Below are 114825 nucleotides of genomic sequence, written 5' to 3' on the forward strand. Positions count from 1 at the left end.
TGAGCCTAAAGGTGGCTGGGAGCCAGTGGGGTCACCCCGTCCGGTCCTGGGTGGCCCCAAAACCAGCCTTTTTGGGGTGAATGTGCCCAAAATAGGCCCACCGGTGGGATTATGTGTGTGTGTGTCCCCCGACACCAACTTGGGGCTCAAACCTCATTTTGGGGGAATTGTGCACCCCTCCCCCACCCGCCGCTGCACCCACCCCGATAATAAAAATATAAAATTATATAGCAACAAGCAAAAAAAACCCCAAAACTGTCCTTTTTCTGGCCATGCAGCCGCAGCCGGGGGGACAAAGCTCCTTTCTGCTCCCCGCTCCCGTGCTGGCCAGGGGAAATATTTGGGGGAAGGTCTGAGGTTAATGGGAGGTGCCAGCTTCAAAAAAATGATGGTTTTTTTCTTAATTTTTTTTCCCTTTTACTGAAAAATGCTCTTTTTAAAGAAAAAAATAAGGGGGGGGGTCATCCCTGCCTGCCCCGTAAAGCAAACAGCCAAGCGGGTGTCGGGGCTGGCGGGCAAGGAAGTCCCTCTGTTTTGAGGCTATTTTTAAGGGATTGAGGGTATTTTGGGAGATATCCAACAAAATGCGGAGAAATGAGGCTGAAATAGGGCCAAAATGGGGCAAAATGCAACCAAAATGGGGCAAAATGGAACCAAAATGGGGCAAAATGCAACCAAAACGGGGCAAAACGGAGCCCAGTGGCTGAATTTCCCCGTCCCCTCCCTGGGTGGTTTTGAGTCCTGAGTTCTTGTTTGAAAATTAGGAGTTTTTTTAGGGGAGAAACAGCTGTTTGGGGGTTTCCAAGTGGGGTGGGGTGGTTTTGGGGTGGGTTTGCGGGGTTTTGGGTAAAAGGCTCCGCGTGGGGTGGGGGAGGATGAGGCTTCCTTCACCTGGGAAGAGTTTGGTCCCAAATCCAAGAGATGCTGGTGGAATGGGGACGGATGATGCTGCTGGGTGGTGGCGTCAGGGTGGGGATGGCTGGTTCCCCCCGCTTGGTGGCATCAGGGAGGTGACAGTCCCCAAGGCTGGTGGCATCAGGGAGGGGACACTCACCTGTCTGGTGGCATCAGGGTGGGGACACTCACCTGGCTGGTGGCATCAAGTTGGGGATGGATGGTCCCCCTGGCTGGTGGCATCAGGGAGGGGACACTCACCTGTCTGGTGGCATCAGGGTGGGGACACTCACCTGGCTGGTGGCATCAGGGTGGGGACACTCACCTGGCTGGTGGCATCAAGTTGGGGATGGATGGTCCCCCCTGGCTGGTGGCATCAAGGTGGGGACATTCACCTGTCTGGTGGCATCAGGGAGGGGACAATCCCTTGACTGGTGGCATCAGGGTGGGGACAGTCCCCCTGGATAGGGAGAGTGGATGGGGACAGTCCCCATGGCTGGTGGCATCAGGGAGAGGACATCCCTTGGCTGGTGGCATCAAGGTGGGGATGGAAGGTCCCCCTGGCTGATGGCATCAGGGAAGGGACGGTCCATCTGGCTGGTGGCATCGGGGAGGGGACAATCTCTTGACTGGTAGCACCAAGGTGGGGACAGTCCCCCTGGGTAGGGAGAGTGGATGGGGACAGTCCCCTGGATGGTGGCATCAAGGCAGGGAGGGTGGCATCAGGCTGGCCAGAACATCCCGGCGGGTGGTGACAGCATCCCCAGCAGCCACCGCCAAGGTGGGGACATCGACCCAGGTGGGTGGCGTCAGGGTGGGGACATCAACCCTGGCCGGGGACATCCCTTTTGGGGAGCAGCATCAGGGCAGGGGACTGTCCCCACCTGACGGCATCCCGGGCCTTGCGGTGGCGCTGCCGGTGACGGTGGTGACGGTGGCGGCAGAGCCCCCGGGGCGGGCAGAGTTAAGGCCGGGCGCTCTCATTCCTTCCACTCCCGCCACGGCGAATTCCTGAGCTGACTTGGATGTTTCCCTGCGATTCCCTGATCGCCTTTCCAGAGCCCGAAACCAGGGAAAACCGGGGAAGCGCCCGGGGACGCGACTCAGAAAAGGGGGGACAAAAAGCAAAACGATGAGGGTTGGTTTTTTTTTTTTGGGGGGGGCAGGGCTGCCTGATGAGGTTTGGGTTAAAAAAATCCCAATTTTGGACCACCTGCCCCAGCCAGGCGATGCCTCGACGCCTGCCCGTGCCGGGAGAGCCGGTGATGGTGGGAACCGCGCGGACCCTCGGCCCCTTTGGGCACATATTGGGGTGGGGGGGGAAGAGACCTTGAGGAATGTGCGCCCCACCCCACCCCCCCCCCCGTGCCCCTCACCTGAGTTGGGGCGCGGGGGATGCTCCGTCCATCACCCTCCTCTGCCGGGAGCTGCCGGTGACAGCGGTGGCCCCCCAAAAAGCATGGAGGGGGTCGGGTGGGGGGTCGGGGGTGGGGGTCAGGGGGGTGGGGGGGCCAGACATCGCGTTGTTATTTACTCCCAGCCCCGTTTTCCAGTGGAAAGCGGCGGCCGCAGCCAGGTGCTGGCCCCGCTCCCGGGTGTGATCCCCAGCCAGGGCCGGCCGCCGCCAAGGGCCGAGCACGGGCTCCTCCACCTGCTTTGGTGGTAGGACCCCCCCCCCAACGCCCCCCCCAGCCCCCCCAAAGTGCAGCAGCGGACAGGCTTTGCGCCCCTTTGCCAACTGGGGAAACTGAGGCACCGGGGGCTCGTGGAGCAGAGCAGGACCGTGCCCCACAAATACCGGGGTGGGGGGGGGGTCACCCATCACCTGCGGAGCATTTTGGGGGTGCAGCGGTGGAAGAGGAGTCCAAAGCAGATTTGGGGGGGGGGGGGAAGCGGTTAGCTCGCTTTGGGGCGGGGGGGGGGCTTCAGCCGGAGCCGCCGCCGTCCCAGTGGCAGCCCCGGGAGTTATTTTTGGCCAAGTTTGCCGGTGCCCCACGGCAGCGCCGGTAACACACGGGCTTTGTCCGCGGCGGCCTCCCGGGAGGCTCCGGGGCAGCGGGGAGGCCGGGGGGGTTCGGGGAGGGGGGGGGGCTGGCGAGGCTCTGGGGGGGGGGGGAATGGGGGAGATTCTGGAGGGGGGGGGTCGACTACAGCAGAGATGCCCCATGGCTGCAGAGCTCACCGATGGCCGCGTGCCGACCCTCCGGCACCGGCCGTCCCCAGCTCCAGCCTTCGCCAGGGCCATCCCGCCCTGCTTTCATCCCTCCATCCATCTGCCCGTCCATCCGTCTGTCCATCCATCCCGCCTCCATCCCTCCCCAGCTCCATCCTTCCCTGGTCCCATCCCTCCCCCAGCCCCAGCCTTGCCCACCCCCTTTCCTTCCCCACCAGGAGAAGAGGGGGCAGCACCCACCACCCTGGCCCAGGGCAGGATGGAGCCCCCCCCCCCCCGGCATTGACCCCCCAGATCTATGAACCCCAACATCAAAACCACCCCAAACAGCCCCCCCCCCCCCCCTTTTATTTTCACAGGGTATTTGTGAGTGGTGGGTGGAAGGGAGGTGGGTGGGGAGCCCCTTTTTGGGGACCCCTTTCAGCTGCCAAGCTGGGAGGCATGGGGGGGGGTGCAGCAGGGCCTGGGGCTGCTGGGGGGAGCCCCAAAGCCCTTTTAAATGGCCCCCACCATCACCTGACTGCACCCAGCACCCTCCCCCCTCGGGGGTAGGGGGGGTGGCCCAGGGGGTGGGATGTCCCCCTGCCATTTGCTCCGGACCCCAGATGTCACCACTTTGCCCACCCCCGGGGTCCCCCCCTCCCTCAGTGCGGGGGCCAGACAGAGCTGGGGTGCGCACGTGGCGGGGGGGGCCCCCGCTTTGGAGGTTGTCCCTGGGCTGGGAAAAGTGTGTCGCCCCCCCCCCCCCCAGCCCCACTGCAAAGCCCCCACAGTGCCCTCCCCCCCACCGCCTTGGGGGTGCAGGGACACCCCCCCCCATCCTCCTGAACCCCTTCCTGAGGGCGGGGGGAAGGGGGCTTGGAAGGGGTCCCTTGGATCAGGCTGGGTCCTGGCTCTCCCCACACCCCCCTGTTTTGGCGGGGGGGGGGGGGCTGTGGTGGTCCTGGGCCCAGTTTCAGGCAGAGGAATGATGAGGGGGACTACACTGAGCTGGGGGGGGGTGGGGTGGGGTGGGGGGAGTGTTTGTGTCCTGTGTCCCCCTTGAACCCCCTCTTTCTCCTATGAATCAAGCAGAAATAGGGGGGGCAAAAGGATTTTGGGGGGACCGGGGCAGAGATGGGGGGCTGCGATGGGGGAGCTGGGTCTGGGGGGCACAGGATGGGGAGGGGGATTTGGGTCAGGAACTGGGGAGGGGGGCAGGTCCCCCTGTGTTTGTGTTGGAGGGGGTTCGACCTCTCCAGGACCCCCGGGATAGGATGGGGGCCTCAGGCCCCCTAGAGCACACCACCACCACCCCCGGATGGGGTCTCAGTCTCCCCAGGGACCCCGGGCATGGGATGGGGGGCTATCAGCCCCCCCCGGGGTTCCCGGGATGGAGGCGGCGGGGGGGGCTCAGCCCCCCAGGATCCCCGGCATGGGATGGAATGGGAGGGGTCTCCGTCTTCCCAGGACCCCCAGAATGGGGGAGGAGGGGTGTCTCAGCCCCCAGGGACCCCCAGGAGGGGCGATCAGCACCCCGGGCTCTCGGGGATGTGAAGGAATTGGGAGGGGGGGTGTCTCACCCCCCCGGGATGGGATGAGATGGCAGGGGTGGGGGGGTTCCCTCTTCCCGGGACCCCCGGGATGGAAGGGAGGGTGTCCCCCCCCGGGGATGGGGTGATGGTGGCGGGGCGGGGGGGGGGGGGGGTGTCTCCCCCCTCGGTCGCCCCCCGACCTTCGCAGCTCCCCGCAGCCGGGCCGGGGGGTGCTGGATTGGGGGGGGGGGGGGGCTCCCACAGCCCCGTCCCCCCCCGTCCCTCCCTCCCCGCTCCCTCCCTCCCTGGCCGCCGGTGCCGTCCCGGAGGAGGGCCGGGGGGGCCGGCCCGGCTCGGGTTACACGGCCCGGGGGGCCGCGCCGGGACATATACGCGGCGGCGGGGCGGTGCGGGCACTGCTCGGCCCGACGCACGGTGAGGGGCGCCGCCGCCTCGCCATGCCCGGCCGCCGCCCGCTCCGCCTCGCCGCCGCCCTCGCCAGCCTCCTCCTCGCCGCCGTCGCCGCGCAGGACCGAGACCTCCGTGAGTACCGGACCCCCCCCCCCCCCAAACCCCCCCCACGACCCACGACCCCCCACCCACACCCCGCCCCCGAGTGGAGCTCCGGGATTGCGGGGGGGTGTGTGCGTGTGTGTGTGTGTGTTCGCAGGGGGGCGGCGTGGGACAGTGTGGGGACACGGGGGGACAGTGTGGGATACGGGGGGACAGCGTGGGGACACGGGGGGACAGCGTGGGATACGGGGGGACAGCGTGGGATGGCTGGGAAAAGTTTGAGGGTAGCGGAGAGGGACAGTGTGGGATGGGGGAGGCAGCACAAGGAGAGTGGGGGACAGTGGGACACACGGGGGGACAGCGTGGGGACACAGGGGGACAGTGTGGGGACACGGGGGGACAGTGTGGGGACACGGGGGGACAGCGTGGGATGGCTGGGAAAAGTTTGAGGGTAGCGGAGGGGGACAGTGTGGGATGGAGGAGGCAGCACAAGGAGAGTGGGGGACAGTGGGACACACGGGGGGACAGTGTGGGGACATGGGGGGACAGCGTGGGATACGGGGGGGACAGCGTGGGATACGGGGGGACAGCGTGGGATGGCTGGGAAAAGTTTGAGGGTAGCGGAGGGGGACAGTGTGGGATGGAGGAGGCAGCACAAGGAGAGTGGGGGACAGTGGGGACACACGGGGGGACAGTGTGGGGACACAGGGGGACAGTGTGGGATACGGGGGGACAGCGTGGGGACACAGGGGGACAGCGTGGGATACGGGGGGACAGCGTGGGATGGCTGGGAAAAGTTTGAGTGTAGCGGAGGGGGACAGTGTGGGATGGGGAGGACGGTGGGGGGACAGGGGAGACAGCACGAGGAGAGTGGGGGACAGTGTGGGGGAACAGGGGGACAGCGTGGGACACCGGGGAACAGCGTGGGATGGATGGGGAAAGTTTAAGGGTACTGGCAGGGGACAATCTAGGATGGGGGGACAGTGTGGGACACTGGGGGACAGCACAAGGAGAGTGGGGGACACTGTGGGGATACTGGGGGACAGCGTGGGATGGAGGGGGACAGTGTGGGATGGCTGGGGAAGGTTTCAGGGTAGTGGAGGGGGACAGTCTGGGGGGTGGGGGGGACAGTATGGGATGGGGGAGACAGCACAAGGAGAGGGGGACAAGGGGGGATGGCATGGGACAGGGAGGGACAGCGTGGGGACACTGGGGGACAGCACAAGGAGAGTGGGGGACAGCATGGAGGGTGTGGGATGGATGGGGAACATTTAAGGCTAGCGGGCGGGACAGCCTGGTATGGAGAGGGACAGCGTGGGACACTGAGGGGACAGAGGGGGACAGCCTGGGATGGGGGGGACACACAGCATTAGGACCATGGGGTACAGATGGGACAGGGGGTGCAGCCTGGGGACAGCAGGTTACAGTGTGGGGACAGCCTGGGCTGTAGGAGATGGGATGGGGCAGGGGGCACGGCAGGGACGCTGGGGTGGTGGTGGGGGACAGTTGGGGACACGGGGTGCAGCTGGGGACAGGGGGTACAGCCGGGGGACATGGAGTCTGGTCAGGGACACAGGGTGCAGCTGGGGACACTGAGGTCCAGACCTGGGGGTACGTCCTGGGGGTGCTGGGGCACATCCTGGGGATGCTGGGGTCTGGCCTGGGGACCCTGGGGATGCCAGGGCACATCCTGGGGACCCTGGGGACACCAGGGCATCTCCTGGGGGCTCTGGGTCACATTCCGGGGGCCCTGAGGATATCTCCTGGGGCCACAGCAGCACATTCCAAGGTCCCTGGGGACACCAGGGCACATCCCAGCGATCTTGGGGCACCTCCTGGGGACCCTGGTGTGCAGCCTGGGGACCCCTGGGCATTGCTGGGGACCCTTGGGGTACCTCTTGGGGACACTGTGACACATCCCTGGGACTCTAAGCACCTCTGGAGACCCTGGGATGCAGCCTGGGGACACCAGGGCACCTCCTAGGCACACTGGGGTGCAGCTTGGGGCAACCTGGGCACTCCTGGGGACCCTGGGGTACCTCTGGGGGACCCACGGGTACAGCCTGCGGAGACCCGGGCACTCCTGGGGACCCTGGGGTACCTCTGGGGGACTCACAGGTACAGCCTGGGGAGACCCGGGCACTCCTGGGGACCCTGGGGTACCTCTGGGGGACCCACGGGTACAGCCTGGGGAGACCCGGGCACTCCTGGGGACCCTGGGGTACCTCTGGGGGACCCACGGGTACAGCCTGGGGAGACCCGGGCACTCTTGGGGACCCTGGGGTACCTCTGGGGGACCCACGGGTACAGCCTGCGGAGACCCGGCTACTCCTGGGGACCCTGGGGTACCTCTGGGGGACCCACGGGTACAGCTTGGGGAGACCCGGGCACTCCTGGGGACCCTGGGGTACCTCTGGGGGACCCACGGGTACAGCCTGGGGAGACCCGGGCACTCCTGGGGACCCTGGGGTACCTCTGGGGGACCCACGGGTACAGCCTGGGGAGACCCGGGCACTCCTGGGGACCCTGGGGTACCTCTGGGGGACCCACGGGTACAGCCTGGGGAGACCCGGGCACTCCTGGGGACCCTGGGGTACCTCTGGGGGACCCACGGGTACAGCCTGGGGAGACCCGGGCACTCCTGGGGACCCTGGGGTACCTCGGGGGGACCCACAGGTACAGCCTGGGGAGACCCGGGCACTCCTGGGGACCCTGGGGTACCTCTGGGGGACCCACGGGTACAGCCTGGGGAGACCCGGCTACTCCTGGGGACCCTGGGGTACCTCTGGGGGACCCACGGGTACAGCCTGGGGAGACCCGGGCACTCCTGGGGACCCTGGGGTACCTCTGGGGGACCCACGGGTACAGCCTGGGGAGACCCGGGCACTCCTGGGGACCCTGGGGTACCTCTGGGGGACCCACGGGTACAGCCTGGGGAGACCCGGCTACTCCTGGGGACCCTGGGGTACCTCTGGGGGACCCACGGGTACAGCCTGGGGAGACCCGGCTACTCCTGGGGACCCTGGGGTACCTCTGGGGGACCCACGGGTACAGCCTGGGGAGACCGGGGCACTCCTGGGGACCCTGGGGTACCTCTGGGGGACCCACGGGTACAGCCTGGGGAGACCTGGGCCCTCCTGGGGACCCTGGGGTACCTCTGGGGGACCCACGGGTACAGCCTGGGGAGACCCGGCTACTCCTGGGGACCCTGGGGTACCTCTGGGGGACCCACGGGTACAGCCTGGGGAGACCGGGGCACTCCTGGGGACCCTGGGGTACCTCTGGGGGACCCACGGGTACAGCCTGGGGAGACCTGGGCCCTCCTGGGGACCCTGGGGTACCTCTGGGGGACCCACGGGTACAGCCTGGGGACCCCCCAGAGACCCTGGGGACGCTGCCATGCCCCCCAGAGGTGCAGGGGCTGTGGGGACACACTAAGTGCCTCCAAGACAGGGGGACACTGAGTGCCATTGGGGTCCCGGGGTGGGGGGGGGTACCCCGTGCTTCAGGCTGGAAACCCCTCGCTAAGCCACCACCCCGCTGCGCCGGGACCCCCTGGGGGGGGGGGGGGGCCTCGCTCCTCCTCATCCCCCCCCCAAACTAGGGGAGTTTGGGGGTGTGTGTGGGGTCATCTCATCATCAATGGGGTGGCAGTGCCACCACTTCCATCACAGCGGCCCCCCCCTTCCCCCCGCTGTGTGCCCCCCCCGCCCCGACCCTGCCACCCTCTCCCCGCCGTGTTTCCCCCCTCCCCGCCCTCCTCCGACTTCTCCCCGCAGCCGAAGCAGGCAGCTGCCTGCAGGACGGGCAGAGCTATAGCGATAAGGACGTGTGGAAGCCGGAGCCGTGCCGTATCTGCGTGTGCGACACGGGGACCGTCCTCTGCGACGAGATCATCTGCGAGGAGCTGCGGGATTGTCCCAGCCCCGAAATCCCCTTCGGAGAGTGCTGCCCCATATGTCCCACTGACCAACCCAGCGGTTGTAATTTATTTATTCCCTCCTTCCATTAATAAATAAATTACCCGGCCATGGATGGGCTTGAGGGGGGGGAACATCCATGGGGAGCCCCAGGGAAAAGGCAACTTGGGCCCCCAGCGGGGTAAAAAAAATCATCCCAGGGTGGAAAAATCCCTTTTTTTTTCACCCCAAATGGCAGCTGGCTTCAAAGCCTGGAGGATTTTGTTTTTTGTTTTTTTTTTTAAAATAAAATTCCTCGAAAGCGGATGGGTTTGGGGTGCAGGGGGTGGTGCTGGTCGCAGCCATGGACACCGCCCCCCCCCCTTGGGCATCCCAGCAAAGGGGACATTCAAACAGGGTTTCCATCCCCAAAAATGTGTTAATTCACCCAGAATGATGGAAAAATGCCCCCTGCCACCCCAGGAAGGGATGTGACACCCCCCCCCCCCCCGATTCCCCAAACCCCCAAAGTTGCCTTTTTTAACCCTTCCGTGCCCCCTCTTGAGGGGGGGTGTGAAGGATTGAGCACCCACCCAGCTGCCCCCCCCCAAAAAACTGCGTGGCCTCACTCCCGCATGCTGAACCCTGCTTCGCCCGCTCCCCTCCCCGCTTCGGGGGAGCCCCCGCGCTCCTGTGCCCCCCCGGTTTGGCCCCACAGGCCCCCCCAGGAGCATCATCACCCCCCCCCGGGCTGGGGATGGAGGCGCCTCGTGTGTGTCCCCCCCCCCGACCCGTCCCCCCCTCTAATTTCTCTTTATTTCTTTGTTTTTCCAACAGGGCAACCTGGCCCCAAGGTGAGGCTGGTGTGTCCCCCCCCCGGGGCCCCAAATTCCTGGGGTTTTCCCCCAAAATGAGGGGGGGCTCAAGGCAGGACCCCTGGGTATCTGCATGGAGCAAGCGGCTTGGGGGTTGTCACCTCCTGGGGGGGGTTTGTTACCTTCTGGGGGGGGGGATTGTCACCTTGGGGAGGGGGAAGAAATTTGGGGGGGGGTGTGATTGGGGACGCCCCCCCCCTTGGCTAACCCCATGCTTTGCCTTGCAGGGACAGAAGGGCGAACCTGGTGACATTAAAGATGTAAGTCCCCCAGGATGGGGGGTGAGGGAAGTCAGGGGGACCCCCAAAACAGGGGGCCCCGCTGTTGCGGGGATGATCTGGGGGGGGGGTGTTCTTCCCTGCACCCATCTCACCCCAACCCTCATGTTCCCACCCCCCCACAGGTCGTAGGACCCCGAGGGCCTCCGGGACCACAGGTGGGAGCGCGTTTCTCCGGGCGCATTGCTGGAATATTTGTGGGAGGGGGTTGGTGGGATTGATGGGGGGGGGGGGCACAGGGGGAAGAGCTGACCCCCCCCACTCCTCCTCTCGCAGGGCCCGGCAGGCGAGCAGGGACAACGAGGGGACCGTGGTGAGAAGGGGGAGAAGGTGAGAGTGTACCCCCCACCCCCCCCGCAGCAAACACCCCTCCCCCGGCACCAGTGGAGCGCTGCGGCAGAGAACTGACACACTCGTTGCATGATGACTCCCTTTTTCTACCCACCCCCCCACCCCCACAGGGTGCTCCTGGCCCCCGGGGCAGGGATGGAGAACCCGGCACCCCTGGAAATCCCGGCCCCCCTGGCCCCCCTGGACCTCCCGGCCCCCCTGGCCTCGGTGGGGTGAGTATTGAGGGGGGTTTGGGGTGAAACGCGGGGGTTTTGGGGCGGCCGGCGTGCTCAGCCCGCTTCCCCTTGCAGAACTTCGCGGCTCAGATGGCGGGGGGCTTCGACGAGAAGGCTGGAGGTGCGCAGATGGGCGTCATGCAGGGCCCCATGGTAAGAGGGACCCCCCCGTCCCCGGGACCAGGGAGCCCCCCACGCACCCCAGGGGCACGTGGCAGTGGGTCCTGTCTTGGGACATGGGGGACCCCGTGTCACCAACGATGGGGATCATCCCCATTTTGGGGGGACCCCCGCTGGTTTGGCAGACGATGGGGGAGGGGTTGGACACCTTGTTCCCCCACCATGACGCTGTTGTCTCCCCACCCCAGGGCCCCATGGGACCCCGTGGCCCCCCCGGACCTTCCGGTGCTCCCGTAAGTATCCCCCCACCCGCCAGGCTCGGGGGTCTCTGGGTGGGCACCCCGCCACCCTGCTGATGCCACCATCTCCCTTCCAGGGTCCCCAAGGATTTCAAGGCAACCCCGGCGAGCCCGGCGAGCCCGGCGCTGCTGTGAGTGTCCCCTCCGTCCCCCCACCCCTCCCCCCGTGGCCTGGGGACGTGCCACCCACCAGCTCCCACTCACCCGCTGCCTCTCTGTCCCCTTTAGGGTCCGATGGGTCCCCGGGGACCACCGGGACCACCCGGGAAACCCGGCGACGATGTGAGTCCTTTGCTGCTTTGGTGTCAGGCAGCAAACCCTGGCTGAGAACGGGCAGCTCGTTGCAGCGATGGCCCCAGCCAGAAGCCAAAGGGTGATTTTATTTCCCACCCCCCCACCTCATTTCCCTGCAGGGCGAGACTGGCAAACCTGGTAAATCTGGCGAGCGCGGCCCCCCCGGCCCCCAGGTAAGGCAGTGCCCCCCCGGGATGGATCCAGCCCCCCTGGGATGGAGCCCCCCACCTTTGCCCCCAACCAGCTTTCTCCCCGCTTGCTCACAGGGTGCTCGTGGCTTCCCCGGGACCCCCGGTCTCCCTGGAGTGAAAGGCCACCGGGTAAGTGTGTGTGTCCCCCCTTTGCACCCGTGGTGTCCCCATCACCCGGTGACACAGAGGGTGACACCCCCCATCCCCACCATCTCTGTCCCCAGGGCTATCCCGGCTTGGACGGCGCCAAGGGAGAGGCAGGGGCTCCTGGAGCCAAGGTAGGTGTTGGGCGACCATCCCCGTGGCATCGGGGCTGGCAGGGTGACCATCCCTGTGGCACTGGGGGTGGCAGGGTGACCGTCCCCATGGCGCTGGGGGTGGCAGGGTGACCGTCCCTGTGGCACTGGGGCTGGCAGGATGACCATCCCTGTGACACTGGGGGTGGCAGGGTGACCATCCCCATGGCACTGGGGGTGGCAGGGTGACCGTCCCCATGGCGCTGGGGTTGGCAGGGTGACCATCCCCGTGACACTGGGGGTGGCAGGGTGACCATCCCTGTGGCACTGGGGCTGGCAGGGTGACCGTCCCTGTGGCACTGGGGCTGGCAGGATGACCATCCCTGTGACACTGGGGGTGGCAGGGTGACCATCCCCATGGCACTGGGGGTGGCAGGGTGACCATCTCCATGGCGTCAGGGGTGGCAGGGTGACCGTCCCCATGGCGCTGGGGGTGGCAGGGTGACCATCCCCGTGACACTGGGGGTGGCAGGGTGACCATCCCTGTGGCTCTGGGGCTGGCAGGGTGACCATCCCCATGGCTCTGGGGGTGGCAGGGTGACCATCTCCATGGCGTCAGGGGTGGCAGGGTGACTGTCCCCATGGCGCTGGGGGTGGCAGGGTGACCATCCCATGGCGTCAGGGGTGGCAGGGTGACCGTCCCCATGGCGTCAGGGGTGGCAGGGTGACCGTCCCCATGGCGCTGGGGGTGGCAGGGTGACCATCCCATGGCATCAGGGGTGGCAGGGTGACCATCCCTGTGGCACTGGGGGTGGCAGGGTGACCGTCCCCATGGCTCTGGGGGTGGCAGGGTGACCATCCCATGGCGTCAGGGGTGGCAGGGTGACCATCTCCGTGGCGTCAGGGGTGGCAGGGTGACCATCCCCATGGCTCTGGGGGTGGCAGGGTGACCATCCCATGGCGTCAGGGGTGGCAGGGTGACCATCCCCGTGGCGTCAGGGGTGGCAGGGTGACCGTCCCCATGGCTCTGGGGGTGGCAGGGTGACCGTCCCTGTGGCGTCGGGGGGCTGCACGCGGGCGCTCACCCTCTCTGCCGTTCCCCACAGGGTGAATCCGGCTCACCTGGCGAGAACGGCTCCCCCGGCCCCATGGTGAGTCTTTAGGCTGGGAAAAGGGGGAAACTGAGGCACGGGTGGGGGGGGTGTTGCCCACCCCCCAGCCCCGGCTGGGCACCTCAGAGCCCGACCTGCTGCCATGTCCCCCCCAGGGTCCCCGTGGGCTGCCTGGAGAGAGAGGACGTCCCGGCCCCTCCGGTGCTGCGGTGAGTGTGACGCCGCCCGGGTCACCCGTGGCGCCCCGGTAGCACCCCGGTGGCGAGGGGTCGCCGGTGGGAGTGGTTCCCCCGCCCCCCCCGTGATGCCCCCTGTGACTCCCCCCGGCCGTCTGCCCCCAGGGTGCACGTGGCAACGATGGTCTCCCCGGCCCAGCTGGACCCCCTGTAAGTGAAAGGCTGCTTGGCTCCTTCCTGGGCTGCTGGACCCCGTGTCACCCCATGGGGGGACAGCAGGGTCCCCCAGGACCCCCCAAAGCCTGGACAGACCCTCACGCTCTTCTCACCCTCAGGGACCTGTCGGCCCAGCCGGAGCCCCCGGCTTCCCTGGTGCCCCCGGCTCGAAGGTAAGGGAGAAGGGGCTGCTCCCAGCGGGGGAAACTGAGGCACGGCACCGGCTGCCCCCCCCCCGACCCTCACCCCGTCTTTCCTCCCCCCAGGGTGAAGCTGGTCCCACTGGCGCACGAGGTCCCGAGGGTGCCCAGGGTCCCCGCGGCGAATCCGGCACCCCCGGCTCTCCTGGCCCTGCCGGCGCCCCTGTAAGTGCTGTCACTTGCTGTGTGTCCCCCTCCCCACGGTGGCTTGTCCCCACATGTCCCCTGGCCTGGGAGCCATGGGGACGGGGCTGATCCTGCGAGTGGCGGGGGGGAAGGGGTCATCCTCTGCTTGGCGGTGGGGAAACTGAGGCACGGGGGGGCAGAGCCAGGCTCAGCGGTGTCTTCTTTTAGGGTAACCCAGGGACTGACGGCATCCCCGGTGCGAAGGGCTCAGCGGTGAGTATGGATGGGGACGGGGTGTCCTGAGCCCCGGGGGGGGCCTGGCCCTGTGTGGGGAGGGGCTACTCAGGGCTGAGCTGGGATGTGGTGGCACAAAGGGACCCTGGGTGTCGGAGGGGACACAGGGGTGGGGGATCGGAGGATGCGGGATGCTGGGAGATACTGGGGGACGCTGGGGGACATGGGATGCTGAGGGACATGAGGACGCTGGGGGCTGTGGGAATTCTGGGGGACATGGGGTTGCTGTGGGGATGCTGGCGGACGCTGGGGGATGTGGGGATGCGGGGGGGGACGGACATGGGGGATGCCTGTGGGACATGGGGGATGCTGTGGGGTTGTGGGGATTCTGGGGGACATGGGGTCGCTGTGGGGTGTGGGGATGCTGGGGGATACTGGGGGACATGGGGACATGGGGATGCTGTGGGGTGTGGGCATTGTGGGGGACACTGGGGGATGTGGAGATGCGGGGCGGGGGGACATGGGGGATGCATGTGGGACATGGGGATGCTGCAGGGTGTGGGGATGCTGGGGGACAAGGGTTGCTGGGGGGGCGGGTGGCACCAGGGGATGGAGGATGCTGGGGGACACTGGGTGACATGGGGTCGCTGTGGGGTGTGGGGACACTGGGGGACATGGGGTCGCTGGGGACTGCGGGGACACGAGATGCTGGGGGACGTGAGGATGCTGGCAGATGCGGGACGCTGGGGGTGCTGGGGACACCGGGGGGGGGCTGTGGGAGGCGGGAGGACACAGGGGACATGGGGGGACACGGGGCCGTGCCCCCCTGACGGTGTCGGGCTGCCCACAGGGCGCCCCAGGCATCGCCGGCGCTCCAGGCTTCCCCGGCCCCCGCGGACCACCCGGACCCCAGGGTGCCACCGGCCCACTGGGACCCAAGGGACAGACGGTAAGAGCCCCCCAAAAGCCCCTGGAGATGGGGACCCCTGCCCTGGCCCCGCCCACCACCACATGGCCCCACCCACTGCCACCACGCCCTTCCCAATGCCAACAGGCCCCACCTGCTCTGTGCATGCCCCGCCCATTCTGCCACAGGCCACGCCCCCATTCCTGAACCCCTGCGGGTCTCCTCCCCAGTCACCCTTGGGTCAATCCCAGGTCACCCACCCCCGGTCCCCAAAGGGGCCTCTGGGGATGGGATGGGGATGGAGGTGGGATGGGGATGGGGATGGGATGGTTGGGGACGGGATGGGATGGGATGGGGGTGGGATGGGATGGGATGGGGGTGGGATGGGGACAGGATGGGATGGGATGGAGACTGGGATGGGGGTGGGATAGGGATGGGATGGGATGGAGGTGGGATGGGGATGGGGATGGGATGGTTGGGGACGGGATGGGATGGGATGGGGGTGGGATGGGGACAGGATGGGATGGGATGGAGACTGGGATGGGGGTGGGATAGGGATGGGATGGGATGGAGGTGGGATGGGGATGGGACAGGATGGGGACTGGGATGAGATGGGAATGGGATGGGGACAGGATGGGATGGGATGGAGACGGATGGGGGTGGGGTGGGGACAGGATGGGGAGAGGGAGGGGATGGGTTGGGTTGGATACAGGGACAGGTGAAAGGGCTGGGATGGAGATGAGGATGAGGAGGAAAGGGATGGGGACAAGGACAGGGACAAGGACAGGGCTGAGGCTGGGGTCAGGAATGAGGACAGGAGTGGGGGAGAGGAAAGGGGGTTGGGACTGGGATGGGGATGAAGATGGAGACAGGGACAGAATGGGGACCGGGATGGGGAGAGGGATGGGGTGGGACAAAGGTACTTGTGGGCTTGGGGACAAGGACGGGAGCAGGAATGGGGGACAGGAACGAAGGTGGGGACAGGGATGGGGACAGGGATGGGGACAGGGATGGGGACAGGGATGCAGACGGGAGTGAAAGCGAGGGCAAGGCTGGGTTGGGGACTGGGAGGGGGACCGGGATGGGGATGGGGACAAGCAAGACGGACACAGGGATGGGGCTATGGCCTAGAGAGGGGCCTGGGGCCTGGGACAGGGACAGCCGTGGGGCGCTGCGGCCTCGTCCCCCACCGCCCTCTCGCTCCGCAGGGAGAACCCGGCATCGCAGGCTTCAAAGGCGAACAGGGACCGAAGGGCGAGACGGTGAGTCCTGGGGCAGGGGGGCCACTTCCAGCACCCCCCACCTCAGCTGGGGGGGGGTCCGTTCCACGGCCCCTTGCTCCCCATCTGGGACCGGAGCATCTCGTCGGCATCTAACGAACCTCTTCCCCTAACGAGGCCCCTCGAGGGGCAGCGTTCCCCCTCCCGCAGGGGAACAATAGCCGCTGTGTTCGTGCCCCCCCCCCCCGCCGGGGACATTCCCCCCTCGCTTCATTAACCAGCCTCAATGCGAGGGGCTGGATCCCCGCCGCGGCGGCCGCCGAGCCCCGGCGCCGGCGGGACACGTGGCACGGCAAGGGGCTCCTGCCCGGCACCCCTGGGGTCTGTGATTTATTGGGGGTGGGGTGGGTGTGCAGGCAGCTCCCCCACAGCACTCCGTGGGGGAGGAAGGCTCCTCATGACCCCTTTTCCTCTTCTTCCTCAGGGACCCGCAGGACCCCAAGGTGCCCCCGGGCCGGCTGGCGAGGAAGGCAAGAGAGGAGCCCGTGGTGAACCCGGAGCTGCCGGCCCTGTGGGACCACCTGGAGAGAGGGTGCGTGGCCCCCCACAGCCCCCCAGTGAGGTGCTGCCCCCCAAAACCTCCCCCCCAATTTCACTCATCCTCCTCTTCCTCCCTAGGGTGCTCCCGGCAATCGTGGCTTCCCTGGACAGGATGGGCTGGCTGGACCAAAGGTGGGACATTGAGGATATGGGGAGGGGGTTTCAAGTGGGGTGACCACCCCCTGAACCCCCAATCTCACCCCTTCTCCCCCCTCCAACCCCACACAGGGTGCTCCAGGCGAGCGTGGCCCCGCTGGCCTCGCGGGTCCCAAGGGAGCCACCGGCGACCCTGGGCGCCCTGGAGAGCCCGGGCTGCCCGGAGCCAGGGTAAGAGCCGGGGGGGTCGGATCCCGCACCCCCGCAGGGGGCAGAGAGCAGGGGTTTGCCTGGATGGGGGCTCCCCGCTGTGCTGGGCGGGGGGCTTGGCTGGGGCAGGAGCAAGTGGGGGCAGCGGCGACGCTGGTGGGACCTGCTGGAGTCAGCAAGGGGGCTCTTTGGGGTCGGTTAAGGTGCTTTTAGGGTTGATAAGGTGCTTTTGGGGGTCAGTTAAGGTGCATTTGGGGTTGATAAGCTGCTTTTGGGGTTGATAAGGTGCTTTTGGGGTCAATAAGCTGTGTTTGGGGTTGGCCAAGATGCTCTTTGACATTAAGATGCTCTTTGGGGTTGGTTCAGTTGCATTTTGGTGCTAATTAAGATGTTTTCTGGGGCTATAAAAGATACATTTGGGGCTAGTGAAGATGCAATCTGGGGTTAGCAAAGATGCTCCTTGTTGATAATGAAGATGCTCTTTGGGGTTAGATAAAATGTATTTGGGGTTAGCAGAGATGCATTTGGGGTTAGCAAAGGTGCTCTTTCGGGTTACGATTCTTTCCGTGGTTAGTGAAGATGCTCTTTGGGTTTAACAAAGATACTCCTTGATGCTAATTAAGATGCTCTTTGGGGTTAGTTAAGATGCATTTGGGGTTAGCAAAGATGCTGTTTGGGGTTAAGATGCTCTTTGGGGGTGAGTGAAGATGCTCTTCGGGGTCAGCCACCATGCTCCTGGGGTTAGGCAGACCCCTGCGGCCCCTGCGTGAGCTCCAGGCCCGGAGCAGCGGCTGAGAGCTGGGCAGGACAGCGTGCCTGGTGTCCCCCCGCCTCGGGGCCGGCTGCCGCAGCCCCCCAATTCCTTTCCTCCGCCGCAGGGTCTCACCGGCCGCCCAGGTGATGCTGGTCCTCAAGGCAAAGTCGGCCCAACCGTAAGTGATGCTCTGGGGTGGGGGGGTCGGGGCGGACACCGGCACCCAGCACGGTCCCTGCTGACGTCCCTGTCCCCGCAGGGTGCTCCCGGCGAGGACGGACGCCCCGGCCCCCCCGGCCCGCAGGGAGCTCGTGGCCAGCCCGGCGTGATGGGTTTCCCCGGTCCCAAAGGTGCTAATGTGAGTATCGACCGATTTCTACCCAAAACGGGGCTGCGCTGGGACGTGGAGCCCATCACCATGGCTTCTCTCCTCCCTCTAGGGCGAGCCTGGAAAGGCTGGTGAGAAAGGACTCCCTGGTGCTCCAGGGCTGCGGGTGAGTTGTTTTCCCTCCCTCGCTGCACCCCCCAAAAACAATCCTGGGGTTGCTCCAGCATCGCAGTCCCCGAGGCATCTGCGGTCTCTGGGTGGGGAAACTGAGGCATGGGGAGGGTGAAGCGGGGTCTGCAGTGTCGCGCCCGGAGCTCAGCATTGGGTGATTTTCCTCCTCCGTAGGGTCTCCCTGGCAAGGACGGTGAGACAGGAGCTGCCGGCCCCCCGGGACCTGCCGTGAGTGTTACAGCCTTGTTCACTCAGGGCCAAAACCCAGTTGAAATGAGGGGGTTGGGGGGTTGTAGCCCACCCCGGCTCTGGGCAAAGGACCACCCTTGGTCTGCTGGGGATGGAGCCTCTACGCTCCCCAGCCCTTGTGGTGTTGGGGCGTGGGGATTTTGGGATCCCCCCCCTTATTCTGGCTCTGCCCAAAATCCTGGGGTGGGTGAAACCTGCACCCCAGGAGGTTTTGGGGTCCTTCATCACTGTCCTTCCCGCAGGGTCCTGCGGGCGAGAGGGGAGAACAAGGAGCTCCCGGTCCCTCCGGCTTCCAGGTGAGCACATGGAAGGGGGGGTTTGGGGTGCCGGGGTCGGGGTGATACTCGTGCTGACCCCAAGCCCCCGTCCCTGCGGTTCTCACTGCCACCGTGCTAATGCCGCTGCTTTCACCTCCCAGGGCCTGCCCGGGCCACCAGGTCCCCCCGGCGAGAGCGGCAAACCCGGAGATCAGGTGAGGCCCCGTTTTTCCCTCCTCCCACACATCCCCTGGCTGCAAAGTGGGGGTCAGGACCCCTGGCAGCCCCCAGGACTGACCCCTGACTCTCTTTCCCCTCTGCTGCAGGGTGTTCCTGGAGAAGCCGGTGCCCCCGGTCTTGTTGGTCCCAGAGTAAGTATCACCCGTCCTCCTGGCTGTGGGGACAGGATGCCTCTCCCTGTCCCATGGGGGATTTTGGGGGGAGCTTGAGGGGTCAGTGGAGCTTGGTCACCCCCATCCAGGGCCATCGGCTCCCCCACAGCCTCCACCGCAGCCCATCCCCTCTCTTCCCAGTACATCCCAGTCCCTTCGGGGCAGTGCAGGGTGGATGCTCTGCCCTCTGTCCCTGGGGACATCCGTGCAGAGGGCACCGTGACCATCACCGTGGCACCATGGCCTCTTCCTAACGCTGTCCCCCCCACCACGCCAGGGTGAACGCGGCTTCCCCGGTGAACGTGGCTCTCCCGGCGCACAAGGGCTGCAAGGTCCCCGCGGTCTCCCCGGCACACCGGGCACCGACGGACCCAAGGTGGGTGACAAGGAGGGGACAGGGCTCGGTGCCACCAGCGGAACCGTGAGGCTGGGGTTCTGCACGTCGGGGGCAGGGGTTGGCACCCCAATAACTGCACTTTTGCTCTGCTTTAGGGTGCAACCGGACCGGCTGGCCCCAACGGCGCCCAGGGTCCCCCAGGGCTGCAAGGAATGCCCGGTGAGAGAGGAGCAGCTGGCATTGCCGGTCCCAAGGGAGACCGGGTAAGTGGGGGGTCCCAGAGGTGTCCCAAGCAGTGTCAGGTCTCAGCTCGGCTCACACCGCCTCCATCTCGCCCCGCAGGGAGACGTCGGAGAGAAGGGCCCCGAGGGAGCACCTGGAAAGGACGGTGCACGCGTAAGTGGGATGGGGACGTGGCGGGTGGCCGGCGAGGGACGCTCGTGGTGGTCTCGTCCTCATCTGTCTCTCCCCTGTAGGGTCTGACGGGTCCCATCGGTCCCCCCGGCCCTGCTGGCCCCAACGGCGAGAAGGTGAGAGCCCAGGCAGCCCCTCGGCCGCTCCCACCCGAGGGAGATGCCATCCACACCCCTCCCCAACGCTCCATCTTTTCTTTTCCAGGGTGAATCCGGCCCCCCTGGTCCATCCGGCGCTGCCGGTGCCCGCGGTGCCCCCGTAAGTGCCATCCCCCCACAGCCCCCGGGTGCTGGTGGTGCCCCCACTGGCCTCACTCCCCCTGTCCCCACACCATTTAATTCCCGTCTCTCCCCCTCAGGGCGAGCGCGGTGAGCCCGGTGCCCCCGGTCCTGCTGGATTTGCTGGCCCCCCGGTGAGTATTTGGCCCTGTTCCCCCCGGCACGGGTCCAGCGTCGGCTCAACCCGCTCACGGCGGCTGCTTCCCTGCAGGGCGCCGACGGGCAACCTGGTGCCAAAGGCGAACAAGGAGAGCCCGGACAGAAGGGTGACGCCGGCGCTCCCGGTCCCCAAGGTCCCTCTGGCGCACCTGGCCCGCAGGTGGGTACACTGGGGTACCCCGAAATTGGGGGCAAACCCCACAGTGGTCCCTACCCCAGGAAATTTGGGGCACCGCCTGGCAGGCGTGTTGCAGTTCCCCCTCCGGCATGTTTCTAACCCATTTTCCTCATCTTGCCAGGGTCCAACTGGTGTAACTGGTCCCAAAGGAGCTCGGGGTGCTCAGGGTCCCCCTGTGAGTATGGAGGGGTGGGCTGCGGGAGGGGGTGGCTGGGGGGAGTGCAGTGCAGTGTGTGAGCCGCCTTTCTCCTCTCCATCCCCAGGGAGCCACCGGATTCCCCGGCGCCGCTGGCCGCGTGGGACCACCCGGCCCTAACGTGAGTCAGGGGGCAGCCGGGATCGCTCAGGGGCAGGCAGGACCACTTGGGAGCAGCCAGGATCATTTGGGGACAGCCGGGATGGCTTCGGAGCAGCTGGGATTGCCTCGGGGAGCAGCCAGGATTGCTCACCCCTGGGGTTGGGGGCTTGGGAGATGCTGCTTGCTCCGTACCAGGGAGTCAGCACCAGGCAGCTCATCAGCCCATAAAAAGGGGTTTTCCTGAGGTTCTTCGAGCCCAGGAGCTGACCTGGAGCCCCGAGCGGTGCCAGGATGCGGGTGATGAGGGTGGAAAAGCCGTCTCCATTTGCACTAACCCTGTCTTCTCCCCGCCACAGGGTAACCCAGGCCCCCCCGGTCCCCCCGGCTCTGCTGGCAAAGATGGTCCCAAGGGTGCTCGTGGTGATGCCGGTCCCCCGGGCCGTGCCGGTGACCCCGGTCTCCAAGGCCCTGCTGGCCCCCCTGGCGAGAAAGGTGAACCCGGCGAGGACGGCCCCGCGGTAGGTTTTGTTTTTTGGGGGGGCACATCCCTCCATGCTTGTTCAGCGCCCTGCCACCACCCCGCTGGGTCTGATCCCCCCACTCTGCCTCCCAACAGGGTCCTGACGGTCCCCCAGGTCCCCAAGGTTTGGCAGGACAGCGCGGCATCGTCGGTCTTCCCGGACAGCGTGGTGAGAGAGGCTTCCCTGGGCTGCCGGGGCCATCGGTGAGTCGTCGCCCCTCCCCGGGCTCAGCCCCTTCCACCCACCCCCTACCCCACGGAGCATCCTCCCTGCTGAGAGCAGCCAGAGCGGCTGAGCTTGGCTTTCCCAACCTCAGCACTGTGAATTTGGGTGCTTTGAAGCCTGTGCGGCAGCTCAGAGGCTGCTGAAGCCTCAGGGGGCTGCAACGAGCTGGTCAGGGGGCCACCAGCGCTCTGGGGTGCAGCTCCAGCACCCCAGGGACCCCAATCCTGGGTGACGTTTGGGGTTTTGTAAAGCTACCAGGAGCTGCTGGCGCCAGCGGCATGGGGGCTGGGCAATAATGGATGCTTGTTTGGGCAGAGGAGTCCGGCAGCCTTAAAACGAGGCGAGCGCTGGGTGAAGGGCTGCGCTGGGATCTCCCACTCACACACGTCGTCTCTTATTTTCCCTTCCTTTAGGGCGAACCTGGGAAACAAGGAGCACCCGGCTCTGCTGGCGACCGCGGCCCCCCCGGCCCCGTGGGTCCCCCTGGTCTGACGGGTCCCGCTGGTGAACCTGGGCGTGAGGTAGGCAGCAGGGGCAGGGAGCGGGCGAAGCAGGACGGTACCGCCGGCGTATCCCGGTGTATCCCCAGCGGCAGCACCGGACATCGCTGATCCCGCAGCCGGAGAGCCCTGCTCCGTAACTCAGCTTCTGGCAATCGCTGGCACCTTTTCCCTGACGTTTTTTTGCTTTGAAAGGGGAGTTTGCGCATGTCCTGCTCCATCCCAGGGTCAAGACTTAATTTCTTCTCTTCCCCCAGGGTAACCCCGGCTCTGATGGACCCCCCGGCCGAGACGGCGCAGCCGGCGTGAAGGTGAGCGTGCCCGCGCGCTTCCTCCAGTGCTCGCTACCCACGTGCCTTCTTGCCCAGCTGGAAACCCCGCGGGTCTGACCATCCCATTGTCTCGGTGCAGGGCGATCGTGGCGAGACCGGTCCCGTAGGTGCCCCTGGTGCTCCCGGTGCCCCCGGCGCTCCCGGCCCCGTCGGTCCCACCGGCAAACAAGGAGACAGAGGCGAGACGGTGAGTGCCGGCGCGTCGGCGAGGGAAACGGCTCATTGGGTTTGAGGTCTTGTTAGGGGAGACAGGAACCACCCTGAGCGCAGATAAATGAAGAAATAGCAGTGGCCCCCCGGGACCAATTAGCTACTTGGAGTAATTGGGAGAGCCAGGCGGGTGCCGTCAGCGGCTGTCGCTAACTCAGCAGTGCCCCGACTGCCGTTAGCGGCTCCGAGCATCTTCCTGAGGATTCATGAGCGTCAAGAGCCCAGTTCGGGGCTCTGCCTACGCACAAGCGCTGCCCGGGGAGCCGTAAGCGCCGGGAGGCTTAACCGGGGGAAAATCTGCCAGGGTATTTGTTTGCAAGGTTCGTTACTCGGCGTGGATGCTCCAGCTGAGAGTGTTTAAAGATGCCATTCAGTGCTGGCAGCTGCCGGTTCCTGGTGCTGCGAGCAGCCGGGTCAGACACCCCCGAAGACGCAGGGCACCCCCCAGCAGCCTGTGCTCCTGGCCCCTTTTGACTGCCCTCCTTTCTCTCCCCAGGGTGCACAAGGTCCCATGGGTCCTGCTGGTCCTGCTGGTGCTCGAGGCATGCCGGTGAGTGATGCTGAGCCCATCGGGGCATCCCGTGTGTGATGCGCGGGGTCCTGGGGCACACTGGGTTCTGCCACCCTGAGCCTGACATGTCCCCTTCTCCCCTTCCAGGGTCCCCAAGGCCCTCGTGGTGACAAGGGTGAGACAGGAGAGGCTGGAGAGAGGGGCCTGAAGGGCCACCGTGGCTTCACTGGTCTGCAGGGTCTTCCCGGACCACCCGTAAGTGGTTTTTTTGGGATCTCAGCACTCAGCCCCCCACCCATATCTTGCTGTGGCGCTGGATGTGGCTCCTTTGGGGTCTCTGCAGCTGTGGAGGGAGCCCTGAGCCCATGCAAAGCCCCTGCAAAGGCTGAGCATCCTTCGATGGTGGACACAGAGCTATAACCATCCACCCTCGCTTCCTCCTCAGGGTCCTTCTGGAGACCAAGGTGCTGCTGGTCCCGCGGGTCCCTCCGGTCCCAGGGTAAGTCCTGCCCGTGGCATTTGGGGAGATGAGAGGAAAAGGAGGCACCCCCATCCTCGAGCCCCCCCAGGTGGCCTGCCTCGCTCACTAACGGAACGGCAGGAGCTATCGGCTCCCCAGCACCTTCCCTGCCTCCTTGCAACGACCTGACCCCCTCCCCCATTTGGGGCTCTCTCCTAGGGTCCCCCCGGCCCTGTCGGCCCCTCTGGCAAAGATGGCTCCAACGGCATGCCTGGCCCCATCGGTCCTCCCGGCCCCCGCGGAAGAAGTGGTGAACCAGGTCCTGCGGTGAGTGAAAACTCTGGCGGTGGCAGAGAAGAGGGGGTCCAGCTCGCAAAAGAGCCCATCAGCATTGTATCTTCTTCCCCCTGTAGGGTCCTCCCGGAAACCCAGGTCCCCCCGGTCCTCCTGGCCCCCCAGGCACTGGCATCGACATGTCAGCTTTCGCTGGCCTGGGTCAGACGGAGAAGGGTCCCGACCCCATCCGCTACATGCGGGCGGACGAGGCCGCCGGCAGCCTGCGGCAGCACGACGTCGAGGTGGACGCCACGCTCAAGTCCCTCAACAACCAGATTGAGAGCATCCGCAGCCCCGAGGGCTCCAAGAAGAACCCAGCCAGGACCTGCCGCGACATCAAGCTTTGCCATCCTGAGTGGAAGAGCGGTAAGAGCCTCCATCCCTCCCTCCTCCCCTCCTGTCCCTCTCCCCCAGCACCAAGAGGACGGCGAGGTCCACAACGCTCTTCATTCTGACCTTCAAAACCTCATGTTCACACCCCGTTTGTCCTCCCCCGCTGCAGGAGATTACTGGATCGACCCGAACCAGGGCTGCACTTTGGACGCCATCAAAGTTTTCTGCAACATGGAGACGGGCGAGACCTGCGTCTACCCCAACCCCAGCAGCATCCCCAAGAAGAACTGGTGGACCAGCAAGACCAAAGACAAGAAGCACGTCTGGTTCGCAGAGACCATCAACGGCGGTTTCCACGTAAGTGTGTCCCCCCCTCCCCGGCCTGGTGCTGCGCACTGGGAGCGGGAAGGGAGGTTGAGCAGGGGAAGGTGTCGGGTGTCTGGTTGGAGGGGTGGGATGTCCTTCCTTGGGGTTACGTTGATGGATGTTATACGAGGGACTGGCTGTTCTAGAGGACGATGTTGAAAGCTTGGAGTTGGGTCAGCTGGGCTTTGATTTTTTGCAGCCATCTAGGAACATAAAGTATGGAAGTCCCCGCAAAAGGCGGCTGAAAATAGGGTTGTTGCGACACCCGCGGGTTTTAATGTCTCGCCTCTTCCCTCCAGTTTAGCTATGGTGATGAAGATCTGGCTCCCAACACCGCCAACATCCAGATGACCTTCCTCCGCCTCCTGTCCACCGAAGGCTCCCAGAACGTCACTTACCACTGCAAGAACAGCATCGCCTACATGGACGAGGAGACGGGCAACCTGAAGAAAGCCATCCTCATCCAGGGATCCAACGACGTGGAGATCAGAGCCGAGGGCAACAGCAGGTTCACGTACAGCGTCTTGGAGGACGGTTGCACGGTAAGTCCGTGGGCCGCTGCGAGAGAAAGGATGATGAGTTGGGGTTTGACTCGTGGGGTTGCTGTTGGTTCGGAAGGCTCAAGAGCATCTAATAACATCCCTCCTGGTTTTCTCCCCAGAAACACACTGGTAAATGGGGCAAGACAGTCATTGAGTACCGATCGCAGAAGACCTCGCGCCTGCCCATTGTAGATATTGCACCTATGGACATTGGTGGAGCCGATCAGGAGTTTGGCGTGGATATTGGCCCAGTCTGCTTCTTGTAAAAAGAATTGTTTTATTTGTGTGTTTGTTTGTTTGTTGTTGTTTGTTGGTTTGTTTTGTTTTTTAAATCCAGCCCAATACCGTAAAAGAAAACTAAAAACCCAAACCCGCCCCCAAGGACCTGAGTACTTTCCAATCGCTCGTACGACTTCTGCACTGAATGGCTGCAACGACCCCTCGATTCACGGCCTTCCGTCGGGGACCACCGCCTCTTTCCAACGCCGTCTGGGCAGGCTGGGAAATAAAAAAAAACCCCACAGTCTTATTTATTTATTCTCTTCCTGTAAGACCTATTTTTTAGGTCAGGTGGAGGTGGGAATCTAACTGGCAGGTACGATGGCCCTTCCCTGCAAAAGGGATCTCGCAAATCCAGGTATCACGAATCCCCTCCCGCCCCCTTCCCTCCCCACCCCGTGTATCACCAGCAGGAGTGCTAATGTATAATACGAGAAAAACAAAAAAAATGGTGCTATTCTTGTAAAACAAGTCTGTATTTTTTAACATCAGTTGATATAAAAAAAAAAAAAACTTTTGGTGGAAAGTACAAGTCGAGCTGGGGTTTGTTCTTGTTGCCGCGCGGAGGCGTTTGCTGCCGTCTAACTCCTTTCTCCCCATTTCTCAGCCGTGATAAAGAAAGGTTTTGGGTCAAATCTCCAACTTTTCTGGGTTGAGGCTACCTCAGACTAAGGGAAAAAAATACCCCAAACCAAATAAACCCCCCAAAAAGCCAAAAAAAGGGAGGGGAAAACCATTTTAAGTGAAAAAAATCTTGAAACCCCGGGAGCCAACACAGCAGCCGCAAGGTTTCCGTTGAGGGATGTCTCGTCCCATCGCACCCCTGAACAGAACCGGGGTGAGTCAAGGCGAGCGCTCGGGACACCGGTTAAAGGAAACCAGTAAAACCAACGGGGAGGGGGACGCTGGGACCGATCCTGAGGCGAATCGGCACGAGCACGGCGAGGGGGTGCCCTTTAACCCTCCTCCCCACGGGATTTGTCCCACTTGGCGCAGGCGAAAACGCGATTTCAGGACGCGCGTTGCAACACCGAAGGCGGCGGAGCTCGCAGCCATCGCGTGCGCAGGCTGGCTCGTACCGCAGCTGCGCCTTTACGCTTTCGTAAAAAGTTACATATGTCAAGTCTTAAACAGGCTTTGCTAATTAGAGGAAAAGCCTCAATAGTATAATCTTTTTTTTTTTTTACTATTTTAAAGAATTAAGTAGCCCGCTGACCCCGCAAGAGTTAACAGACACGCTCGAGCTCTGCGTGCAGGACGGAACAAGCTGCTGTTGGGGGTTTTCAGTTTCATGACAGCGCTTTTGTTAACGCCTCAGCTTTTTGCGTCCGGTGATAGCATGGGCACCGCAGTTTTTCATTAAGAGAAATTACGACTTTAAAGGATTTAAGGAAAAACAACCTTTAAAAACACTACTTTGGGGCCCTCATCTCAATTTTAAACACTCACAGCTGGCAACACAGCAGCCACCACTCCTGCTAAAGCACCTGAGGCAGCCTCCGCAGGGCTGGGATCTTTAAAAAACATTGGCAGAAGAAATTCATTAAAAAGGATTGGAGGATTAAGAAGGATTTTCAGAATAAAACACCCTTTAAAAGGCCAAGTGCTTCACCACATGACCTGGAGGGCACCCCTAATTATTAGCGCTCTGGCTCACCACCGCCGGCTGTCACACAACTAGTTCGGGGCAAAGCCTGAATAAGTTGGGCCAGGCAGCAGGTTTAGGGTTCCTGCTGCAGACACCCACTGAGCACCCCCCCAAAAATGACACAGTTAAAAGCAACCCCCGCCCCGCAGCAGGGCTGGTTTTAAGACCTGGGCATGCGGCTGCAGCCTAAGACAACAGCACGGGGCGGGGAAAGAGACAATGCTAGGGAACAGGAGGCTGTGAAGCCCCACAAGGAGAAGCTCCCAGACAAGGAGGAAGCTCAGGAAATGAGATGGCTAAAAAGCAAAGTTTGTGATTTCCTCATTTTTCCTTAAAAAAGAAAGCTCGACTCATCATAAATCAGTGGGTTTAGAGAAGTCGTGTGAGAAGCTCATGACCGAGAGCGGCAGGGACTGTGCAGCGCAACAGCCACGGAGGTTGGGTCGGTGACTCCGGTCACTGGTCCCAACCGCCCGGGGTGGGAAGGGAGGTGCTTCGCTGCTCTCTTGCTTGAGTTACTCAGCCCCAAACCCCAAAAATCACCAGTAGAGAATAGGCGACACGACACCAGTCACACCACAGAGCGCTAACTCTAGGACAAAGTTTGATTTCTGCAGGAGGAAGCCAGAGCTTTTCTTTGAATAAAGGACTCTGCACAGAAATGTACAACTCGGCTTTAATAAGTAGAATTCAGTCCTAGAAACACCATTAGGCAGAAACGCCACTTTTTAAAAAAAGCAATTTGTGTTTTTATTTCACACTCACACAAGATAAAGTATCCTTCATTGAAAACCACCACGATCCCTTTCCCTTGCAGCCTTTATCTGTGCTTTTTTACCACACACACACAGAGACCCCCTGTCACACAACCTCGCATCCAACAGGCAGCCAGAGAACGGCGTAGGTGCCGGCAGAGAGGAAACGCGGGCAGCTGCAGCAATCAAGTTCCAGAAAAACTACAAAGGGCAGAAGCAGAATGAAACGCTCCGGGCTGCAAACGGCACAAGTCCGCAGCGAGAACCGCGGCGGGCTGAGCTTTCGCATTTATTCGCTTTAAGAACGGGGTTGATGCCGTCCGTCGGGAACGGCCGGCTCCTGGGAGGTAAGCCTTTGAAAACAGCAACCCCCGCAAAATCAGTTTAAATCCGGGCTCGTTTGCTGCAGGCACAAGTAACAAAGCAACACTGAGCTGCGAGTTCCCCGGTTTCAAGCCCCAGAGACCCCCGCAGCTGCCAAATGTGGGGAGAGGAGGGTTCAGGGCCGTGCGCGGAGGAGGAGGAAGGTCTAATTCACACGGGCCCGTCGCACATCCCCAGCAGCGCCGCGCTTACTGAGGCCCTCTCATTAAGACAGGGGTGTTTTGGTATTGGTTTGCTGTAGGTGGCCTCAGCTGCCAGCAAACGAAATCTGCACAACAGGGAAAGTGTGTTTCGAAGGTTTTGATTCCTTTGCCTCCTACTAGTGCAAATTACAGAGGTTATCTGTGCGTTCCTCGCAAAGAACTATCCCTTTTTATCCAGCCAGGCTTTGAAACAAGCCAGCGACACCCTGACACCGAACACAAGTGGAATAAATTAATTGCACAGAACTAATTCGTTTACCCTGAAAGGACCCAACAACAGGGCTAAGCTTCAAAACAGCTGCAAAAGTCAACTCTAAATCTTTGGGATCTTCAGACCCCAAAGCATGAAGCTTGGCTGTCCAGTTTCCCTACCAAAAGCTAGTTCTTCGGAAGCCAAGAGGAAGGCAAGCCCAGCAGGACCCCAACTTTGGGAAGGGATCTGTGTGCTTGCATGTGAGCAACGCCCCAAGCGGGTTTTGCGGACAGGCCAGCAGCGCAGCCCAGCTGCCCACAGGAAAGCGCAGAAAGGACCCAGAGCTTCCAAACAACTCCCACCAAAGTCACTGGTTCCATTCCGGTCCCTTCTCTAAACCCATCTGCACAACCGCCCGCCCACGGAAGACGTCAGCTGCGCCCTCAGGCCTTGCTCTCGGCTTTGGCTGCGCCTCGTGTCAAAGGGGGTGGCAGAGGTGGCAGGTCCTGGGCAGCCGTGGAGTTGGTGCTGCAATCCACGTAGTGGTACGTTTCCAAAGCGCTCTGCGTCTTGTGGCCGATGTACAAGAGCTTCACCGATGTCCTGGGAGAGGAGAGAGCAGTTTAGTGTGGACAGGACCTGCGACAGCAAGCCCTCTATCAAAATAAAGCCACCCCATCGGGTTTTTACATGCCTCACGTAACCCCTCTTCCCCCTCAAAAGCAGCAGATCCTCAAATTTTTGCTCAAGATGATTCACTGCAGCGGGCAGGGATGTGCAGAGCTGGCGAGCGCAGCCTCTGGAGCACACCACCCCTCGCATGAAAGCTCGGCACGGAGCAACCTGGTGTCCTCTCCTCTCTATCTTACACTTCACCCAACTGTGTCAACTGGCCTGGATTAAAAGCTGACACAGTGAACCAGGCTGGGGTGCTTGCCAAGTGGGATTTTCTTCATGTACCCTAGATTTGCTGCGGCAGCAATTCCCTTTGAATCAGGAGCCGAGCAGAAAACCACCTACCTCATGAAGATCACTATGTTGTGTACCTTCACCTTGGGAAACGTGCAAAAGAAACTAGAAGAAAGCAAAGCAAAGAAATAGGTCAGGATGGGCTAAACAGGGCTGCAGAAACACTTGCGTTTCTCGGTATCTTCTGATGATATTTTCTCTTTGGTGCTAACAAACACGGTCCAAAAACCACGTCACAACACCCCGACAAAGTGGCCTTTCAAGTCATTTCTAGCAAAGAGTTACTTTCCTGGAAGTTAGCAGAAAACAAGTCATTTCCAGAGCAGATTCTAATTAAAGCAGCTTAAACCCACCCCCAACCCCGGCTATATGCAGAGAGTAGCGAATCCTTACTACACATAGGAGAAAGGTCCACCCAGCTCCACCTTCACAGTGAAGTTCACCTGTAAAAGATAAAGACACATCCACATGCAGCTCAAGCACTCGCTTAAATCCACCCCCTTCAGAGTCTTTCCTACTTGCTGTTGCCTTTCAGCTGGCGTGCGTAAAGCACAGGCTGCTCTAGCCATGAGGCTACTTTGCCAAGCAAAGCTTTAAGGTATTGACAGACTATCATCAAGTTAACTCGCAGCAGCGTGCGGGTTTCACGCTCGATTTGGCGACGCCTACATCATAACTGCAACAAAAGACAAATACCAGTTTGTCACTCAGCGGCTGGATGCTGGAGACGTTGGTGATCTGCTGGGTTCCTACGACAGTGTTCATGTACTGCACCTGACTAGTCAGGCTGGTCACCGTCACCGAGTAGAAGTTGGAGTTCCTGATCCGTAAAGTGGCCTGGATGGAAAAACACAGGGGGAGGTGTGAGTAGGAGTGACCTTCCTGGCAGCTCAGCACAGAATTTATTCCCTCAGGAACAAAGACGCACAAAAACCGTACCGTGATGGCAAGAATGACAACGGAGTTCTTCTTGTCGAACCAAACTTGAACCACTTTAATACCATCGTCATCCACCAGGACCGAGTGTGGGAAGAGGAAGAAAACCACCAGCCCCGATATCAGCAGGCAGAGCAGCACCGACAGCAGGACATACAGCTTCCTGGAAGAGGCAGGGAAGGGGTCACCTCCTTCGCCCTAACGCAGCATCTGCAGCTGCAAGAGACCTCGTATCTGAAACCCAACCTACGCAGCAAACAACACGTATTTGTTCTTCCCTAGAAGGGACACAGAAGTGCTGCTCTAATGTTTTCAATATCTGAAATTGCTCAAAATTGTCACCCTTTAAACAGCTTATTCTTTGGTAATGAGTAACCAAAGAATCATTTTAGCCCCCACAGTGTTCTCATAATCTAATTTTTTTTGCTGTTGGCGAGGTTCTCTCTAAAAGCTTCAGTAAAGGTTGCGGGGATGAAGTGTGTGAGTAGAATCATTGTTTCCACATTCACCCCACAGTGGGATTTCACAGGAAGTATTTAAAGTTAAACTTTAAATTGTATTTGTTGACATACTTGGATGAAAACAAACCACTAGAAGAAGCAGCAGGCTGGGTGAAGCGTTTAGTTGTGGCAGTAAACAACAAAAGAGCCCTCTTTGCTCTTTGCAAAGATGTAATTGCTCTCTTACTACACACTTACGTTCTCTGCGGACGAAGCCGTTGGTCACTGTAGGGTATCAGAGCCACCAACTCATTTACCTGCTCTGGAAAGCAAAAGGAGCACGTTAACCAATTCCAAACACATGTGAGGTTGCTAACTTAAGTAAGCAACATTTTCTTTTCTTATTTAAGTGGGAGGAGCAGTCACCTGTGGGAATGCAGCCAGTGCCTTGGCAAGTGGGACAGGTGATGCTGTCCTGACCTGTGAATTCAACATACGGGAACTTGGCAATGTCTTCCACACGGTCTCGGCTATCGAGTAAGTCATCGTCATCATCCTCAGCCTTCTTCCTCTGCCTTGAAGAAGCGTTATTAACGGAGAGGGAAAGCACAGAACCCATTGCAGCTGCTGTAGAAAAGCCGCATAACCTATGATGGAGGCAGCAAGAGAAGTCCTGGTCATTAAACAGGTTTTCAGCCTGCTTCTGGCCAACGAGGAAGCCCTACCCTGAACTACAGGCATGAGGGGAACAACCTTCCCCCCAACACCCCTTAGAGAAACACCCCCACACAGAGACACCCTCCCAGGGCAGGGGGGTCCAACACCCGCCACAGAGACCTCCCCCCAAAGGGGTGACTTCCACAGCACCCCACAAAAAGAGACATGCTACTTCAGGACACCTCAGTGGAGGCTCACTTCCAGAAGGCCCCCCTAAGCAGAGACCCCCCCCCAGAAGCCAACAGCCTCCAGAGAGAGACAGAGACAGAGACCTAGAGCCCTCAGGACCCCCCAGAGGGGACCTACCTCTCCTCCACAGTCAAGCATACCTTCTTAGACACCCCCCGCCTCAAAAAAAGACATTCCCTCCAACTCCCCTCTCAAACCTCTCCCCTCAAGGGTCCCACAGCCCCTCAGAACCCCCCCCCCCAGAAACTACTGCTCCCCTCAAACGACCTCACAGAGACGTGTCCCCCAACACCCCCGTGAGAGAGACACCCCGAGACACCCCCCGCCGCCCCCCGTCCGCCGCCCCTCAGACCCGCCGCCGCAGCCTCACCCCCTCCTGCGCAGCCGCCGTCTCTATGACAACGCCGCGAGGCGGCGGCGGGCGGAGCCCAGCCCTGGCCCCGCCCCCCCGTGGCCAGCGCAAGCGTACAGAGCTCAGGGCGGGATGAATGGGGCGGGTTCCCGAAGAGCCCGCCCCCTCGCTTAACGCCCAATGCACGCCCGGGCGGGGCGTTTCGTCACCGCCGGGCCGCCCCACCCGCCAGCGCAATGGGAGGGGCTTTGTGGGCAACGCCTCACCGTGACGAAAGGCCCCGCCCGGGCGTGCCTCTCCATCAGTGCGCATGCGCTGCGCCGCAGAGGGGGCGTGCCCATGGCCCCACCCTTTTGACGAGACTGAAGGGCGTGTTCCGGAACTGCGCATGCGCCGCAGCTACGCGGGGGTCCCCCCGAGGGCGGATGGGCGTGTCTTTGTGCGCATGCGCGCTGTGAGAGTTGCCCCTCCCTGCGCATGCGTACGCAGGGAGCCGGACGGCGGGGCAGGACGCGCATGCGCGGGGGGATCCAGGAGGGGGTTAGTACGGAACTCACCCCCGAGCAGTGGAAGGGCATCCGAGCCAGTGTGGAACCTTCACACACCAGTATAAGGGCCCCTGTCCCAGTCTGGACCCGCCTATCCCCAGTATGAGAGCACCTGACCCGGTATGGGACCTTCATACACCAGTGTAAGGGCCCTCATACCAGTATGGACCAGCCTCCTCCCAGTGTGAGGGCACCTGGCCCAGTATGGAGCCTTCACACACCAGTATAAGGGTCCCCGTCCCAGTATGGACCCGCCTCCCCACGATGTGAGGGCCCCTGACCCAGTGTGGAGCCACCCCCCACCCCAGCATGATGGCACCTGACCCAATATGGGACCTTCACACACCAGTATAAGGGCTCTTGGTCCAGTAGGGACGCGCCTCCCCGCAATGTGAGGGCACCTGACCCAGTATGGAGCCCCCACACCCCAGTGTGAGAGCACCCAACCCCGTATGGGACCTTCACACACCAGTATAAGGGCCCCCATCCCAGCATGGACCCACCTCCCCGCAATGTGAGGGCACCTGTCCCAGTATGGAGCCCCCCCCTCCACAACTATGAGGGCATCCATCCCAGTATGAACCACTCACACACCAGCAGGCCCAGTCTGGAACCCATACACATCAGTATGAGGGCAACCATCCCAGTATGGAGCTTTCCCACACCAGTATGAAGGCTTGTGCATGGCTGTGCAAGCTCGTGCGATGTTGTGTTTGCTCGAGCAAGGCTGTGTGTGCTTGTGCATGCTCGTGCGAGGTCGTGTGTGCTTGTGCAAGGCCATGTATGCCCGTGCATGCTTGTGTAAGATCACACGAGGCCGTGCATGCCCGTGTGAGGCCATGCAAGGCTGTGTGTGCTTGTGCATGCTCATGCAAGCTCACGCGTGCTTGTGAGTGCTTGTACAAGGCCACGTATGCTCGTGCAAGCTCATGCAAGTCCATGTGTGCTCGTGCGAGGCTGTGCAGGGCCATGCAGATTTGTGCATGCTCTTGCAAGCTCATGTGAGGCTGTGCAAGGCCACGTGTGCTTGTGCAAGCTCACCTGTGCTTGTGCAAGGTGGCACAGCAATGTGAGCTGGTACAAGGCTGTGCAAGACTGTGTGTGCTCATGCAAAATGTGCGAGGCCGTGAGAGCCTGGCACGCTCCATCCTTTGCTGCAGCCTCACCAGATATCAACTCATTCTCCCCTGGCGCTTCCTGGGGGTGTCAGTCCGGGGGTCCTCAGCACCCCCACCCTGGGCTCTGCACCCTGGGGACGTCCCCACCGCAGGGAGAAAACTATGGAAAAAGCCCAATTCCCCCCTGAAACGGACCCGCAGGGTCTCTGCCCTCGTGACGGCAGTGCCAGGCGCTTGATCTTTGCTCCATCTCCTTTACGATCCCCTCCCCAACTCTCCTGACGTTTTATTTCGGGTTTTTTTCCAGTTTTACAGCCCGAAGGCCCCGGTGCAGCAGCCGGATCAGCCCAGCATCGCCCCCAGCACCCTACGACCCGGCCTTGATGTAATGCAGCATCTCAAGTGTTTCTAAACCTCTAAATTTTGGGGCAAAAAGAGTCCAACCATCTCTTTCCTCCCACCACCCCCGGCCCCGACAGCTCTGGATCAGGAATGAGCAAAACCACCCCATTTGGGTCAACGTTTATTTAATGAACTCCCTCCCGTGCAAACACTGGTGAATTTTTTTTCCTCCGCAACAAACGTGAGAACTTACTGGAAAAACGAATTCCTTCCCCTCATAATCACCCAAACCATCAAAATAAAGTTTACAGCAAAATTAAATATTTCCATCAGCCTCGCACGCTCCGGAGGCAGATGCTTCCTGCTGCTCTCCCGTGCGTCGCCGATGGAAACTTTATGGATCATTTATTCTCTCCTTCCCAGGAGCAAAATGCCAGGGAGAGGGAGGCTTCCCAGCTCGCCTTTCCCCCCCGCGCTAATTGCCACCTCCTAGTTGCCTAATTGCGGTCTGTGCATCTCCCATCGCCCCTGAGATGGTTGTTGCACGCCCGAGGAAGGTGCTGGGTGCAGGACTGACCCATGCGGACAGACGGCTGCATGGGTGGACGCTGCGAATGGCATGTTGAGAGGGGACAGGGAAGGGGAAACCAGCACTGAGCCCCTTGGGGACGGGCTGTGGGGCAAGCTCAACCCTATATTAGACAACAGAGAATCGCCAGGTGGGTGGGGAAGACGCTGCCTCCAAAAACAGCAGTGCAAAACCCCGCAGCAGCCTCTCCTCAGCTCTTCTTGCCATGGTGTATCCTGAGCTTAATCCCTCTTCTTCCCATTTTAAATCCACTCTCCCCACAAAGCCCCTGGGGATGGGTGAAAAGGGGAGGGAGGGGTGCCAAGCCACACCCTGCCCGGCACATCGCCACACCGGCGGGATTTTGCAGCCGCTTCCTGAGAAACTTTTGCTCACCGGGGGGATGGAGCAGGCACGTAAGTCACCCCGGGGAGAGCTGGCTCCATCGCCCTGCCCGGGGCGGAGCGGGACGGGGCAGCGCCGCTCCCGGGGGAGCTGCTGCCGCTGCGGTGGAACCCCTTTGGTGAAGCCGGTGGCTGCGGAGCAATTTCCAGCCCAGTTGTGGAACGTTTCCCTTCTCCGTGTGCCCGTCAGGGTTAGCTGGGGAAGTGACATGATTTGGCCGTGCCCGTGGCCGAGGAGGGCTTTGATTCCTCCCACTCAACATCCCACCCTGGCTGTTGAACCATCCTCATCCTCCCCCAGCCCCACCAATCCCCCACCAAGGCGAGGGACCCCTTTTCCCAGCCTGGAGGAGTGTGAAGACACCGGCTCACGGTCGCAGCTCTCGGTCGCCGTTCCCACCCCATGCGTGGTGCAAGAATTAAATCCTCCTGCATCTGCGCGCGCCCCCGGGCTCCCGCACAGGAGGGGTTTTGCATCCTCCTTGTGCAGCTTCTTGCCAGCACGATGCAAGTCACAGGGGTGCAACGACGAGCCGAGCAGGAAAGCAAGAGCTGTGCCAGGGTCTGGCCCCGGATTCCCTCGTGCGAGGGGGATTGAGGGGGGAAAGCAGCAGGAGAGCTGCTGGAAAACAGCTATGACCACCACAGGTCATGACAGAGGGAGCAAATTAAACCTCTCATCAGCTGCAAGCCTTCCCCATAGCTTGGGGCACAAACGCGGCCGTGGCTGTGGAAAAAAAGGTGGGTTTGGCAGGAGAACAGTTTTTTATGGGGTTGAGGAGCGTGTTGCACCGGTCCCGGCAAGGCGAGGTCAGTGGGACATCTGTTGTGCGAAGGCTTGGGACATATTTTAACATTTAAATGGCTGCAACGGTGGAAATCAGCGGCAATGGAACGTGTGTGTGCGACTGTGCCCATGCAAAATCACCCACTCCCCACCCTCCTGAAAAGGTTCTGCGCCACTAAATTGTCTCTAATCGTCTCCCATTTCTTCCCAGACGTTGTTTTCTCTCATTGGCCTCATTAAATCCATTTGAGAACAGTTAGTGAAATGTTTACCCCACGTAAATTAGAGCTGTTGAACCCGGTGATTGCAGCTGAGAGGCGGTGATTGCCGTCTGCCTCGCTCGTGTGCGTTGGGAGCTCATTTTCACCGGGGATTTTGGGTTTAGGGGACACTTAATAAACCCTGGGAGCATCTCGTAGGGGCTTTCTCAGGGCATTTCTTGCTGTTTTATTCAATGTTGCTGGTGGCTGAACCCTGGATGGGGTTTTGAGGTTGGAAAGGGAAAAACTGCCAAACATCCTGAGTTTTTCAGACTGGGGGTGTAACGAGCCCGAGCGATGGAGCAGCTTTGGATTGGGGCTGTGACACCGGCTGAACTGGCTCAGCCCAAACCCCCACGCTCCAAGTTTGACTCACGTCACCGGTAATGGGATTTTGGGTGGTCAAGGTCAGTATTTTTGACCCAGCTTATTGTGCTGTCCCAAATACCACCAGGTCCCACAGAAGCAGCCAAACCGAGGTGTCCCGTGAGCCCTTGGCCCCCAGACGTGCGAAGGTTTTGCACAGGGTCGGTTCATGCTTGGGACATGAAGCCCTGGACTCTGTGGCATGCCGAGAGCAGCCGCGGGGCTGACCGGAGCAGTCTGGATGCTCCAAACAGCCACGACTCTGCCGGGAACCTGCCCACCCTTGGTCGTACACGTCTCCAGCACTTGGAGTTGCGCCGAGGCCCTTGCAGATGCTGCTGTCTCTAGTGTGGAGGCAGAGGATGAATCAGCTCTCCCTCTGCCCTTAATCTGATCTAAGAGTAGAAAAATACAAGAACTCTCTCAAGGCTGTAATCAGATAGAGGTTTTGCAGTGTGCGGTGGCAGGTCTCTCGGGTGTCCTCCTGAAAGTAGGAGAGGAGGGAGATAAGCCCAGCAAATACTGCAGCTGCATAAGCCAGATGGAGTTTGTTTGCTAGGTGATGAATGCAGCGAGCGCTCCGAGTACGTGGGGGCTTGTTACTTAGAAATCCGGAAGGGAAGCAGCCTCTGAACCGCCACCGGCTCCAGGGACAGAGGTCTGCAACCCCTGGGCTTCCAGGAGACACCAGAGCAAAGGTGAGGTGCGGGGACACACACACACACACTCAAATGCGCTCAGGACCTGGTGCTGCAGGGAGACAGTTTGCCTGGGAGTGCTGGGGGGGGCACTATTGTACTGGTGGTGTTTGCCCTCTCCCAGTAAGGGACTGACCACAGGCCGGGAGGAAATGGGTAAGCTGCCTGAGCCCATTGGGCTTTCTGTAGGGCTTGTGCCCCCCAAAAGTGCCAGGCAGCGGCACCCCAAAAGCCCCCCGCAGCATCCCTGCAGTCCCTGGCAGAGCACAGGGCTCCCCGCAAGGCACGGGAGCGGGGCAGCACGGGCAGGGGCTGGGCCGAAGGCGGTGACCGGGCTGGGCAGGGGGGCTGCGGCCGTTGGGGTCCCCAAGCCGGGCAGCCCAGTGGGAGCCCCCCGCGCCGCAGGCAGCCACGTGCAACCTCCCGCCAGCCCTCGCCACGCCCCTAGTGGGCGGAGTTTCGCGCAGCAGCGATCCTTATTAGGTGCTGGTAGGCGGTGTCGGCGCAGACACGCCTCCTAGGGGGCGGTGCTGAGGCGGCGCCGCGCTGGTATTGGCGAGGGCGGGGAGGGGCGTGTCTCGGAGGGGGCGTGGTCGCGGGGAGGGGCGGGGCGCGGAGCCGGCCGGTTCCCGTCAAAAGGCGGCTCCGGGGCCATGGAGGGGGTGGCGGTGCCGGAGCGCAGGTACCGGGCGGGGGGGCGCTGGGGATGTTGTTTCTGAGGGGAAGCCCCCACTCGGTGCCCACCGTGGGCTGAGTCTTGGGGGCGGTTGGTGGTTCTGGTGGTCGCTGGGACACGGGTGGTGCCGACTGGGCGTGGGTGGGGGTCGTCGGGGTAGGCGGCTGTTGCCGTGGTCCCACGGACACGGGTGTCGGGCGACACTGGTGCCCCCCGTGGCCGGAAGGGTGTGGGTGTGGGTCAGCCCCGGGTTCCCCCTGCTGGTTAGAGGGTCCTGTGGGTTTGGGGCGGGGGGGGTGTCCACTGAGTCCCCCTGGGGTTTGGGGGTCCTGTGGGGGTATTGAGCCTCCCCTGGTGCTCTGTGTGCTCCCTGTCTTGGGTCCCACGGGGCTCCACGTGTTTCTCATCCTGGTTTGGGGATCCTATGTATGTTTGTGGCCCCCCCCCCCCCACGAGGTTGAGGGTCCCACATGAGGTCCCCTGACACCCAGTGTCTCCCCTCAGCTGGGGGCTATCAGGGTTGTAAAGGGCTTCACCTACCAAAACTGGGGACTTCTTAGGGTTGGGGGTGTCCCTGTCCCTTGTAGGCTCTCTGAGCTGTGGGGGTGGCTCCTGGTTTTCGGGTGTCAGGGCCCACCCAGTGCTGCCCAGTCTCTGCTCTGACCACCCCTTACTGGGCCCAGAAATGAGGGTTCAGCTTGGAGCTGTGGGGTGTCCTGGGGGCTGAATGTGACTTTGTTGGGGGTGCTTTCCTTCCCCCTAAATTCTGGCTCACATAACCCTTTCTGGGCTGGCTGGCAATTCCCACGGAGCTTGGCATGAGGATGTGGAGGAACTGGGCCCAGTCATGTACCCCTTGTTGGTGTGAACTCCCCCTTTCCTCTCTGTAGCCCTGAGCCCCTTCCTGAGCTTCATTCTCTGGCCCCCACAAGGGGAAGTCACCCCTGTCCCCTTTCCCTGTGTCCTGCCCTCGTGGGCCCTTCTCTGTGGCTCTCCAAACCCTTTCTGGGGGGCTCTGAAACTGGTGAGTTACCTGGGTGCTGTTGGGGTGCTTAACTGGTGTTTCAGGGTTTCCAACCTGTTTCTTATCAACAGGCTGGCTTCTGATTCAGATAAGTGCCTGATTAATGGTTGGCTTTAAAATGTATCTTAATCTCCCAATTAGTATTTTTTTGAAGCAGGGGAAGCGATTTCAAATGCCAGGCTGAGACCCCAGCAGGGCAGTAATTGCACTTGTTGGTAATTCCCCAGTGACTTTTCGTCTGCCTCTGAGTGATCCCGTTGACATTGTCGGATGTGACTGCCAGGATCTTTCAGCTGCGAGTTCCCAGCACAAAGAAAACGAAGGTACTGGGGATCTTCCTGCAGTTCCTACATGAGGAATGGGGGATTTCTTTCTCCCTAGGCTAAGCAAGGCACCCCTGGGCCAGGACCAAGCATCTCAAAGGCACTTGGGGGGCTGTGGGTGGTGCAGGGCAGGTAGATGTGCCCCTTCTTTAGGGTAAGCTGCTCCTTCCTCTTTATTCCCCCTTATTTAAGCCTGGGGCAGGAGCCTTCAGCATTAAAAGTTTCTTCAGAAGCTGGTTTTCATGAGAAGCCAGCTCTGGCTTTGCAGCGTTTTGTGGCATGCTCTCCTCCCACATGAGCTGGGCAATGACTCATCTTCCTCCGAGGACTTGGTCAAAGGAGTACCAGCGATCTCGGGGCAATGTGCGCCGCCTCCTGAAGGGAGATGGACACATGCTTGGCATCTCACTCCGGTCTGCAGACCCTGTCGGTGCTTTTTCCCCGTCTGCTGGGGAGCAAGAGCGAGCCAGGCTGCCTTGGGTTAGTGCTCCGAGTGCCTCTGCACAGGTAGGGAGGAAGATTTAACCTATCTGCTTTGGGGGAGGAAGTTAAGGCTGTAATTACTCATTTGAATAAAACCTCTTCTTCCTTCTCCAAAGCAGCCGGTTAGAACTGAGTCAAATCAGATTGGGTCAGTAGCTGTTGGCTGTGCTGTGGCTTTCAGATGGGCCTTGTGAAAGTGTGCTGAGCTAGGGGGGAAAAAAAAAGTGCCAGGCTGAGGTTTGGTAGCTCTGAGAGCCACGTGTTGGCACTGCGTGGCTTGGACAGCTGTCCCTCTGGCATTGCGTACCAGCACCCGGAGGAGTGAGGAAGAGGAGTGAGGAAGGCCCATCAGGTGCAGGAGGCGTTGGCAGATGTCTGCCCCAGATCGTGCTTGTCTGTAAACAGATCAGGTGTAAGATCTCGCGGTGGAATTCTGAATGACAAAGGCATGAAGCGCAAAAATAGGTTTTTCATCAGGCAAGAATTTGCCTCGGGTCAGTTAGTTTTTCACTAGGTGTTTGTTTCCTGAATCCCAATGTACTTAAGACAAAATAAATGGAAAAAGAGGCTGGATTATCCAGTTAATAGCTAACTGGATCTGCGGCTGTCCCCCTCTCTGCGGCTAGAGGTGCACTCAGGAATAATTTTTAACCTGCTGTCGTGGAGCCAAGCGAAGTCAGTGTGGCCCAAACTCCCTGTGGCTCGCAAAGGGGCAAATGCTGAAATCTCAAGTCACTGGGAGAGGAATAATCAGAGTTAAAGGCTATAAGCGTGTCTGGTTTTCTCCCGTGTGATGTCTGAGCATGAAGGTGAGGGGGGTAAGCTGTGCCACAGCTTGGCTGACATCTTCCCCTACTTGTGCAAGGGAATGTGAGTCCACAACAGCGATGAGAGGAAGGGGACGTGCATCTGGGTAAGGTCTGATTGCTCTGGCGTGAACTTCCTCGGTCCAATTATGGCCACAACCGAGGGCAATCAGCTGATGCTGCAGCTGGAGAAAAGATGTGCGGGGATGCAGGAGGCGTGGGGGCTGTTATGTGGGTGGGCAGTGGACGCTGCTACGAGGGACTTTCCTCAACCCACGTCACGTGGGAGGAATTAAATCCCACTTCTGTGGAAGGCGATGTCATTTATGGGGTGTCCTGTTTTGGAAGTGTCTTGCAGGCAGTGGGTTTTACATGGTGCCCTTCTGTATTTGAATATGATGCAGGTGGCAAATGAATAAATGCGGGTGGCATCTAAATAATGGTACTGCGTTGGTGGGGACGCATCTAGGTGCTGAGTAGGGTCTTGTCTCATCCTGCAGATGCTGGGTGCAGCAGCCCCGGGGGGAGAGCTGCCTGCATCATGGTTCTTCCTCCCAGCAGGAGACGCTGGGAACCAGTGCTCTGGATGGCTTTCGCCCCAGCTCCTGCAGAAGTGGCTCTGCTCTCTGACTCTTTCCTAACCATAGCTACAAGGGGGTGGTTCCCCCTTTGGGTAACCTCCTGGTTATGTCTCTTGGGCAAGAGGTGGCAGTGGAGCGATTCAGCGCTCTGCTCTGGGGCTTGCATAACTGGTGTGAGATGGCTCACGCTCACCACGCATCACTGAGGCCGAAAGATCGGGGGGCAAAACAACCGTCGCGTCTTCAGGCGGCGGGTGAAAGTTGTTGCGACAGCTGGCTGCTTGTCTCGCAGCCCGTGGAGGGCAGGCGCGGAGCATCTGGTTTCTGTTGATGGTTTTCTTCCCCCTCACATGAAAGTGTATTTCAGGAGACCTGGAGCTGACTGCTTCTGCACCGCAGCTTCCCAGTTACCTTCTTTATTTCCCGCTCCGGTGTGATGGGAAATGTGGGGTGCTTGTCCCTGCACGTGGGCACCCCCCTGCTATCTGGCAACACCCTGTGGTGGGGATGAGAGGCGGTGGCATTAATTTAGAACAGTTTGGCAAAGGTGGAGATTAAAATATAACCCCAAAATGAGAGAAATGCAAACAAAACTGCTTCTTAAAAGAAATATATTGACCTACGATGTAGTGCTGAGTGTTAATGCGGCGATTGCGGAAAGCATCCCTGTGATGTGGGCTGTCTGGGTTAAACTGGCTCTGAAGCTGTACCCACTGTGGAGGAGGACAACTGAAGAACCAGGTGAAAATGGAGATGGAGTAGCTGATTGCTGTAGGTCCCTTCCAGCTGAACTACTCTACTGTAAAAATGAAAAGGACCTTTTTTTTTTTTGAACAAGACCTGTGTGCTGGCGTTTGGCTGAGAGCCCACGAGGACGGCTTGTGCCCCTGGGGTCGGGAGAGGGAAGGACGGTTAAACCAGGGTGTGAGGAACACTAACGACAAGGGGAGCAAAAGTCCATGCAGATAAGGAAGGTCAGAGATTCTCAAAGGCTTTAAAATGGAGCTTCTCAGCAGTGACCTGAAGCAGCAGCGCTGATGTCTGGGGAGCGGGTCTCCTCTTAGAGTCGAGACCTCGGTGAGACTTTAGCTGAAGGACCAATGTGGCAGGGTAGTCACTGGTGCTGCTCTTGCCTGCTTCCACCTTCATTTTATTTGCTGAATCAGCTGCAAGTCCAGTGCTGTTTTCTTATCTGTGGTGTTTAACGGCAGTATCAGTGTAAACCTCACGTGTAAGTGACTTTTGGCTACTAATAAATGGAAACGGGGTGTAAAATGGTGAAAAACAATACCTGGAACCTTTATCTGTCTATCTAAAAGTAGTTTCCTCATTGCCAGGAATACATGCTGCCTGCCCAAGGTGTCAGGACCTGCTGACGTGACTTCTGAGCTCTGATTTTCCTGGTCAGTGGGACACCGGTGAGTGACTCTTCTGTCTTAAACAAGTCTTGTGTGTGTTCTCAGTTCCTAGAGGCTTTTGGTGGAAGCACTGGGGTGCTGGATGAGGGGAGTTAGGTTGAAAAGGGCGTTCTTAACACACAACACCTTTCTACTCTCAAAGCCAGTGCCTTAATCCTAAGGGTCTGCACACCAGAAACCTACGCTCCCCTTTGCTACAGACCTTTCTGTCCCAACTGCTGCAAGCTGGACGCCCGGCTCGCGTAGGTGCTCTTTCAATTTCTCAATGCCAGGCTGCAACGCACAACACCCCTTGCTTTATCAGCGCTCCCACTCCACCAGCTCGCTTGGGCAAGAAGCCTCCCACGACCGGCTGGTGCGATGGGCGAGGTGATCGGCGGTGGGGGAGAGCCTGTTCCCTTGCCTGCCGGGCAGGCTGGCGTCCTGTGCCGTCTGTCCCCTGCTGCCAGGCGAGGGACGGGGCTCTGGGAGCTGCCTGTCACATCAGGCCTGTACAGGTTTCACTTCTCTCCCCTGCCGCAGGGACATGGATAGTGCTGACATGGGGGGTTCCTTGTAAATAAACACTCATGGCTCCATAAATATGCCCGTTTAATGGAATGCAGATAAGATACCACATGGCCTATATTTAGATTTGCTTAGTTTTGTGGAATATGTGCAGTGTCCTTGATCAGGGCTGTGAGCGTTGGCTCACCCTTGTGTCCCCAGAGGGGTGGTGAGTACTGGCTGCCACATGTAGATCTTGAACGCGATACCCTGGGAAATGTGGTCTGAGACACTTGTCTTTCATTGATCCACAGTTTCCCAAGGCCCTTATGCCCTCTTAAATAGGACACTTTTTTTAGCTCGTTGCTGTTTTCACCAGGTAAAGAGATTTTTCTTTCCATAGCCTGGCTTACGCTTAGTGTGGAGACGGTGCCGACTAGTTCCTAATCCTGAACTGAAATCTCTATTTCTGGGGGCTGCTCCCTAAGGAGCAGAGCCCTTCTCAACCCAGTAGTCCCGGCACATCCGCCTCCTGTCCTGGGATCTGGGTGCAGGCAGTTCTTGTACCTGTCTGTGCCTGATGACTGGCGTTTCAAGCTGGTCTCACTGGCACCCTCAAAGGAGAGGCGACTGTTTTCCAAGCGTCTCTGCTTCATGCTCAGACATTCGAGTAATCCTGTGGTCTGGTCAGCGTTGGGCAGAGGAAGAGAAACCTGTTTTTCTGTGCTCTGGCTGCTGCCCTGGGTGGCCTCCCACACTGTCCTCTTTGTTGACACTGCGCATTACTGGGAGAGGGCACGAAAACTAGTGTGGTTGGGCTGCCTGATGCTCTTGAAATATAAACTGTCGCTCACCGTGGCAGGGTAGGAGGCCCTACGTCTGTGCCAGAGCCCTTGCACACGCACAGGGCTACTGCACTGCAAGAAATACTTCCTTCTGTTTGTTTTACTTGTCATGGATGACAGAATTTCAAACCAGTGAAGTATGTTGTGACAAACTGTCTGTGACCGTGGTGGTGTGATCTTTGCTACACAAACTTAGCAGGGAGGAGGGTGAGCTGGGATCTGAGGCAATGCACCAACGCTGGGTGCCTAAATCCGTGGGTAATGTGTAGACCTGAGCATAGGAGAGGTGATGCTTAACTTCTGCCAGGTCAGGGAGAGTGTTCAGTGGCCTCCTCTGCTCGCAGACACTGGGTCACAAGCACAGAAAACGTAACTTCTCTTTCTTTCTGCAGCCCAAACATACCTGGCCGGGGTGCCTTCTGCTCCAGGGCAAGCTGAACTGAAAGTGGCTGATGGGGGGAATGGGATTGCTGCAGGTCATCTCTGGGAAGGAGGAAAGCAGAATTAACCACAGATTTCTTAGAAGAGGGGCGCAATTTCAACCCTGCCCACCCACTCACTTCCTTAAGTACCAGTAAAATTGCTGGAGAAGGAACTGCCTGTTGAGGGCAGGGCATGACTCTGCTCTGGCATCACGTGCTGTGCCGTGGCTGTACTTAGCTCTGAATTTACCCATTGGCTCGTCCAGACAGGCAAGAGAAGCAGAGAGCTAGGAGCCAGTCACGCTCCCTGGGCACCCACTGCAGGTAAATGGCTGTCCTGGTCTGGGAGAGCAGCCTGGCTGGCTGGGGAGGACCAGGGGCTCAGCAGAGCTCGGCTTGCGGGCCCGATTCCTTCCTTAGGGTCCCTGGTCTGCAGCAATAGGCTGGAATTCCGACCAAAACTTCACTTCCAGGAAAAATAGCGATTAATGCCAAAGTTTAATGGTCACTGGGCTTGTTTTATCTTTCATCCGCCTGGTGAGAGATGACATGGGGGTGTCCTCTTTGTTTTGTCTCACTTCTGTTTTGCTGCTTGCTCCTTCCCTCCCCGGCTCCTTTGACTGGTCTTTTAACCTGTGGCTGCTGCGTTTCTAGTTGTCCTTTAATCAGCTGATAGAGGTCTGCTGAGAAATCACCGCTCCGCTCGCGGCTCGTAAGGAGACCAAAGTTTCTCAGGATTGCTTGGGCTGGAAGGAGGTACGGGTGTATGGGCTGGATTTCAGCATGGATGAAAGGTCGGGGGCAAGAAAGCGAAGAATTAATATAAGTAATGAACAAGAAAACATTGCTATGACAAGCTGAGCTTCGGGAGCTTGTGTGCAAGGCAGAGATCTCTCCTGAGGAGATGGAGAGAGTTAGTCTGGTCCCGGGGACGTTCACTTGTGGCTCCTAATCTACAAACATGCAAATAATCCTGGCTGTGGAATAGCTTCAGAGATGACATGACCCAGGGGTTTTTTGTTTTTTTTTTCTCCCATAAATCAAAAAATATCCCACGGATGCTCCAGCTTCGCCTCTTCAGTGCAAGCAGCCCAGGGATGTGCTGATTTTTTCTTTTGGGTCCCATCTCACCCACAAGCTGGCAGCTCCTGTGGTCATATTGTAACGTCCTGCTCGAATGCAGTGACGAGACTTCGGGTCTTGTTATGCTGTATATTGGGTGCTAATCTTTTTTCTTTAACAATAAGACTCTTGTAATGCCACTTAATGTCTGCTGTAATGCCAGATTGCTGGGGAATGTGCTCGGTGGTGAAGCTGGATCTCTCTTAAACCAGTGGGGAAGCCAGCTGTGTTTTTCTACTCCTTGTAACAAGGGCTGGTCAAGGCTTGTGTTTCTAAGGTGTTGATTTAGGGTGACTAATCCATCACAAATCAACTCTCCTGTCACTCGCTGCTTCTCTGAATGCAGCTTTCTCTGCACTGATGTCTTTCCCCACCCTGATAAATGCCTTACAACTATTTAGGAAATAGGGCAGCAGGATAGAAAAATCTGTATAGGTGGGTGTATTAGGCCTCTTACAGCAAACATCTGCTAACATAATCTGCTTCCAGCACAGGTTGACCAAAACTGCCAGGTCTTTACTTCTGGGAATGACCTCAGATGTTGTCCTCTATCTCCTGGAATCTTAGTAAATTAGTTTATTATTTCAAAGGCCGCCGGAGCAGATAGGGCCCTTCTGAGGCTGCCGATCTCTTCCACGTACGTTATGACTCTGTGAATCCCAAGACCTTGAATTCTGGACTCTTCCTGCAGAGCTCTGGGTTGGTGCCTTGCAAAGGGGAGCTGTTCTTCTGTAGCCTAGTCTTGATCTCCAAGTGCCACTGGGGTGGCTTGCCTGACTTAAGGCACTTATTTCGGGCAAGTCCGGGGAATGTCTGTGGTGTAATGTCTGACCTGGCTGTTTGGGTTCAGCTGTGGCATTGAAAGAGAGCTTGTGTGGCTCTCCCAGCCCTCCCATCCTCTCCTGGGCAGCCTGAACCCAGCCAAGATCTGCCTCTGCTCAAGAGTGGATGTTCAGCTCCTGGCACTTGCTCCAAGGCGGGGCATAAAGGTTCAGATTCTCTTCAGCCAAGCTTCAGTTCCTCTCCCAAATCCAGGGCATGTCTTCAGCAGATCAGTATTTCTGTGCAGGCTTCAGTAGCATTCTGCAGCTTAATCAGCTGAGGTTTTTCTTCCATTTCTAGCAAAAAAAAAAGATACAAAACCCAAACCCCACTATAGGCTTGATATGATAAATGAAACATTTTCAGTATTAAAGCTGGAGTCCCTGGGGGGTTGTGTATTCTTGGTGCAATTTCTCTCTGAAGTGATAGAGCAATTTGCATTCTTAGCAAGAACCTGTTTGCATATATTTCGAAATAAGGGAGAAGCTCTTAAGGAGTGTGGTATTTGCCACATGCAGGGACAGCTCCTTTCTGTTGGCCTTTCCTGAATCTTTGGAATATGAGAGAAAGGATTCCTCGGCTGCTCTTACTATGGAATTCATGATTGGGAAATGAAGAGATGCACACAAGCATCTCCTCATGAGTGAGAGGAGGGGATGATTGAAATCTGGGAAGGGTTCAGGTGACCCTAAGTGTCACAGGGAAGCATCTGTGGAAATAATTGCTGTTCTGAATTTGTTGGGAGCAGAATATTCCCTTTGACCCGTCCTTGCTGTGCCCTGCAATTAGCTGGGTGCAAACGTGGTGGTGTTACTTGGAGGCACAACGGTACAGGCAGAGCAACGGTGATATCAGCGTGGAAATCGTGTTGACTAAGCTAAAGGCAGAGTTTCCATTGGAAACATTAGCTTGGGGAAATAACTCTTCTAGATAAGAAGTGAAAATGTGGAAGAAGGAAATGGCTATTACGTGCTACTCCTGTCTGTAGTTAAAATTACAAGCTGAAGGGGGTAGGAAAGGCAGAGACATCTGCGACTGATAATTTGTGAATGGGTTAGGGTTACAGCACCTTAATGCCAAATACTGCACAGTGCAGCTGGTGTAGATTTGATTTAGGAGCCTGTTCTGCGGCTGGAAACGCTTCGTGCTCAGCCAGCTCCGCCGTCCTGCGGGATTTCCATCCAGGAGCCAGGGTGAGCAAGTGCCTGATGGGACGATGCTGCTTCCGTATCCTCCGGCTGCAGGCGCAGACCCTGCACGTGGAGGTCGACGACTTTAAATGTCAGTGAAACCATAGCGGGCAAAATAAGCGCCGGCTGTACAGGCTGTGGTGCCGCAGGGAGAGGGGCCGTGCTGGTAAACGTGTGTGTGTTCACTGCATCCATCTGAAAAGCAAGCAGAGCTCTGCTCATGGCTTGGCAGCCCCAGCCCTGCAGTGGCCTCAGCTCGTCATAAGGTGCCTCTGGTAGCTCCAGACTTGGTTTTTTTTTTTTCCTCCATGTCTCTGATTTCTTTTTTTAATAGCTTCCCATAGCTAGCGTTATTCTGCAGCTCTTGAACACCTTAGGACAGTCAAACAGGATGTCCTGCAGTTGAAGATCAGGCTGAGCGTGGGTTTTCTCCACTTCCCTGGCCTGCAGTAAGTCATAAAAGGCAGCAAAAGAACCCCTTTTAGTAGGACTAACTCTTTTTTTTTTTTGTACTTTGTCCCTCTTTCTCCTGAGCTAATGAATACTGAGGACGGGGCGATGCTGGCTGATAGCTGGCCTGCCTGAAGCAGCGTCGCCCAGAGAAGCAAGCAGGGAGCTCGTGGCAGCCTCCTGCTGCCCTGTGAGCAGACCTGCCGTAGCTTTGCAGGGACAGGAGCTCGGGGTGTCTCCTGAGGCCGGTTGGATGCGCCTGAGGCGCAGCCAGGAGCAGGCTCTTCCCCTGAATCTGGGCAGAGAGCCTTGCGGGCTGCTTCGGTGAGTCAGAGGGGAAGTTGGATGGGGCTGAATCCTTCCTGTGAACTGGCACTTGTGCACCTACTTTCCTGTTAACTTCAAATCTGAATGATCCTCTTCCAGCATCTGCTTCAGCCCCTCGATCACAAGAGTGAGGTAAAACTGGGTTTCAACACCGGTGCCAAACCGGCGTGACGGGCATCGCAGGGTTCCTTCCGCGGTGGGAAGGAGCCCGTAGTAACCGCTTGGCTGAGGTGCGAGCGTGAACACGCCACACGCGTTCACTGTGCCTGCAGACCAGTGTTGACGGACGGGAGCATTTAGGGGCAAACATGCACAGACCAAACCCCTCGGCTGCAGCGGTGTTGACCACCTCCACCTCCGTGGATGTCACGGCGCCCTTGGGCGTAGCGACGCAGTCCTTGGGAAGAAGCTGTAATGACCCAAACTCATCACACGAACCAGTCTGTCACTCAAAGAGCATCTTTCCTGGGCTCTCCATCTCAGCGGAGCTGCTTGCTGGGATTGCAGCCCGGCATAGGCTGCAACTGGGAAGGTTTTATGCTAACCCAGCTGTGCTGGAGAGCTGAAAGGTGCTTATGTTAAGCCTCGCATCAGCTAAGCTGGCGAGGCACTGGGTCTTTGGCTGCTGGGCTGGGTCTGGAAGAAGGTCCACATGTACTCTCAGAGCAGGTGGTGAAGTGGTGGGGATGTTAAGTTGGGGAAAACCTGGTGTCTTGCAGGTTTTCCTGGTAGAATAGGAGTGAAAAGGCTCTGTCCTGTTCTGGGGGCAGTGTCACTGGATTTGGCCGTAATCAAGGGACCATGTTTTAGGTAGTGCAGACAAGCGGTTGTACCAGCATTTAAAATTCTGATAGCAAATACATCACTGTACTAGCACCTAAGCTACTACTGAGATAATCCAGTTTAACATCTTCCAGCTGCCTTTTTTTTTTGTTAAACAAACCATAAATGCAGCAGCTTCTGAGCAAAGGAAAACCAACACAACTTCCATTGTGCGGCTCCAGTGTGTGTTTGGTTTGGGGTTTTTTGTTGTCTGGTTGTTTGTTTTCTGGCCTGTGAGATGTGGGTTCGGTGACTGCTGTCACTTCTTGTTCATGACTAACATCCTCCCTTGGCACTGCTCAGGAAATGAGGCACCCTGCAGCTCGCTCGCTGCAGGCACGGTGGTCTCCCCCCTCCAGGAGATGCCTATTATTTTTTTTTTAAGTTGCTGTTGAAGCCTAAAGCATCGGGAAAGGGTGCTTTTTGCTCTTTGTGGCTTGCAGACTTGCAGGCATGGTCCCAGGTGGTGCTGCCTGCTTCGATGAAAGCCTGCAGAGCAAATGCATTGTCTGTGGGCAGGGGATCCTTGCCAGGAGGAGAGGTATCTCTTGCAAGCCACGTGCCTGTGTGGTTAGCTTTTTTCCACCTGTGATATGTGCAGATTGGGCAGGGAGGCAGTGGTCTATGGTGGTGCCCTTTCTTCTTCGAGGCACAGAGGATGTCAATCCAATGATTAAATAGAACTTCTTTGAGGCGCCAGCTCCTAGGAAGATCAAATGAACAAGGAATATCGCCATGCTTGTGGCAGGCTCTGCAGATTCTGTTATCCCAAATACCATGGCTGGCCTCATCCAACACATGGGATCCTTGTCTCTTCCATGTCTGAACTTGGCTTTGAGGGCTGGGAGCTCAGAAGCTGCTGGGCTTCCCCCCCTTCCCCCCCAACTTCTGCTCCCTGCTCTCCTGTGACTAGGGTGCGCTGCCCTAGCAGAGATGTTTGATCTCACCTGCTGTTTGCTCTATCAGTTGGCAAACTTTCACACTTCCCTCTCCTTGTTTTCCTGGTGTTTTTTTTAATCTCTGGACCAGCCAGAGCTGCTGCAGATCACCTCTCTGCCATATCAGCGGGATCTTCTAATTAAGAAGCATCACTTGGGGATGGGGCAAGCAGTCCCTGTGGTTTGGGTGCTCAATGGAGGAGAGGCTGGGGGTGGCTCTGGTGAGGCTGGGGGGGACCCTAATGAGGCTGGGAGAGGCACCTCCTGCTTTCCTGTCCCAACTGCAAGCGGTCGTGACTTCCTACAACAGGGGAAATAGAATTGTTTAGCCCATTCCTGGAAACCAGCCCTGGTCTGGTCAGACAGAGCCCTGCTACACTCTGATGGGAAACAGTGCCAGCTTCCCTGAACCCTCCCTGGGGGCCCTGGTGCTGCTGGACCCTGACTCTGGGGTCACCAGTGCTCCCCAGTTTGGGTCTGCTCAGACCTGCAAAGTGCTATTGCTGTTCTTGTGTCAGCTCAAACTGGAGGAGGCAGCAGGGTTGGGAATGGTTAATCTGTAGGAATGGGGTGTTTTGGCTCATTGTCCCAGAAAATGGAAATTCCTACCGCTGTAGCTGATAGATGTGTCCTTAAATAAGTGTGTGATGTTTTCGGGGCTGCTTTACACAATGCCGGGTTGTGAATCATAGCTTAATGCTTTCTTTGAAATCCCAGTCCAAGAGAGCGATGCTCTGCTGAAACTGTCCTCCTATCTAAAACCTTGTTTTGATTAGTTTTACCCTAGAAGTGTTTTTGGGCTCTGAATCTCTAAATGAATCTGTGTTGCAGATGTGAAATGTTAAAATGCAGCAGCTCCTTCATTGTTACAAGCAATTTAGAGCCTTGCTTTTCCATGATTAGTGAACACAGGCGTTAGGAGCTGGTTTAATCTAGAAAGGGGGTTTTCAAACAAGGAGGAAGAGCTCCAGATCAAGAGGTGGCTACTGACAAGGCTTCTCAGGAAGCCCAAAAGTCTGATGGAGCCCATGGCAGCCTGTGATGCAATGCCGGAGGATGCTCCACCCTTCCCACTATGTGTTTCCTCCCAGTTCCCATGCTGTGGTGCTCACAGTTCCTTCCCCAGCATTGAAATTCACTGAGTTTTGGGCCGGCTCTCTCTTTCTTGCCTCTTCTGCTGTGTTTGCTCCTCGGGGCAGGGACGGGGGTCTGTGGGTGCTCCTATAACTGAGCACTACTCTGTTATTACTGTTATCGGCAGCCGATGGCCTCCGCTCCTGGCGGGGTGTGCCAGGCTTGCTCATCCCGGTTGGCAGACGGTCTTGAGACCTGGATCTGTGTCTGCAAACTCTTGCATCAAGTTAGTCCGGAGAGGATGTGTGCTTGGATGAGGCTCATCGGTCGGGAACGAGGGCAGAGCCTGAGCCGGGCCGGTGCCAAACAGCCCCCTTGAGTTTTCCCACAGTCAGACCGGTCGGCATCAATAGGTACCGGCTTGTGCCGAAAAGCCACAATACAGGGAAAAGGCAAAAAAGGGAAGTTCTGCCAGCCCGTGTCGAAGTTGTAGCTGCGTGAGAAGTTGCTTTCATTTATTTGTTGAAGGAGAGTTTGGGAAAGGGCGTGTTTCTTGCATATTAAAGCCATCCGGCCGCCAGTAATGTGGTGCCGGTGGGGTCTCCCTTGGCTCGTGGATCCGGACGGGTTGCTGCAGTGAGTGCTCCGTCTACTTTTTGTGGCTTAAATGACAAAGCGTTGTGCCAGTGAAGAGTCAGGTCGGAGGTATTTTTGATGTGGTGCCCAAGCCATAATCTGGAAATCTGTTTACTTCATTCCTTCTAGTCAGGGGAATGGCACAGAAGTGTTCTCTGCTTTTACCTGCACATGCAAGGATTTGTTGTCTAATTACAACGTGAGATCCCTTAAAGATCTTTGAGTAATGTGGCAGAAGAGCTTGTAAATGGCATGGGGTTTTGTCTTCTGCCTCTCCATGCTAGTGAAGCCGCTGAGGGTTTGCGCCGTGATGCTCATCTCCAGCCAGCCCTTGTCCCTGCCGTACGCTGGCTCCCTTGGCCCCTTTCCCAGGGCGCTGAACAGGCTTCTCCTGTGCTTCCCATCCAGGGTGGGTGCAATTTGTGCCTGGACTCCAGCCCCTGTCTCCTGTCTTGCAGCATGTGAGAAGAAGCACGTCTGCCAACCCTAGACCTGCCTCGCACGTGTGTGTGTTTGCTTGAGGACTTGTTGCTGTGCCTTTGGATGTGGGAGGCTGGGTGTGTTTTGCAGCCTACCCAGAGGGCTGCACGCTCTGCAGCTCCTGTGTGCCTGCAGGCTCTCCTGGCGCTGCTCCAACACCTTGGGAGAGCGACCATCCCTCTCAAAAGAGTTGGGAAGGGCGATATTGTTGTGCGGATGACCCTGGAAACCCAAACTGGGGCTCTGGACCTGTGCATCCCATCTCTTCCCTTCTGCTTTCCCAGATGCGATGGCTGGAGGTGTGGGGTCACGGAGAGTCCTGCTGGGCTGAGAGCAGACCTGGGGTTGCTCAGTCGACGCTTTATTTTCTTTAGCTTTGCTGCCAGGGTTGTGGCTGCTCAGATGTCTGCTCCTAACTGCGTTACTGGGGAGCACTGGTGGCTGTAATCGAGTTCAGTGTGTCCCCAGGCTTGCTCAGTCCCGTACCACAAAACCCATAAGTGCCCAATTCCTCACAAGAAATGAGATTAGCATCCTGTTCCTTAGAGGGATGTTTTAAGTCTCTCTGACCTTCTTGAAACTAATATTCATAGTGGATTGTCACACAGCTGGATCCTCCTCCGAATGCCTCGCTGCGGTGACATGTTTGCAGACTGGGAGTGTCTGGGCTCTCTGGGGTAGGAATTGTCATGCTTACGTGTTGCCTGACATGGAGGAGCCTCCTGCCTTGGTCTGGGGGTGTTAGCGGAGGCTCCAGGAGGGTTTCACATCTAATCAGATTAATGGAGGAAGGGGTGGCATGAGCTGTCTTGCGTCAGGTAATAAATAGCTGCCAGTCTCCTGACGCTGCCAGGCTTGCCAGATCTCCTCGCCCAGCTCCCAGAAGGTTGCAGCCACCAACCTAGAAATGGAGGTGAGCGGCGGCAGGAGGGATCCAGCCACGCGGCAGCGCAGGGAGCCTCACCTGCTACATCCGTCCACGTGCACCGTGCAGAGCCACACGTGGGCTGGTGCTGGGCTCGTGTGGGAGCAGTGCTTTGCCTTCCCGGGAGGCTGTCAGTCCGCTGTCTAATAAATTATGGAAAGCAGCTGAATAACAGGGCTCCCTGGAGCTCCAGGAGGAAATCATTTAATTGTCCTTTTCTAATGGAGAAAGGGGTTGCTCACATGCTGCAACTAGATGTTATGAATAGGCTGATTTGTACTGGGGAAAAAAGGCTTCTTAAAATGCAAGCGTGCTGCCAGAGGCTCTGCAGAGACTCCGTGGAGCATCATTTTGTTTTGACATGTCAACAGTGGTGCTAACTGAGTGTGAGCCAGGAAAATAGTAAAACCTCCATGTAAATGAGTGGGTCTCTCCAAGGCTTAACAGAGTCTTTAGTAGCAAGTCAGAGCGGTGCCAGGGGTGAGGATTTACTTAGACTTCAGAAACCAGCCTGTTCCTTTCAGGCCATGCAGGTAAAGATTTTTTGTTTTGCTTGGCAAATAAATTAACAAAAAAAAAAAAATCTATTTTGATGGAGCCAAAAGATATTGAGAACGTGACAAATGCTTTCACGGTATTGTAACACTTTATTTTCTGCATCCTGAAAATGTTTAATGATGTTAGTCTCAAATTCCAAATACTTCAAAGCCTTTTTAGTGAAATGTCACTCTTGTTTTTCTGGGAATGTTCAGCTGTTCCTTAACTGGCTTTGTTTCTTCCCCAGATTTCAGCAAAGTCTGAACCTCCTGGGGAGCAGTTGACTGAATACAAACCTGCATGTTTGGTCAGACAAAGCCCTGGTCTTGCTTCTACATATTTCTTACTCTGGGTGTTCATGTTTAAATGTGTTTCTGGCTTTGCTCGTCAGGAAAGCGTGGGGCAGCTGAAGCCCAGCTGCCACCCGAGCAGCAGCCCCAGGACGAGCCTCCCATGCTGGGGTTTACGCATTGGCCTCTAGCGCTGGTTTCTGGCTCTGGTTTTGTCTTAGCTGGCGTGTTACCCCCAGCTCTGCCTATTGCTGTGGCTAGTGGAGGAATGTCCTGTTGGAAGGAGGCGTTTCAGTGCTGGGGGGGAAACCTGCTGCCGTGCAGACACGGAATGGGAGTGACTAAGGCTTTCAGCTGGAGCAAATCGTCCTCTGAAGCCTTTTCCCTCCTGCCAAGTCCTGATGAGCTGTGAGTCTGAGTTTTGCAAGTTGTCCAGAGAAAAATGAAAGTGATAAAGCATGAGAAAAGCCTACAGCAAAAGACTTCCTACCAGTCCCCGAGTGGCTACTGAGGGTACTTAAAAATAAAAGGAGACTTAAAAGTAAAGGATTCTTCCTTGGGCTCAGCATAAAGGAGGAAGAAGAGCAGACGCTTGCCCATCTCCCTGTATGAGCAGGAAACTTTCCATGCTCTCATTTCTCCCCCAGGAGCCGTGATCCCCCTGCTGCACCCCACACCAGAGGTCCCAGCACTCGTGCAGCCACCCCACAGTCATTGGGCTGTGGCTCCAATGCCTGTTACGCTACTTTTCAGGGTGACTTGCCCCGTTTCCTTTACGCTGGGTTACGTTTGGGGAATGGCAAACCCCTCCAGAGGATGCTCTCCTCTTTGTACAGTTGGCTTGTTTCTAACAGATGTGGTTTAGCTTCCTGGCTGTGTGTTACTTTCCCTGAGCACAGCTGGTGAACCGCTGCTCACGCAGGGCTTTCAACCAGCAGTGTGCGGCTCCGTCCACGCTTGACCATCAGCCACCTGCTCTGGGAAGCTGCCGCCTGCCCCCGGTCCACATCTGCGAGGCTCCGGTTAGTCAGACAGGGCTGGAGGCCAAAGCTGGAGACGTTTCCTGCTTGCGATTAATGACTCCTCCAGTTGCGGCGATGGAGGCTGCGCGAGGGCTGTGTCGCTGGCCCATCGCACGCCGGTGGGAGACGGGCCAGCTGTGCCACAGCGATGTACCAAAGGGGAGGTACGGCACCACCTCGGGCTGCGTCTTCCTGGCACCAGCGGCCAGCAGAAGTGAGTCACCCCTCCGGGTAAGGCAGGGAGGGGTGCGCAGGGGGAGCAAGCTCTTGCCTCTGCCTTGCCACATCCTCCCAGCATCCCAGGTACCAGGGTTCTATCGCAACCCTGGCCGAAATAACAGCTGCTGGCAGGGAGGCTGGAGCCGAGCTACCAGCGGCAGCCCTTCGCACAGCAGTCAGCGGGCTGATTGGCGCTGTTCTTTCCCTCTGCATCTCCTGCAGGGGAGCTTTTTTTCCCCTGTGTCTTTTAAACCTTGACTGTGGTGGCTTCTGTGCTGCTTCATCACCTGGCAGTATCCCAGCGGAGGGCTCTGGTTGCTAATAACAATCGTGCAGCCTTCCCTGGCACCATCTTGGGGCTGTTTGAGCTTTGCTGTTGTGACAGCTCTGTACAAACCCAAAAAAAAGGATCATCTAAAAGTTGAAGTTTCCTGACCTGTGCGTGGATTTGGCGCCTTGAGAATGAGGTGGTGAGAAACCTCAGCTTTAGTGAAGCACAGCTGCTCAGAGCCAACCCTGGCGCTTTGGGGTGACAACAGGGTTGCTGCAGCTTTGCTATAACCGGCTACAAAACTGGTTTGACCTTTCTGGTGCCTGCCTGAGAGAGGTTAGCGCTTCTAACAAAAATTATTTTGCTTCTTCCAAGACGTGAACGCTAAATGTCAGGTTTGATGAATGAGCAACCTTTCATGGGGGCGGAGGGAAACTCCTGTGCACGCTCCACCCTGCTCACTGACGTCACTTCCATTATGGGGCTGAGTAACGTTTTCCAAGAAGTCAGAGGTGGTAGGTTGAAGCAGCGCTGTCATCCATGTGGGAATTACATCTGGCTCAGACTTACTTTCTAATGAACATCAGTGACCTCTTGCTTTTTTTTTAACTGGGAGCTGGAGAAAGCAAGAAGCATGAGGATAAGGGGAGACCCCTCCGAGGCTGACTGGTTGCCATCAGTACTTGCTTTCCCCATCCTGCCTCGTGATACTGGCAGTGTCAGCATCCCTATGCATGGTCCTGGGAAGACGTGCTAGAGCAGGGAGCAACACAAAGCACTGGAGAAGTATTAAATGGTGCATCATATGGCAGGGAGAAGGTTTGCTGAGGCCTCCACAAGGGTCTTTGTCCAAAAGCAGCCCTGCTGCTTGCTGGAGAGAGGTGCCCTGCATGATCAATGGAGCAGCTTCCAGTCTGGGTGCTCAGCAGGTGTTTTTTGCCATGGCCCAGTACCTGGCGGCTGTTGGCACTCCTGGAATCCAGCCCTTCAGGAAGGCGAGCCTGCTCCGGGCTGTCTGTGCCCTACTTCCCCCTGCAGACCTTGAAACCTGGTGGGATGGAGGTGGATGCTCAGCACGGTGCTTGGGAGCTGGCCTGAGCAGGTTTCTTCCAAGCACGAGTGAGTCTTGGGTGGCTTCTGGATCCAGAAGCTCCACCGTGCGCTGCTTTCCCAGGGGGAGATCCCAAAGTGTGGCTCTTGGCCCTCTCGAATGGCCAGCCGTGCCCTGGGGGGCACCGAGCCCTACATCGCAGCCGGGCGAGGGGGGGATTGCCCCGCTCTGCCCCACGCTGGGGCGGCCTCACCTCGAGCGCTGTGGGCAGCGCTGGGCGCCACAGGGTGTAGGATATCAATGATATAAAGGATATAGGGAATATAAAGGGTATAAAGCTACTGGAGAGCATCCAGAGGAGGCCACAGAGTTGGGGAAGGGTTTAGAGGGGAAACTGTACGAGGGGCGGCCAAAGCCCCTGGGTTTGCTCAGCTGGAGCAGAGGGGGCCGAGGGCAGCCCTCATGGCGCTCTGCAGCTCCCTCCCGAGGGCAGGAGGAGGGGCAGGGCTGGTCTCTGCTCTCTGGTGCCCAACGCCAGGCCCCGAGGGAACGGCAGGGAGATGTGCCAGGGGAGGGTGAGGCTGGGCATTAGGAGAAGGTCCTTCCCCCAGAGGGTGGTGGAGCCCTGGCACAGGCTCCCCAGGGAGGCATCGCGGCACCAGCCTGGCGATGTTCCAGAAGCGCTTGGCCAAGGCCCTCAGAGACACGGTGTGAATTTGGGGTGTCCTGTGCAGGGACGGGAGCTGGGCTCGGTGGTCCCTGCGAGTCCCTCCCAGCTCAGGGCACCCTGTGGTTCACCTCTGGCACGACCCTCAGCGGCAGCTGCAGCACCACCCCGCAGCACAGCACGTGGGGAAAATAAGCCCTCCTGGAGGCACGTTTTGTGAGTTGGCTGGCTGTGGGATGTGGTTTGAACCCACAGCTCTCCTTGCTTTGGCCCTACATTGTGGCACCTTCATCATTTCGGGCTGTGAGCCTGTGTTGAACATGTGGGGTGACCCACGGGGAGAAGCCAACCCGTCAGCCTGTTGCTAATACAGGTTAGCCAGGCCTCGAGGAGAAGCTCGGGGAAGGTAAAGCAGCTCAGTAAAACCTTTTCCAGGCTCTGTCCCAGCACCGTGTTAGCCCAGTGTCAGTGTGGTGCTTCCCATCCAGGAGCAGAGCTGCTGAAAGAACAAAATGACACAAGAAGGGAGGGGAAACTCCCGCCACTCGGTGCTGCAGTGATCCCATTGACTTTGAGCATACATGCTCTGTTGAATGAGAGCCTGCGTTTATAGCAGCCATTTAGCTCTGCTTTATGCCATCCCACGCAAGCCGGCGGGTCTCACGCTGCTGCACGCTTGACAGGCTGAATTGTGAAATTTAAATTTATAGGAAAATATTACTGAGGGTGAAGGAACGAGCTGAGCACCTCTCGCTGTCTTCTTTCCTTCCTGTGCCCTTGCTCTCACCGAGGGTGTCTGCTCTGAGTGCCGGCGCGTTCCTCCCGCTCCCTTAGCAACCCGCCAGCACGTGGAGGGTGGCCGGGCTGTTGCTCTATCCTCTCCCGGATCCACAGCGAGGAGGTGGTGTGGGAATCAGACAAGCGGCCCCCGAGCTGGCAGGCTATTTTGAGGTCACCCCACCCTGGGCACGGTGCTCACACCTTGCCAAGGGGCTGGAGCGAGCTGTGACCGGGGTGTCCGACTGCACGCCCTCCTTTGACTCATTGACCTCAATAGGTTTTGAGCTGTCTCAGACCATGTCCTGTCTGTCTTTTTAATTGCAGGTGGCTCCATGTCCCGGCTCCAGAGCTCCTGGGAAATGCACCAGCAGAGCGTAGCGTATCTTCCAGATACAGGTAAACACTAGCCCTCCTCTGCACAGAGCATCTTCTGCTTGGGGTTGTTCCCTCTGTCTTTTCCTGGGAGCTTTCTCCAAGCAGCGTAGGTGACTACAACTCCTGTCTAAAGGTGCCAGGACCATTAGCTGTGCTGTTTCAGGTAGGGACAGATGAAACCAAGAGTAGAGAAAACTCCATGCTCCTGGAGTTGCTTTGGGAGCTATGCATGCCCAGGTACTCCGGGGATATCCCTTGCTGGCCGTAGGGCCTTTGGGCTTCATGTGGCAGCTCTGCAGAGCTGCTGGCAGGGGATCCAGGGGAGTCCAGGCTTTATTGGGATCAGGCAATAGCACTCCAGTAGGCTTACAGTGAGACTTAAATTGCAGGGTTGTTCTCCTGCCTTTTTTCTGAACTCTCTTTTGCTCCAGACTCACTGTTTGGAGTTACTGAGTGATAAGAGTATTTTACACAGGGCAACTCTAGCACCAGCTAAAAGCCTTTTGAAGGCAGCCTAGATGCCGCAGCTATCTGTAGCGCCTCTTGAGAAAACACCTAGCCATACTTAAAACAGCTTGCTTGAAGCTCTTGAATCCACTTAAAATTGCTCACCCTGGGATGCGCAGGTGGGATAACTCTGCCCTGTGTATGGGGAGACCGAGGCACGGGAGCTGCTGAGAAGCCGCAGGGTGAGCTGAGCTACAAACACAGCCCGTCCTACCGAGCTACCGGATGGTGCTATGCGAAACTTCACCCTCAGCGTGGCCTTTACCAAGATTTGGCACCATGAGAGCTTCTAACTTTTAGTTTCCCAGTGCTTTTAGATATTTGGCCTTTCTGATAGGAGACAGACTTCTACCAGTGGATATTGTAAGGCAGGGAAAGTCTATTAAAAGCTCCGTATTTATATTAAAACTCCGCAAGTTTCAGCGATCTGCATTAGTGCTATTTTTTCCCTCGCTTGTTTATGTCCCTGTTGAGGACTTATTTTTTTTTAAACAATGTTCGCTTGACTTGCGTTTGGGATTTTTTTTTCTTACTTACGGGAGCTGGCGTGAGTGTGCCGGTGCCGCTTCCTGTCTGAGCGCAAGGGAAATTCTGCGCCAGCGTACAGGCAGCGTGACCTCTTTCCCTGTGGTTTTGCAGCATCGATGGGGGTGAATTCTGCTCCCTTCAAGGCTTTCTGAAAATAAACGCAAAGGAGCGTGTGTGGGGAAACGATCTGGGTTTGGGGTAGGCTTATAGGAGTTTTCTCCCTGATGCAGGGCAAACTACCATAAGCTCTGCAGCGTGTTTAAGGCTGGGGGTGCGGGAAGTGGGGATCGGTCCTGGTTTTACTGGGTAGGTGAGTAAACCTGTACACGCACTAAACCTGCTTTTTGCTGGTGTTAGTGCACAGAGCCAGGCGGAACACAGAAGCTTTTCTTGCCGGCTTGTGCTGACAAGGAAAAATCCTTTACTTGTATCTAATTTGCTTTTAGTATAGCTGTGATAGCTTTACAAAATAAAATACCTGGCTTTCTCTGCTGTCCCAGACATGGAGACTATGGCTGCTAGCACATCGCTTCCCGACCCAGCCGGCGAGTTCGACAGGAACATGCCCCGTATCTGCGGCGTCTGTGGGGACAGAGCCACTGGCTTTCACTTCAATGCCATGACCTGCGAAGGCTGTAAGGGCTTCTTCAGGTGAGTGAGAGTCTTCAGGGAGGAGGAATTTTACTCCATAACCAGCAAGCCTTGAGGAGCAGGCGATCTGACCCTCAGGGTGCTGCCTGGCTGCTCTTCCAGTTACCTGCATCCCTACAAAGCTGGGCTATTGATGGTCTTGCCAGACCTGTGCCTACATCTGCAGGCATGTCAGCTGTCTGCAATCTTGATGATGGAGAGATCACAAATTATTTCCATTCTTGTGGCACCCTGGTACCAGGAAATAGGTTGTTTACCCCTTAGCCAGAGATTTCCATCTGTCTGGGAGCCTTGCAGACCTCCACGTGCTGCATAGGCAGGGATGTAGCACGTTGTGGACGGCACCTGGGAAAAATACACCTGAAACTAGCAGTCTTTGAAAACTAAACTGGTATGATGGCCACAAGCTTTTCTTTAAAGCAAGCTGCCTCTGCTCTGAAGGTCTACATGCTTGTGAATGGAGATGCGTGGTGCTCTCTGCCCACCTGCTGGAGTGGGCACCAAGCTCTTTCCAAAATCAGGCAGTCTTTCGCTCCCAGCTCTGGCCCTTGCGGGGTTTAAAGTAGCTGTAGGCTGGATATGCAGCTGTTTCGAGGCTTTTTCCCCCTGTCAGGTGGGGGTCTTGTGTGCTCTCAAGCTGGTCCTCAGCATGGCAGAAATATCTTTGGAAGCTGCTGTGGTCCCTGAGTCTGGAGAGTTGCAGGTGTGTGGATATTAGCGACTTGGTTTTGCCCCCGCATCTGTCGAGGCGATGCTCCCGTACAGCCGGCGCCGAACCATTCACGTGGGAGTTCAGATCGCTTGCACCAAGTGAGAGAATGACTAAGCGCTGGCGAAATGAAGCAAGATGATGATTGGTGTGGGACTGGCTGGGAAAAGCCTTGCTCAAGTATTTTGCACTGTAATGAGACGGTGGCACAGGTGGCTGCGGGATTGCAAACACCCGAGCGCCCAGCTTTACACCTTGAGCTGGGCTGTTACAGCAACCAGAGCTTGAACTTTCACAGCAAAGTCATAACTCCTCCTCTTGCAGGAATTTCGGGGCTAGATGGGGGTTTTCACATACCGCAGTCTGTTTTCGAACGGGGCGGCTTCAAAACCTGGCCAACCTGAGCAACAACATTTTCCTCAATTACTGCTGCTAAATGAGTAACTCTTCTTTCAGGTGCTCTGGCCTAGCGTCCCTGACCTTCCCTGTTCCCGTTGTGGCCACAGAGACAACGGTCTGGCTTTTGACCTCTGAAATGGCCGGTGCTGCTCAACAAACCATTCCTGGGTGCGATGTGGCTCTTGCACTGATGTTGAGAGCCCTGCTGCTGTGCTTCCCCACCTCTACTGTCATGCCATTGTAATCATGCAAGACTTAAAACTGTGACAGTATTTCTGAACAGACATCTTAATGGTGTGAAAAGCTCTCATCTTCAGCTAGCCCTTCATGCCCCATATAAAGCATTTATTTTCAATTTAAGGCTCTTACTACTACTTTTAATCTTGCTTTCCAAGCACACTCTCCCCATGCTAGGTCTTGGTGTGCTCCCTCTTGCTTACACAGGCTTGTTTAAGTGCCATTTTCAATCAGTGAATTAATTAATGCTTGCTGCTGCCACAGTATCTAAGTGCTTTCTGCATTAAAATATAGCAGCACTGCCGTGGAAGAGCCTGGACCCCTAAAACTCTCCTTAAAAGCTATGCAGCCCTTTGCCAGCACCCTGGGTTTTAAAACGGGCTGTGTCTGCGTGCACTTGCTGGTTGTTAACTTCCAGCTTGCGCTCCCTGTGCAGGTCTTTGAGGGGGCAAAAAAACACCCCCCCGTGCTGGTATCAGTTTGTGGTGGCTGATTACGTGTACCCGGGGGGTCAGACTTGCAGCCTTGGCTGGATGGGGCTAAAAGAGGGCGAGCAGCTGTGAATATCGAACTGCAACAGCAAAACCCTGGGAAGGTTTCACAGCTTTTTTTTTTTTCACCAGTGCACTCAGGCTGCAGACACGAGCCTTGGCTCGCTGGGGTGGCTGCAGAACTGCTGGAGGACCTCCACGGGGACGACGTACCTGCGTGACGTGATTCCCTGGTATGAAGTCCCCCAGGAGATTTTGAGTTTAATGGCTCTGTAAAAGGCATTAGCAATTTACTGCCACCTCTGGGTGCTCAGACGCACGCGTAACCAGCGGCACAAACAGGCGTGAGGCAACCTTTGGCTGGTTGCTTCAAAGTCCGCTGTTTACTAATGATGCCAACGGCAACAGTAGCCTTTTATTGAGCTCTGCTGTTTGTTCAGGAGGTCTTAAAAAGCAACTAAGCCCGAGTGATTTATTCTGCTGTGACTTGGCTGAAGCGTCCACGATTTCTCTGGTTTCTTCTGCAGTCCTAGTTTTCCCCCGGTGCGATGATACTGGGCATTAACAGCAGAGCTGCTTGGAAAGGCTCCGGGTATTTCAAAACCTATGAAGTCCCCACCCATCCTGTCTGCATCACTGCATCTCCCACTCCTGTAATCTTCCCCAGTTCTTTGCCATGTTCTACATGACACTTTTTAAAATAAATCCATCCCCTCCTCCTTTTTCCCCAGAAGTCTCTATAGATACTTCAGGGAAAGATGTGGTTGTCTGGAGGGTTCCTGGGATCAGATGTGGGGGATGGAGCTGGCAGGGTTTGGGGGAGAAAATGCAAACGGATGCAAAGCAGGTGCCAGGGAGCTGCAGCTCTGCGCTGGTGTTGGCTTGGCTGTTGGTGTACCGAGGGGCTTCCCTGGAGGGCTGTGTAGGTGTAATGGGGGAGAAACAGGGGATTATCCTAAAAAATGGTTTATGATGGCTGCGTGAGATGGTTCTGCTGCAGCCTTGGTGCCAAAATGACTCGTCATGTAGTAGCCATGTGGTGGGTGATGGAAAGGACGTGCCAGGAACGCCGCTGCGGGGTTTGGTTATGAGTAGGGTAGCTTTCAGGAAACGGTATTTCACAGGTTCTGCAAATGTGAGAGCTGTGTATCGAAAGCCCATTTTGCTAATAAAAAACTCAGAGTTACTTTGAAGATCAGTCCTGGCTGGTAAAGGGGAAGGCCCAAGAACTGCACTAATATCTGCCGTAGGATGCAGGTCTGGGCTGGGCTTCGCCCCCACTCTGGTCGGGGCTGTTATTCACCATCTGGTTTTTACGTAACGTCACATCTCTGATAACCTAAAAGCCATTTTATAGAGGCACCGGGGCTCGCTTTCTCCTCAGTGTGCTAGGGAGGGCTGTCGGACGTGTGCCTACCAAGGATGGGGCTCAACCGCTACACTTGCGGGGTGGTTAAAGGTCAGGTTTCCTGGCTTGCAGAGCTGGAGTTAGGCAAATCAGACCTCAGTGTGGCTGGAGTGCTCTCTATCAGGGATGGGATCTGCTGGGCAAGACAAAACCAGATGGGCTCTTCCTGCCTCCATGAGATGGGCATCCTGCAAGCACCCTGAGTGACGGATGCTACCCCTCCGTGCACAGCAGCCTGTCCTTTGCAATGCTGCATTTGCACGCATGGGAAAGCTGTGCCTATTTTTCCTGCCACCCCGACCTCAAAGTAACATCTCTCCCTGCTCAGCAAACCCCAGCTTCCCTTGCTGCTGGCTGTGGCCGTGTTTACTCTCACCCGCAGACTGGGTTTGTGCAGGGAGGAATCTCGTTATTTTTAACATTAGGCAGCTTGCCTGAGACACAGATCTTAAATGAGCCTTGAAATGGGTAGTTCTGGAGCTTTATAAAAATATACCGGAGCTGGACAGTGTGAGCTCCGGCTGTGGGGTAGACGGCCGCTCCTCTGTGCTGCTGGTGTAACGTGGGGCCCCTCGTAGTCGAGAGCCATGGACCCTTGGGGCAGAGAAGCGACTGCTTAGAAACCCTCTATTGTGTGTCCAGCCACCCTGTATTCGACTAAACTACAATTTTCATACCAAAACCATAATGTTGGCTTGCCCTCGCAGACGGGACATCTTCCCTGCCCAAGGGCCTCGTGTTTCTCTTGCTTATTTGTGCATTCCCCAGCCTTGCCCTGGGCTGCAGGGGAAAAGACGAGCTGCCTGCATGCCCCAGGTGCTCAAAACTCGAGACGCTCACCAAAACTGGGAGATTTTGGGATGGTCAGTTCTAAATCCTGACGTGCCCCTGAGCTGAGCAACATTCGTCCCCGTTCCCGGGAAAGCGAAGGTCCTGCTGGTCTTGGTAGAAGGGGAAAACCCAGAGAAAAGCAATAAACTGAGACTCAGCTGCTGGGTGAAAGAGCGTAAGGCAGATTATGGAGGGCTCTGCCACCCGCCTCTCCTGTATTAATTCCCCTAAATGCATTTATTCATCTGTGAGGCAAAGGGAGAGTAAAGCCTCTTTGTTTACATCTCCCTTTTTAAAATAGCCTCTAATTGCACGCTACACGCTGCTCGGGTCTGCAGCCCAAAAACATATTTTATATTTATACCCTATAAGCGCAGGCTTGGCGCCGTTCCTGGGACGGAGGGGCCTCTCTGCCGTCGCCCTCTCAGACTCCCCCGTTTGGTACGTCCGCGTTGTTGGCCTGTGGAGCGCAGGGTCGTGCGCCATCAGCTCAGCTTTGTGCAGGGATTTTATTGCTAGAAGAGAGACTCTTTCTAGCAGGAGACTCTTCATGCCGGTGCTGAAATACAGCATTAACTTGGTGGCAGATTCCTGGCTGTTGTACCTGAATTGTGTCTCAGCTCTGCTTCTATCTCTGAATATCCTCGCTCTGACTTTCCAGCCTGGAGGCGTCCTAGGCTTGGTTTAACCTCCATTCAAAATCACGCCTCCATTTAAAGCAAGCAGCACCTTTAGAAATACTTGAAAATCCGGAGATAATTTTGATTTGCTCATGGCAGATCATTGAGTAACTTTCTCTGAAGCAAAGACGGGGCATCTCTGAGAGCCCAGAGGAGAAACTGCCCTTAATGGACCAGCTCAGCTATGCCTGTAATGTGTCATTAGTGGATATCGCGCAGGACGGCCCCGCAGAAGGGCGAGTTCTTGCTGGGACCTCTGGCTTTGACCCTTTGTACTTGGAATGTTTTACAGTCATGATTGCAGCAGCAGATTAACGTGGCACGGTGTGGTTTGGGTGGAAGAGAGGGTTATTGTGTTAAGTGTTGTTTCTCTTGTATCCTGCAGTGAGATTTTTCTCCTGCACACATAAACATGCGCTCCAGCCAGTATTTCTAGCAAAGCCAGGCTTTAAAGGCTGGTAAAGGTTTAATAACATGGGCTGCTCTGGTACATGCCGGCCTCCACTCTAGTTTGTTTTGCTGCGGGTGGGGGTTTCTCCACAACCTTTCCACCTTTCTTTTGCCCTTCAAAATACCTGTTCAAAACTAGAAAGCTGCTTAACCTGTGGTTGAACCCCTGAGCTGTGTCCTTGTAAGAGGTTGTCCTTTTTCCATACTGTCCAGCAACGCCTGAACGTCTAAGATCAAACCTGTAGATGCACCCAACCAGGTACAGCCTCTCCAGCTTAGTCTTCTCAAGCAACCAGCTGAGCTGAACAGTCAGGTCAGATGTTTCCAGCATCCTCTTAGCAATCTCTCTCCAGCCGTTTGCTGTTCAGAGAGCTAGATTTGTACTTGCATCTCTTCCTGATGTTTGGAGTGGCCTCTTGCGATGTCAAAACGGTGTTGATTTGACCCAAAATCTATTTTTTTTTTTTTTTTTTTCCCCCCTGTTCCTCTCCAGGAGAAGCATGAAGAGGAAAGCGATGTTCACATGTCCCTTCAACAGTGACTGCAAAATCACCAAGGACAACCGGCGGCACTGCCAGGCCTGCCGGCTGAAGCGCTGCGTGGACATCGGCATGATGAAAGAGTGTGAGTATGCGGACACGCGTCCCGTGGGGAGCGGCCCGGCTTCGCCCGGTGATGTCCTCCTCCTCCTCAATTACCGTGCGGCGCAGAAGGCAGGCACGCGAGGGTGAAACCTGAAAGCCCTATAAGGACTCGAAGAGGACGCAAAGGGCAGGGGATGTGGCAGGTAATGATTGAGAGGAGCTTGTTTAATGATTGAGGCTGTTCCTGTGGTGGTTAGTGATCTGGGGAGCTGCTTTTATCGGAGCCAAGTTGCCTTTGCTGGCTCTTGGGAGAGGGGGGAGCATCAGCTTAGAGCATCTGGGGCTGTTTGTGATTAACTCCCAGTTACACTGACTGAACTTACTCCAACCTGCCCGTGCAAAGTCGTCGTCCTCTCCAACGTGTTTTTGCATGCTCCTTGCTGCATCCAAACAGGGATGAGAGCTGAATGAGCTTCCCCACAGCGACAGTAATTAGCGTGGAACCGGCTCGCGTCTTGCTCTGCCATACCTCTTGGGTTTTTATGTCTTTTGGGGCCCTTACTCTTGCAAAGCGGGTCTGTCCGTCCAGCCACGTGCGCAGCAGAGACTTAAATAAATAGCAGAGGGAAGTAAAGTAGTTTTTAACCCAATCCAAACACGCTAATGTTGTTCAAATATTTATTTTCTTCAACTCTATTTATAGATAAGCAGCTTTTAAAAATAAAATGTTTGACACACTTCCTCCTACATACACATGCTTTCCGCGTCCTAAGTCTTCAGGAGAAGGCTGTTCTTCGCGTAGTATTCAAACCAAAATAACAGCCTTCTGTTAGGGGACGGTGCAAACAGGACGTCACATCGGATGATTGATGGACCTCAAAATTTGGAAAATGAAAGTGGTGCTCGTTTCCTTACGTGGTGAGCAGAGAGCAAACAGCATCCCACGTCGCAGAGTGCCACCAAAGCAGCCGGGTCCTTCAGGAAATCAGAGCTTGTAGGTGTTTGCAGGAAAAAAAAAAGCCTAAATTTCCAATTGTCCCAAAGATCAAGCAGAACCATGATGAAGAAAAGATTCCTGGAGCTTCTTTTTTTCACCTAGCAGCTGTGTCCTATAAACAGGGAGAAAAAGACCATGTAACACACTATATGTACCCGTGTTTTGGGTGAATATGAGGACGTGTGAGCCCATGGTAGCCCATTGGTGCGGTCCAGTTGGTGTAGCTGTTGCTAACGAGGGAAATGTGTTGACTTGTACTGGTTAATTACCTGGGAAAGGCCGGAAAATTCAGCGGCAGCGAGGCACAGGGTGCTCGCACCCAGCCGGGGCCAGGTCCCGGGGGAGTGTGTGCTCTCTGCAGGAGTTAACTTGTAAACGACCCCGTTAGCAAACTGTTACTGGCTTAACAAAACCTAACCTAAAGAGATTAAAAATAGCCTTCCTGTGGACTTTGCTGCTGGTTAAATGAAGCGGAACGAGGTGTGCTGCTGTTATTTTTAGGTCGAATCAGGGATCTTGAAGCTCTTGAGGGGGGTTTGTGTCTTCCCCAGGCTGTCTTTGAGGGCGATGAGGGTTGTCACAGGCAAGGCTGGGCCAGTTTGACCCCGCTGCCAACAGAATCTGAAGCAGAAAAGAGGGAGTGAGATGGGGATAAAGAGGAGGAAGAAGAGGGCAGACCCCTGCAGACCTGGTGCCTGTGCTAATTTGGGGTTTGGTGCAAGCAGACCCTTCTCCATCCCCCGAGTGTGGCGTGGTTGGATGGCCTGGATGATTTTAGACATCTTCAGCTCCACCCATGCAGGGCTGAGCCGTGCTGAGGGTCCCTTCCCCGACACATGATCCAAGTTTGGGTACAGCCGAACCTGTGGACCAGATGCTGCGGTGATGGGCTGGAGGAGCCGGTGCTTGTCAGGGAGGTGAAGCAAGGAAGGGATCACGTGTGTTCAAGCTCAGAGCGAAAGCCCTGAGCCACCGGGGAGCCGGGGACGGTGTTGGGGCAGCCACTGTCCCCTGAGGAGGGAACAGGCAGGGGAGGAGGTCGAAGCTGGAGGGCAGCCAAGGTTACAGCCATAAGGCCGGAGCAGGATTTATAGCCCCGTCACAATGCCTGGGTTCACCCCAAGCCGTCCGCAGCCAACGTTAGCAAATATTTGTGGTTTTCTTCCTGTCTTATCTGCGCGGGGTAAAGCGCAGGGCAAGCCTGCAAGGCTGCGTGGCGAGCGATCGGCCAAGGAGAAATCAACCTCGCAGCCACAGCCGTGGTGTTTGGGAACGCTCCTTTTGCTGCTCTCGGGAGTGGTTCCCCTTCGGGCAGCTCCAAGGAGGGCAGGTCTCCAGCCTAGGGGTGCCTTGGTTGCCCTGTCCGCTTGCCACTGGTTTTTCCTAGGATGATGCTTAACTTGAATGTACTTTAAAGCAGGGCAAAGGGTCTGTTGGACTATCCTGCTGGCTTTGGCACTGTTTTGGGTGGCAAAATGCTGAAGTTACCCCTTCCACCCTGCAAAATTGCCTTTTGCCAACTGCCTGGAGCTCAGGAAGGGATGTTTTATCCTTTGGGGCCGTGATGGCCAAAGCGTGGGGCATTAGATGGACCCAGGCTCTGCAGCCACCTGTAACCTTTGGGTGATTCACCTTGCTTAGTGTCTCTGCCCCTTCTCCCCCAACTTTTAACAGCTCTCCAGCGTTTGCAGCATACGCACGCAGGGACAGGTCTCCTGCCCTGCACGATCTTAAAGGTGTTGCTGCAAAGCAGGAAGATAAATTACGCATCACCAAATCAAGCAGCTGGAGGCACCCACAAGCTTCCTGGAGCTGCAGCAGTCTCATGGCATTGAACTTATTCTCTCCCCGTCACATTATGTGCTGCTGGGGAGTTATTTTTTGTGCTTGTCATGGTGCCAGTCAGCTGGGAATCAGTGAATATCCTTGGGAGGGTCCCCCGCTGTGTCCTGGGGCAGTTTGTCTGAGGACACGGCTGCAGAAGGACATCGGTGAAGGTGGTTGCAGCTCATTCCCCTCCCTGGTGCTGCAGAAAGGTCTGTAGCTCGCCTGGGATCAGCACCCCATGGATCTTCCCTCCCCTTTTCCAAGGAAAAGGCTTGCTGGGATCTGGTTGAAGTCAGGAGCAGCTGATGCTCAGCATCCTCACTATGAGGCTTGATTTGTGTTCTCAGTGTTGAAAATCCCCAAAGGGGAGGAGGGGAAAAACCAAACCATCATCTTGAAGCCAGAGAGAGGAGTAGAAACTGGAAGGAGATTGTGTGGAGAAAGGGAAATTTCCTCAATTGGTTAGGTGGGGAGCAGAGATGCTCAGGGGGACAGGCAGCGTGAGGGCAGCAGTAGCTGGCAGGGTTACGATGGTTTAGGGTGGGACTGCAGGATGAGGGTGAGCAAGGAGGGAGGTGGTGTTTCCAGCTCTCCTCCGCTTCCCCGAATAGGCGTTGATAACTCAAAACAAAAAAAGCCCCTGCTGTCCCAAACGTGGAACGTGTTATTCCCCGGCCTGGGAGCCGCTGCAGAGCAGCGTTGTGCAACGCTGGCCTCCGGGACGTACGCTGACGCCAGGGACTGGCCAAGAGGCAAAGCAGAAAACACAAGAGGGAGGGAAGAGTCGTGGCCGTCCGGGAAAACGTCACTTGGCAGCAGCTGGAGTTCGCAGGCTGGCCGGGAAGCGTCTCTGCTCCCTGTGGGGAGCTTGAAGCACGTGCTAGAAACATCCAGCATCCTCTGTAACTAGAGCAGGCTTGGAAGCCGGCAGGGGTTGAGCATCTGGAAAGCCCTCTCTGAAATCTATGGAAGCATAGCTTCAGTTAGCTGTGTCAGAGGGACACTACCTCCTTGGCAGGAGGAGAGCAGTAGCCAGCGGCCCTGCAGCTGCTGTCGCGGCTCCGATTTGCTCCAGCGCAGGCCTGGGACCTGCGACTTAAATTGCTGCAAGCTTTCCTCCTCTCTGCTTTCCAGGCAAACCCACGTGCTGTAGGAGATGCACACCGGCCAGCCCGTAGCATCCCATTCACCTCCCTCCCACCATCGTGGTGTTTGTGTTCCTGCCATACAATATGGGTTTTCTTGCCCTGCCACCCCTTTCCCCATCCCTGTTTGCTGCTGGTTGCACTGTCGACAACACCTGCAGGGGTCTGGCCGCCTTTAGAAATGCTCTGTTTTCGGGTGACAAAGGTGTCTGGGGTGGTCGCAGCTGGGGCTTGGAGCAGGTCAGTGGGGCTGGAAGATGAGGTTTTGGGAGAAGCAGCAGGGATGAATTAGGCTTCACTCCCTGGCTTTAAAGGCTGCATCCTGAGTATTTATTACATGAACTGGTGTAGAGCGATCCTGGGCATCCTCAGCAGTTAAGAAGGGTTACAACACCCTGCAGGGCTGCTCTGGGGATGATTCCCAATCTTGATGCATATGCCTCGTCCCTACAGCGTATTAAACTGCTTCTTTTGCTCCTTGACCCTCATTTAGCCAGGAATCACCCTAAAGCTGCTCCTGCGAGGGGTGTTTCCGCAGTCCTCACTGCAGCCGCTGTCCCAGTGAGATCCCGAATGCCACCCCACAGGCAGGCTGTCCCAGGCTGGGGCAGCAACCACGGGGCTTTTTGCATCCCTGGGGCTGGATGGTGTCCCTGGCTCTAGCTGGGGCAGGCAGAAGCACCCACTATTCAAGCTTCAATGAAATGCTCAAACTCCATCCAGTGAACACGTTTCATGCTTGATGTTTCCTAAACTTCATCTTTGCTTTATATTTGACTGTTCTTTCCTTGCCTGACGGAGTGAGTCTGCCTTCGTGCTGCTCCACATCGTTCTCCAACACTTCCAAGTCCCTGTTTTTGGCCGGGGTGGCAGGGTTGTATCCTTGCCTGGCTGGCTGCATCCTCCTGTGCTCGGCAACCTCAGTGCAACCCTCTGTGTCGGCCGTGGCTCTCCCTGCTGTCCTTGTGGTGTCTCCCAAAAAGGGGCCAGCGTCTGTCTGGAAGTGATGGGCAGATGTTATCTCAGCCTCCGCATGGACTTTGGGTCAGGGCAGCCCACAAACGCTCAGCCACATCCCCGGTTGTGCCAGGAGTCTGTGGCTAGATGTTTCCAGCTCAGGATTTGGGAGGAGATCAGATCCGGGGCGTGAGCCAGGATCTTGAGGGGAAGGTGCAGGGGTTGAGCTGCTTCCCCATCCCATATTCCCCCTTGAGGCAGGCAGGGATGCAGCGGGCAGCATCTATCCTTTGAGTACAAAGTGAGTGAGTCAAATCCTTTTCCCCAGGACTTTATAAAAGCAGGTGAGTCACTGCCCTGACATCCCTCATCCACGTTACCACCGGTTCTATTGAGAAGCCGTTCCTCTGGCACGGCCAAGCAAAGCGCGCCTCAGGTTTGCCGCTCCCCGGCATCACCGGGAACGATTTCACCAGAAACGCTGGGGGCGGTTGGGAATCCGCAGCGCCGGTGCCAGGCTGTGTCTTGGCTTGCACAAGTACCGCTGTGTCATGGCATGAGCGTTCACAGCACCAGACAAGCTGGGAGGGAATCGTAACTCCCTTTTATCTGACTTTTATATTTTTTTTTTAAAACACCTGTAGGGCTTCCTTTGGGTTTTAGTCTCCTGTGAGCTACAGCAAGGCCTATCAGAGCATAGGCCTTTAGTAAGGCCTTTGGCACTGCCTCCCACAGCATCCTCCTGGAGAAGCTGGCTGCTCTCGGCTTGGACAAGCGCACTCTGCGCTGGGTTAAAAGCTGGCTGGGCGGCCGAGCCCAGAGAGTGGTGGTGAACGGAGTCACATCCAGCCGGCAGCCGGTCATGCGTGGTGTTCCCCAGGGCTCAGTGCTGGGGTCGGTCCTGTTCAATGTCGTCACTGGGGATCTGGGGGAGGGGATCGAGGGCGCCCTCAGGGAGATGCAGGTGACACCAAGCTGGGTGGGGGTGTCGATCTGCTGGAGGGCAGGAAGGTGCTGCAGGGGGACCTGGACAGGCTGCGTCAATGGGCTGAGCTCAGCTGGGTGAGGTTTAACAAGGCCAAGAGCCAGGACCTGCCCTTGGGTCACACCAACCCCAGGCAACGCTCCAGGCCTGGGGCAGAGGGGCTGGGAAGTGCCCGGCGGAGAAGGCCCTGGGGGTGCTGGCTGACAGCCGGCTGGGCATGAGCCAGCAGTGCCCGGGTGGCCAAGGAGGCCACCAGCCCCCGGGCTTGTGTCAGCACTGGGGTGGCCAGCAGGAGCCGGGCAGGGATGGGGCCCCTGTGCTCGGCACTGGGGAGGCCCCACCTCGAATGCTGGGCTCAGGTTTGGGCCCCTCGGGACAAGAAGGCCCTTGAGGGGCTGGAGCGTGTCCAGAGAAGGGCAGCGGGGCTGGGGCAGGGTCTGGAGCACAAGTGTGCTGGGGGGCGGCTGGGGGAGCTGGGGGGGTTTAGCCTGGAGAAGAGGAGGCTGAGGGGAGCCCTTCTCGCTCTCTGCAGCTGCCTGAGAGGGGCTGGAGTGAGGGGGGGGCTGGTCTCTGCTCCCAAGTCACCAGTGACGGGACGAAAGGGAACGGCCTCAGGCTGCGCCAGGGGAAGTTTAGGTTGGACATTAGGAAAAACCTCTTCACTGAAAGGGTTGTCAGGCAGTGGCACAGGCTGCCCAGGGGGGTGGTGGAGTCTCCATCCCTGGAGATATTTAAAAGAAGGGTAGATGTGGTGCTTGAGGCCATGGTTTAGTGGTGGCCTGGGCAGCGACAGGTTAGTGGTTGGACTCGATGCTCTTAAGGGTCTTTTCCAACATTAACAATTCTATGATTAAGTACAAAACCCAGGACCTGCTGCCGGCCAGAGCCATGACCCATTTTTGTCACCATGGCTGGCAGTTTGGCGATGGGTTCACAGCAGCACGCAGCCCCCGTGCTCTGCCGAGCCTCGGTGCAGCCGGCAGCCCTGGGGTGTGCAGGGGAGCTGGATGCTGCATTGCACAGACCCCGTACAGGGAAATCTGGCTGCCTTAGGGGATCGCACCTGGGAGCACAAACCTTGCCAGCATTTGTTCCCTTGCTAAGTGATGCTTTGGGAAATGCTTTTGCTTTTCATCTCCTACCAGACTGAGAAACGCTGTCACCTCGCTGTTTCAAATCTGTTTGAGGGCTGGATTTCCTAAAGGTGGGTGGGAAATCCCATGGAGATTTCCCTTGCAATCTTGCCCCAACACAGAAACATCCTTTTCTTTCTAGTCCACTCTGTGGATGCTTCCTAATTTCAGGTCGATTCACTTGCAGGCTCTGAGCTGTGCTTGGTGTAGACACCTGCACTAATCCCTCCCAAAGCCCCGATGCTCGGGACAGACCATGCTGGCAAAGACTTTGAACACCACGGCCACAGCCCAAGTGCTTGGCTCTTCGCCCTATCCTCCTCCCCAGCCCCGCGTGGCTCTTTTCCCACAGACGCTGCCTCATCTATGAAGTTTCCCTTCTTGCATGCAGTGCCCGGATGGGATCTGATGCTTTTGTAATAAAAACCAGGATGGGAGGTGGCAAAATCCTCATTTTTCTCCCCAAGCAGTCGTGCTGCTCCCTGCAGAACTGGCTGTAACGTGCCGATGGTGGGAGCGACCTTTTGGCCCGAGCCGGTCGTTCCCGTGCCTCTTAGATCTTCAAGGCCCCTCAGATTGTGCAAGTTTGAAAACATGTTGGAAAAATGCCGTCGGCTAAAGGTGGCAGAAGGGAACAGGGACTGCAAACAGTTCCTTGCCTCGAGCCCTGTGACCATGGCTCCTGCTGCCCTTCGCCAACCTCTCGTCCCAAGTCCCACCTCGACTCACCCAGCATCCAATCTCTGTGCAACCCAAGGCAGGCAGAAAGCCGCCTGTCATCAGATAACGTGATTGGGTTTTTTTTTTTTTAATGATGGGTTAAAGAGCTAATAACATCTTGAGGAATGGGCCTTGCTATTTTTAGGACCTGCTGGTTGGTGTGTATTAATGAGCTTTTCTGAATGTGTGACTCTTACAAGGATGGGGGGTTACTACCCCAAGAGATCACTGCGGTTCCCTGTTGCTTTTCTGCTCTTTCAAGCCTGTGAGCCTAGTCAGGTCTTTAAGCTCTTTTTATAAAGGTAAGATTTGAGCCTAAATTGCCTGTGGAAGCTCCCTTTCCCTAAATAAATGCGAGAAGCCTCGCGTATCGCCTTTGAGTCCAACCCTTGGCTGCTGCCGAAGGTTGTCACCCTTAACACAAACCATAAATACCTAACCCTGGGCGTGGGGGTACATTTATATCTCCCCTTAGCTTAAAAGTACTTGTGATGCTGCAGAAGTGCTGCTGGATACTTAGACTATCGCCGCTGCAGCGTGATAGCGGGACACGGAGGCTGAGTGATGCCGCAGCGGGCTCCCTCTGTTGTCGGGCGCTGACAGCGGCGCAGGAGCCATGCTGGAGTGACATGAACCCACTGGCCTGCCTCTTGCAGGACCAAGTTTTCTTTCACCTGAAAGCACAGAGCAAACAGCGGGGTTGCAGCACGGAGCAGACGTGTTGCTGCGCTGACGTGACCTTATTGCACCTGGTCCTTGCCTAAAAGCACCCAAATGGGTTATAAACCGTTGTGGTCTCATAGCGGGAAGCCGTGACCTGGCAGTCGAGGACAGGAGCAGGACGAGATTGATGCAGGTTTAATAATTGATTAGCAAGGTGATGGGGGTGCTGGCTGCAGTGGCCCGGGGTTGCTTCAGTCCCTGTTGCCCTGCGCCTGTTTCTGACACTTTCCCTGTCCCTGCAGTCATCTTGACAGACGAGGAAGTTCAGAGGAAGCGTGAGATGATACTGAAGCGCAAGGAGGAGGAAGCACTGAGGGAGAGCTTGAAGCCCAAACTCTCAGAGGAGCAGCAGAAAGTCATTGACATCCTCCTCGAGGCTCATCGCAAGACCTACGACCCCACGTACGCTGACTTCACCAAGTTTCGGGTACGTCCAGGGCACACCAGCCCTAATTCCCCTGCACAGGATCAAGCAGTTCCTGCGCAGATACACCAAACCCATTTCATCCCATGACCTCTCCCTGGAGAGGAGTTAAAAACCCCAGCGTAAGAACCCTGGTGCTGTTGGCAGCAGGTGAACACCTGCCATCAAATTGCTCTCCCAGCCCTGTTCCTCACATCCTGCTCTCTCTTCCAGCCTCCCGTGAGAAGCAACCCCAGCAACAGGGGTGCAGCAAGGTCCCCCTCCATTCTCACCCAAGATTTGTCATCGGAGGACTCCACTGACCTCTTTGGCTCCGATGCCTTCAGTACGTTTCCAGGTACCACACTCGCCCCTCTGTATGTGATAGGGGTAGAAGTGCAGCCGCTTTACTAAGTCTGGCCATTTAGACCCTTGTTTTACCTCTTCTGGGGAGTTTATTTGACTGTAAGACCTTCCTGGGGGGTGTTGCAAAGGCTTTTTGGGAGCAAAAAGCATTAAGCGTTTGGCTGGATCGTGGCCCTGCAGACCTCTGTGTGTCTGAGCCCTCCAGGATGGCCAAGAGGAGCGTGAATGGGAATTCTGGGCTGCATCGTCGCTGCTCTGGCTGCGGTCAGACTTGATCACTGCACAGGAGAGGAGTTAAAGGCCTCACTGCAAAAGTCTTGATGCTGTTGGCAGCCAGCGAACAACTGCTCTCCCAGCCCCGTTCCTCGTATCCTGCTGTCTAAACGCAACGCAAAGTGCTCCTGGCCGGCGGGATGCCGTTCCTGCTGCGGGCTGGCATCACTCTCCTCACCTATAATGTCTTGCCCACAACCGAGGTACCCTCTGACCGTCTCCCTCTCTCCAGAGTCTGTGGAGCCCCAGATGTTTTCGAACCTGGTCCTCTCCGAGGAGAATGATGAGAGCTCCTCCATGAACATCGACTTCTCCCACCTTTCCATGCTCCCGCACTTGGCCGACCTGGTCAGCTACAGCATACAGAAGGTGATCGGCTTTGCCAAAATGATCCCGGGATTCAGGTGAGATGTTTGCTCCCAGATCTGATGTTTGTGGTGGTTTCCGCTCTTGGAAATCCCATCCTACTCTTCACAGCCAGATCACTTTTCTTTGTTTCATCTTCACAGCTGTCCCTCAGGCTCTGTTCCCTTCCCAGGTCTGTTCCTACTTTCATGTTTTTCTGCCTCTCCTCCTTCCTGGGGTTACTCGTCTCCTATTTTACCTTGTCTGATTCACCCAGACTCTGTCAGCAAAGTGCTTGAGCTCCTAAGAAAGATGCTCGAGGAGACCATGGGAGTGGTCCCGTCCTGGTCTGTGAAGGACTTCAGGTCCTGTTTAACTCCAGGCTGGTGCCCAGGGTGCTGAGTGGTGCCACTCAGAAAATGTACCTGCAGAAATACCTGCTGCTTAATTACATAGAAACCTGGGGTGAGGGAGAAGCTGGGGTGCCCCCAGCAAAGGGACCAAGTTACCAATGGAGAACCTGGTGCATGGGCAGTGTGGGCTGTTCCTTCGCTCACCAGACAGGTCTCACGTCACCCTCTTCCCCCTGTCCAGGAACTTGGCAGCAGAGGACCAGATCGCCCTGCTGAAATCCAGCGCCATTGAGGTGATCATGCTGCGCTCGAACCAGTCCTTCACCCTCGAGGACATGACGTGGACCTGCGGTAGCAATGACTTCAAGTACAGGATCAGCGATGTCACCCAAGGTAAAGGCTGCCGGTCACTCTCCTGCTTGCTGCGGGCTAAGAAGTGTCATCCCAGCCTTAAATTCAGATGCAAAAATCCCATGCTGAGCAGTCTGGAAGCAGGGATGTGTTGGCAGGCTGCATGGCTGCGGAAGGCGGTAGCACCAGCAGCTCGGCAGTGCCACGGCTGGGCCGAGATCCCCATCCCCGCATCAGCTGTGCTCTGTTCATCTCCCCAGCCCCACGCTATGGCACGTGTGGAAAGTGCCCGGCGGAGAAGGCCCTGGGGGTGCTGGCTGACAGCCGGCTGGGCATGAGCCAGCAGTGCCCGGGTGGCCAAGGAGGCCACCAGCCCCCGGGCTTGTGTCAGCCCTGGTGTGGCCAGCAGGAGCCGGGCAGGGATGGGGCCCCTGTGCTCGGCCCTGGGGAGGCCCCACCTCGAATGCTGGGCTCAGGGTTGGGCCCCTCGGGACAAGAAGGGCCTTGAGGGGCTGGAGCGTGTCCAGAGAAGGGCAGCGGGGCTGGGGCAGGGTCTGGGGCACAAGTGTGCTGGGGGGCGGCTGGGGGGGCTGGGGGGGTTTAGCCTGGAGAAGGGGGGGCTGAGGGGAGCCCTTCTCGCTCTCTGCAGCTGCCTGAGAGGGGCTGGAGTGAGGGGGGGTCGGTCTCTGCTCCCAAGTCACCAGTGACAGGACGAAAGGAAACGGCCCCAAGCTGCGTCAGGGGAGGTTTAGGTTGGATATGAGGGAAAATGTCTTCCCTGCCAGAGGGGTCAGGCCCTGGCACAGGCTGCCCAGAGAGGTGGGGGAGTCACCGTCCCTGGGGGGGGTTCAAACACTGTGCAGCCATGGCACTTGGGGACATGGTTTAGGAGGCCTGGGGGTGTTGGGTTGGCGGTTGGACTTGATGATCCATGAGGTCTTTTCCAACCTTAATGATTCTATGATGCTGCAGCTGGACCAGGTGTTGGGAAAGAGCCATTAACTTGTGAAGGAAAGCAAAGCTGGAGCATGGCTGTAGCTCAGAGATTTCTCCAGCCCCTCTGCCCTGCAACGAGGGTTGAGTTCAGTTTGCTCCAAGCTGCCGTGAGGGCTGGAAGGCTGCTGTGCCTTCCCACTGCAGCTGCTCTGCAGCCAGGAAGCCCTTCTGCTGGGAAAGGTGGTGAATCCTGGCCTAAACCTCCCCCACTTGAGCATCTGGGGACCAGCACGGAGAACAGGATGTGCAGATGATATAATATGGACCTTAAATCTCTCCCTGCACCTGGAAGAGCCTTAGAGTAACCCAGGGATGCTGAGATCCTCAGTGCAAGGGCAGAGATCCCCCAGCGAGGTCCCAGGAAAATCAGAGCAAGCAGCATGTTGGGACCAGGCACAGGGCAGTGGGCACCCACTGAACACAGGAGAGAGCTCTGCTTGCAGCGAGGGCACACAAGGTGTGGAATGTGATACTTGTGCAGGACACGGGAAGCGTGGAAGTGACGATAACGAGGTAAAATATCTGTAGGTTAATTATCTTTATAGATTTCGAAAGCAAAATCTGCTCCATAATCTCCTGCTTTAGAGAAACTGCCAGGGAGAAAAGTACAAATAAAAACCAACATGTTTTAAGCTCTACCAAAAGTTGTTTTCCACTGTCCCAGCTCTGCTGTGCTGAAAGAGGAGGTGTTGAGCTCCACGCTCATCCTGCAGCTGTGGGAGATCTTGTTCCAGAGCAGGCTGTGCTAAAGCTCCTTTTCTCTTCCCAGCTGGCCACAGCATGGACCTGCTCGAGCCGCTTGTGAAATTCCAGGTTGGCTTGAAGAAGCTGAACCTTCACGAAGAAGAGCACGTGCTCCTCATGGCCATCTGCATCCTGTCCCCAGGTAGGAGGACACGCATCCCCCAGGGTCACGAACCTGCCAGGTTTTGGCTGCATCCCCAAAAACATCACCTTTCCCTGCCTCTCCATCACGACCGGCTGGGAAAAGGGAATCACCCTGGGTCCCTGGTGTTTCCTAGATCGCCCAGGTGTGCAGGACACCTCGCTGGTGGAATCCCTCCAGGATCGCCTCTCGGAGATCCTCCAGACCTACATCCGCTGCAGGCACCCTCCTCCCGGCAGCCGCCTGCTCTACGCCAAGATGATCCAGAAGCTGGCCGACCTACGGAGCCTGAACGAGGAGCACTCCAAGCAGTACCGCTGCCTCTCCTTCCAGCCCGAGCACAGTATGCAGCTCACGCCACTGGTGCTCGAGGTCTTCGGCAACGAGATCTCCTGACTCCGGCCGTGGGGTTGAATCACCCACCAGTAAAGGGATAAGTCAGCCTGGCTTCCCCAAGGCAGCGAGCGGAGGGACGTGACCCCGGGCAGGAGTTTTGTACATAGACGGTTTGGTTTCACACTACTGGAGGTCCTGCTTTGTCTCCTCATCCACGGCGCCTGAGGTTTGCCTGCTGCGGAGCGGTGACAGACCCGGATCCGTGTGGTTTCCCCCCACTCCGCGAGCAGCTTTTCCGCTTGCCTGCCGTCTGGGAGAGCTGACTTATCCCTTTATGGATATTTTGAGTCTGGGTCGCCTCAAATCACTTCTTTCTTGACCCGAAAAATCGGGCTGCTTGGAAGGAGTAGTACTGTGGTGTTTTTGTGTGGGGAGATGGACTCTACTCCCCTCCTAAAATCTGCAATGCTCGCCCCCCACCCCTGCTTTTAAAGGGAGATGCTGATTGAATTGCACCCCCTCAAAGCCCTGCCAGAAAATGCCATGGGCTGTGTCCCCACAGACCAGTTAAAACCACTCCCGTGAAGTGCTGTGAGACTGGGACGAAGCCAAAGACGCCTGTATCAGCCCCGAGAGGGGGAATTTGTCCTCGGCCCTCAGAGGGAACAGCCGGACGAGCTGTAATGAGCAATCCCAACACTACTGCCTGGCTTTGGGGGAGCAGGGCTATCTCGGGGCGACTCCTCCGCTCTCTGAGCTGACCCCCTTCGCTGCGGCTCTTGCGCAGGACCCGCGTGATGCCCGCGCCCCATGACGGCGTCGCGGGAAACGACCGCAGTCCCGGCTCGGCTTCAGCACCTTGGGGTGTCCCGTGCCATGCTGGAAGCAGGTGCTGGGGGCTCCTCTGTGCCCCCATCCCCCCTCGGTGCTGGTGGAGCAACCCCTGGGGTGGGGGGCTTGGGGCTGGGGGGGGCCTTGGCGCCTGCACAGTGTCTGGGAGGGGTCCCAGCTCGCTGCCGGGTGCTGCTCCTTGCAAATAAACTCTTGCTTGGGAACGGCGCCTGGGGTGGTCTTTTTTTATTCGGAGGGGGAAGGGTTTGCGTGTCCGTCTGTCCGTGGGTGGGCTGTGCAGGACCGCGTATGTCTGTCCATCCTGGGAGGGGCTGGTGCAGGTGTCCGCGTGGGCCGGGCAGCCCCAGTGCCCACGTCCGTGCCTGCGAGCCCTTGCGCGCTCCCGCGTGCACGCCGCTGTGCCCGTCGGTCCGACTGCGCGCCCCCCGCCCGCCCCAGGGCGGGGCGCGCCGCGCCCTGGCCCCGCCCCCGCGGTGCCGTGCAGGGCGCATGCGCAGCCGCCACGGGGCGCAGTCGGGCGGTGGTCGTGCGCATGCGCAATCCCGTCGAGGCGTGTGCTGGGCGGGGTGATCTGGCGCAGGCGCGCGGCGGAGGGGCGGGGACCAGGGTGAATTGGCGCATGCGCAGGGCAGAAGGGCGAGGACTGGGCGGGACTGGCGAAGGGGCGGGGCGGATGCGTGGAAACAGGGCGCGGTTGGCGCATGCGTAGAGTGAATGGGCGGAGGGCCGGGCGGTGCGCCGCTTGCGCAGAGCGGCGGGGAGAGGTCGGGTGGGGCTGACGCATGCGCAGACTCAAAAGCCGCAAGGTGCGCGGGAGACATTGGCGCATGCGCCACCTGGAAGCGTCGGGGTGCGGCTCTGCGCATGCGAAACACCGTGGCGGGGGGGAGTGTGCACTCGCGCGCATGCGCAGTGCAATGCGCGCCGTCCGCCTCATGGCCGCCGCCGTGGGTACCAGGAGCGGGGCCGTGGCCGGACCCAAGCGGCCGCGGTCCGAGCCCGCCGTGAGCATCGGCACCCACGATGGCACCTTCCACTGCGACGAGGTGTTGGCGTGCTACCTGCTGCGCCTCCTTCCCCGCTACCGGGTACGGCCCTGAGGCACCGGGCGGCGGCACCGCGGTTGCGGCCGTGCTCGGGCCCCCTCGCAACCGGGCCGGCTCCCTCCCGGGACCCCTGCGACGGGACGGGGACACCGTGCAACACCCCGACCCCTGCTCGCCCTCGAGTCCCGGCCCCTCCTCGGAGCTACCCTTAGATGCCCAGTGCCCTTTCGGGGTCCCCCGTTACCCGGGGGCATCTCTCCGGATTCCCGATCGCACCTGGAGGCCAACCTTAGGTCCCCAGACACACCTGTGAGTCCCTGGTCCCGCCTGGGGGCCACTCTTCGGGTCCCCAGTCCCACTTGGGGCTCCCTGGTGTCACCTGGGGGCCACCCTTAGGTCCCCAGTCCCTTCTTGGGGTCCCTGGTTGCACCTGGGAGCCACATTCTGGGTGCCCAGACACGCTTGGGCATCCCTGGGACCACCCTTCAGTCCCCAGTCCTACTTGAGGATCCCTGGTCACACCTGTGGGCCACCCTTAGGTTCCCCAGACACCCTCGTGGGTCCCTGGTCCCACCTGGGGGCCACCCTTCAGTCCCCAGTCCCACTTGTGGCTCCCTTGTCCCACCCAGGGGCCGCCCTTATGTCCTCAGTCCCTCCTTGGGTGTTCCTGGTCCCACCCAGTGGCCACCCTTAGGTCCTCAGTCCCTTCTTGGGGTCCCTGGGCCACCCTGTGGCCACCCATAGGTCACCAGTCACAACTCATGGTCCCTAGTTGCACCTGGCAGCCACCCTTCAGGTCCCCAGTCCCACCTGGGGGCCACCTTTAAGTTTTCAGTGCCTTCTTGGGGTCCCTGGTCTCACAGGGAGCAGCTCTTGGGGGTCCCCGGTTGCTGCTGGAGACCACCCTGGGGCTCCCAGCCTCACTCCACCCCTCTGGCAGGATGCAGAGGTGGTACGAACCCGGGACCCCCAGCGCCTGGCCCAATGCGATGTGGTTGTGGACGTAGGGGGTGAGTACGACCCTGAGCGACACCGCTACGACCATCACCAGAGGTGAGGCCCCCCCACGTTGGACGCCAGGGTCCCCTGGATGCTGGGGGTCCCTTGGAGCTGACCCCGTGGACCTGCAGGTCCTTCACACAGTCCATGCGGAGCCTGCGGCCTGACAAGCCGTGGACCACAAAGCTGAGCAGCGCCGGGCTGGTCTATTGCCACTTCGGCTCCCAAATCCTCGCGGGGCTCCTGGGGCAGCCAGAGGACAGCCCCGTTGTGACAGCGCTCTACGATAAGGTACCGGGGGAGCCAGGAGAGTTGGGGAGGGGGGTGGAGCTTTAGGAGCTTTAACTCCGCCAGTGCTGCACAGCTTTTCCCCAGGGCTTCTCCTTGGTGGGGGTCACCCTGTAGAAGTGCACTCTGGGAAGGGGGACCCCATAAAAGAGGGGACCAGTTTGTTCCAGCTACTGGTGCGCAGTGGGGCTCCCATCTGGGCTGACCCCCAGTGCCCTCCGCTCTGTCCCCAGCTGTATGAGAACTTTGTGGAGGAGATCGATGCCATCGACAACGGCATCGCACAGGCAGAGGGGGAGCCCCGCTACGCCCTCACCACCACACTCAGCGCCCGCGTGGGACACCTGAACCCCCGCTGGAACGACCCTGACCAGGACACCGAGGTGGGGGCGGGGATTGTGGCATGGGGAGGGACACAGCATGGGGCCACCCTGCTTGGGGTCACCACTGACCCTCCTCTGTGTCCCCAGGCGGGGTTCAGGCGGGCGATGGAGCTGGTCGGGGGTGAGTTCATGGACCGGCTCGACTACTACCACCGCGCCTGGCTGCCTGCACGGGCACTGGTGGAGGAAGCCATCCGTCGACGCTTCGAGGTACCCACCGTGCCAATTCTGGGAGGTCAGAAAGTTTGGGGAGGGGCATGGGGTGAGGAGAGGCTGGGTGCCCATGGTATAAACCTCCCTGCACAGCCCAGGGCGTGCCTTGCACCCCATAGCCCTACGCACAGCCGTGCACCCCATCCTGTACCCCTGCACGCAGCTGTGGACCCCCTTCCATTCCCCTGTACACCTATGCATGGCCGTGCACCCCCTTCTGTGCCCCTATATCCTTACCTATGGCCGTGTACCCCCTCCTGTGCCCCTATATCCTTACCTATGGCCGTGCACCCCCTCCTGTACCCCTATATCCTTACCTACGCCTGTGCACCCTCTCCTGTGCCCCTATACCTATGTATTGCTGTACACACCCGTACCCCCACACGGCCATGTACCCCACGCTCCATACCCTGCACATGACCCACCTGTACCCTAATATCCTCACGCACCCCCCTGTGCACTCCCACATCACTGTGCATGATCACACACCTTCCCATGCTCCCCCGGACCCCCCTTGTGCACCCCAACATCCCACACACACGCTCACGCACCCCAGAGCTCGCTGTGCAGGCTCGGCAGAGCACCCAGCAGCAGACACATGTGGATGGGGGCGGGAAACCGAGACAGGTGGCGGTTTGGGGGCCGCGTGGGCAGGACCCCCGTGTGCCCAGTGTGTCCCCCCCCCCAACCAGGTGGATGCGAGCGGGATGGTGCTGGAGCTCCCGCAGGGCGGCTGCCCCTGGAAGGAGCACGTCTTCAGCCTGGAGCAGGAACTGGCGCTGCCCAAACCCCTCCAGCTGGTGCTTTTCGCCGACCGCAGCGGGCAGTGGCGGGTGCAGAGCGTCCCGACGGGGCCACACACCTTCCAGAGCCGGTGAGACCCATCCCCTCGCCGTGTCCCCCCCCCGCCACGGCAGCATCCCCCACCACAGCAGGTTGTCACCCACTGCCTCCTTCTCCCCCCCGACAGCCTCCCTCTCCCCGAGCCCTGGCGAGGTGTCCGGGACGAGGCGCTGTCCCAGCTCACCGGCATCCCCGGTTGCGTCTTCGTACACGCCAGCGGCTTCATCGGAGGCAACCGCACGCGGGAGGGGGCGTTGGAGATGGCCCGGCGGACGCTGGCGCAGCGGCCTGAGGCGGGGGCGCAGAGCGGATGAGCCCCCTCCCATCACCGTCACCCCAAAAGGGACCCCTTGCCCTGTGTGGGGGTGGTTCCAGGGACTGGTGCTGGGGATGGCTGGGATCATCCCGCACGGCACGTGTAATGGGATCGTGGTGGGATGCTAACTGGGAGCTGGCTCCCCCCCAGGGGTGTTGCTTCTCCCAGTCCCAGTGTTGGACTGGTGCAAAGCCAGTCAGAGCCCAAACCACAAGACTTCTTGGATCCATTTTTCTGAAGGTTGTCCCCAGTCTTGATATGTATCTGCTGCCAACGGGTTTCCAACACCAGTAAAAACCAGTGTGTTCCTAGTGCGTTCGCTCCTCAGGCAGTGGGGGGGCTAGTGGAGGGTTCTTTGGGGGGGTAGGGGGATTCTTGGAGGGGGGATAGGGCTGTGTGTGGTGATACGGGGTTGCAAGGGGCTGTGAATTGGGGTGCAGAAGTGGGTGCAGTCATCACTCCCCCTACGGGGAGAGGAACCCAGGCGTCCTGCTCCCGCCTCCCACCATAAAACCGTGCATCTGGCAGTATGAAGAGGGGGGACGCAGAACCCCCCCCTCGCTCCCAGCCTCCTGTCGCAGGGCGATGCAGGCAGCCTGGTTGCTCCTGCTGGCGCTGGGGCTGCCTGGCTGTCCCTGGGGCTCCCGGTGCCCAGGGGGGGGCCCCCGGTTGCTGCCCCCCACCGGCAGCCGCAATGAGACCCTGGTGGGGGGCGGGCGGCCACGGGTGCCAGATGTGGCGGTGCTGGTGGCCGTGGGCGGGTGGCTCAGCGCCATCCTCATCTTCGTGGGTCGATACGTCCGGAGGAGCCGAGCAAAGACCCGGCTGCACCTCGAGTACCTGCGGGCACTGCCCTGTGAACCACCCCACCCCGAGGAGGAGGAGGAGGGTGAGGAAGAGCCACTCAGCACCATCCTCTGAGGCGCCGAGGGCACAAGCCATCACCAGCAGAAAACTGGGGAGCCCTGAGGAGATGAAGCACCCCCAGACCTGGCCCAGCAGCTGGAGCAGGTTCGTAGCCTGTTGTTTTCACCCCATATCCTCGTGCAGGCTCGGCTCCACTCCCTGCGTGACCCCACTGAGGTGCTGGCTGCTGCCATCCTCACCCGTGTGGGGTTTTCCCTGCCCCGTGTCAGGGTGTGCCCTTGGGGAGGATTTTGGGGGTCCCAGGGGGATGTTTGTGTAGCCAAGGATGTGGGGGTGAGTGGGGCCCCTGTAGTCTCCCCATCATCTCTGCCCCAGCTTTAGCAGAGGGTTTACAACGCAATTCCAGGGATTAACCACATGTAATCCCAGGGTTTAACCACACTACGCCCCTGGCATCACTGTTAATCCCCACTCTGGGCAGGAGGGCAGCCTGTCTGCTCCCCACGGCCACGCCAGCAGTGGCTGGGCTCACGTGGGCCCGCACGAGCGCTCAGGGCTGGGGCTCAGGCTGGAGCAGACCCTCCAGTGCCGTTTACCACCCCGTTGCAGCCCCAAATGGGCCAAATTTTGGTTTTTAAGGACCCCCAGAGTTTTTGGTTCACTTTGGGTGGTTCTTCTCACTCTCAAGGTAAAGCCCAGAGGCTGCACTCACAGCCAAGGAACGCCTCAGCCCCTTCTGCCCTCACCTTCCCCCTTAAGGCAGCATTTTAACCCCCCAAAAAAAGCCCCCAGGGCTGCAGAGGGCTCACACCCACCAGTGCTGCAGCCCGCCAGCATTGCGGTAGGTGCCTTAAATCTGTCCAAATTAAAGCACAGGGAATAGCTGTTCTCCTGCAGGTTCATCCTGAGCTAGTTTTGACATCGAAAAGCAGGACTAGAGCCCCAGAAGCATACCCAGACCCACAGAGCTTCAAGAACTTACCCTCCCCAAAAATTTCAGCCGTACCCAGGGCAAGGGAAGAGCGAGGTGCAGAGAAGGCGAGGAGCGGCGGGGGGGAAAGAGCCGGCTTTATAAGCTACAAGACCCCCACGGAGTTATTAAAGGCACCCAAGGCCGTGCCGTGTGTCCCAGGAGAAGGAGGATGGAGGGTGGAGGGAGCGTCCCGGCGCTGGCTCTGCAGGAGGACGCTGTTGAGGAGCCGGGTGTTGTCACAGCTCCGAGAAGAGGGGCTGCTCCCGCACGCTGGCGCTGGCCATGACCGTGACGGGGCTGCGGCTGGGGCTGGCGCAGGGGACGTGGGCACTCACGAAGAAGAAGGGGACGTGGCTGATCTTCCCCGTGGACCAGCACTGGAGGGGAGAGAGGACGTGAGCAGGCAGATACATACAGGACACAGCAGGGGATGAGAGCCTGAGTGTCACCCTCTTGTCCTCCCCGTGATCCTGGCAAGGACACCTTCCCCACTCTCCCCTCTCTGCAAGGACACTCTGGGGAGGTTTCTCCACCCACCCTGCTCAGCCACCGGATTTATCTCCCTCAGGGACAGCAATGGGGAGCCCCAAAAACTGCTGCTGAAACCAGGGACTGCACTCACCACAGTCAGGAGGGCGCCCTTCTTGAAGCAGGGGTGGAAGGCGATGAGCTGGGGCTGCGCACCACGCTCGCCTCGAAGGAAACCACTGCAGGGGGAAAGAAAAGCCCTAAGTTACAGCACGACTGTGGGGCAGCACTCGGTCACGCTGGCAAACGCAGCGCTTTCAGGGTAGTCTGTGGTTAAGCGGAGAGATCTGGGCCCTGCTGAGATGCACCAGGCAAAGGCAACCTGAAACGAAGTGTTTTCACGTGGATAATGGACAATATGGCCAAAACACAACTGATTCTGCGGTAAAACGGTGGCGCTGCCTGAAGCAGGAGCACAGGCAGCAGCATCTCTCTGCTCCGAGGCAGGTCCACTCTTCCCCGCCAAGCCCCAGCGGATTACTGGTATCCAACCAACCCCAAACCAACCCAAAACCCGGCGCTACGCACCACGGCAGGAGCTCAAACACGGGGCTGTTGCGGGTGCGAAACACAGCGATGACCGTCTGGCTCCCGGGAGCATCAGGATTCCCTGCAGACGGGAGAGAGGAGCAGTGAGGCTTTCCCTTGTCCGAGGGACGGCGCAGACGGGCACCTCCACACCAAACCGGGGACACGGAGGTCAGGTTTTTGCAGGGAGCAGCCGGGCGCTGTGGAGACCGGGGCAGGCAGCCACCGAGGAGGGGGAAAGCTGGCTGCAGACCACGTTTTCCTCACACCAAGGTGCGCAGGAACCCAGGACAGGGCTTTCAAAAGACCCTTCAGTGATTTAAAGCTGGCTCCGAGGTTTCGGGCAGGTAGGTTTGGCTGAAAAAGGTTTGGGCAACAGATGAGGCGACTCCTTTGGAAACACCCCAGCCTTTAAGGTGTGACGTGGGGGCCTGGTCTCTCCAACTTGAAGGTTATTTTCCATCCTATCGCAGTTTCTGCACCGAGATCCTCGCAGGATGGACCTGGAGGTGCAGAGGATGAGGGGGAGCCAGCTATGGGAGTCCTGATACCTTCGGATTTTCCCCCAACCTGGTTTCTTCCCCACCCAGCTTTAAGCACAGCAAAAAACCCTCACGTTTGGGCCCAGCAGCTTCAGCCATCTCCCCACCGGTGACGTGCAGGGAGGGAGCCCCAGGCAGCAGCATCCCCAGCACCGTGTTTCAGTGCTCCCTCAAAGGTCTGCTTTGTCTCAGAGCATGGCCCATCCAGAAGAGCCTGAATGGCTCGATTATCCCAGGGGCTGCTCCTAGAAATGGAGCCAAGAGGCCCAGTCGGGCTCCAGGCGTAATGTGGGCACTGTGGGAACACAGAGACCTTGCTGGGGGGTTGGGAGAGGTGATTCATCCAACTGGAAGTGGGGAGGGAACTGGGATGCATCCCTCTCAGAAGGATACAGCGGAACCGAGTCGCGGTGAGGAACGAAGGCGCTGCCTTCTCGACCTGACTCCTCACCTCAGCGGGGTTTGCCCCCCTTCTGCCTGCTGGAAGGGGGATTTTCAGCCAAAGCCCGGCACTGGGGCAGGCAGGGCAGAGGCAGGACTTACCTCTGATGATCACTGCGAGTCTCTCACCGGTGGGGTCCCACACCATGGAGTGGACTTCGCCTCCAATCCTGAAAGTGGCATGAGCAGCAGTGAGATCCCCCATCGCAGCCAATGTCCCCCGCACTGGAGGACTGCTACCGAGGCGGGCACGGGCCCCCTCTGCCTCCCAGGTGTCGTGTTAGGGCAACGGATGCAGCCAGACCCACCTCTCCTCACCATAGAGCGTCTCGAAGGTGGTCTCGGACAGATCTGCCACGATAGAAGCTGTTTTCGAGCCTCCCACTTGCCCTTGCATCTCCCCTGAAACAAACAACCTGGTCACTTCTTGTCTCCTGCTTGAATTACTGCATGGGTCATCTCGCTCCATATATCACACTTTTATTTCCAAAGTGATTCATCATTTATCTCTGTTTCTTAGGGCAGCTGTGGAGCAACATGCTGCTATCCCACAGCATCTGCCTCTCTCCGGGATGAAGGACAGGAGGTTTCCCCTCAACAAATATCAGGACCAGTCACCTCCATGGAAAAGACCTCCCCCCTCCATGGGGGTCGAGAGACCCCCGGGACACCCTTCCCCCTGCCCATCCTGGCTTTGCCACGCTGGGAAACACAGCTAATAAACAAAAAGCCCGCCTGGCCAAGCCCAGCCGCAGCCAAAAGCAAGAAGATGGCTTGGGGACCAGCCACCAGCTCTTGGAAAGCTTCGCCTCGGTAGCCAGCTGGCGCAGACTCACCCCTATACTCCGAGAAGGACAAGGAGTAGATGACGGACTCGCCCAGCACTGTGAAGAGCAGTCGGCTGCCATCAGGGCTCCAGCACCCAGTCTGTGGGACACAGAGCCCCATTAACACCCGCAGCCCAGGCTGGGGAGCTGGCAGCTTGCAAGGGATGTTTTAGAGCCAGCTGGAAACAGAGGAGTTTTAATAATGCATGTATGTTTTAGTAGTGCATACACGCACCCAAGGGCCTTAGAGGCAATATCTGCCCGGTGTGGGTAGGAAATGCCCCCATCCTACCTGGCAGCGTCCTTTGATAGTGGGCCATCGCTCGCACGTCCACATCTGAGCCTCCCACACTCTGGAAGAGAGACAAGCTGAAGTGAGCAGGATAAATTGCTGGGATACGCCCCAATTCTGCTGCTCCAGGAGGAGTCCAAGATGTCAGACCCCATTACCCACCCGTTTTCCCCCCGCCACATTGGATGCGGTAGGAATGGGAGCAGTTAGGACACAGAGAGTCCAGATCTGCTTGGTTTTAAAGTCAATGAAAATGACAATAAGGGCTGAAAGAAAACATCTCGCAGGCAGGGAGCTCACCTGAACACCGCGGAGGGAGTGGCCGCCAGGACCTTGCTGCCGTCTGGTGACCAAGCCAAGTAAGTGACGCCACCGCCCCCAAACCACTGCAGCTGGACGCAGTTTTCAGTGGACACGTCCCATACCTGGAGGAGGGGGACAATGGGGAGGATAATGACACCAGGACCTGAATGCTGACCGGGTAGTTAGCGCAGCTTTGGGCAACTTTTTGTATGGATTATGAAATGAAGACTGGTGCTTTCAGATCTAGTTCAAATTCAGGAGCTGCCTAATCCATCCTCCAAGGAAATGCTGCCTGTGCCGAGCAGTCCCGCAGCCAAACCATCCCCTGGTGACCCCGTGGTGTGTTCACGGCTCCGGTATCCCAAAAAGCACCCTGGGAGGCACAGCCTCTTACACACCAGCATGGCCGTGTTGACCGGTGATGCTGAGAGCAGCAGGTCCCCGCTGGGAGCCCACACCAGGCTGGTGACGGGGCTGTGCCCGGGGTAGGACAGCACCTGAGCGCAGCCGGACGAAGGTCTGGAGGGAAGGAGAGAGAAACAGCCGTGGTTGATTGCAGGAAGGGCTGGCCCGCATGCCACTGAAGGCTGGGGTTGTGTCCGCTGGCAGGACAGGCACCTGCCTGGAATTAACCCCAAGGCAACCCTAAGGGGCTCGCAACAACCCACGGCAGGGCTGTGGAGACGCACGGGGCTGTCACCTCGTGGAGAGGGAGGTGGGATCCAGGTGCCACACCAGGACGCAGGTCTGGCAGGCGACGGCGAGGATTGAGGCGCAGAGCGGCTTCCAGGCCATGGCAGCCACATTCCTCTGCAGGCGATGCTTCAGCGAGGGGATGGTGGCGCTGCCGGAGAGGAGGGAAGCGTGACAAGAGGGAAAATGGGGGATCAGAGCCCTCACACCACCCAGAGAGGGCTGTGGACCATCTCCCAGTGTCCTCTCTCCAGCTCTGACCACAGTGGGGGGGGCCTAAAAGCTTAGAGTGGGAGAGGGAATGTGCCCCAGCATGAACCGCTTCCACGGGGGGGGGACAGAGGAGATCCCAGCCAGGTGACACCGGCACCGTGCAGCAAGCCAGAGCGCACCTCGTGCGATTAAGCACCATGCCCTGTGCTGCCCACGGCCCGACCCCGGGGCGGCAGATGGCACTTGCTGGCTTGAAATCCCAGCTGGGGGAGAATGCCTCAGCGGGGAGGCGCGGGGAGGGCTGCAGGACCAGCCGGCAGAGTCTTCTCCTGAGGGAGGCTTTACATGCACTGGGGGAGCAGGGAGACCTGGAGGAGAAAGGAGACTCAACAACGCTCGAGAGGCTGCTCTGCCTATGATGGCAGCCAGGCCATACGCTGCCACAGCCTGCGCCTGCCCAGGCTGCCCCGAGGAGCACAGAGGGAAAGAAAAACCAAAGCTTAAGTAGGCCAGAGATTTTTGGAGATGTCTTGCTGGAGAACACAAGAAGTTCTGGGGACATGGTGCCGGTGAGAGCAAAGCCTGAGCAAACACCGAGGCAGTGCAAGGCAGCAAATCCTCAGTACGAGCTTGAGGTGGATGTGAGAGGGCGAAATGGGGAGCAGGGGGTCTGCGGAGGCACCTCCCAAGGAGCAGTGTCTCCAGGGATGTGGCCAGTGGTGCCCGAGGAGCAGCCCAGCCCTCACCTGTTGGAGTTGTAGACCCGAATGGAGTCATCCAGAAGAGCCACAGCAAACTTGCTGGTGTGGGGGTGCCAGGCGAAGGCCCGGATGGTGCAGCCAGCCCTGGAAGGAGGGACGGGGCAGGTTGAGGCACACCAGCTGCCGCACCAGCATTTTGGGCTCAAGGCAGCAATGATGGGCTCAGGCATCAGGCGTGACCACCCAGCAGCCCCCCAAGACCAACAAAGACAGTACCCAGAGTCACCAGTGAAATAAAGTCTTTTCGCTGTTGAATGGGACCATTTTCTCCGATAAATTCCCCATTCCTGGCAATGATTTGCAGGTCTTTGCCGAGGGGCCAGTTAACAGTCAAGGGATGATATTTCAAGGAATTTTCCAAGCCCTGATCTCGTTTAATGCAGCTCCCCCCATGTGCAGTGCATTAGGGCACGCTTTGCTCCTTGCTGTCATAGACAAACTGGGGCAGCCAGAGGCAACAGGGAAATAGTTGCTGTAACATCTACCCAGTGGGGAGGTTGAGCACATAAAAAATGAGGTGATCCTGCCCTTGTACCCCCACCCCTTTCACTCAGCTCCCCAGCCCCATTTCACGAGGTTTCACAGACACCCAGACACGGTGGTTTCACAGCACGCAGGACTCACCAGTCCACTGCCTGGGAGAACTCTGCGATCATGTCTTCGCTGGTTAGCTTCAGGGGAGAAGAGTTAACACTGAGCTGGCAGCGCACACGAGAGCAGAAGCTGCCTCTGGTACAGCAGCGAGGACCCCCCTGGTATCCAAATGCCTGCTTCCCTCTCCCCGCTCCTCGATTTCAGTCCCTTTTGGAGTACTTTGTTGTCCTAATCCCTTTCTAGCGCCCATTCTCCTCCCTTTGGAGCAGGAAACCCGCAGCATTCATAGCTGGGCACCACCAGGAGGAATATTTTGCTGTGTTTTCAGCTGGGAAGCACCCACCTGCCAGCCAAACCATCCCCCTGGTACAGGGTCAGTGTCGCAGGACATGCCGCATCATCCCTGCCTTCCCGAGCACAAGGGTTAAGTCCTGCAAACACTCACCGAGAGGTGGGGGAACAAGGAGCCATGCAGCGAGGAGAGCCAGTGGCACACGGCCAGCGTGTAGCTCGAGCCTGTCTTCACCCACTGCAGCCCTGCGGAGAGTAAAGGACCATCATCACTTCTGTGGGCTTCAACAAGAGGCCCGACAGGCAAAGGAAACACAGGCAGCTGTGACAGGCAGGGACAGCAGCGGTGGGAAATGGGGTGAAGGGAACCAAAGGATCAAAACGAGATCCAGAGAGACCCAGGAAATCTTCAGGTCCTCCAGGAGCAGCCCAGACTCACCCTCCTCCTCAGCACTGGCAATCTCCTTCAGCACCCCGCACAGCCCCACGTCCCGCCTGCAGCAGAAAGCTCAGTCAGCCTCCCTCACCCTGCACGTTGGTGACACAAAGCCCAGCCACCTCCCTCCCCCATCCCCTCAAAATCCCCCTCACCTGCTGAGAATCCCCCCAGGCCTCCAAGGCAGTTCTCCCCTCAGCTGGCTGCACTTACCCCAGTCACCAGTGACTGCTGGACCTGCCCTGAGCTGCGCTGAGCTCTCAGCTATGTTATGAACAACCAAACTCTCCCAGGAAGCTCAGACTGGGGTGTTGCACAGCATTGTGAAGGCCTGGGAGCCAGCTGTGCCCTCCCACGGCTCGTTCAGCTGGAGCAGAGGAGGCCAAGGGCAGCCTCATGGTGCTCGGCAGCCCCCTCCCGAGGGCAGGAGGAGGGGCAGGGCTGGTCTCTGCTCTCTGGTGACCAACGCCAGGCCCCGAGGGAACGGCAGGGAGATGTGCCAGGGGAGGGTGAGGCTGGGCATTAGGAGAAGGTCCTTCCCCCAGAGGGTGGTGGAGCCCTGGCACAGGCTCCCCAGGGAGGCATCGCGGCACCAGCCTGGCGATGTTCCAGAAGCGCTTGGCCAAGGCCCCCAGAGACACGGTGTGAATTTGGGGTGTCCTGTGCAGGGACGGGAGCTGGGCTCGATGGTCCCTGGGGGTCCCTTCCAGCTCAGGGCATTCCATAATTCTGTGGGTGAGGGCTGACAGGGCAGCAAAGCCTCTGCGATGCTCCTGGGCAAAGAGGCTGCAGAAGAAGTACGGGGAAGGGGGTTTGTGCGCAGATATTCGGTGAAGGGGCAGCTCCTGGCTTTGCCTCCCGCAGGCCTGGCTGTTTCAGCGGGGCGTGCACTCACCAGGCACTGAGGCATCTCTTCCAGAGGGACTCGCGGTGGTGGATGAAGGCCGGCCGGGTGCTGTGTTCCAGCCGGCTGTGAGCCTTGAGGGCTTCCTTGGGCAGGCTGAGGACGGGCAGGTCTGCCAGCTGCGAGCAGAGACACACTGTGTGGTGAGCAAAGCACTCGGGGCAGGGGGGCAGCTGGGGAAAGGCCCCCCCCATTGCAGAAAGCAAACAGCAATGTGAGAGAAGGAGGGGCACAAAGACGGGGTGAAGGGATGAAGAAACACCCTACGCGTGAGCCTCTCTCCTCCATGCTGAGGGCAACCTCTGTGGGGGGCAAGGAGGCACCCCCAGCTGAAGGGGCCGGAGCTCCAGTCACAGCTGGGGGGGGGCACAGTGTTACCCCGAGCCTGGAAGGGCTCACCTGGCTCTGGAAGGCGAGCGGGAGCTGCTCATAGAGGCGGCCACAGACCAAGGCGTTATTGAACTCGTAGAGGGTGATGTCCCCAGGGGGTGGCGGGGGGGGGAACAGCGCCAAGGAACACATCCCGCTGGAGGTCCTGGGGGTGAGAGACGCACCATGGGGCTGAGCGGTGCAGCTGCCCCCTTCCACCCAAAAAAAGGGGCTGAGCGGTGCAGCTGCCCCCTTCCCCCCCAAAAAAAGGGGCTGAGCGGTGCAGCTGCCCCCTTCCCCCCCAAAAAAAGGGGCTGGCGGTGCAGCTGCCCCCTTCCCCCCCACCAACCGGGGCTGAGAGGTGCAGCCCACCCCTTTACCACCCCAAAGAGGGGCTGAGAGGTGCAGACCCCCCTTCACTCCTAAAAAGGGGCTGAGAGGTGCAGCTCCCCCCTTCCTCCCCAAAAAAAGGGGACGAGCGGTGCAGCTCCCCCCTTCCCTCCCAAAAAAGGGCTGAGAGGTGCAGCTCCCCCCTTCCCCCCCCAAAAAAAAGGGGCTGAGAGGTGCTGCCCAGCCCTTTACCCCCCCAAAAGGGGCTGAGAGGTGCAGCTCCCCCCTTCCCCCCCCCCCAAAAAAAGGGGCTGAGAGATGCAGCTCCCCCATTCCCCCCCAAAAAAAGGGGCTGAGAGGTGCAGCTCCCCCCTTCCCCCCCCCAAAAAGGGGATGAGCGGTGCAGCTCCCCCCTTCCCCCCCCAAAAAAAAGGGGATGAGCGGTGCAGCTCCCCCCCTTCCCCCCCCAAAAGAGGCTGGGAGATGCAGCCGCTGGGGAGGGGGCATCCTTCCCCCCCGGGGCGCGCCAGCTCCAGCCTGAGCCCCCTCCCCAGCCCCTCACACACGCAGAGCCCCCTCCCCGCCCTGTCAACGGCCCACAGCCGCCCCCCGCTCCCTCGGGCGCCGCCATCTTGTCGCCCCTCACCCTTTTCCCGCCTCCCGCGGACGGGTCCCGGCGAGGGCCAATCCCTTTCCGCGGCCGCCTTCGCGCGCCCCCTGGCGGCGGCGGCGGTGGGGAATTAAAGGGGCCGCGGCCCCGCTTGGCGCAGAGCTGGGGCGGCGGGGCGGCACCCGGCCCCCTCCCCGTCTGGCCCACCCCGGCAGTGACTCGTCCTACCCTCGGCGCCGACCCCCCTCCGGTGAATTGGGGGCTCCCCCGCTGTAATGGTGGGCTGGTAAATTGGAGGGTGCAGCTTTGGGGGAGCATTTCCCCTTTAAGAGAGGCGGTGCGCCCCCCGCCCCCCCGCGGGGGCGGGAAAGCGGCGGGTGGTGCCCGAGCCGGGCTGGGACCACCCCCCCCGCGGTGTCCTGCACCCCCCCGGGGGGTCCCCGCGGCACCCCCGGGCACACCTCGCACCCCATTACCCCCCCCACACCCCGCACCCAGGGTGCCCGAGCACATCGTGACCCTCCCGTGCGCGGTCCTGTGGGGTGGGGTGCTCACCTCCGTGGGTGCCCTCCCCCCGTGCTCGGGTCCCATGGGTGCAACCTTTACCTGCCCGCACCCGGGTGCCGTGGGTGCCCGTGTCCCCCCCCACCCCGTACCCGGGTCCCGTGGGTGCCCGTGTTCCCCCCCCACCCCGCACCCGGGCCCCGTTGGGTGCCCATGTCCAACCCCACCCCGCACCCGGGTCCCGTGGGTGCCCGTGTGCAACCCCACCCTGTGCCTGGGTCCTGTGGGTGCCTGTGCCCCCCACCCTGTACGTGGATCCCATGGGTGCCCGGGTCCTGTGTGTGCCCATGCCCACCCCCCACCCCAGGTCCTACGGGCACCCAGGTCCCACGGGTGAATATGTCCCTCCCCACCCCATACCTGAGCCCCACGGGTGTCCACATCCCCCTCTTTCACCATACCCAGGTCCCATGGGTGCCTACATCCCCCCAGGCAGGACAGTGGGTCCTGCGCCCCCCCCTCCCCCCCAGCCCAGCCCGCTCCCCTTGGATCACTCCCAGCTCCTCTTTTTGGGCTCTCAATTTCCCTTCCCCTCCTGTTTTCGGCTCGCTTTTATTATATTTATCTCTGTGTTTTCCTTAGCGGCCGCAAAAGTTATTTTAATTTTTTCAGGATATTAAATAAAGGCTGCGGCGGGGGGGGCTGCGGCGGGGGGCCCTGCATTCCTCACCCGTTACGGAGCGAGCGGGGTTTGATAGGAGACAACGATTTGGACGGCGCCGACATCAGAGCCACCGCAGGGCTGGCGTGGCCTCGTGGCTTCCCTTCCCTTGGACCCGGCGGTGGGAGCTGAACACATCATCATCCCCCCCCCCCCCCCCCAAAAAAAAATAAAAAGAAAAAAGAAAAATAAGGCCCCTTGGGGCAGCGAGAAGGGAAAAACTGGTGCTGCCAAAGTGGGGGAGGCCCTGATGGGGTTTTGAGGGGGGGTCTTTGGATGGGTTTGGGCTCCGTGGTTTGGGTGGCTCCGGGCGGTCGAGCCCTCGGTGGCCGCCGGGTCGGGGTTTGGCTCGGGAACGTGGCTGGAAGGTCTCGTTGGCACTGGCCCACCCACGGCGAGCGGCAGCGGGGCTGGTGCGTTCGGGGGGGGCGGGGATAAACACCCTGAAAAGAGCAAACCTGCGCCTGGGAGGGGGGGCAGAGTTGGGGGGCTGTAAGGGGAGCTGGCACCCACCACTCCAAATTCCCCTGGGAGCCACGCTGGGGACGGCTCAGTCACCCTCTGCGGCGTGGCACTGGGCTCCGGCCGCCCTGTTGGCACGGGGACACCTCCGTGCCTCAGTTTCCCCACTTGTGGGGGGGGAGGGTAACGTGTCACCCCCCCCTGTTCCCCGGGGACACCTGGGTCCTGGCCAGCTCTGTGCAGCCGTGGCCGCCGTGACTCACCCCAGGGCTGGCACACGTGGCCAGGGGTGGCACCGGGGGCTCCGCCACGCTGGCACGGGGACCCACCGCCATCCCTGTCCCCATCCCCCCGCGGGGTGGTGGGTGCCGGTAGCTGCGCCCCCACCCCCGCCTCTCCCCTTTGTGCTGGCACAGGAGCCCATTTCCACCTCCTTTGCCTTTTTCCGTGGCTTTTTTGGTGGGTTGGTTTTGGTTTTTTTTTTTTCAGAAAAGCCCCAAACCAGGGCTGGGCACATCAAAGGGCTGGCGGGAGCCCAGGGCAGCTGGGGGGGGGGCTGCTCGTGGGGAGGGGTTGTGGGGTGCTCGCCAGCCCATGGCGCCCAAAACTGGGGTGTCCTCGGTAACACATGGCCCTGCCGCGTGCCCACGCACTGCCACGTGGCCCTCGCCCGTGATGTTGCCGTGGGGAAACTGAGGCACGGGACAAGGTTTGGCTGAGCTGGGCGGGGGCCGTGCTCGTGTGTTCCTGTGCACACACGTGTTTGTGTGTTCCCGTGCATGGATGTCCCTGGGACCGGGGACGCGTGGTGTCGGGGGGACGCGTGTGTGGCTGGCTGGGGTGGGTGTGCGGGGCTGGGGCACACGCGTGTGTGGGACAAGGCCGGCGTGAGCATTGCTGTCACGTGTGGATGGCAGCGTCCCATTGGGTCCCCGAAAGTGGCTTGGGGGGGGTTCCTGAGCTTGGGGACATGGGGACGCAGGGACAGAGGGGTATGTGGACATGGGGACACAGGGATGTGGGACCGGGGGGACGTGGGGACACAGGGACAGAGGGGTGTGGGGACATGGGGACACAGGGATGTGGGACCAGGGGGACATGGGGACACAGGGACAGAGGGGTGTGGGGACATGGGGACACAGGGATGTGGGACCGGGGGGACATGGGGACACAGGGACAGAGGGGTATGGGGACACAGGGATGTGGGACCGGGGGGACATGGGGACACAGGGACAGAGGGGTGTGGGGACATGGGGACACAGGGATGTGGGACCGGGGGGACATGGGGACACAGGGACAGAGGGGTGTGGGGACATGGGGACACAGGGATGTGGGACCAGGGGGACATGGGGACACAGGGACAGAGGGGTATGGGGACATGGGGACACAGGGATGTGGGACCGGGGGGACATGGGGACGCAGGGACAGAGGGGTATGTGGACATGGGGACACAGGGATGTGGGACCGGGGGGACATGGGGACGCAGGGACAGAGGGGTATGTGGACATGGGGACACAGGGATGTGGGACCGGGGGGACATGGGGACGCAGGGACAGAGGGGTATGTGGACATGGGGACACAGGGATGTGGGACCGGGGGGACATGGGGACACAGGGACAGAGGGGTGGGGGGACATGGGGACACAGGGATGTGGGACTGGGGGGACATGGGGACACAGGGACAGAGGGGTGTGGGGACATGGGGACACAGGGATGTGGGACCGGGGGGACATGGGGACACAGGGACAGAGGGGTGTGGGGACATGGGGACACAGGGATGTGGGACCGGGGGGACATGGGGACACAGGGACAGTGGGGTGTGGGGACATGGGGGTCTGGGGCCATATGGATGTAGGGACATGGGGACATCAGGATATGGTGTCACGGGGGCATGAGGCTATGGGGTCTGGAGCACACACGGATATGGGGACGTGGCAGCATTGGGTCCCGGGAATGGGGAGAGACAGGGGCAGGGGACCACAGGGACCCAGGGCAAGAGGGTCCTGGGGACGTGGGGACACAGGGACACAGGGTCCTGGGGACATGGGGACACAGGGAGAGGGGAGCACAAGGCGCCAGCAGCATGGGGCTATGGAGGCACAGAGCCCCAGCGATGAGGGACAAGGGGACAGAGCTGAACTGACCGCACTCAGCTCCCACCACCCCCCGGAAAGGGGGGGACACGATGACCCCGAGCGGAGCCACGTCCCCTCCGTGCCTCAGTTTCCCTTTGAGCACCGAGAGCTGCAGCAGAGGAGAAGCGCGGGAGGAAGGCAGAGCCCATCCCTGTGATGAAGCTGCCCGGCCTCAGCCCTGCTGACGCAGGAGAAGGGGGCACGGCTCTGCTTTCACGCCTTAGCAATCCCTTTATTACTTTTTTTGGGGGGGGGGCAGCCAGCTAAAAAAAGGGGGGGGTGTGGTACGTTACATTAGCGCCTAACGAACCGGGCGTGCTAACGAGGCCGGAGGAGAAGGGGCGAACCCTGTCCCTGAGCTCTGTGCGGGGGCGCGAGGCGACCGGTGAGGTTTCGGGGGCGAGAAGATTGGGGGGGGGGGGCGGGAAGAAAGAGGAGGGGTCTCACCTCAACACCCCGCCCCCCCAGTGAGCCCCAGAGCACTCGGAGAGCCCCCCCATAATTTAAGACATAAATTATAATCGCTAACGAGGAGCTGCCACCAGCCCCGGGGCGGGGGGAATGCGGGGTTTTGGGGGGGGGGCGGGCAGCACCCCGTAATAAATATCCCCAGCGGCGCAGAGGAGGATGAAGACGGAGGATGAAGGCTCAAATCTCCAACAAACTGCCTGCCTCGGGGCTACCGGCATCTTTACCGGGAGAAGCCGGAGGCTGCCGAGGAGAAGCCGGGGGCTGCTCCCCGGTAGCGGCGGGGGTCGGTTTTGGGGGGCCGGCTTCAGCGTGGGTCTTCTGATGCTTGCTGAGGTGATCGCTGCGGGTAAAACGCTTGCTGCAAAGGAGACACGTGAATTTTTTCTCTCGCGTGTGGGTACGGACGTGCCGTTCCAGCTCGTCGGAACGGGTGAAACGTTTGCCGCAGAAAAGCCAGTTGCAGACGAAGGGGCGTTCGCCCGTGTGCCAGCGCAGGTGGGCTTTCAGGTGGGAGGCTTTGCCGTACACCTTCCCGCAACCCGGAATGTGGCAGCTATGAACCGGCTTTCGTCGGGATCCTCCCGGACCCCCCAAACGCTCCAACTCTTGGCAATTAGGACAATCGCAGGCCGGACGACCCCCTAACGAACCGCCGCGTGGTCCCTTAGGGGTTTCGCCCGGGTTGGTTTTAGGGGTAGGGGGTGCGGCGGGGTTACTGGTGTAGGGCGGGGGGTTGAGAGCCCCGAAATCGGAGCCGTAAGTGGGAAGCGGGGGGCTGAGGGTGGGCTGGCCCTGCAGCGAGCCCTGCAGCCCCTCGGCGCCCGCCGGCCCCCCCAGCCAGCCCCCGTTGGGGTGCACGTCCCACCAGGAGGGTGCTGCCGGCCCCGAGCCCCCCGGCAGCCCCCCGCCGATGCCACCCTTGTACCAGGAACCGTAGGGATGTGGCATTTCAAGCGAGGGGTAGACGCCCGGCAGGCAGTCGCCCGGTGGGTGCCCCTTGGCCGTCACCACTACGGGGGCACCCAGCACCTCCTGGGCACCGGTGGGTGCCGGGAAGGGGTGGCCGAAGGGGCCGTAGTCGGGGCCGTAGGGGCCGGGCGATGCCTGAGGGCTGGCCGAGGGCGAGAGCAGCCCCGGGGCGCTGGGGAAGGCGGCGGTGTAGGAGTCACCCATGGCGGCGGTGAGGGGGACGGGTGGGAGCACCCCGAGGTGGTGGGGGCGGCGTCAGCGGGGGCACGGGGCCATGGCGCCCGGCGGCCTGCGGGAAGAGGGAGACGGGTGTTAGGGTGCTGGGGGGAAGGAGATAGAGGGGGGTACCCAGTTGTAAGGGGGGCCACCCAGTACAATGGGGCACCCAGCACTGTGGGGCACCCGTATTGGGGTATCAAGGACCATGGGGCACCCAGTGCTGTAGGGCACCCAAAGCAATGGGTATTGGGGTATCACGGACCACAGGGCACCCAGCACTGTGGAGCGCCCGGTATTGGGGTGTCAAGCAGGGCAATGGGCACCCAGTGCCGTGGGACACTTGGCCCCGTGGGTGCCCAGTATCGCGGGGCACCCAGCCCCAGGCAGCACCCACACTCCAGCTATGCCCAACCCCACGGTGACACCCATCACCTCCCTCCCCACCCCACCGCCCCCCGGTGCTCCCCGCTCCTCTGTGCCTCAGTTTCCCCCCCTCCCACAGGGTGAGAACACCCTGTATCCACCCACAGAACAGAGGCACCCTCACAAGGGGCTTCTCTGAGGGCTAATAGCAGGGTTGTGCCAGCAGCGGGGGGCCCCCTTCCCACCACCCCCCCAGCCTTCCCCTGCTCCCAATCTCAGCTCCTTCTGCTTTTACGGCCTTTTAATCGAATTACACTGTGGCCGCCCCCCTCCCCGGGTGACTTCCTCTGCTTTTATGCCCTTCATGGCTTTCAGCTGCCGTGGGCTGAGACCGGGCGTCATGAGCTGCTCCCCCCCATCACCCCTAGTTTTTTCCCTTTATTTGAATACTTTCAAATTTATCCCTCCCCTTCACCCACTTTGTGGCTTTTCCAGCTTTTTTTTTTTTTTGGGGGGGGGGGGTCCCCCGCCTTTTGCCGTGGTTATTGCGCCTATTTTTAAGCCGGCCCCGGCCGCGGCCACAGCGCGCTCCCGGTTTTCCAAGGATAACAAGGGCCAGGCCTATGCCCCGGGAACGCTGCCCTGCCGCGAGAGCCGAGGTAATTAAAACCAGGGCGAGCGTCTAACGGAGGCACGCTTAAAATAGTGTAAACCTCCCATAAATCAGCTCCGCTTGCGCCGGGAAATTAGGAGCAGGGCAGGCGCCCCAGGGAGCCGGGAGCTGTGGGCTGAGAACGGCGCGAGCTCGGTGCACAAGTGGCTGCTGCAGGGCTGGGAGGGGGGAAATGCTGGTGGTTTCATGGCTCTGCGTGGCCTCTGCACTGGTGGGGACCCCAACCATTCCTGTGTCCACCCCCACTCTAGAGCAGCCCCCCAGGGTGGGATGGGTCCAGCCCCTGCTCTGGGGGTCCCCGGACCCCAATTCCTAGTCCCTTGTCCCAGATCCCCAGTGCTCGGTTCCTGGCCCCCAATCTCAGGTCCCCAATCCCTGTCCCTTTGTCCCCAGTCCTTGATCCCCACTCCCTGGTCTCCAAACCCCAGTTCTGGGTCCCTCGTCCCCAGTCCCAGGTCCCCAAACCCCATCCCCGGTCCCCACCCCTGATGCGCCCCCAGCCCTGACCTCAGCGGGTGCCCTCTCAGCCCCTGCCTCAGTTTCCCCAGACACTGTGCCCATGAGCCCCCAGGCCACCCTCCTGCCACCAGCCCCCGTCCTCACTTGGCCCCGGCTTCCCCCCTCTCCCCATCCCGTGGACCCAGGCGTCCGGGACGCCCCATCACCCAGGGCCCTGGCTCCCCCTGCTCGCACGGTGAAACCGTCCCCAAGGAGGGGGCAGTTTGGGGCGGAGGTGGTAGTTAGCCGCCATCCCCGTGTCCCTGTCCCCTCCCTGGGGACGGCGGGGTGCAGGTCCTGCTAGGGTGGGGGACACCGTGGTGGCACAGGGACGGTTGGGGCAGAGGATCGGGCCCCACACAGGGATGGGGGGTGGCAGGTCCCCATCTGCCGGTCCTCATGGCTCCCAGGGACTGCGGTGGCCTCTGGTGCCTGTCCAGGGGTGGCCCCGTGCCAGGGACGGACGTGGCCCCGTCACCGCGGCCTTGGGGACGGATGTGTCCCCAAGGGGTGCCAGACTCCTGGGGATGGACGTGCTCCCATCGGCTGCTCTAGGGGTGCCACGACCCTGGGGACAGATGTGTCCCCAAACCCAGGTCTGGGGTGCGATGGCCCTGGGGACTGATGTGTCCCTAACAGCAGGTCCCAGGGCATCGCGGCCCCATCCAGCCCCTGCCAGCAGCCAGGGCTCAGCACCCCGGGGTGCCCCAGTGCCGCAGGACCCCAGCGGTCCCTGGGTTGGGTTCTGGTGGCCGGTGCAGCGGTGGCAGTGGTGACAGGGTGGGGCTGGGGGACACACACACACAGAGCCTGCCTAGGAACAGCCACAAAGTCCCTGGGCTGAAAATATCCCCGGAGCTACCGAGCCCCACGCCCGGACGCCTGGGTCCTCCCCAGGCCAAGTCCCATGGCGGGGGGGCGGGGGGGTGTCCCATATTCCAGGGGACCCTTCCTGACTCAAAGGGGTCTCCTTTTCCGGGGAGGGGTGTGTTGGTCCTGTCCCAGAGGGTCCTGGTTCCAGGGGCATCACCCCATCCTGGGGGTGTCCTGTATCCTGGGGGACTCCCCCATCCTGGAGGGGATCGTTGTCCTGGAGGGTCCCTGTCCCGGGGCGGGGGGGGGTCACTCTCCTCAAAGGGTCCCTATCCTGAAGGGTCCTATATCCCGGGGGGGTCCCCATCCCAAGAGGGTCCCCATCCCAGGGGGGTCCTCCACCCTGAAGGGGATCCCCCATCCCACGGGGTCCCATATCTCAGGGGTCCTTGTCCCGAGGGGTGTCCCCCATCCCGGGGGTTCCCTGTCCTGGAGTGTCCCACACCCCGGGAGTCTCCCCCATCCTGGAGCGGGTCGCCCACCCCACGGGTCCCGCACCCTGGGAGTCCATGTCCCGGGGCGGAGGGGGGGTCCCCCATCCCGAAGGGTCCCTGTCCCGCGGGGTCCCCCCCTCCCTTAGACCTCCCGGGGGTCGGGGCTGTCCCGGGTCCCTCCCCGGGCTCCTCACCGCGCTCCGGGGCTCCGCGGGTCCGGGATGCCGGGGGTGGGTGGGTACCGGCCGCGGGGATGCCGGTGTCCCGGGGTGCCGGTGTCGGGGTGCCGGTGTCTCGGGGTGCCGGTGTCCCGGGGTGCCGGTGTCCCGGGGCTCGGTGCGGGAGGGAGGGAGCGCCGCTGCGGCCGCCCGCCCCGCTGTGCCGCTGCGGCGGGGCTGGGCCGGGCCGGGACCGGGGCCGGGAGCCCTGCCCCGAACCGCCCCTCGCCGGGGGGGGCCGGGGGGGTCGGGGGAAGGGAGGGGAGGGCAGGGGGAAAGGGAAGGGAAATGGGAAAGGGAAAAGGAAAGGGAAGGGAAAGAGGAAGGAGAAGCAGGAAAAGGGGAAAAGAAGGGAAAGAGGCTGAGCAAAAAGAACAAGGAGCTGAAAGGGGGAGAGAAATTAGGAAGGAAAGGAGAGAAGAGGGAAGAGATAAGAGAAGAAGAAAGGAAAGGAAAAAGGAAAGGGGAAAGGAAAGGGGAAAGGAAAGGGAAAAAGGAAAGGGAAAAGGAAAGGGAAAAGGAAAGGGAAAAGGAAAGGAAGAGAAAAAATATAAGGAAAGAAAAGAAAAAGGAAGTAGAAAGATAAGAGAAAGAAAAGAAAAAAGTTGTGAAGGGAGGAAGACAGGGAGGCTGAAGGCTGAAGAAGGGAGGCCGGGGGCTGGGGGACAGGGACGGTGCGGGGGGGCAGGAGGAGGGGGGAGAGAAGGGGAAGGGAGAGGAGTGGGGAGCGGGGGGAAGTGCAGAGGGGCTGCCCCGGCAGGAAGGGAAGGGGAAGGAAAAGGGGAAAGGCGGAGGAAGGAGAGAGGGGAGAAAGGGCCGGGCGGGGGGAAGGGATGGGGAAGAGGGGGGAAGGGGATGGGATGGGGAAGGAGGGGGTGAACGGGAAAAGTGCTGGAAAGGAGGGAGGAAAAAGGCAAAAGGGGGAAGAGAGGGACAAGGGGGCGGGGGCTGTCCCCCTGTCCCTCCGCCTCAGCCCAGGGTCTGCAGGGGTGAAACAGGGCAAAACTACCCCAAACCAGTGCCAGTGGGGAGGGAGCAGGGATGAGGGGCTGGGATGGGGCTGGGGGACAAGGGACGGGGACAGGGGCAGGATAGGGATGGAGCAGGGATGGGGACAAGACAGGACCCAGGATGGAGCTGGAGGTACCAGGGACAGGGCTGGAGCAGAGACGGGGCTGGAATTGGACTCAGGATGGGGACAGGGGAGGGATGGGGACGGGGGAACTGGGGATGGGGGGAACTGGGGATGGGGGTCAGGGATGGGGACGGGGGGAACTAGGGATGGGATGGGGGTCGGGGATGGGGGTCAGGGATGGGGATGGGGGGAACTAGGGATGGGGATGGGGATGGGGATGGGGGAAACAGGGATGGGGGTCAGGAGTGGGTACGGTGGGGGGGGCGAGGGAAGGGGATGGGGGCCAGGGGGTGGGACAGGGCTGGGGGAGCAGAGCTGGGGACAGGAACATGTGACACTCACGGGGGAGCAGGGCTGGGGACAGGGTCATGAGTGGCCCTGGAGATGGGGTTGGGGATCCCCCCCGCCTCAGTTTCCCCACTATGGGGAGGTTATTCCAACCACTCTTTTTCTTCCCCTCTTCTCTTTCCCCCCACCTCTTTATTTTTTCCCTTTTTCTTCCTCTTTTCCCCTTTTCTTTTTTATTTTCCCCCTTTCCTAGCTTTTTTCCCCCGACACGGCCGTTTGGGAGCCAGCGGGGCCCTTTCCCAGCCCTGAGTCAGGGCTTTCCGCTCCGGAGCCGCCGGCGCCGCGGCCGCCCGCCGAAAGGCCGCAACCACCGTTGCCCCCCCCCATTCCCCCCTCCCTCGTCAGGGCTTCCACTGCCCACAAACTGGGAGCAAACTGGGACGGGCCACTCCATCCCTCCTCTTCCTCGGCCGGTGGAGTGGGGGCACCCCAGGGTTTTTTTTTGGGGGGGGTCACTGGGGTTTGGCTCCTGCCAACGTTGACCGCAAAGGTTTGGTTCACCGGTGATGGGGGGGTTTGGGAGCCGCCTGAACGCAGGGGTCCCCTGGATGGGGGTCCAAATTGGGGTTTGGGCCTCCCCCCAGCTTTGGGGTGGCAGGGACCCCCCCGTGTCCCCTGGGGACCTTCAAAGCTTGGCGGTCGCCCGCCAAGGGGAGCTGGGGGGGGGGATGCGAGGGCTGGCGGCGGCGGGGGCTGATTACAGGGCGGCGCCGGGCCCGGCCGCCCACGGGCCCCACGGCCGCACTCGGGGCCCCCGCAATTACCCGGGTATTTATACCCCGGCCGGACGCCTGGGTTCGCTCGCGGGGGTGGGGGGAAATGGGGGGGCTCCTTCGCCACGGCTTGTCCTCGGGCTCTGCTTCCCTCCGGCAGCCCTCCACCCGCCACCCCTCCCTCCCTCCCTCCCTCCCTCCAGCCTCCCTCCTTCCATCCCTCCCTCCCTCCCCCTCATCCCTGACTCATTTACCCCCATCTGTCAGCCTGGCTCAGGACCTGACATGAGTTTGGGGGTCTCAGCCCCCCGACACGAGTTTGGGGGGTCTCAGCCCCCATGGCATGAGTTTGGGGGGGGTCTCAGCCTCTGTGGCATGAGTATTGGGGGTCTCAGCCCCCATGACATGAGTTTGGGGGGTCTCAGCCCCCATGGCATGAGTTTGGTGGGGGTCTCAGCCTTTGTGGCATGAGTATTGGGGGGTCTCAGCCCCCATGACATGAGTTTGGGGGGGGGTCTCAGCCCCCTGACATTAATTTGGTGGGACTCAGCACCCATGAAATGAGTTGGAGGGGGGAGCAGGTCTCAGCCCCCATGGCATGAGTATGGGGGGGTCTTCAGCCTCTATGGCATGAATATGGGGGGTTTTCAACCCCCCTAAGATGAGTTTGGGGGGGCATCTCAGTCCCCATGACATGAATTTGGTGAGTCTCAGCCCCCATTACATGAGTTTGGCTGGTCTTAGTCCCCTGACATGAGTTTGGGGGGGGTCTCAGCCCCCATAGCATGAGTATGGGGGTGGGGTCTCAGCACCCATGGCATGAGTTTAGCAGGGTTCTCAGACCCTATGACATGAGTTTTGGTGGTCTCAGCCTCCATGACATGAGTAGAGGAGGGTCTCAGCCCCCGTGGCATGAATATAGGGGGTTCTCAACCCCCCTGACATGAGTTTGGGGGGTCTCAGCCCCCATGGCATGAGTATGGGGGGGGGTCTCAGCAGGACAGAGGTTGCAGTCCCCAGGCAGGGCTGGAGATGTCCCTGTCCCCATCCCGGTGCCTGTCCCCAGGGGCTGGGGGACACCCCCCCAGCTGTAACCGCGGACCCCCCCCGCGCGGGGACCCAGGCGTCCTGCGGTAAGCGCCGGCAGCTGGGCCGGGGGCACCGCGGCTCTTCAAAGGGGAGCGAAAATCAGCCCACGAATCGCTTCCATGTGTGCGCGGGGGGGCACTGGGGGCACTGGGGGCACTGGGAGAGGGGACTGGGAGTGTTGGGGATGGGGACTGGGAGTGCTGGGAATGGGGACTAGGGGCACTGGGAATGGGGTCTGGGGGTTCTAGGAATGGGGACTGCGGGCAGAGAATAGGGAGCACTGGGGATGGGGCACTGGGGGTACTGGGAATGGGGCGCTGGGGGTACTGGGAATGGGGATTTAGGGCACTGAGAATAGGGAGAACTGGGATTGTGTTACCCACCCCCCCTTCCACAGCAAAATGTCCCCAAGCCCCCCAGCCTGGTGTCCCCCCTCCCAGTGTCCCCAAGCTCCCCAGCCTGGTGTCCCCAGTGGCACAGTGTCCCCCTGCCCAGTGTCCCCAAGATCCCCACCCTGGTGTCCCCCCTCCCAGTGTCCCTAAGCCCCCCAGTCTCATGTCCCCAAGGCCCCCCCCAGCAGATGTCCCCAACCCCACCACAACACAGTGTCCCCCTACCCAGTGTCCCCATACCCCCCAGCCTGGTGTCCCCCCTCCCAGTGTCCCCAAACCCCCCAGTATGGTGTCCCCAGTGGCACAGTGTCCCCCTGCCCAGTGTCCCCAAGGCCCCCCCAGCAGATGTCCCCAACCCCACCGTAACACAGTGTCCCCCTACCCAGTGTCCCCATGCCCCATGGCAGGCTGCCAGCCGGGGGACACCCGGGGTGGCCCCGCGCGCCCCCACCCCACTTGGCGATGACAGCCACCACGTCCCCTCTGTCCCTCGTCCCCCCCCGCCACGCTCCGGCCCCCGGATGTTTCTCTTGCGGTCAGAGGCCCCAAAATAGCGGCGGCCCCAGCGCGTGTGGGTGCGCCGGCCACGGCGTGCCAGCACCCGCGGGCTCCAGCCGGCCGCGGGGACGGGGGGGTGGATGGGGGGGGGTGGAATGGCGGGGAGTCTCTGAGGGCTTGTAGCAGGGTTGAGCATCTCCCCAGCACCCCACTGGCTCTGCTTCCCACCCAGTATGGGGGACCCAGGTGTTTGGGTGGCCCCCTGGCATCCCACCCACCCTCCAAGTTCAGCCCCCATGTGGGGTGGGGCAAGATGAGGGTCTGGGGGGACCTATAGGGACCTATAGTGTCTGGGGGGGACCCATAGGGCATGGGGGGACAGGAGGGGAATAGGGGTGACATGGGGAGCGGTCCATGAGTACACAGGGGACACAGGGAGGCCTGGGGGGTCCCAGGGAAACATGGGGGACCTGGAGGGATGCACAGGTCATGGGGGAGATTGGGGGGGACCCACGAGGACACAGAGGACCCAGGGGGACATGGGGGAGATTGGGCAGGGACCCATGGGGACGTGGGAGAACCTGGGGGAGATTGGGGGGACCCATTCAGTCATAGGAGAGATTGGGGGGACACAGGGGATGTGGGAGACACTGGGGGAGGTTGAGGTGGGACATGAGGGACCCCCAGGGACTGGAGACACCTGATGGATACGGAGGGACCCAAGGCGACATACAGGATGTGGGGGACTCATGGGGATATGGGGGGACCCAAAGTGACAAGGGGGACCAGGAGGAACCTGGAGGGACTGGAAGGACCCAGAAGGACCTGGGGGTTGGGGGGGGGGGGGCTGGGGGTCCCCAGACCCCGGGGAAGCCGGGGGCAGAGGTTGCCCCGGGGCCGAGCCATGCCCACGTCCCTGGTGCTTCCTTCCCACCCTCTAATTATCCCCCGGCTGGGCTAGAAATAACTGTGGTGGCCACGGGGGACAGGCCTGGCCCATGGGGACACGAGGACAGACCCTGGGGGGCTCTGGGGGGGTCGAGGGGGAGACCCCCAGGATGGCCAGACAGACCCCAGGATGGCAGGACAGACCCTGGGGTGACAGATATGGACCCCAGGTGCCATGGAGAAGCCCCCATGGTCTGCACCCCATCTGTCGGTCCCCCATCTGTCCCCCCATCCCTCCCCCCACCCTGTTCTCGCCCCCCTCCATCTCCCCCCCCCACCATGTGGCTCTCATTGCGCTGCGGTGCAGAAGCCGCATCAAAGCAGTGGCAGCAGCGGCCGTGGGGCTGGCATTGGGGGGCCTGACCCCCCCCTCCGGCTGCCAAAAGACCCCCTAAGGGGTCCTGGGACCCCCCCTAGGCTTGCCAAGAGACCCTCCCCCAGATCCTGCATCCCCCCCCCAGGCTGCCACGGTGCCCTGGGTCCCCCCTAGGCTGCCAGGGATGCCCCTATGGCAAGCTGTGTCCTCCCTTAGGTCCCCCTCCCCAAGCTTTGTGACCCCCCCCCCAGGCTGCCAGGACACCCCCATGGTGCCTTGGGGACCTCCCAAGCTGCCAGGGATCCTCCCCCAGCCCTGAGACCCCCCCAAATGTCCTGGGACCCCCAGACTGCCAGGGATGATGGTGCCTTAGGTCCCCCCAGGTCCACCTCAAAACCTGTGACCCCCCCAGGCTGTCAAGGACCCCTCCCCATGGTGTCCTGGGACACCCCCCCCACAAGCTGCCAGGGTATCACCCGGTCCTTAGGACCCCACCATGATGCCCTGTGTCCCCCACAGGCTGCCAGGGACCGTGGTGCCTGGGGTCCCCCCAAGTCCCTCCACGGTGTCCTGGGGCTCCCCCCCCGAAGGTGCCAGGGGACCCCCCCACGGTGGCCTGGGCCCCCCGGGCCATGCCCTGTCCTTGTCCCGGTCCCCGTCCCAGCGGTCGGGCCGGGCCTGGCTCGCGCCACGCTGCATTTCTGTGGTTCCCAACCCAAAATTGCTGGGAGTCGCCCGGCGTCGCCCTGATTCCTCCGCGGCCGCGACCTGCGGGGGGGCCCGGGGGGACGCTCCGGGGGGTGGGGGGTGGGGGGGTGGCCCTGGGGGCTGGGCACCCCAGGCTGCTCCCACTGCCCCCACCCCCACCCCAGTGCCCCCATTCACTCCCATACTGGTCCCAGTATCCGCGTTATCCACCCCACTGCCTCTCTCCCTGCCCCAGACTGGTCCCAGCATCCTCATTTCTCATCCCAGTGCCCCCCTTCCCTGCCAGACTGGTCCCACTGCCCCCCCACCCACCCCAGCGGCCCCATGACCCCACCCCAATGTCTCCATGCCCTCCCATACTGGTCCCAGTATCCGCGTTATCCACCCCACTGCCTCTCTCCCTGCCCCAGACTGGTCCCAGCATCCTCATTTCTCATCCCAGTGCCCCCCTTCCCTGTCCGACTGGTCCCAGAGTCCCCATTACCACCACCATTTCTCATCCCAGTGCCCCCCTTCCCTGCCAGACTGGTCCCAGAGACCCCATTACCCACCCCAGCACCCCCATGTTCCACCCCAGTGTCCCCATTCACTGGTCCCAGTGTCTGTGTTACCCACCCCAGTGCCCCCATTTCTCATCCCAGTGCCCCCTTCCCTGCCAGGCTGCTCCCACTGCCCCCCTACCCACCCCAGTGCCCCCATTTCTCACCCCAGTATCTCCATTCCCTCCCACAGTGGTCCCAGTGTCCGCGTTATCCACACCATTGCCTCTCCCTGCCCCAGACTGGTTCCAGCACCCCCATTTCTCATCCCAGTGCCCCCTTCCCTGCCAGATTGGTCCCAGAGAACCCATTACCCACCCCAGTGCCCCCATGACCACCCCAGTGTCCCCATTCACTCCCACACTGGTCCCAGTGTCCGCGTTATCCACCCCACTGCCTCTCTCCCTGCCAGACTGGTCCCAGAGTCCCCATTACCCACCCCAGTGCCCCCATTTCTCATCCCAGTGTCCCCATTCCCTTCCACACTGATCCCAGTGCCACCATTACCTACACCAGTGCCCCTGTTACCCCCAGGCTGGTTCCAGTGCCCCGTTTCCCCTCCCGGTTTGCCCTCATACTGGTCCACCCCCCTGGCCAGAGCTGAGGGCTCCTCAGGCCCCCATCCTGTGTCCCCAGCACTAACGCAGGTGGTGTGAGATGGGGACAGGGATGGGACGGGGACAGGGATGTACGTGGGGACAGGGAAGAGGGATGGGACTGGGTTAGGGACAGGGTCGCGACTGGGACGGCAACAGGGTTGGGGACAAGACAGGGGCAGGGATGGGAACAGCAACAGAGCTAGGACAGGGACAGGGACAGGGGGAGAGAGAGGTTTGGGGACGGGACTGGGACACTGACAGGGTCCAGGACAGGGCAGAACTGGGAATGGGGGAGGAACTGGGACAGGACAGTGACATGGCTATGGTTGGGGACAGGAGAGGGTACAGGACAAAGAAAGGCCATTAACAAGGTTGAGGCAGGGGAGGGACAGGAACAGGACAGGGTTGGGGACAGGGACAGGACAGCACTGGAAAATGACAGGGATGGGGACAAGGACAGGGCTGTGGACAGGAGAGGGTTGGGGTGAGGACAGGGTTGGGGACATTGCTGGGGACAGGACAGGGTTGGGGTAAGTATGGGGCCAGAACTGGGGACACTTCTGGGGACAGGACAGGGCCAGGGTTGGGGACCCTGTTGGGGACCCTGACAGGGACAGGACAGGGTTGGGGACAGCACATGACAGGGTTGGGGACCCTGCTGGGGACAGGACAGGGTTGGGGACAGCAGAGGACAGGGTTGGGGACCCTGCCGGGGACAGCCAGGCCAGGTGCCCCCGCCAGGCGGCAGCAGAGACACGCGCCCGGGGGCGGCACCGACCCGCTGCGGCCACCGGGGGGCGCCGGCACTGGGGGTGGACTGGGAAGGACTGGGGAGGGGCTGGAGGGACTCGGGGATCGAGGGGGGACTGGGAGGGAGGGGGGCGACTGGGGGGGACTGGGAGGACATTGGGAGGACACTGGGAGGCACTTGGGGAGACTCGGGGGACTAGGGGGGACGTGGGGGCTGGAGGGCTGGAGGGACTGGGGAGACTCATGGGGACTCGTGAGAGGCTGGGGGGACTGGGGGAACTAGGGGGGACTGGGAGGGCTGGGAGGACTGGGGAGCTAGAGGAACTGGGGAGAACTGGGGGGTTGCTGGGGGGCTGAGGGGGACTGGGAGGACACTGGGAGGGATTGGGGGAGACACTGGGTGGGACTGGGAGGGCTGAGGGGGTCTGGGGGAACCCTGGTGGGGCTGGAAGGATGTGGGTGGACTGGGGGAGACTGGGGAAACTAGGGGGGACTGGAGGGACTGGTGGGACTGGGGTGACACTGGGGGGCTGAGGGGGACCGGGAGGACACTGGAAGGGACTGGGTGGGACTGGGGGTAACACTCAGGGATGCTGTGGGGGCTGTGGGGGCTAGAGTTACTGGGGGACACTGGGGACACTGTGGGGCTGGCATGCTAAGGGGTGGGGGGAGTAATGGGAGGCAATGGGGAGCTACTGGGACAGGGAGCAGTGGGATTGATGGTGTGCCACTGGCGGGACTGATACTGGGGGTGATAGGGTGGGAGGCAGTGGGGCGTTAATAGGGTGTGGGTTGATGGGGGGGTTACGGAGGGGGCAGATGGGGGTAACGGGGTGGGGGGTAATGGGGTGCTAATAGGGTGGGGGTTAATAGGGGGAGTCCTAATGGGGGGGGGTGGTGCCACGAAGGGGGCATTAATGAGATCAAGATCCTGATGGGAGTCACAGGGTGCTGGGGGAAGGTGAGGGGCTCTAAGGGGAGCCCTAATGAGGGGGTGGGTGTCTAATGGGGTGGGGGCCCTGTGGTGGCTCTCTCCAGCCCCCCCTCCCATGGCCCCCAGCCCCATCCACCCAGCTTGTCCCACATCGTTCCCCCTCAGCGGGGCTGGGGGGAGGCCAGCGTGGGGGCCAGGAGGAGGAGGAGGAGGAGGAGGCAGCCTTCACCCTCGAGAGACACAGGCAGGTCCAGCCTTCGCCCCGTATGGGGGTGGTGTGACGAGCTGGCCGGGACTCAGCGCCGGTGGCAGGATGGGGACAGTCCCCACATCCCCCACCCACCTTGTGTAGGTGTCCCTGAGTGTCCCCAAGTGCCACCGCTGCGGGTTGGGAGGGAAACTGAGGCACAGGGATGGGGGGACACACGCTCCGTGTCCCCGAGTGTCACCGCTGCGGGTTGGGAGGGAAACTGAGGTACAGGGATGGGGGGACACACACTCCGTGTCCCCGAGTGCCACCGCTGTGGGTTGGGAGGGAAACTGAGGTACAGGGATGGGGGGACACACGCTCCGTGTCCCCGAGTGCCACCGCTGGGGGTTGGGAGGTGAAACTGAGGTACAGGGATGGGGGGACACACGCTCCGTGTCCCCGAGTGCCACCGCTGTGGGTTGGGAGGTGAAACTGAGGTACAGGGATGGGGGACACACGCTCCGTGTCCCCGAGTGCCACCGCTGCGGGTTGGGAGGGGAAACTGAGGCACAGGGATGGGGGGACACACGCTCCGTGTCCCTGAGTGCCACCGCTGTGGGTTGGGAGGTGAAACTGAGGCACAGGGATGGGGGACACACACTCCGTGTCCCTGAGTGCCACCACTGTGGGTTGGGAGGGAAACTGAGGCACAGGGATGGGGGGACACACGCTCCGTGTCCCCGAGTGCCACCGCTGTGGGTTGGGAGGTGAAACTGAGGTACAGGGATGGGGGACACACGCTCCGTGTCCCCGAGTGCCACCGCTGTGGGTTGGGAGGGAAACTGAGGTACAGGGATGGGGTACACACGCTCCGTGTCCCCGAGTGCCACCGCTGTGGGTTGGGAGGGAAACTGAGGTACAGGGATGGGGGACACACGCTCCGTGTCCCTGAGTGCCACCTCTGTGGGTTGGGAGGTGAAACTGAGGCACAGGGATGGGGGACACACATTCCGTGTCCCGAGTGCCACTGCTGGGGGTCAGGAGGGGAAACTGAGGCACAGGGATGGGGGGACACACGCTCCGTGTCCCCGAGTGCCACCGCTGGGGGTTGGGAGGGAAACTGAGGCACAGGGATGGGGGACACACGCTCTGTGTCCCTGAGTGCCACCGCTGTGGGTTGGGAGGGAAACTGAGGCACAGGGATGGGGGACACACGCTCTGTGTCCCTGAGTGCCACCGCTGTGGGTTGGGAGGGAAACTGAGGCACAGGGATGGGGGGACACACGCTCCGTGTCCCCGAGTGCCACCACTGTGGGTTGGGAGGGGAAACTGAGGTACAGGGATGGGGGACACACGCTCCGTGTCCCCGAGTGCCACCGCTGTGGGTTGGGAGGGAAACTGAGGCACAGGGATGGGGGGACACACGCTCCGTGTCCCCGAGTGCCACCACTGTGGGTTGGGAGGGAAACTGAGGCACAGGGATGGGGGACACACGCTCTGTGTCCCTGAGTGCCACCGCTGTGGGTTGGGAGGGAAACTGAGGCACAGGGATGGGGGGACACACGCTCCGTGTCCCCGAGTGCCACCACTGTGGGTTGGGAGGGAAACTGAGGCACAGGGATGGGGGGACACACACTCCGTGTCCCCGAGTGCTACCGCTGTGGGTTGGGAGGGAAACTGAGGCACAGGGATGGGGGGACACACACTCCGTGTCCCCGAGTGCCACTGCTGGGGGTCAGGAGGGGAAACTGAGGCACAGCAGGGGACCGGTCCCATCCCTGGCTGCTGACACCACAGCTGGCGGGACATGGACCCAGATGAAAGGAAGCACCGTGTCCGCTCGGCGCTGGGGGCACAGGGCCATGGACCCCTCCTCGGCCCCCAACAGCCGCGGCAGAGGCGACTTCAAGGCCGCAGCGGGGTCTGGGGTGACGCGGCAGCCGCCTCCCTGCCAACAAAGCCATTGCTTCACTCAACTGCGAGGGGACAGAGGGCAGGACGGCTGTGTGTCCCCCCACTGCCAGGGTTTTGGGGGACAGGCCCCGTGCAGTGCTAGAGCCAGGATGAGGGGTTGTCCCCAGAAACTGCCAGCTGTGGGAGGGTTTGGTTTTATTTTGGTTCAATTTTACCTCCCCAGGGTGGGTCTCTGCTCTTCGTCCAACGTTGTTTTCATGACTCCAGGGGCTCGCAGCTGGCCGGCAGGGCCAGTGCCGCACCAAAAAGCCGAAATAAAACAGTTCCGCTGGAAGCGGGGTGAGGTCGCGGTGAGCGACAGCAATTTTCCAGCTGCGGGATGAAGGGAATTAGGCCAAAAAAAGTGCAAAATAAAAAGGTCACGGCGAAGACGGCATCTGAGCAGTCAGTGGGGTGCCGGGCGAGGGGCTCGCTGGCGTCGGCAGCGCCTCCAAAGTCAACAGCAGGGCTGTGAGGAGGGTGCTGGGGTGGGGGGCTCCCCGTGCTGTGGCCCCCCGACACTGGGGGACATCAAAGGATGGTGACCGGCGGGGACGGGCAGCGGGTGGAAAGGCAGCTCCGGTGGGGTGGCTTTGATACTGGAAAGCAAAAAAAAAAAAAAACAAAAAAAAACAAACAGAAGAAAAAGGCATTAAATGTCACCTCCCGTCCCTCCTTCCCGGTTTGTCACCCGCCGTGCCCATCTCCCGCCGCCGGGGTGGCTGCGTGGCCACGTCCCCAGGGACTGTCACGCCTCGATTACCATCAAAAACCTAATTTCTTTGTAAACCTGGGGCTTTTTCCTATGAGCCCGCCCAAAAAGCTCTACCCCCACCCCCCAACCGGAGCAGGGTTGACCCCAGGAGCTCGCACCGGTGGCGGGGAGAGGACCAGGCGTCCCGCTGGTGACAGTCCTTGTCACGACAAGGCTGGGTGCTGTGACAGGACGTGGGGCAGGTCGTGACAGGGCCCTGGGGATGTTTTCACAGGAACGAGGGCCTGTGAAGACATGTCACAGCGGGATGGCGGCTGTCGTGACAGGGCTGAAGTGGCTCGTGACAGGAAAAGGTGACAGGAGAACGGCTGTCGTGACATGGGTAGGGCTACCGAGGCAGCGTGGCCGCCCCGGGGACGCCGCCCGGG

General features: G+C 59.7%; 6 protein-coding genes across 19 annotated transcripts; 3 read left to right on the top strand and 3 right to left on the bottom strand.

Moving 5' to 3' along the window:
* The first annotated feature begins 4934 nt into the window (after positions 1 to 4934).
* Positions 4935 to 25911, top strand: COL2A1 (collagen type II alpha 1 chain). 3 transcript variants are annotated; one of them, XM_075075807.1, is made up of 54 exons: positions 4935 to 5124; positions 8874 to 9074; positions 9831 to 9847; positions 10096 to 10128; positions 10272 to 10304; positions 10423 to 10476; positions 10608 to 10709; positions 10788 to 10865; positions 11081 to 11125; positions 11209 to 11262; positions 11360 to 11413; positions 11545 to 11598; positions 11692 to 11745; positions 11841 to 11894; positions 12959 to 13003; positions 13120 to 13173; positions 13306 to 13350; positions 13476 to 13529; positions 13623 to 13721; positions 13911 to 13955; positions 14767 to 14865; positions 16032 to 16085; positions 16528 to 16635; positions 16722 to 16775; positions 16872 to 16970; positions 17828 to 17881; positions 17963 to 18061; positions 18144 to 18197; positions 18377 to 18430; positions 18694 to 18747; positions 18870 to 18923; positions 19035 to 19079; positions 19378 to 19476; positions 19593 to 19700; positions 19780 to 19833; positions 19914 to 19967; positions 20056 to 20109; positions 20210 to 20263; positions 20341 to 20448; positions 20588 to 20641; positions 20730 to 20783; positions 21121 to 21282; positions 21381 to 21488; positions 21924 to 22031; positions 22268 to 22321; positions 22422 to 22529; positions 23049 to 23102; positions 23211 to 23318; positions 23509 to 23562; positions 23743 to 23850; positions 23937 to 24225; positions 24362 to 24549; positions 24858 to 25100; positions 25220 to 25911. In XM_075075807.1, the coding sequence occupies exons 1-54, from the start codon at positions 5040 to 5042 to the stop codon at positions 25364 to 25366; spliced, it is 4458 nt and encodes a 1485-aa protein (XP_074931908.1). In that variant the 5' UTR covers positions 4935 to 5039; the 3' UTR covers positions 25367 to 25911. The 3 variants fall into 3 exon arrangements, with proteins under 3 accessions (XP_074931908.1, XP_074931909.1, XP_074931911.1); XM_075075808.1 differs by having other exon boundaries at positions 8883 to 9074; XM_075075810.1 differs by lacking the exon at positions 8874 to 9074 and having other exon boundaries at positions 4936 to 5124.
* Positions 25912 to 27689: 1778 nt separating this feature from the next.
* Positions 27690 to 32264, bottom strand: TMEM106C (transmembrane protein 106C). 3 transcript variants are annotated; one of them, XM_075075833.1, is made up of 8 exons: positions 32184 to 32264; positions 31334 to 31554; positions 31166 to 31229; positions 30471 to 30630; positions 30228 to 30368; positions 29925 to 29974; positions 29583 to 29636; positions 27690 to 29165 (listed from the first exon to the last, which is right to left on the bottom strand). In XM_075075833.1, exons 2-8 carry the CDS (start codon positions 31524 to 31526, stop codon positions 29006 to 29008), a joined length of 822 nt encoding a protein of 273 aa, XP_074931934.1. In that variant the 5' UTR covers positions 31527 to 31554; positions 32184 to 32264; the 3' UTR covers positions 27690 to 29005. The 3 variants fall into 3 exon arrangements, with proteins under 3 accessions (XP_074931934.1, XP_074931933.1, XP_074931935.1); XM_075075832.1 differs by having other exon boundaries at positions 32166 to 32193; XM_075075834.1 differs by lacking the exon at positions 32184 to 32264 and adding an exon at positions 32081 to 32088.
* A 5589-nt stretch (positions 32265 to 37853) lies between these two features.
* Positions 37854 to 79648, top strand: VDR (vitamin D receptor). Of its 7 annotated transcripts, none has more exons than XM_075075826.1 (12): positions 37854 to 37938; positions 39184 to 39279; positions 42487 to 42567; positions 58268 to 58339; positions 59854 to 60004; positions 65703 to 65833; positions 74523 to 74707; positions 74918 to 75029; positions 75555 to 75726; positions 76262 to 76413; positions 78137 to 78253; positions 78390 to 79648. In XM_075075826.1, exons 4-12 carry the CDS (start codon positions 58276 to 58278, stop codon positions 78647 to 78649), a joined length of 1344 nt encoding a protein of 447 aa, XP_074931927.1. In that variant the 5' UTR covers positions 37854 to 37938; positions 39184 to 39279; positions 42487 to 42567; positions 58268 to 58275; the 3' UTR covers positions 78650 to 79648. The 7 variants fall into 7 exon arrangements, with proteins under 7 accessions (XP_074931927.1, XP_074931922.1, XP_074931925.1 ...); XM_075075821.1 differs by having other exon boundaries at positions 37856 to 37938; positions 74918 to 75041; XM_075075824.1 differs by lacking the exon at positions 42487 to 42567 and having other exon boundaries at positions 37881 to 37938; positions 74918 to 75041.
* Positions 79649 to 80331: 683 nt separating this feature from the next.
* Positions 80332 to 83840, top strand: MYG1 (MYG1 exonuclease). Of its 2 annotated transcripts, none has more exons than XM_075075828.1 (7): positions 80332 to 80529; positions 81428 to 81540; positions 81618 to 81777; positions 82008 to 82157; positions 82245 to 82367; positions 83063 to 83244; positions 83341 to 83840. In XM_075075828.1, the coding sequence occupies exons 1-7, from the start codon at positions 80347 to 80349 to the stop codon at positions 83525 to 83527; spliced, it is 1098 nt and encodes a 365-aa protein (XP_074931929.1). In that variant the 5' UTR covers positions 80332 to 80346; the 3' UTR covers positions 83528 to 83840. The 2 variants fall into 2 exon arrangements, with proteins under 2 accessions (XP_074931929.1, XP_074931930.1); XM_075075829.1 differs by having other exon boundaries at positions 80374 to 80529; positions 81316 to 81540.
* A 1606-nt stretch (positions 83841 to 85446) lies between these two features.
* AAAS (aladin WD repeat nucleoporin) lies at positions 85447 to 94161 on the bottom strand. Of its 3 annotated transcripts, none has more exons than XR_012657517.1 (17): positions 93122 to 93257; positions 92714 to 92841; positions 91822 to 91877; positions 91537 to 91628; positions 91122 to 91168; positions 90483 to 90581; positions 89531 to 89674; positions 89229 to 89349; positions 88828 to 88952; positions 88528 to 88588; positions 88245 to 88335; positions 87717 to 87810; positions 87511 to 87578; positions 87042 to 87262; positions 86426 to 86928; positions 85992 to 86076; positions 85447 to 85746 (listed from the first exon to the last, which is right to left on the bottom strand). XR_012657517.1 is itself a non-coding variant. In XM_075075820.1 (17 exons), the coding sequence occupies exons 2-17, from the start codon at positions 93242 to 93244 to the stop codon at positions 85606 to 85608; spliced, it is 1557 nt and encodes a 518-aa protein (XP_074931921.1). In that variant the 5' UTR covers positions 93245 to 93257; positions 94068 to 94161; the 3' UTR covers positions 85447 to 85605. The 3 variants fall into 3 exon arrangements, 1 of the variants encoding a protein (XP_074931921.1); XM_075075820.1 differs by lacking the exon at positions 87042 to 87262 and adding an exon at positions 94068 to 94161 and having other exon boundaries at positions 86426 to 86507; XR_012657516.1 differs by lacking the exon at positions 87042 to 87262.
* Positions 94162 to 98072: 3911 nt separating this feature from the next.
* On the bottom strand, positions 98073 to 103238 carry SP7 (Sp7 transcription factor). Its single transcript, XM_075075831.1, has 2 exons — positions 102547 to 103238; positions 98073 to 99581 (listed from the first exon to the last, which is right to left on the bottom strand). Exon 2 carries the CDS (start codon positions 99494 to 99496, stop codon positions 98501 to 98503), a length of 996 nt encoding a protein of 331 aa, XP_074931932.1. The 5' UTR covers positions 99497 to 99581; positions 102547 to 103238; the 3' UTR covers positions 98073 to 98500.
* Positions 103239 to 114825: the final 11587 nt, after the last annotated feature.

This window comes from Phalacrocorax aristotelis, chromosome 26 (assembly GCF_949628215.1).
Source record: "Phalacrocorax aristotelis chromosome 26, bGulAri2.1, whole genome shotgun sequence".
In the NCBI taxonomy this organism is placed as follows: Eukaryota; Metazoa; Chordata; class Aves; order Suliformes; family Phalacrocoracidae; genus Phalacrocorax; species Phalacrocorax aristotelis.

What these genes read in the sequence shown, in the direction of transcription:
- COL2A1 (XM_075075807.1), top strand. Translation starts at nt 5,040, where the DNA reads ATGCCCGGCCGCCGCCCGCTCCGCCTCGCCGCCGCCCTCGCCAGCCTC. An exon ending in CCGGGAAACCCGGCGACGAT is followed by an intron (nt 11,414 to 11,544) that starts GTGAGTCCTTTG and finishes ATTTCCCTGCAG; the next exon opens with GGCGAGACTGGCAAACCTGG. An exon ending in CCGGCGAGGACGGCCCCGCG is followed by an intron (nt 21,283 to 21,380) that starts GTAGGTTTTGTT and finishes GCCTCCCAACAG; the next exon opens with GGTCCTGACGGTCCCCCAGG.
- TMEM106C (XM_075075833.1), bottom strand. Translation starts at nt 31,526, where the DNA reads ATGGGTTCTGTGCTTTCCCTCTCCGTTAATAACGCTTCTTCAAGGCAG. An exon ending in AGCCGCTGAGTGACAAACTG is followed by an intron (nt 29,975 to 30,227) that starts GTATTTGTCTTT and finishes TATCTTTTACAG; the next exon opens with GTGAACTTCACTGTGAAGGT. An exon ending in GGACCTTTCTCCTATGTGTA is followed by an intron (nt 29,637 to 29,924) that starts GTAAGGATTCGC and finishes GCTTTCTTCTAG; the next exon opens with TTTCTTTTGCACGTTTCCCA.
- VDR (XM_075075821.1), top strand. Translation starts at nt 58,276, where the DNA reads ATGTCCCGGCTCCAGAGCTCCTGGGAAATGCACCAGCAGAGCGTAGCG. An exon ending in GGCTGTAAGGGCTTCTTCAG is followed by an intron (nt 60,005 to 65,702) that starts GTGAGTGAGAGT and finishes GTTCCTCTCCAG; the next exon opens with GAGAAGCATGAAGAGGAAAG. An exon ending in CTGACTTCACCAAGTTTCGG is followed by an intron (nt 74,708 to 74,917) that starts GTACGTCCAGGG and finishes TCTCTCTTCCAG; the next exon opens with CCTCCCGTGAGAAGCAACCC.
- MYG1 (XM_075075828.1), top strand. Translation starts at nt 80,347, where the DNA reads ATGCGCAGTGCAATGCGCGCCGTCCGCCTCATGGCCGCCGCCGTGGGT. An exon ending in CGCTACGACCATCACCAGAG is followed by an intron (nt 81,541 to 81,617) that starts GTGAGGCCCCCC and finishes GTGGACCTGCAG; the next exon opens with GTCCTTCACACAGTCCATGC. An exon ending in ACCCTGACCAGGACACCGAG is followed by an intron (nt 82,158 to 82,244) that starts GTGGGGGCGGGG and finishes CTGTGTCCCCAG; the next exon opens with GCGGGGTTCAGGCGGGCGAT.
- AAAS (XM_075075820.1), bottom strand. Translation starts at nt 93,244, where the DNA reads ATGTGTTCCTTGGCGCTGTTCCCCCCCCCGCCACCCCCTGGGGACATC. An exon ending in TGCCAGTGCTGAGGAGGAGG is followed by an intron (nt 91,629 to 91,821) that starts GTGAGTCTGGGC and finishes TACTCTCCGCAG; the next exon opens with GGCTGCAGTGGGTGAAGACA. An exon ending in ACTCGCAGTGATCATCAGAG is followed by an intron (nt 86,508 to 87,510) that starts GTAAGTCCTGCC and finishes TCCCGTCTGCAG; the next exon opens with GGAATCCTGATGCTCCCGGG.
- SP7 (XM_075075831.1), bottom strand. Translation starts at nt 99,496, where the DNA reads ATGGGTGACTCCTACACCGCCGCCTTCCCCAGCGCCCCGGGGCTGCTC.